General features: G+C 32.5%; 3 protein-coding genes and 1 long non-coding RNA gene across 6 annotated transcripts; all 4 read left to right on the top strand.

Moving 5' to 3' along the window:
• The first annotated feature begins 3,308 nt into the window (after positions 1–3,308).
• On the top strand, positions 3,309–22,870 carry LOC127723677 (YTH domain-containing family protein 2-like). The gene is made up of 5 exons (XM_052230413.1): positions 3,309–3,523; positions 3,680–3,704; positions 6,561–6,637; positions 10,888–12,286; positions 21,841–22,870. The coding sequence occupies exons 1-4, from the start codon at positions 3,503–3,505 to the stop codon at positions 12,265–12,267; spliced, it is 1,503 nt and encodes a 500-aa protein (XP_052086373.1). The 5' UTR covers positions 3,309–3,502; the 3' UTR covers positions 12,268–12,286; positions 21,841–22,870.
• A 28,842-nt stretch (positions 22,871–51,712) lies between these two features.
• On the top strand, positions 51,713–117,365 carry LOC127723674 (arf-GAP with SH3 domain, ANK repeat and PH domain-containing protein 2-like). 3 transcript variants are annotated; one of them, XM_052230410.1, is made up of 29 exons: positions 51,713–51,921; positions 58,743–58,815; positions 60,405–60,485; positions 62,584–62,645; positions 63,840–63,964; positions 64,520–64,595; positions 65,069–65,122; positions 66,136–66,221; positions 66,717–66,876; positions 70,325–70,501; positions 71,630–71,677; positions 73,728–73,773; positions 75,498–75,546; positions 77,403–77,572; positions 78,652–78,785; positions 80,217–80,305; positions 80,964–81,144; positions 83,248–83,339; positions 85,002–85,188; positions 89,905–89,973; positions 90,909–90,956; positions 97,869–98,022; positions 98,850–98,888; positions 100,902–101,244; positions 102,138–102,181; positions 104,159–104,208; positions 106,626–106,649; positions 108,601–108,726; positions 109,578–117,365. In XM_052230410.1, exons 1-29 carry the CDS (start codon positions 51,796–51,798, stop codon positions 109,647–109,649), a joined length of 2,985 nt encoding a protein of 994 aa, XP_052086370.1. In that variant the 5' UTR covers positions 51,713–51,795; the 3' UTR covers positions 109,650–117,365. The 3 variants fall into 3 exon arrangements, with proteins under 3 accessions (XP_052086370.1, XP_052086372.1, XP_052086371.1); XM_052230412.1 differs by lacking the exon at positions 98,850–98,888; XM_052230411.1 differs by lacking the exon at positions 106,626–106,649.
• On the top strand, positions 85,221–88,155 carry LOC127723676 (uncharacterized). The gene is made up of 2 exons (XR_007992199.1): positions 85,221–87,183; positions 87,581–88,155. It is a non-coding gene; the product is annotated as an uncharacterized LOC127723676 (long non-coding RNA).
• Positions 117,366–119,962: 2,597 nt separating the features above from the next.
• On the top strand, positions 119,963–129,598 carry LOC127723673 (uncharacterized). Its single transcript, XM_052230409.1, has 4 exons — positions 119,963–121,103; positions 123,036–123,162; positions 128,283–128,366; positions 128,976–129,598. Exons 1-4 carry the CDS (start codon positions 120,432–120,434, stop codon positions 129,266–129,268), a joined length of 1,176 nt encoding a protein of 391 aa, XP_052086369.1. The 5' UTR covers positions 119,963–120,431; the 3' UTR covers positions 129,269–129,598.
• The last annotated feature ends 14,581 nt before the right edge of the window (positions 129,599–144,179 follow it).

Genomic DNA, 144,179 nt, shown 5'->3' with positions numbered 1-144,179 from the left:
TTTTTTGTATCTAGAATGTAAAAGTTATGCCTCTTCAATAATTGGATGTTGGATGTGTACTAATTGATAATTTAGTCTTAGATGCATGATTTTTTTAATTAGTTGTTAGTGGCTTTGAAATATCTGTCAGTAACTGTGAGTACTCTCAGATCTGTACTTAGTGCCTATTTGTTGTTGGGATATACAAGTACCCGGCCACGTCCACTCTGTGTAGTATTTCTGTTTGTATCCATCTGATGAGTTAAGGATGTTCGCTTGCCATGTTTTGGAATTTTTGTCAGATTTTCGGAATCCTCTGGTTTTATCCATGTGAATGCCTTAAAATTTTGCCCATTGACCCCCATTTTTCTTTTTATAAATCTTTTACATGTATAATTATAAGCCATCTGTAAAAGTCTTATAAAATCTTTGTTATTTTTTAATAGTTTTTGAGAACTTGATCTTTTCAATGATAATGCTATGAAAAATCAAGAGAGAACATTTTCCCGCCAAAATTTCAATGGCTAATATCTCGAAAACAAGCACATTGACCTATATTTTTTTTGTTGCTATTTTGGTTCCTTTAATAATCCCCTATCAATTTATACTAGTGTTATGAAAAGCTTGTTATTTTGCAACTGAGTAGCGAACCTCCTTAAGCCTTTTTCAACTGATTTTTATAGTTCGTTCTTATGTTGTATTGTTACACCACTGTCCCAGGTTAGGGGAGGGTTGGGATCCCGCTAACATGTTTAACCCCGCCACTTGCTGTATGTATGTGCCTGTCCCAAGTCAGGAGCCTGTAATTCAGTGGTTATCTTTTGTTGATGTGTTACATTTAGTTTTTCGTTCATTTTTTGTACATAAATCAGGCCGTTAGTTTTCTCGTTTAAATTGTTTTACATTTGTCATTTCGGGGCCTTTTATAGCTGACTATACGGTATGGGCTTTGCTCATTGAAAGAAGGCAGTACGGTGACCTATAGTTGTTAATTTCTGTGTCATTTGGTCTCTTGTGCAGGGAGAGTTGTCTCATTGGCAATCATACCACATCTTCTTTTTTATTATAATTAGATCAAGTAAGTATCTCTCGCTGGAGAGTTACACTTATTGATTATTGGTCGGTAACGAACATTCATGTGTCCTGCTAGCTGACCAGTTCGCAATGCCTCATTACTTATATTTCTAGATTAATTTTATGAATTTTTGGAAGAAGGTACATGTACGTGTCCTCCATGTTTTGAATTATTATTATTCTTTAAGAAATTATACGTCTGGGAATCTTTTTTTTTTTTTTCTCTCCTTGTTTTATATTTAACACTTCTCTCAACATGCCAACATTTTAATAATAAGAAATAAAAAGAAAATATTATCCTCCACACACATGGACAAGATAACACTGATATATAATTCCTTATTCAGTTGAATTAATAATTAGAATAAAAAAAGTTCTAAGGTTCACGTATTGTCTTTTTTTTTTAAAAAGCAACTTGTTTCAGATTCAATTTAATAAAACAAACAGTGGCATCCTATTGAGCATATATAAGACATCGTAATTGGAGATAGGAAAGACAATCAAGCGACAGGGTGTCTGCTGATAATAAAATTTATTTGACAATATATCAATTTCGAGCTTTTTTAAAATACCACCTTTTCATTTTCTTTAAATATCATCGAAATACAAATGATGGAAAAATGTTGTACGGGTGAAGAAAAAAAATTGAACAGCGAATCGTTTATTATTATTTAAATGTAAATGTATACTTTATCATTTATCATTAAATACGTTTCGCCAAATATTTTGTATTCAATATTTATCGTTTCTATTTGAACAATAAAAAATAGCCGCAGTGAACACTTTGAATTTGAACTTATTATGTATTATTTCATTTATTTAAGAACAAATGGAATTTATTTTACATGTATAACAGTATGATCTCGCTAATGTACGTTGTTTTCGTATATTACATTTGTGTTGGTTATTTTTTTTCAAAGACAACTTTTCAAAACGCCGGAGACCTAAGAATTTCTTAATTTAAACTGACTTTTCTGACATCAAAATATAGCTTTTTGACAGAAGTATTCAACAGTATGTCAGTGTTAATAGTATTTCCTTTGCATATTAAGTGTGCTTAAATTTTTTTAGTTACTGCTGTCTCGTTTCTTTTGAGGTAATTCATCGTTATTTACTGATGTGAGTAAGGGAATTTAGATAATGAAATTTGAAAAAAATCGGAGACCTAACAATGAGATAAGATAAACTGATTTTTTTATACCACCATGCAGAAAGGTAAATCTATGTAGAATTCTGTCGTATGTGTTAATAAGAATTCAGATGATTAATAAAAATAATATGAAGAATTGATGAAGGGTACCCATTTATTTTCCCATTACTTTTTATGTTAATCGAACATCATTAAAAACATTGCACCCCGGATGTCGCTGATAAGGGTCACTGAATCGGCCATTAGTGTCCTTCATTCTTGGGTATGGAAAAATGGGGACCCATTCTTGCATATATTATTAAGCCAATTAACATATCTATAAAATGTATCTTTAAATTCGGTGTACTTAGTTGTTGAAGCCAATTTTGATAGACTTTGATATTTTGACCACTTACGAAAGTTAACTTTGCCCCCCCCCCCCCCCCCCTCAACTTTGGACATTTCAGAAAGTAGAAAAAACATAAAAGTACTGTCCCCTGCATTTCTTGTTGCAGAATTTTCATTTTTATCCCATCGTGTGCAAAGTAACTAGTTCCTACTACCAGGCTTAGTTTAAAATAGTAATTACTGATTTTCTCAGACCCAAAAAAAATTTCAAATGATCGTCCCCAAAGTTTAAGTTTGACCTCTCAGAAGGTAAAACAATAATATCGCACAAACATTAACAGTGAGAAAAAAAAAACAAAAATCAAAATTATTGTGGGGCGTAAAAAGGGGGGGGGGTATCTGCATGGAGGAACGCGAAATAAAATTGCAATTTCACGATGAACGAACAATTAAAAATTTCTTTACCGACTTCACGAAACACGGTGAATAACGAACCTTTTTCACAGCTGCACGTGAAATAAAAATGGCAAAACACGTTGCACGAAAATAACCCTTTACCACCCTCATTTTTGTTTCAAGAAGAAATAAATGATCATAAATATTATAAATCTATTCCCCTATTTAAATATGTCCATAAATATATCTCTGTTGCGTGGTGTCAATTACACAGGTGGCCAATAATCAGAATAAATCCGAATAATGAATGAATGTTTTGCTCCCCCTTTTTTATATAAGGAAATTTAATGTCGACGTCATCTTTCAATCACGTGGATATTACGGAAACGAGGCACATGCATATACGCCGCCATTGTTCCTTGGAGGGAAGTGCTCTTTGATAAATAATTCTTCAGATTTAGTGTTTACAACAAATTATCAGAAATAGTGGTGTGGTTTTTAAGAAACCTTACATTTTAAAGACAATATAGACTTATTTTTAAATTCGAACACAAACGTGGAAACTTGTTTTGTGGAATGTCTGCGAGTCTTGATCAGGTATGGTCACCATGCGCCATTTTGTGAATGTATTTGTAATTTCCTGTAATCAATAAACGCCCTAATACGTAAATTAATTCAGCCCTTGATGATCTTAATATTAGTTATTTGCCATTGATTTCGTGTTATTTCTTTTTCATGTACTTCCAACCTCAGAGAGGAAAAGGACAGCCAAATCAAGGTACGTTATTATTGACAAAAAATTTTGGTGGGAAATTTGGTGAATCATTTCACTTTACTTTCGGTTATAAAAAATGCAATAAGTACTAATCTACTACTGGAAGGTTGAAAATGAACCAGAATATATATTTATGGTCGTAATGGATAAAATTTGTTTCTTTCAGCAGTTGGATGAGAATTATAGTTATCTCGTACCATTGTAAACTCGTACCAATGTCAACTCGTACCACTAAAAAAGAACTCGTACCAATGCAAACTCGTACCACGGTAAATTCATACCATTGTAAACTCGTACCAACTTATTTAAATGCATTCAAATGGTGTTTAATGATGAATATATACTTAATTTCACTCGATACCTCTTAAGTCTGTAAAATGTATATAATTTGAAATTACAATGACCAATTTGTAGCTACCTATATTTCCGCACTTTCTGTGTTGCCATTTAGAACATACATCACACTCTATTGCTTCTTGTCGGGGTCTAACCAGAGAGTGGCACCATATACAATTGTCGTCTTCCATTGTGGTTATGAGAAACCTCACAAACATGCCCCATTTTATGAGGAAAGTGAGCTTTGAGACAACTCATGTCAGCTTATGTTTTGATAATCAGGAATTTCATTTAATAATAAACATTATACATTTAATTCCAAGCTGTTAAATTATATAACAACAATCAAAATTTAATAATATGATTAAACAAGTTGATTTTTGTCTAAGTTTTCATTAAAATCTGGTATAAAATTCAAAGATATTTTAATTTTTTGTATAAAGCTTAAAAAAAATAATCATAAAATAAAATCTAGTATAAAATTCAAGTAATTCAACTTTTTTTATTAAGTTTACCAAAAAAAAAAATCATAAAACATTCGTATTTTTGAATATATTTTTAATGGTACGAGTTTGCAGTGGTACGAGTTCTGATTTGTACGACTTCCCAGTGGTACGAGTTCACGTTGGTACAAGTTAACTTTTTTGGTACGAGTTTACGTGGTACGAGTTTACAATGGTACGAGTTAACTTGCTTCCCTGGATGATATATGAGGATGAAAATAAAATTTCGACTTTCCTTTTTCATAATTCCCAATAGTACAAATAATTATGGTGACAATTTTATATTTTGAAGGCATATGTAACTGTTTCGGGCAGCCAAGGAGCAGTCAAAAGGGAATATTGCATTTTTAAAATCTAAACAATAAATGTATACAACAATTCAAACTACACCGTCACTACACCACAGTAATATACAAAAAAGTACACTACCACACAGAGTCCTGTCACATTTTAAATTGCATCAGCTATGATAGTTAACCAGTCAACTTATACGATTTGAAACCCTTAACCCAATTGCATGATCGTAAAAAAACCTGACAAGGAATTTTTTGTTAAATCTACTTATTTTGCTTTTCCCAATGATAGGGTGGCAGTAGAGAGCCTATTTATATTTATTGCTGTGTGTTTGTTTATTCTACATTGGATAGGCCAGGGGTTTTTAATATACAATTTTCACATGAAAAAGTTGGGTCGTAGGTCGGGGGAAAAAATATTACAAGACATAAATATGTAAAAAGATAAATATATATTTCAGCTTACTAACAATATTTTTGGTATGCTATTATGTCATCATTTCCAAATATTATTATTCAGCTGTTTTAAAAATACAATGCATGCCATTGTCTTATAATTTCGAAAAAGGGGGGTATGTCCACAGACAAACACGAAATTAAATCATTTCACAAACAAGATAAAAGAGACTTTCCCTGAAACCAGTAGATTCATTTTTGTCTAGCCTACAACGAAAGTCGTAAAAGGCAAGACGTAGGTATCACATTTTTAGTGACGACGTTGGCGTTAACAATTGTTAATTTTTCCCCTTAAGTTCATTTGATAGGAACTACTAGTGATAGATCAATGATATTTTCTATAAACTTATCTTATTATCAGAACATATCAGTTTAACGACTATTTTAAGGCCCTGTCCCCGTAGTTCATTGTCCAGTAACTTTCAATTAATTACCAATTTTCAATGTTAATTTTTTTCCATCGACTTTCAATTAATTTGTATGTTGCTATCCATCAGATAGTCTTTTATGCAGACAGAAAAGACATATCTCTGTTTCAGAAACCTGATAGGACAGCCAAGTTGTCAATTCATAGTCACAATGAATTTCAGTACGTCTGTTAATGTAAAAAAACAAGTAAAATAATAGTCATTTATAATTGAATTTATTATAGTAAGTTATGAGGATTCTGTGTTTTGTTATTGAAGATATAAATTATGTCGTTTATTTATGCTTTTTGTTAAAGCTTATTTGAATTGCAAAGTTATTCTGGTTAGTATTTCTAATTCTATTGTTTTCTATGTTATTAATGGTTCCTGTCTTGCACATTTTCGTTAAAATGACAGTATATTGTGGTATTTAACATTGAGGTACAGAATTGAACCAGCCATTCATACTATAACAGTTGACTTACAAAAATTGATGGATTGATTGAACAATTGATTTCATTTTCTTCTAATATAACTCAATAAAACAATCCAAGACATCTATTGTAATATTTGATACAATTTATCACAATTGATAATTATATAACCAAAAATCAACTCAATAAAAAAAATGCAAACCCTCCATCATTACAATAGATACAATCTACGATTAACCAACTCAATAAACATTGCAAACCCTTGATACAATGTACGTTGTTACAATAGATATATATGATTGGCTACCAAAAATCAACTCATTAAAAATAGCAAACGACCTATCTTCAATCTCCACAAAAACTGTATACCCTCGATCATTAAGATAAATAACTACATAGAACTATACCATAGTTTAAAATTTATTTTCAGTGGCAAATGGACAAGCTAAAGAAACTGTGAAAGACGAGGAATTTGAACCTTATCTTCAACAACCACCCCAACATCAGGTATAAAGATGACAAAAAACTAGACTTCTCAAGTCTTTGTAGTCTTATATGAATTTACATTGTACAAGGATTAAACCAAACACTTGATTTTGAACATATTTTTTGTCCTAAAGGGGTTGTTCAGCTTTTGAACAGAATGACTATATTTGGCAGTAGCTTGACAGTGATGAGGTTAAAGGTGTATGTGCTTTTCATTTATCATACACTTATAATACAAAAATAAAAAGATGTGGTAAAATTGCCAATGAGACAACTCTCCACCAGTAACCAAATGATATGGAAGTTAACAACTATAGGTCACCATACTGCCTTCAACAATGAACAAAACCAATACCGCATAATCAGCTATATAAGGCCCTGAAATAACAAATGTAAAACAATTCAAACAAGAACTTCTGGTATCTTTTAGCTTTTTATTACTTGTTGTTTTCCAATAATTTGAATTTTCAATGTTTTCAAATAAGAAATATATCTTCTCAGTTATACTTATCAGAATGACTTCATATTTATTTAGCAAAATGACATTGACAATGAGTTTCATTGAGTGAGTGCTTTTCAGATCAGTCAGATACCTACTTCCTGTTTGAAATAACATTTGTACATTGGTTTTTGAAAATTATGTATACAAATCATGTTAAATTTAATGGAAAGGATACACAAATTATCTACAGTAAGAAATATGCAGTTTTCCATTATTGAATTCTAGCCCATCATGTATTTATGGTTTTACATTGTAATAAGCAGTGTCTTAGCTTACCAAAAATAGAGGAATAATACTATCATTTTCCTACTAGGGGCCCAACCTGCCGCAATATGAAAATATAGATAAGCACTATGGTCATTTTCATAAAAGTTTTAGGGGCCCAACCTAAAGTTCAGTAGCATCGGCTACTGGGCCCCTGCTAATCTTTTCCCCTGCGCTGCAGCTCCTCACTGCCTTTAAAGGTTGTCCTATGCAATTTTGTTTTTTTTTTCAAAAGAAAATTAATTTATTGTATTTTGAAAGCAAAAAATCGTCAAAGCTACTGGAATTTTTTTTTACGGCAATAAAATACTATACATCCAGTAACAACACATTCATATATTCAGTTATTTAAAATTTTATCTTTAAGGCCATACCAAAAAAATGCCTAGGTTCTCGGGCCACTTTTTTGTCTCGCCTTGACGGCGTCAAAAAGCGAGAGACAGATATGCTGTTTCCGGCGGCGGCGGCGTCGTCAACAGACTATTCGTTTGTGGTTAGGTCTAGTTTATGGTGAACCACTAGTGGTAGGTCAATGATATTTGGTATGCAGTTGTATTAGCTTTGGCACATCTTATTTCCACCGAGATCCATAAAAATTGTCGAAGCAGGAGTGTTTTAAAGATTTAGGCGGGGCCTGAGAACCTAGCATATTTTTTTTGTGGCCTAACCATTATCAAGATTTTCTTTTTCAGACAATTAACCATGTTTATATGCCCTTTGTTTAACTGTGTCCCTCTGCCCTAAACCCCTAGCTAGAACATGGCCAAGTCTTTTGAAAAGTGTTATTAGTACATGTTCACCATTTATTTGTTAGTGGGGGGTAATACTTACACACATCCTGTTTATTTACTGAAGATGCAAGAAATATAATACCTACTTTTATATGTAAATTTGTAAGATTTTTTTTTTTTCTCAAGGTTTGAATAATCTCCCGTCAATCTTCTCCAAAAGTAATTTTTTTACATCCCTAAATATTTTTTTTTTAAGAGTTCAACATTTTATCTAAAAAAATAAACAAAGAAACCTATTGCACACAAATGTTAAGTAAACTGTTGAAGGTCTTCAAAAAGTACTTCCTGGAGGCTTGTAAATTAGCAGTTTTTTGAAGATAAGACAAGGAGATTTTCATTGTGCATGAAATTATACTTTTATGAATAGTAAAGACAACTATACATCACAGACAAAAAATAAAATAAATCTTAAAGTCTTAGGGATATGACTTTACCTCCAAAATAATCTACCTGTACCAGTAAAACACTTGTACAAGTTTTACCCCTGACTGTATGTAGGTCTCCAATATATAAAAAAGTCTAAATTGAAAACAACGTTCAAACCTATGATTGCGTTGTATATACATGTATATCCTGTGAGAAGACTAATATTTACATATCCATTGAAACATGTTAGTAATAAGTAATAAAAACCAATAAGTAAAAGAAAAACCTGAAACAGTCATGGCCAAAAGAAAAACAAGGCAATTACAGATAGCCGTCCTCAAAACACAACACACTAAGCAACATTAACCACCAAAAATTGGATTCTATCTTGGGTGCTCTTGGAGGGTCAGCAGATCCCTGCTCTACTAGTGAGACCTGCCATATAATGACACTATATAAGGCCTGAAAAAGAAAAGGTCGGTCAGTTGGCATTTATTTTTTTTTGAGTGACTCCTCTACTGGAAGTTGGATATTTTGAATATGTTTGGTTGTAATGTAAACAGACATGTTACGTTTTTAGTTAATTTTGTTGCGCATTTTTAGCCAAGTGGTTACTTCTAATGGAAATTTAGGTGACAGAAGTCTTAATTTAATAATTTGAAGTTCACATTCACCAACATTTTATTTTTTAGAAATTGCAAAAAAAATTCTAGGGTCGATCTGGTAACTGGAACCACACATATATTTTTATTTGGCCTTAATAATGTGTTTAAGGCCAAGTAAAAATATATGTGTGGTTCCAGTTACAGCCTCAAAAAAAGATAGGGTCAGTACGTCGGCCTTTTTTTTATATTGTCAAATCCGGAATAAATTGTGTGTTCCCCGAGTCCGATTCCAGTATTTTACATGCTCCTACTGGAAGTTCGCTATTTTCTTTATGTTTGGTTGTAAAATAAACAGACATGTTACATTTTTAGTTAATTTTGTTGCATTCTGGTGAGAATTTGTTACATTTTTAGCCGAAGTAAATACTTTTTATGGAAATTCAGATGACAGAAGTTTGTGAATTTAATTATTGATGTTCACATTCCACAAAATGGGATCGTTCAGAACTTGAAAATATATTTTACAGAATAAAAAAAAAAGTTTTAGGGTCGGTTGGGTAACTTGAACCACACATATATTTTTATTTGGCCTTAGATCAATCAGTGCATTAAACCTTATCAAAGATTTAAAATTCATGTCTTAAATAAAGGCAATTAAAACATTACTGTACACTTGCTTTGTACACAAACATTTTAAATATACTAAATTATGAACAATTCACTGTCTGTTCACATGAAAGTTTATGAATTCACTGTTAATATCTTTCATTCTATTTGCCCAGGTAAAACACCTTTGTAAACAAGTTTTAAGAATTTATCAGACAAAGCATGATGATGCATCATTGATAATTGTCTTAAATGAGTCTTGCTCTTTCTTTTTATGCCCTCGCCAAAGCGGAAGGGTGCATTAAGTTTTACCCATGTACGTCCATATGTCCCGAAATTGGTTTCTGGTCTCTAATTTAGTTTGCCTCAACTAAATGTTATGAAACTTAAACACAATGCTAATTACCACAAAACACAGTTCAAGTTTGAGTTTTGGTGGGGTCACTTTTACCTTTCAAGAGTTGTGCCCCTTTACAAATGGAAAAATTGCTGAATTTTCCGTTTCCGTTCTCTTACTTAAGTTTGCCTCAACCAAATGTTATGGCTCTTATACACAAAGCTTATTATCAAAAAGCACAGATCAAGTTTGAATTTTGGTGGCATCAGTTTCACTGTTCTACAGTTATGCCCTTTACAAATGGAAAAATTGCTGAATTTTTTGTTTCTGTTCTCTAACTTAAGTTTGCCTCAACCAATTGTTATGAAACTTATACAAAATGCTTATAACCTCAAAACTCAGATCAAGTTTTAAATTTTGGTAGTGTCACTTTAAATGATCTCAAGTTATGCCCCTTTATAACGTTATATGGAAGGACATGGACACATTCCCCATTTATTTTCTGTTTTAAAAATAAGAACTGTCAGACCCTGATAGTAAAAACAGACTTGGCCTTAACATGGTTGAAATTTACATTGAAAATAATTTATGTCTGATAGACAAGCCTCTCTCTTGATGTGAATTAACAGTTAAAATTTATGTTGGTCTGTGTTGTCTGTGAGATAACAATAGGCATATATTTATGACAAATGAATGGAGAGATCACTGAATTCGTACTTAACATGTGTACAGACAGATGATATAAGGTAAAAGTCATTTCAGATTGTTGATTAATAATATCTGATGTATTTTTAAAACAGGGATACAGTGCAGGACCAATGTCGAGCCCAGACCCATTCATGCCTAGTTACTATAATCCAACCATGTCATTTCCGTATCTTGGACAAGGACTAGGTGAAGGTGCTTGGTCAAACGGTGGCGATGCTACAATGCTTTCATTTGGTAGTTATGACTATAATGGAATGTTCAGTGGTTTCGGATACCCTCAATTTGGATGGACTGAATATTCAGGAAGTGATTACTGGAGCAATGGAGGACAGGGTAGAAAAGACACTCGTTATCCTAATCCAGAGGACTATTACAGACAAGAGCAAATGATACCCGCTGATCCATACGCACAAATGAATGGAGAATTTGAACGTGATCCGTCTATGAACAGTGTGGAACAGGGACTTAAAGGAATGACAATTGCAGGGGATAAAGGAATGGACAATGGATATATGGATGCTGGACAGTTAGGTGGGGACGCTAGTAACGTTGCACCTCCCGTGGGACCTGTCTCTACCGGGCAGCAGGCTCCTAAGAAGACTTCTTGGGCTGCAATTGCAAGTCAGCCAGCTCGTCCCCAGCCTAAGATTCAACCAGGTTCTATTCCCCGAGCTCCAATGAATCCGAAAAAGCAAAATATGGACATTGGAACTTGGGATACAAGGAACAATGTGGCCGGAAAGCAAGGAAATCAACACGGAGGACGATCTTGGAGTGCACCTCGTAGTAGGTCAATGAATTCTAATTATTCAGGAAACACTAATCAATCGAACAGTGCTTCTAGTAGCTCTGGACAGGCGAATGTTTCAAGTGCAACATCTGCACTTCCACCCAATCCTGTTTTGGACAAGCTCAAGTCGGCTAATCAATATAATCCAAAGGATTTCAATTTGAATCCAAAAGGGGCAAGATTTTTCATTATCAAGAGCTACTCGGAGGACGATATCCACCGTTCAATTAAGTATAGTGTATGGTGTAGCACTGAACAGGGAAACAAACGTTTGGACGCGGCATACAAGGAACGTGAAGGAAAAGGACCAATATTTCTTTTCTATAGTGTCAACGGAAGTGGACATTTCTGTGGAATGGCCCAAATGATGACAAATGTGGAATTCAATACAGATGTGGGTGTATGGGCACAGGATAAGTGGAAGGGACAGTTTGAGGTGAAATGGATCTATGTGAAGGACGTTCCAAACGGTCACCTCAGACACATAAGACTGGAGAATAATGAAAACAAGCCTGTTACAAACTCCAGGGATACGCAAGAAGTGCCGCTGGAAAAGGGAAAGCAAGTACTGAAAATACTTCACAATTATAGGCATAGCACTTCGATTTTTGATGACTTCAGTCACTATGAGAAACGGCAAGAGGAGGAAGGCACAGAATTTAAAAAAAATGGTGCTGAATAAAGCCCATTGTTGACACTGGGTAGGTGTCCTGCTGAAGTGAACCAAATTAAATAAAAGAAGTTTTTGTTTCAGGCTAGCTACAGAAGAAGATACTCCATTTGTACAGTAAAACCTGTGTAACAAAGGGCAAATTGATAAGCACTCTTAAAAGAATTTTGATTATTTAGTGTTTTCCTTAGAAGTCAGTAGCTGGCTAAATCACCTTTTATTGCAAGATTTTGGCTGTTTATCTTTCAGTTAATGATAAAAGTAATCTATAAATAATAAGCTTGCAATGTTTGTCCTGTGACCTGTCTTCAACTTTTTAAGAGCACCTAACCTGACCAAACGGGACATACATGTAGGAGATTTGTCATCACTTGGCATCTGTTGTCATCAGGCCAAAATAAAAAAAAAAAGGGTGTGTTTCTCCGTTGCATGCTCCAAATAAATAGGGTTGGTAGGTCATGATTTTTTTTCACATTGTTTTCATCATGAAGTTCTTTGAATCGTAATTCAAATTAAGTTGGGGTCTATTGGGCAACTCGAATGTCTTATTCCTATTAAATCATAACAGATGGAAGAAATCTGAAAGGGCAAAAATGCTCAGAATGTACATCTAAATATCCTATGACTCATTGGAGTTATTGCCCATTATACAGGTAGAAACCAAATGTCAGTAATGCAAGTTTTACAAAAAATGCTGAATTGACTGAAACCATTGTTTGCTTTAATGCTTACAAGAGTTATTGCCCTTAAATGATGGTTTCTAGTAACTTTTGATGTTTCTGAAAATTAATGGATAAATAGAAATTGTAAACTGTTTTGTTGATAAATTAGCAATTTGAGACCTACAAACTCTGTCATTGGTCCGATATTGTGATGGCTTTTTAGAAGGACATAGCAATTTATGAGGGGTTGTCCATTTGGAGATATATTTTTTTTCAATTACATCTTTTATTTTGTTCATTAATTACTAAAGTTTAAATATGATCCTGTTACACAATATATTCCCCTTGATTTGATCTGAAAGGTCTCAAAAATCTTTTAATTTGAAATTGAGTAATTTTTTTCCGAAACATCTTTGAATTGTGAAAAATTTAGAAAATACTATTACATGTACATGTAGATATCAAAATACCACATTTTTTTCTATTGAGCAATTCAGGCACTTGAGAGCCTCTTAATATTAGCATATTTTTTAAGAAAACACTAGTAATATTATTTGTTTGCACTAATTTCTGATCTTAATCTCTAAACGCTTACACCAATTTTTATGAAACTTTGAAGAATTGTTTATATCTATTGACGTATTTTACAAAATTTTTGGTTTCGAGTTAAGGTATTTTATTCTTAAAAAATAGATTTTCAAGTTTTCCGACTATAACTTGAAAATGCTTTTAGCAATTTTCATAAAACTTTGGTGGATTGTTCATATATATTGACATAAGTTCTCTTTCAATTTAAAAAAAAGAATGCTTTTATGTTTTGGGAGTATTGGGACTTTATTCAAGAAAAAGGGGTGATTTTCCAGTTTCCTGACAATAACTCAAAAACGTTTTGTGCAGTTTTCATGAAGCTTTGGTGACTTGTTTATATCTATTGAAATAAGCTCCCTTTTGTTTTGAGTCCCCTACCAACAAAAAGGGGACTTTAGGTTTGCTCCATCTGTCTGTCTGTCCATCCGCCAGTCTGGCAAATCAGTTTTCCACACTTTTTTTTCTGTGTGCTTGAAGATATTGATTTGATATTTGGTGTATTGTTTTATAATCAAGTTACAGATCAAGTTCGAAATTTTGTTCAGGTCTGATGATTTTGTGCAGAGTTATGGTCTTTGGACTTAGAAAATTCACTCAAATAATTAGTTTTCCACACTTTTTTCGTCATGCTTGAAGATATTGACTTGTTATTTGTTATATAGTTTACACCATGACCAGTTATAGATCAAGTTAGCATTTTGTTCCAGTACAATGAATTTTTAACAGGTAGAGGACTATGTATTGCCATGCAGTTCTCTCAGAATGCTTGTTGTTATAGATTTCTGGTATATATGACATTGCGAAGTTATTGAACTTTATATTTTTTACACTTTGGATGTTTAATAGAATTTTATTTGTTAAAAAAATTGAGGCCACTAACTTGCATGTAGTTAAACTCGTGGTAGCCTTAATAGTTCCAAATTTATTCAATGTGTCAATGGGTACCACTGTGTGCATGTCTTTTTTTTTTTGGGGGGGGGGGGGGGGTCTATGTCTGAGCAGTGCTCACAGTATTTCTATTTGATCGTATAAATTCATTTTAAGCGTAAAGATGAGTGTATCAGGTGCTCATGGCACAGTTCTTTATTGTACTGCCTGCAACGAAAAGAAGCAGAATGCAAGACCTTGGGATTACAATTCATCAGTGTCTTCGTAAAACTATTTGTATAAAGCTTTATATTTCAGAGGGTCGTGGATGCTTCAAACCTTTTATACAGATGCCTTATGTAAAGAAGTCTCAAGCTGTTGTATTTCCATCATCCTAGACCTTATTTTCATGGTTTTGTGACTTGTGGTTTTTTTTTGTCTGTGATTTTCCCACTGATTAGTAATAGGATAACTATATAACAATATTTGGTTTAAGCATGTAAAGGGTTTTTTTGTAAACTATATATGGTGTATGGAATGATTTTTAGGTGTACATATCTGTGCAGCAGGGTTTATCTGACCTTGATGTCGTTGTCATTAAAAAAAGTAAGACACCTAAATAAAAAAATGCAAACATTGACAACATTATGATTGATTTGTTAGAAGTTCAAGAAATACAATGGGTTTTGTTTCAAAAAGTACTGGTGTCCATGCTTCATTGACCAGGATCTGACACACCACTCTGTTATATTCTTTTCTGATGAATTTTTATTGAGCCTAATGACATTGAATTTTCAGTTTTTGTCCAGCTTGTATCATTACAAATATCCAAGGATCAAGATAGTAGGTTCCATAGTTAATAATTTTATTTGTTGGAACAAATGTGATAGTAGTAGGATACTTTTTACATGTTTATCCATCTGACCTCGTTTATTAATTAATATTATGTTTTTGTGGTACCCTGATCTTGAAGCCTTTTAACATGTCCTCTGTTAATGATAGACCCGTTCTTTCCATCTTTTAGCCTGCATGATTTATGATAACTATTACATCAATTTCTTGACTTTCACCTAGGTTAGCAAAAATTTTGTATATGGAGTTTCCATACATGTTGTAAGGATAGAAAAGAGCATTTAATTAAATTACAAAAATGTTTGTTTATTTTTGCAAGACAAAAATAACTCAGAATTTCAAATTTATATACTGTATTTTACAAGGCAGGTTTTACTGTACAAATATTCTGTTATTTTTTTATTGTTTGATCAAGGTTTGTATCATTACAGACTATATATAGCCTATCACAGGATGCAAGACGTAGGGATATCAGCAAGGGTGTAAACTATTTGTATAAAGCTTTATATATTTCTAAAGGTAGAATAGCTGGATACTATAAACCTTGTATACTGGTGCCTTCACGAATTCTAATATATGATACCTGTCTGCCATATATATATCATTTGTCTAGTGTCCTTGGTGTCATTTTCATGGTTCAGTGACTGCAGAAAAAAAAATTTATTGAGTGAATTTTTTACTTGTGATGGAATATTTGGTACATGTATTCAGAATACAAGGTTCGCTTTACCTTGACGTCTTGTCAATGTAGGAGTTTTCATTGTAAAGTCCAGATCTCTTGTGCTATATTTACAGGGAATGACCATTTAACTCTGGAAAGTGAAGTGTGTTTTTCTAAAAAAAAAATAATGGTCAGGGAAGAGGAAATAAAAATGATTACAAGTATTTGCCATTAAATTTAATGTTGAGTTCTTAAAATAATTTCTTGCTTTGCATGATAAAAAGATTATTTCAGAATGAGAAAAAAACCAGCATAACCTTTGGAGTAATTGGTCACTAACTACAATGTTTATATATAATTGATATAGTTTTCATGTTTGGGTTAACTGCTTCATTCCATTCATGATAATTTGGTGTATCAAATTATAGTTAGTATCATATCAGTCTGTCATAATGTAACTAACCTTGACTGCAATTCCATGGTTCATTGGTTGAATGTTAAGTTTCCGTGCAAAGGTCCTATTCTCTGGTTTTAGGCGTACATGTCCCTCTGTTGGGGTTCATCTGACCTTGACTTCCATTTTCATGGTTCATTGAATTGGTCAGTTTAAAATTCTTGGCAAGGTGTTCTAAAATACTAGATTTTAATTATAATAAGCAGTGATCAAATAGATTTGGCATATGGAGTAAATGGTGTACATGTCTGTCTGGCAGGATTCATCTGACCTTTACCTCATTTACTTGAAATATTAATAATGTACTTGAAGTCAACATTCATCTTTCAACATGAATTCAATCCATTCGTTATAAGTAAAGCAGGCAAGATGGAATGCAGTCTTGTTACTGAAAGGTGATTATGTAGTGCATATAAAAATGAAAAAAGTGGAAGTATGTTAACTACAGGTCAAATGACCAAATTCAAACTGAAGGATCTGGATTGAGGAATTCTTAAGTTCTGTATTAAAATTTTTATTTGAATCTTTAAAAATACTGATTTTTGTCTCGCCTGCAACAATGATGACAGCCTCAACAATTGTTAAGTTTTTTTCTGTATTAAAAATTTTTATTTGAATCTTTAAAAATACTGATTTTTGTCTCGCCTGCAACAATGACGGCAGCCTCAACAATTGTTTAGTTTTTCTGCTGAAGTTAGTTTGATAGGAACTGCTTGTGATAGATAATTGATATTTAATATAAAGTTGCACTACTTACTAACAGTACAATATCAGTTTTACTGACTATTTTGTGGCCCTGACCCCTAGGTCATGGTCCAGTGACTTTCAATTAATAAGCAATTTTCAATGTTAAGTTTTCTGCTGAAGTTATTTTGATTAGATCTACTTGTGATAGATCAGTGATATTTTGTATGAAGTTGCATTACTATCAGTTCATATCAGCTTGACCACTATTTCAAGGCCCTGTCTCCTAGGTCATGGTCCAGCCAATTAATAAGCAATTTTCAATGTTAAGTTTTCTGCTTAAGTTAGATTGATAGGAACTACTTACAATCGCAACACTACCTTCTATAAAGTTACATTACTGTCTGTACATCTCATTTTATCTACCATTTTCAGACCCTGCCCACTAGATCATGGTCCAGTGACTGAATTAATAAGCAATGTTGCTGTCCATCAGATTGTCTTTTTCTGAATTTTATGCCAATAGGCGAGACATATCTCTGTGTCAACAGTTTATTTATCTTATTTGCTCATTTATTTCTATTCATTATATTTGGATGCCATTATTCTCTATTCTGTAAAACCAATCCAGACCCTCATACTGGATAGTAAACTGGGGTAACAAATTATAAAACAAATCCATGAGAAAACCAATGGCCTTTAAAGCTAATAATTTTTTTTTAATCTGATGGATGTTTGCTTAGTTGCCTTAAGTGTTGGATGCTCGTGTTTAAATATGTTTCAGAAGCTACTAGTGTAGTCAATTACCTAGGATTTGATATACAAATGCATCTGTGAGACTGATTAGGATTTTGCAATTCACTCCTTATTATTTACAATAAAACAAAAATTGTCAAAAGCAGATAAAATATTTTGAAATATTTTACATCAATAACTAAATACTTTGGTGTTAAGAAACCATCTTTGACACAGAACTTGAAATAGTGAAACATACAAAAAAGCTCGAAGGAATTAACAAACATATTAGATAAAATAAAAAACAACACATGTCCATGATCTGACTTGGACTATACCATGTATACACAAGAACAGTCCTCTGGCCATCATTTATATTTGAGAGGAAATCTGTCCAACAAAAAACCATAGATTTATGAAAGATGAGACAAAAGCATGATTTCCTCAAAACACTTTATGCACCAAAACTAAAAGTTAAATCAACACCAAAAAATGGCAATTAGGGTTGAGTTGGCTGCGGCGTCAACAATGTATTAGTTTGTGATAAGGTCTAGTTCATGTTGAACCACTAGTGGTAGGTCAGTGATATTTGGTCTGCAGTTGTATTAGCATAGGCACATCTCATTTCCATGGAGATTTTTTGGCCCCGCCCCTTCAGTCAAGGTCGATTGACTTTGAAACTTTGCTTAGTTTACATGTATTAGTTTGTGATTAGGTCAGTTTATGGGGAACCACCTAGTGGTAGGTCAATGATATTTGGTATGCAGTTTTATTAGCATTGGCACATCTCATTACCATGGAGATTATTTGGCCCTACCCCCTCAGTCAAGGTCTATTGACTTTGAAACTTTGCTTAGTTTTCATGTATTTGTTTGTGATTAGGTCAGTTTAAGGGGAACTGTTAGTGGTAGGTCAATGATAATTGGTATGCAGTTGTATAAGCATTAACACATCTCATTTCCATGGAGAATATTTGGTCCTTACCCCTCAGTCGTGGTCTATTGACTTTGAAACTTTTACTTAGTTTACATGTATTAGTTTGAGACTAGGTCAGTTTAAGATGAACCACTAATTTAAAGTCAATGATATTCAGTATGCAAATGTATTGGCATATGGAAGTTTCATTTCCATGGAGATTATATAACCCCACCCCTAATTATGGTTCATTGACTTTGAAACTTTTACATAGTTTACAAGTTAATGTTTGTGTTTAGGTTTGTTTAAAGGGAACGACTTATGAAAAGTCAATGGTATTTGGTTTGCAGTTGTATTAGCATTGGCACATCCCATTTCCATGGAGATTGTTTAGCCCTGTACCTTCAGTCATGGTTCATTGACTTTGAATATTTGCATAACTTACATGTTAAAGTATTGCTATTTTAATTTCAACATTTGCATTATCAGAATAACAAATAAGCGAGACATATCTCTGTGTTAACAGTTTATATAATGTTTGCTATGTTAAGTATTTGCACTTGGGAAAATATATTAATGAACACAGCTGATTTAGTTTTTACATGACCGCAAAAAGATAGCGTTCGTAAATTGCTATCATGTCGTCATCTTTAGACATTTGGTTTCTGGACAATAACTTTAGTTTAAGTGTATGGATCTCTATGAAATTTAATATAAGGGTTGAATACCACAAAAGGAAGGTTGGGATTGTTTTTTGGGGTGATGGTCCCAACTGTTTAGGAATTAGGAGCCCAAAACAAGCATTTTTCTAGTTTCAGGACAAATTAGGGGCTGAAAACAAGCCTTTTTCTAGTTTCAGGATTGCTCTGAAATTGTACCACAAGGTTCAATACCACAAGTAGAAGGTTGGGATTCATTTTTGGGGTACTTGTCAATTTTTTTTGGGGAGGGGGGGGGGGGGGGGGGGTCATTTTATTTTTCCTCAAGATTTAAAAAATTATCAATTTTCTATAAAAAAAATTGGGGGTCACAATTTATTTTGCTAATTCTTTGTATTTAGTCTGAAAACAGATTTACTAAGTATTGCACAACAGCACAGTGTATTGCACAACAGCAAGAAATCTTCAATTGAATATAAATTCAAATCATATAACCAATTTCAAGTTCTTTGACTACATTTTTTCTGTGTCAGAAACCTATAATGTGTCAAATATTTTTTTATACGACCGCAAAAATTAAAAATTTTTTGGTCGTATATTGGTATGCGTTGGCGTCGTCGTCCGAAGACACATTGGTTTTCGCACTCTAACTTTAGTTTAAGTGAATGGATCTCCATGAAATTTTACCATAAGGTTCAATACCAGAAAAGGAAGATTGGGATTGATTTTGGGGGTTATGGTACCAACAGTTAAGGAATTAGGGGCCCAAAATAAGCATTTTTGTAACTTCCAGACATAACTTGTGTGTTAGTGTATGGATCTCTCTGACATTGTACCACAAGGTTCCATATCACAAAGGGAATGCTGGGATTGATTTTGGGGGTAATTGCCGCAAAATTTTAGGAATTAGGGGCCAAAAAAGGGGCAAAAAACAAGCATTTTTCTAGTTTCATGATAATAACTTGCGTGTAAGTAAATGGATTTTTCTGAAATTGAACTACAAGGTTCCATATCACAAAGGGAAAGCTGGAATTGAGTTTGGGGGTAATTGCCCAAAACGTTTAGAAATAAGGGGCCAAAAATAGCATTTTTCTAGTTTCCAGACAATAACTTCTGTTCAAGTGTATGGATCTCTCTGAAATTGTACTGCAAGGTACCATACCACAAAGGGAATGCTGGGATTGATTTTGGGGGTAATTGCCTCAAAATTTTAGGAATTGGGGGCCAAAAAGGGGCGAAAAACAAGCATTTTTCTAGTTTCAGGACAATAACTTGTGTGTAAGTGTATGGATCTTTATGAAATTGTACTACCAGGTTCCATATCACAAAAGGTATCACAAAAGGAAAGCTGGGTTTGAGTTTGGTGGTAATTGCCCTTAAAGTTTAGGAATTTGGGGCCAAAAAAGGGGCAAAAAACAAGCATTTTTCTAGTTTCCAGACAATAACTTGTGTTCAAGTGTATGGATCTCTCTGAAATTGTACTGCAAGGTACCATACCACAAAGGGAAGGCTGGGATTGAGTTTGAGGGTAATTGCCTCAAAATTTTAGGAATTTAGGGCCAAAAAGGGGCAAAAAACCAGCATTTTTCTAGTTTCAGGACAATAACTTGTGTGTAAGTGTATGGATCTTTATGAAATTGTACTACAAGGTTCCATATCACAAAAGGAAAGCTGGGTTTGAGTTTAGGGGTAATTGCTCTAAACATTTAGGAATTGGGGGCCAAAAAGGGGCCTAAAAACAAGCATTTTTCTAGTTTTCAGACAATAACTTGTGTTCAAGTGTATGGATCTCTCTGAAATTGTACTGCAAGGTACCATACCACAAAGGGAAGGCTGGGATTGAGTTTGGGGGTGATGAATCATAATGGGGTTCAAAAAATTTAGTGGAGGGATTTTTTTTTTCTTTAAAATTTTCCATTTTAAAATTGGTTATTTCTGATTTATATATAAAAGCAAATAATAATGATATGGTTTGAATAGGTAAATTAAATATTAATAAGTTCTTAGACCACATTCATTCTGTGTCAGAAACCTATGCTGTGTCAAATATTTAATCACAATCCAAATTCAGTGCTGTATCAAGCTTGAATGTTGTGTCCATACTTGCCCCAACTGTTCAGGGTTCGACCTCTGCGGTCGTATCAAGCTGGGCCCCAGCGGAGCATTTTATTAAAATAACAATTTTATTAAAATAACAATCCAAATTCAGACCTGTATCAAGATTGAATATTGTGTCCATTTTTACCCCAACTGTTGAGGGTTGGACCTCTGCGGTCGTATCCAGCAACCCCTTAGCGAAGCACATTTATTGCTACACGGAAACCTGTGATAGAAATAAGAATATATGAGTAAATTAATGAACTTTAGTTAATGTGGTTCTCTTGAAACTGTCTGGGCTGCCACTTAGAATTCCCTGTGGTTGCCTATCAATTCATCATATTTTGCAAGTATGTTACTTTCATTAGGCTAGCTTAACAATGTTTTAAACTCTTTTTCTTTCTTTTTCAGGTAATTTGAAGATATTTGGATTATCCAGCAAGCATTTTGATAAAACTTTTAAATCTTCAGAATATATAATCTATAATGAAATGTTAGCTTAGACAATAATTTCAAACTTCATAATTATTTCATTTCCGCTCAACATGATCTTATCAACTAAGGAAATAATGCATCGTGATTTTATGTTCATTATGAATTTCATTTTACAAATTTTACTGGTCGCAGTGAACGACTGTAAACCCTTCCAGCAAAAGAATCGACCATTGTGCTTCTTCTTGCGTTTTGAATGTGTTCTTGTACAATATTTTCAAATCGACAAAACAATTTCCTTCCAATTCAAGAAAGAAGGAAAATTCAAAATGTGTTGTACTTTCATTTTCTGAAAGACGGGAGTAGTATACGAGGACAATGATGGCATTTATTGATTCATTGTGGATTGTGAAACAGACAGTGCATTACACCTCAGGGAAAATGTATGAAAAACTGACGTAATGTCCCAATAGACACACAACCTGCGTGTGATTCATTATTGAAAATGAGATGACATCCAACTTCAAAGATAAAACTTCTGTGTTATGTATCAGTATTTAGACAATTCAAGAAAACTGTGTTTTGAAGATTATTCTCATTTCAGAGGGGAAAAGATATTTTTACGTATCCATGGAGACACGAACAATATAAACAGTCTCGGGTAGACAGATTATAAAACAGTTTTTCCCCAAACATCGTCATTAGTGCAATGGAGTTTTTATACAAGAAAATAATGTGCAGCTTTAATTATGAAACAATTGAAAGACAAATCAAAGCTAGGACCAAATTACTAACATTTCGCTGAGTTCGGTAGTGTACTGAGATATAATGAAACAATTTTACATGTACATGTTTTGTGCATGGGTTTGTGAGAATTAGTGCAGTGGTGAGGACATTAAATGGGGGGTTTCACCAACAACAAATCTGTGATTTTTTTTAAACACAAATTAAACAGTAGCAGTTTGTTTCTGTTAAAAGTCAAAATAAAATACTTACAAAACATGAGAAATAGTACATATTATTCGAATCTAGTTCTTGCATTACATCTGCTGCAAAGTTTTACTCCCCATCTCGCCTAAAAGGGGGGACAGGCGAGACATTTCTGTGTGTCCACTCTTGTCGTCATCATCCCAAATAATCTTCTTTGAAAAAATTCAGAAATCCCTGAACCAATAATTTATTTTCCAATTACTGATCTGATTCTCTTATAACACATTTTTAACACCAGTGGTTTCTCTTTGCTTATCATGCTAATTGTACATTTGTTCTATACCAGACATAATGGCCTGAGCATTGGCCATGCTAAGCATGAATTGATAAGTATAAATGATGTACCGATATAGACATTTAAAAAACTTTTTTTATTTGCCCCCGCCGTAGAGGGGTCATTAAGTTGTACTCCTGTCAGTCTCTACGTATGTCCCAATATTGGTTTCCATTCTCTAACTTAAGTTTGCCTCAACCAAATGTTATGAAACTTATACACAATGCTTATTACCACAATACACAGATCAAATTTGAATTTTGGTGGCGTCACTTTTACCGTTCTAGAGTTATGCCCCTTTACAAATGGAAAAATTGCTTAAATATTGGTTTCTGTTCTCTAACTTAAGTTTGCCTCAACCAAATGTTATGAAACTTATGCACAATGCTAATTAGCACAAAACTCAGATCAAGTTCGAATTTTGGTGGCTTCACTTTACCATTCTAGAGTTCTGCCCTTTACAAATGGAAAAATTTTTGAATTTTTCGTTTCCATTCATTAACTTAGGTTTGCCTCAAATAAATGTTATGAAACTTATAAGCAATGCTTACTACCACAAAGTCAGATCAAGTACAAATTTGGGTAGCGTCAATTCTACAGTTCTTGAGTTATGTCCCTTTATAACGTTATATATGCAAGCGGGGGCATCATCTGTGTCCCATTTGTTTTTGATTACTTGATATTGAAAGCATTGAGCATAAAAGAATCAATGTCAACTCAATCCATTTAAATATGTTAATGATGACATGAATTTTGCTCTATGCAGCTCTTTATTGTCCTCCATAAGGGAAACTACTCTCACAAATAAATCGCTAATTACAGGGACAATTACAGAATAAGCAAATATGATATTCATACCAAACTACATAATCGCCACAGCTAAAGTGTAAAAGATAGAACATAGGTTTTCAAATGCAATTTATTGTCTTAAATTTTGAAAACCATAATAGAAAATAAAAAATAAAGAACAAAAACTTAATTCAAATTAAGTATATATGCATTTTTTGTGGCACATGTGAATTCTGGTATGTCTACAGTATGATATATAATATATATCATTCTGTAGACATACCAATATATATCATACGGTTGACATACCAGAATTCACAAAGTGTCACAATAATTATATAACATACATTTTTATACGCCCGTTTACGGGATGTATTATGGTATACAGTTGACCATGTGTCCGTCGTCAATATGTCGGACATTAATTCAAAAACACTTTAACCAATATGCATGAAACTTTGGTGAATTGTTTATATCTACTAACGTGAACTCCTTTTTATACGACCGCAAAAATTAAAAATTTTTTGGTCGTATATTGGTATGACGTTGTCGTCGTCGTCCGAAGACACATTGGTTTTCGCACTCTAACTTTAGTTTAAGTGAATGGATCTCCATGAAATTTTACCATAAGGTTCAATACCACAAAAGGAAGGTGGGGATTGATTTTGGGGGTTATGGTACCAACAGTTAAGGAATTAGGGGCCAAAAAGGGGCCAAAAATAAGCATTTTTGTAACTTCCAGACAATAACTTGTGTGTAAGTGTATGGATCTCTCTGACATTGTACCACAAGGTTCCATATCACAAAGGGAAGGCTGTAATTGATTTTGGGGGTAATTGCCTCAAAATTTTAGGAATTGGGGGCCAAAAAAGGGGCAAAAAACAAGCATTTTTCTAGTTTCATGACAATAACTTGTGTGTAAGTGTTTGGATATTTCTGAAATTGTACTACAAGGTTCCATATCACAAAGGGAAAGCTGGAATTGAGTTTGGGGGTAATTGCCCGAAACGTTTAGGAATTGGGGGCCAAAAAGGGGCCAAAAATAAGCATTTTTCTAGTTTCCAGACACTAACTTGTGTTCAAGTGTATGGATCTCTCTGAAATTGTACTGCAAGGTACCATACTACAAAGGGAAGGCTGGGATTGAGTTTGGGGGTGATGAATCATAAGGGGGTTCAAAAAATTGGGGGGGGGGGGATTTTTTTTATTTTTTTCTTTTTTTTTTCTTTTAAAATTTTCCATTTTAAGTTGGTTATTTCTGATTTATATTGAAAAGCAAATAATGATATGGTAGGAGATACACACCAAACAGGAAATAGCAAGAAATTTTCAATTGCACAGTATTGCACAATAGCAAGAAATCTTCAATTGCACAGTATTGCGCAATAGCAAGAAATCTTCAATTGCACAGTATTGCGCAATAGCAAGAAATATCCAATAGCACAATATTGCGCAATAGCAAGAAATTGTCAATTGTACAGTATTGCGCAATAGCAAGAAATATTCAATTGCACAGTATTGTGCAAAAGAAGATACTTCGTATAAATTGCTTATTTCTTGATCAATTTCAATGGGGTTTTATTCTTGAATTCTTGGGGTTCTTTAATATGCTGAATCTAACCTTGTATTAAGTTTTTGGATTTTGGGCCCCGTTTTTAAATTGGTCCACATTGAGGTCCAAAGGGTCTAAAAATTAACTTTGTTTTATTTCATCAAAAATTGAATTATTGGGGTTCTTTGATATGCCGAATCTAACCGTGTATTTAGATTCTTAATTTTTGGTTCCGTTTTCAAATTGGTCTACATAAAGGTCCAAAGGGTCCAAAATTAAACTTAGTTTGATTTTAACAAAAATTTAATATATGGGGTTCTTTGATATGCTGAATCTAACCATGTATTTAGATTTTTGATTATGGGCCCAGTTTTCAAGTTGGTCCAAATCGGGGTCCAAAATTAAACTTTGTTTGATTTCAACAAAAATTGAATATATGGGGTTCTTTGATATGCTGAATCTAACCTTGTATTAAGTTTTTGGATTTTGGGCCCCGTTTTTAAATTGATCCACATTGAGGTTAAAAGGGTCCAAAATTTAACTTTTTTGTTTGATTTCATCAAAAATTGAATTATTGGGGTTCTTTGATATGCCGAATCCAACCGTGTGTTTAGATTCTTAATTTTTGGTTCCGTTTTCAAATTGGTCTACATAAAGGTCCAAAGGGTCCAAAATTAAACTTAGTTTGATTTTAACAAAAAATAATTTTTTTTTAGGGTTCTTTGATATGCTGAATCTAAACATGTATTTAGATTTTTGATTATGGGCCCAGTTTTCAAGTTGGTCCAAATCGGGGTCCAAAATTAAACTTTGTTTGATTTCAACAAAAATTGAATATATGGGGTTCTTTAATATGCTGAATCTAACCATGTATTTAGATTTTTGATTTTTGGGCCCCGTTATCAACTTTGCCCACATTGAGATCAAAAGGGTCTAAAATTAAGCTTTGTTTGATTTCATCAAAAATTGAATTCTTGGGGTTCTTTGATATGCTGAATCTAACCATGTATTTAGATTTTGGATATTGGACCATAATAGGTGAATGTCCAATTTGAAATTTTTAAGTTCTTAGACCACATTCATTCTGTGTCAGAAACCTATGCTGTGTCAAATATTTAATCACAATCCAAATTCAGAGCTGTATCAAGCTTGAATGTTGTGTCCATACTTGCCCCAACTGTTCAGGGTTCGACCTCTGCGGTCGTATCAAGCTGCGCCCTGCGGAGCATTTTATTTATTTTTTTTTAAATTTCGGATTTACGGTTTCTGAGTTTTGGGGTTTTATTCATTAAAAAAGGGGGGATTTTCCAGTTTTCGGACAATAACTCAAAAAAAAATTCACCAATTTGCAAGAAACTTTGGTGAATTGTTTATTTCTATCGACATGAGCTCCCTATTGTTTTTATAAATTTTCGATTTTACGTTTCCGAGTTATAAGATTTTATTTGTTTATAATCTGACAACAGATTTACTAAGTATTGCGCAACAGCACAGTGTATTGCACAACAGCAAGAAATCTTTCATATAACCAATTTCAAGTTCTTTGACTACATTTTTTCAGAAACCTATAATATATCAAATATTTAATTACAATCCAAATTCAGACCTGTATCAAGCTTGAATATTGTGTCCATTTTTGCCCTAACTGTTCAGGGTTGGACCTCTGCGGGCGATTCCAGCTCGCTCAGCAAAGCAGTTTATTATCAATGGTCAGCTGTGCATTATTTATAGTTAATATGGAGCTGATCTTTGTTACCTGTAAAATTGTGACCCAATTGTATTGAATTGAACAGGACTTGAATTCAACTTTATAGCTGCTATGAAAGATTCAAGTAAAATTTGTAATGATATTTATTTAATTTATTTATTGTAATGAGTCTTTTGAAAGGTTAGTTAGTTATATTTGACTTGCTATAAAGATGTTCAAATTAAGTTTTACTAGTGAAATGTCTTCTATGTTAACTAGATTCATTTGAAATTGAAACATGCACTATGTTGTCAAGAAAATTCCAATGAGGGTAATCTTTTATCAGTTTGGCCCTGGATTTAGTTTCTGGACTACAGCTTGAATATAAGTCTATGGATCTCTATGAAATTTTACCACAAGGTTTCATACTAAAAATGGAAGGTTGTAATTGATTTTGGGGATTATGACCCTAACCGTTTAGGAAAAGGGGGCCGAAAAACAATACTTTATTTATTTTTTTGGTCTATTTCAATGTTGTTTAATTCTAAGTCTTGAATTCTTGGGGTTCTTTAATATGCTGAAATAACCATGTATTTATCATTATGGATTTTGGGCCATGTTTTTGAATTGGTCCACATTAAGGTCCAAAGAGTCCAAAACTAAACTTAGTTTGATTTTAACAAAAAATTGAATTATTGGGGTAATTTGATATGCTGAATCTAAACATGTATTCAGATTTTTGTTGAGCCTGCGACTTCTGTCTCAGAAAGCTCGACATAGGGATAGTGATCCGTTGGTGGCGGTGTTAACAAACTTCTTAAAACCTTAGTACATCAGAAGGTAGAAGACCTGGATCCTTCATACTTTGTATATAATAGATGCCTTATGTTATGTCCATTGCCCTTGATCTCATTTTCATGGTTGAGTGACTACTTGAAAAAAAAGTTGGAAGAATTTTAGTATTCTTAATTTCTCTCTAATTAAAAGTTATAGGATAACTATATTTGGTATATGCGTACCTTGCAAGGTCCTCATGTCTGTCAGACAGTTTTCACTTGACCTCGACCTCATTTCATGGATCAGTGAACAAGGTTAAGTTTTTGGTGGTCAAGTCCATATCTCAGATACTATAAGCAATAGGTCTACTATATTTGGTGTATGAAATGATTGTAAGGTGTACATGTCCAACTGGCAGGTGTCATCTGACCTTGACCTCATTTTCATGGTTCAGTGGTTAAAGTTAAATTTTTGTGTTTTGGTCTGTTTTTCTAATACTATAAGCAATAGGATCACTATATTTGGTGTATGGAATGATTGTAAGGTGTATATGTCTGTCTGGAAATTATCATCTGACCTTGGCCTCATTTTCATGGTTCATTGATCAATGTTAAGTTTTCCTGGTTAAGTTTGTTTCTTAGATGTGCAATAGGTCAATTATATTGAAAGCATATTTGGTGTATGGAATGATTGTAAGGTGTACATGTATTTACAGTTTGGTTTATCTGACCTTGACCTCATTTTCTTGGATCATGTTAAGTTTATGTGATAGTTGTAGTTAAGCTTTATATTTAAAACTATCAACATAATTTCAATATCTAGTAAAGAAGGCGACACATTTCAGTGTGTGCACTCTTGTTGATTTTAGGCCCAGTTTTCAAGTTGGTCCAAATCGGGATCCAAAATTAAACTTTGTTTGATTTCAACAAAAATTAAATATATATGGGGTTCTTTGATATGCTGAATCTAATTGTGTGTATTAGGATTTTGAGCCCCGTTGTCAATTTGGTCCACATTGGGGTTCAAAGGGTCCAAACTTGGCAAAAATCGTCAAATGACCTTTTAACGTGGTTGTTGCCTTTATTGAATAGATGGGTATAAACTTGATCATCAATACAATACCTTCAAAACTGCTTTTTAATAAGATCTACAAGTTAGCAAATATAGCTGATTGTTATTAAGGAAAACATGTGGAAAATGGCATACCGGTGGGTATCTTCTACTAGGTGAGTGATTCAGACTCGTATATATAATGAAATATTGATTAAACTGCCTTATCTCCCTTTAAAAGTCGATGAAAACACTTTAGCTTAAATGTATATTTCACTGTGGTCAAGACCTTGCCTTTCAAAAGACGCGTTACAATATATTATGTGCATAGCAATGTACGGAAACACTATCATAGTAGCCTTGAAGTGGAATTCAAGTCATAGGATTGTTAGCAGGTGTGTCTGGTAAGCCAACGTTTGGAGTGATACTGGTAAAAGATCTGCATTTATCCTATATGTAGCCCCAGAGGTGGAGCCGATACCCTGTCCTCCCCTAAATCAGGCCCAGGTAAGTATGCTATATTTAATCAGGTGTGGTTCTTCTACAGCAATTTGTTAAAATCTCGGACCCGTTGAACAGTTTCATTTGTGGAGAGAAACTCTTAATTCAGTTAAGTCTTAATTAAATTGAAACTACATTAATTTGCAAGCATCAATATGGTTGACCTTATGGAAGGTAACTAGCTATAGGACCAGATTTTGCAAAAACAATCTTATCTAGTAAATTGGATTTTAAAAAAAAAAGGTTTTCTGCATTTATTAGAAGTAAATTACGGTGGCAGAATGCGGCCATGAAAGAAAAAAAAAGATGTTCCCTCAAGATACTATGTCGTTCCCTCAAGATTCTATGGCGTTCCCTCAAGAAAGTTATCTCGTTCCTTCAAGATGCTATGTCGTTACCACAAGATAGTTATCTCGTTCCCTCAAGATGCGATGTCTTTCCCTCAAGATGTTATGTCGTTTCCTCAAGATAGTATGTCGTTCCTACAACATAGCAATAAAATTATATTAATATATTCTTTATTTCCCACTTCGAAACGGTGTCTTGAGGGAACGACATAATATGTTGAGGGAACGACATTGTATCTTGAGGGAACGAGATAACTATCTTGAGGGATCAACATAACATCTTGAGGGAACGACATAGTATCTTGAGGGAACGAGATAACTATCTTGGGGAAACGACATAGCATCTTGAAGGAACGAGATAACTATCTTGTGGGAACGAAATAACTATCTTGTGGAAACGACATGGCATCTTGAGGGAACGACATAATATCTTGAAAACGACATATCATCTTGAGGGAACTACATAGTATTTTGAGGGAACGAGATAATTATCTTGTGGTAACGACATAGCATCTTTAGGGAACGAGACAACTTTCTTGTGGAAACGACATAGCATCTTGAGGGAACGACATAGCATCTTGAGGGAACGACATAATATCTTGAGGGAACGACATATCATCTTGAAGGAACGACATAATATCTTGAGGGAACGAGATAACTATCTTGTGCGAACGAAATAGTATCTTGAGGAAACGAGATTACTATCTTGTGGGAACGACATAGCATCTTGAGGGAACGACATAACTATCATGTGGGAACGACATAGCATCTTGAGGGAACGACATAGCATCTTGAGGGAACGACATAACTATCTTGTGGGAACGACATAGCATCTTTAGGGGACGACATAGTATCTTGAGGGAACAACATATTTTTTTTCATGGCTGCATTCTGCCACCGTAGTAAATGGTTTCAAAATGTAACATTGAATCAAAAACAATATATACTGCCGAATTTATTGTTGCACGATTTTATGCAAAAATAAAATATTTGCCATACAAATTGGGGGTAAGCCCCCACAAATCCGTCACTGATCTGGTCATTTTAGCTCACATGGCTTAAAAGCCCATGTGAGTTTATGTCATTACTTGGCGTCAGTCGGTGTAAACTTCTCTGAACTACTGGTACTAAACAACTATAATGGTGCTTGTGTCTCTAACTCTATTGCAGAAAGAGTCAATCTAATTGAAAAACATATCTCTGATTTCGTTATCCTCATATATATGCGAGCACGCGAGTTAATATAAATCAGAATTTTAATCGGATTTAGAAAGAGTACAGGTTAATAACTGTCTCCCAAAATTTTTTAAAATAATTGGACAACCCATTTTAGAGTGATTGACCCTTAAATGTAAATTTATAGAAAAATTTCAGTTTCTTGTCTAATTCTTCAAAACAAAAATAGTAAGAGCAAAACTGACAACGGGTAAACAAATTCGTAAGGGGTTCTGCAGAATCTCGCCTGCGGTTGCTGCTGTCTGTGTAAAAGGGTAATGTTGACTTAAAAAGTAAGTCCATTAATCAGTAAAATAAAGAATTAAACTTTTTCTTTAGATGCTATTCTTGGTCTTGAAGATTAGCTTCTGTCCATCTTTCATATCAATCCATGAAGGTTTACAAATTTATCATGTCAAAATAATTTAATCCCAGACTGTCTGTAAATATAAACTGTAAAAACGAAGTCCATTTTGTAAAAACAAAGTCCATCTATCAGAAAAGTACTAAAAATGAAAAAAAAAATACTTTCAAAGGTTTGATTTAAACATTGTCTCTTAATCATGCTTCTGTCAAAGTTTCATAAAACCCTAATAAGGTTTGACAAAGTAATTGATGTGTAACAAACTTTAACCCCAGACTGTATCTACTTGTTAACTGTAAAAAAAAAAACCAAAAAAACTAAGCCCATTTATCAGTAAAATACGGAAAATGAAAATATATATTTTAATTTCGTTCTGGATACTGCATTTTGGTCATAAACAAGCTTCTGTCCAAATTTCATAAAATTCCTTGTAGGTTTGACAAAGTGATTGATGTCCAAAAAACTTCAACCACAGACTGAACCTAAATGCTGACGCTGCCGACGCCAACGCCGACAACGGAATCTTTCGCGAAATTAATTTTGCAGGCTAGACAAGGATCAGCAAGTCCAAGTGTATCAATGGAATTTTCAGAAAATCAGATTTTAAAATTTTTATACGACCGCAAAAAATTTTGCGGTCATATATTGGTATCACGTCGTCGTCGTCGTCGTCGTCCGAAGACAGTTGGTTTCCGGACAATAACTTTAGAATAATTAAAAAGAAATCTATGAAATTTAAACACAAGGTTTATAACCACAAAAGGAAGGTTGTGATTGATTTTGGGAGTTATGGTCCTAACAGTTTAGGAATTAGGGAGCCAAAAAGAGGCCCAAATAAGCATTTTTCTAGTTTCCAGACAATAACTTGTGGAACGGTGTATGGATCTCTCTGAAATTATACCACAAGTTTCCATACCACAAAGGGATGGTTAGGATTTGCTTTGGGAGGGTTATGGCTCAAACCGTTTAGGAATAAGGAGCAAAAAAGGGGGATAAACAAGGGTTTCCTGGTTAATGGACAATTAAGACAATTTAAAAGCAGTGTAAGGGAGATAATCCAAACACAATGTTTTGATTACCTCCCTTACACTGTTTTAAACTTATGTTTTAAGAAATGTTGTATTGTCTTGAGATGATTAGCTGTCAATTTATTTTTAGAAGTTACTAGTGAGGAATATTAATTTTAGCCATGATTATGTATATCATTTTCTATTATAAGACTTTTATGATGTATTTAATATAAATGGGTAGTTATGGTTGCAAACTCCATTGGAAATTTTAGTTGAGATTATGACCATATCTTGAGAAAAAGATTTTTTTGGGGGGAAAAAGGGGGGGGGGGGTGAAGAAATTGGTTATATGATTTGATAGGTGAAAAATTGGAGGGGGGGGGTCATTTTTTTCTCATTTCAGATGTCAGAAATTAAAAAAAATTGTTCAAATATTATTTTTTTGCAAAAAAAAATTGGTGGGGGGAGGGGGTCAATACGCAACAGCATAGTGTATTGCACAAAAGCAAAAAAAAAGGGGGGTAATTATTTTTTTTTTGTTGGGGGAGGGGGGTAATTCGCAACAGCAAAGTGTATTGAACAAAAGCAAAAAAAAAATAAAATATAAATTCAAATCATATAACCAATTATAAGTTCTTTGACTACAGTTATTCTGTGTCAGAAACCTATTATGTGTCAAATATTTAATTACAATCCAAATTCAGACCTGTATCAAGCGCGAATATTGTGTCCATTTTTGCCCCAACTGTTAAGGGTTGGACCTCTGCGGTCGTATCTAGCTACGCTCGGCAAAGCAATTTATTTCCCTTGTAATGTCATTTTAAGCTCACCTGGCCGAAAGGCCAAGTGAGCTTTTCTCATCACTTGGCGTCCGTCGTCGTTAACTTTTACAAAATTCCTCTCTGAAACTACTGAGCCAAATATAACCAAACTTGGCCACAATCATCATTGGGGTATCTAGTTGAAAAAATGTGTCCGATGACCCCGCATGCCAACAAAGATGGCCGACATGGCTAAAAATACAACATAAGGATAAAATGCTAGTTTTGCGTATTATTTTGAAAACCGTTATGAAAAGAGAAAATCTGACAAGTGCAAAAAGGTTCAGAATGTTAAGCTGTACCCATTGTTCATTTACGTCAAAACTATTCCATCTGTTGTTTTTATAGTATATTGGTATCACGTCGTCCGAAGGCATTTTGTTTCCGGACAATAACTTTAGTGTAAGTAAATAGAAATCTAATGTATTTATCAAAGTTGTACAAAAATCGAACATGTAAAAATGTTGTTGGTTTATAGTTGACTAGTGTTTGGTTAATTATAGTAAGGTCGGTTCGATTGGGATATTGAGTTCATGCACGAGTGAACTCAGGTGGTTTAAAGTCATTCGAGCCATTGCAGTCAAAGTGTACAGTAGCATTTTGCCAAATAAATAATATTATTAGTTATATTATTTATTTTCAGATTTGTAGACCACTAGTATGGGGAAACCAGTACATGTACAAGCTGCTTAATACCTGTGTATTTATATGAACTTTCCACAATATTATACTCATATTTATAATAAAATGTGCGCTTGTCTCTGCAAGTGGCGTCTCCCATGTAAGAGTTTGTGGTTATTTGATAAATATTTTATGTTCGTTTGAGTTTACGAATTAGAATTTAATGAAATTTATACACAAGGTTTATAACCACAAAAGGAAGGTTGGGATTGATTTTGGGAGTTATAGTTCTAACAGTTTAGGAATTAGGGGCCAAAAAGGGGCCCAAATAAGCATTTTTCTAGTTTCCAGACAATAACTTGTGGAACGGTGTATGGATCTCTCTGAAATCATACCACAAGTTTCCATACCACAAAGGGAGGGTTAGGATTTGCTTTGGGGTTAATGGCTCAAACCGTTTAGAAATTAGGGGAAAAACAGGGGGAAAACAAGGGTTTCCTTGTTAATGGACAATTACTTTTAAGTACAATGTTTTGTGTTTGGATTACCTCCCTTACACTGCTTTTAAATTATGTAAAAAGAAATGTTGTATTGTCTTAAGGTGATTAATTGTCAATTTATTTTTAGAAGTTACTATTAAGGAATATTTGGGGGGTGGAAAAATATGGGGGGGGGGGGGGGGTAAAAAGAAATTGTGGGGGTAAATTTTTTCTCATTTGAGATTTCAGAAATTAAAAAAGTTTGTTCAAATATTATTTTTTTTTGCAAAAAAAAATTGGTCGGGGGGGGGGGGGGGGGGGGGGGGGGGTCAATACGCAACAGCATAGTGTATTGCACAAAAGCAAAAAAAAGGGGGGTAATTTTTTTTTTTTGGTTTGGGGAGGGGGGGGGGGGGTCAATTCCCAACAGCAAAGTGTATTGCACAAAAGCAAAAAATTAAATATAAATTCAAATCCTATAACCAATTCTAAGTTCTTTGACCACAGTTATTCTGTGTCTGAAACCTATTATGTGTCAAATACTTAATTACAATCCAAATTCAGACCTGTATCAAGCGCGATTATTGTGTCCATTTTTTCCCCAACTGTTCAGGGTTGGACCTCTGCGGTCGTATCCAGCTGCGCTCGGCGAAGCAATTTATTTTACTTGTTTCCGTTTGCAACTATTTAAACGGAATACAGTTAAGGTAGAATATACAATTGGCGAATTGAATTGCTAGAAAGCACTGTGGAGACATCCAATGAACAAATTATCTGCCATTAGGGATATCTGCATTCTCCTAAACAAGGTATCTTATTTCCTATGAAGCAAGCGTATATTAAATTGGTGTAAATCATCAGGTTTTGGGATTTGTAATGAAAGTTTCGGTGGCTAAAGTAGAAAATATGCAATTTAAAAAATAAAAATGGTTGTATTGTTAATTTCCACCAAAAAAATGCCAAAATAAACCAAACAAACGAAATTTTGACAAAATAAAAAAAAAAATGAAAACAGGAACATTTAACGCATTTCATAGCATGAAACATAACGTATTTTAAATAATTATATGGATGATATTATCAATTATCTTGGTGTAATCCATGTTGTAAAGAATTTTACAATGCATTTTCAACACCGCGGTGTAAAATTCCGAACACCCCTGATTACTCCAAGATAATTGATAATATCATCCATATAATTATTAATACGTTATGTTTCACGCTATGAAATGCTTTAAACGTTCCTGTTTACCATTAAAGTTCTAATAATTTACACAAAACCCCGAATTTTTTTTTTACAAAGTACAATATTAGGTCGGTCAATTCTCAGCTACTAAACAAAGCCAATAAAGGAGCAAATCAATCAAAATATATCTTTTATACAGTATTTAAAATGTAGATTATAAAAACTATAATATAAATGCCTGTGGTCGTTGTACACATTGAGATGACCCCTTCTCAATAAGATTACCTGCAGCCGGTTGTACGAACGTGTCATTAGTCTAATGAGTCATTAAGTCTTCATTAGCCTAATGCATCATAAAGAAGACTTATGACCCATTAGGCTAATGCCACGTTCGTACAACCGACTGCTGTAGTCATAGGTATAGGTGTAAGCGTCGGTATCGAATAGTTTTCCGAAAATGTCTATTAGAGTGATTGCCTTATAATGACGATCTTTTTGGATTTTTTTGCGTTTTTGCCTAATATCTTAAAACTATATTAGATAGATAGGAACTTTAAATAGCAATAATAATCAGCAAGACAAGATCTACAAAAAAGGTCAACATGACCGAAATTGTTAGTCGAATCCTTATTGAAGTTATTGCCCTTTAATGACGATTTTCCCCATTTTTGCCTATTATCTTGAAAATTGTAATAGATAGATAGAAACTTAAAATAGCACAACTTTAAAAAAAAAAAAAGAAATGCAATCGTGAACCTAAATGGCTGTTTGATAAATCAGATTTAAACAATTGTTTTATCAGGTGCATGGTTTTATGTCATTTTTATACGCCCGTTTACGGCATGTTTTATGGTATACCGTTGTCCGTCCGTCCGTCTGTCCGTCGTCAACATGTCGGACAATAACTCAAATACGCTTTAACCAATTTGCATGATACTTTGGTGAATTGTTTATATCTATTGACGTGAGCTCCCTTTCGATTTTTATAAATTTTACATTTTACGTTTCCGAGTTATGAGGTTTTATTCATTAAAAAAGGGGGATTTTCCAGTTTTCGGACAATAACTCAAAAGAGCTTTTAGCAGTTTTCATGAAACTTTGGTGACTGGTTTATATGTATTAAAATAACAATCCTTTATTTTTTTAATAAATTTCTGATATGACATTAAAGAGTAATGGTAGCTATAATATATTCAAGATATGCTTGATCCCAATATATTTGTACCCAAAGCAACAAACTCCAATCAGAGTTTTAGGGTAGAAACAATTTGAAACCTCAACTTAATACTTAAATTAGTTCGTTCAAACAAATCTCACTTTTTCATTTCATAACTTGTCCTTTTGTAAATTAGCCAAAATATAATGAAGTTGTTGATTTGTTCTTTTATACAATTATGTGACAGACAGTGGAAAGCAGGAATAATAGTGTTAATTCAGTATATCTCATGTCCAGTGCGCAATTTAAAAATCCTGTTTTTGCAATCGCATGTTCGTTGAATACGATTATTTATTTTCAAGAAAAATAATTTGTAACTAAGATGTACTATTTTTTGCTACTAAATAAAAAACGTTTTTGTATCGCCTAATCATTTGTTAAGATATCGTCATACTTTTTCCTCCAAAAACGCTCTAGGCCTCTTTGTTGTTAGGGATGAGGGATCGATTAATACCATGTCTGTCATATTTGCTTTTTGGTAAATTGTTTTTGTTATAAATTAGGCCGTTAGTTTTCTCAATTGAATTGTTTCATATTTTTCATATCGGGGCCTTTTATAGCCGACTATACGGTATGGGATTTTCTTATTGTGGTAGGCCGCACGGTTGCCTATAATTGCTCACACCCACTTGTTGCGTGAACCCTTGATGCTGTAGTCTTTCGGAATACCGGAAATGCCAACTGTCTTTTCGGAATACCGGAAATGCCAACTGTCTTTTCGGAATACATCTGTTCTTTTCTATGACCACCTGCGTAATAGGTAATGAATTGATCTAATGAATATGTATTAGCGTCCAACAGCTGCTATAGTGATAAGTATTCATCGAGACTGATTGATATCGTACATCAATAGCTAATTTAGGTAATTAAATTAGAGTCGCATATGGTAAAGTTTCTGAAATACAAGCTGTGTTCACATTGATTGGAGATCAAGAAGATTTTAAGCAAAACAAGTGACGGTCAATGGATAGGGCGTTTTTACGATTTTCAAACTGAGCCATTGTAGCGAAATTAAACAAAAAGTAAGTCCATTTAAGTAGCAATTAAAATTCTACGTCCAGGAAGGATGGGAATAATCAAGGTGTTTCTAAAATTGTTCCTATTTTGATTAAAATAACAAAAACGGAATTATTATAGTCACATATTATTTAACTGGGAAAATATTTGGAAAAAAAATACTAATTAAAACAAAAAGAAATTAAATTAAAGAATCGTTGAATTGTGTAAAATGCAGATATAAGACGTACGCTACAACAAAATTTTAATTTTTTAATATATTATCGCCTATTATAGCTTACTATGCGGTATGGGTTTTGCTCATTGTTGAAGGCCGTACGGTGACACATAGCTGTTAACTTCTACGTCAATTGGTCTCTATTGGAGAGTTGTCTCATTGGCAAACATACTACATCTTCCTTTTTTTACTTAAAGAAACCATACTTAATCTTATTTAAAAATACAAGTTAACTCTGGAAATTACTACGAAATTTAAAGGCACCATTTATGTGTGGTAAATGCAGAAATTACACGTCACATCGAAACAGTTCATAAATGAATATATGCGTTTGAGTCCTTAAAATAATTGTAAAGATATGAAAAGATTTACAGACACTGAGTGATTTTCTTTGGGGTTGAGACCGTATAACTCATTATATTTATTTAAAACTTATGGTCAATGACATAAAACAAATTGAGGTTTGATATATTCCTCGATGTTTGGCATTGAAAACTATCATAAATTACTACCGGTATGTGGTTTGCGAGAATAGATTAGCAATTGTCCAAAGACTTAAAGTAACAGGAAGATGAGTATTATCTATTCATGATTCTTTTATGAAATTAGAAATGCGTATGTTAATTTTCGTTAGAAAAATGTGTGAGTTTTCCAAAGGGCACGTGTGTCGACTTCCCTCTCCAAAACATATAGTTATAAATGGCAAAGTGAATTCTTTTGTTTTTGGTATGTGAAACAACCCACCTCGCACTCAAAATAAAATCAGATTAAAAGTTGAAGAAGCTGGTGCACAACTTCATGTCCCACCTAAAGAAGAATCAGTGCAAGTTTTTGTGAATTCCGTCAATTTGTTTTCAAGGAGTCGAACCAATATGTAGTCATAAACTAATTTAGAGGGTCTAGTTGACAGAGGTCTAGAGCGTGTTTGACGACAACTTAATAAAAAAATATTTTTCTTAAAATCAACATCCGTATAAAACGAAATGTTTGAGAAAACTGATTCAAGTATAAAGTTGAGGTTTCAAATTGTTTCTACTCTAAAAGTCTGTTTGAGTTTGTTGCCTGGGGTATAAATAAATTGAGATCAAGCATATCTCGAATATGATATATAGCCAATGACCAAACCATACAAACCAGTGTAATTGATTTTCAAAAACGGTCTTAGTTCGGAATAATCAATTAACAAATACGAATATAGCTTAGGGTTTTGAACTATTTTCAAACTGGCTACAAACAAATAATCATTATTCATTTCATAAACTTCTTCAAAACAAAGACTGTTTTCACATTTACATTTCGACTTTAGCCAGGAAGCTACCTCTAATTTCCAAAAAAGCACCTCAGAATGGAACAAACAGTGGTTGCCTCTTATTTAGCATGTTGTACAATCTAATCTAAATATAGAAATGTGTTTTCGTTATCCTCGTATGCATATATGTAAGAGCACGCGAGTTAAGATAGATCTGAATTTTAATCAGGTTTCATGTTGTAATGTTATCTATCGGAAGAGAGAGGGATGGGAGAGAGAGAGAAATTATTTCTTTAACAAGAAAATTATACCCCGCATAAAAAAGCAGCTTCATTAAGAACCCATATCAATTTTTCAACATTTTTTATTAAAAAAGGTAAAAGTATGCTTCTTTATGTAACAATTATCTGATCGTTCATGCCAAACAGGCATTCAGGTTCACGATTGCATTTCTTTTTTTTTAAAGAAAGCAACTTGTTTTGAACTTTGGTGGATAGTTGTCTCATTGGCAATCATACCACATCACCTTATTTTTATATAGATCCTCTAAATTCGCATATGAATACAGATTGCCTTAACTCATTGAAAACAAATTGACGGAATTCCTCGAAACTTGCACTGATTCTTCTTCAGGTTGGACATGAAGATGTGCACCTGCTACTTTAACTTTTAGTTTGATATTGTGTGTATGTGTTGACTTAGGTGGGGCCAAATACCACAAGGAATATCACTCAGTGTCTGAAAATCGTTCATATTAATAGAATATTATTGTAAGGACTCAAACGCATATTCATTTATAAAAAGAGGAAGATGTGTTATGATTGCTAAAGAGAAAACTCTCCGCCACAGACCAAATGACGTAGCCTGAAGTTAACAACTATATGTCACAGTACGGCTTTCAAAAATGAACAAAACTCATACCCTATAGTAAGCTATATAAGGCCGAGAAATATAACAAATGTAAAACAATTCATACAAGAAAACTAACTGTCTGATGTCATCGAGTTGTCGTTTGCTATTGCATTAGTTTCCTTATTTATATTTTGATAAAAATGTAGATATAAAAATAAGAAGATGTGGTTTGATTGCCAATGATACAACTCTCCACAAGATACCAAATGACACAGAAATTAACAACTATAGGTCACCGTACGACCTTCAACAATGAGTAAAACCCATTCCGCATAGTCAGCTATAAAAGGCACCGAAATGACAAATGTAAAATAATTCAAACGAGAAAACTAACGGCCTAACTTATGTACAAAATTATGAACGAAAAACAAACATGTAACACAACAACAAACGACAACCACTGAATTACAGGCTCCTGACTTGGGTCAGGCACATACAGAATGTGGCGGGGTTAAACTCGTTTGACAGTACAGCATAAGAACAAACTATAAAAATCAGTTGAAAAAGGCTTAACTCACCAGATGGATACAAATAGAAATACATCTAACAAAAACACAGAGTGGACGTGGCAGGGTACTTATACATCCCCATTACACAAAGACACAAAGTACAGCTCTGAGAGTACTCGCAGTTACTGACAGCTAGTTCAAAGCCAATAACAACTAATAAAAAAAAAACTTGCATTTATGACAAAAATATCAATCAGTACACATCGCACATCCAATGGATTTAGTGTAAAGACGTCATAAACAGTCAGAATACAAAACCTGACCTTGTTATAGAAGTTAATTATATTATCTCTGACTGTATCTGTCATCACTCAGTCTCTATAAAAGACATCCGTTTTTTTTTTTAATCTCTGACCCTGTATAGTATGTCACCACTGCTGTTGCATATGCATATATACTATCAGACCTCACGCCCAAACATTTAATCTTTCAGAATCGTCATCATACCGCTAAAAATATTTTTATAACTTAAAAATAAAATCACGGTTTCGTTGTAGCATCTTATATCTGCATTTTACACATCTCAACGATTCTAAGGTTCAGTTTGTTTTTCTTTAATCTATTTTCTATTTAATTTAATTTGTATTGAGATAACGATAAAGGAATGTTTGTTCCGATATTTTACCAATTACAAGTATAAATGGACTTCTTATAATAATTCCATTTTTGCTATTTTAAATGAAAAAGGAAAAATTTTAAAAACTCTTTGTTTGATCGCATCTTTCCTGGACGTAGAATTTTTACTGCTGCTTAAACAGACCATGGAAGATTATATTGTCAATATAATACTTCCATGAACAGACTTTGCTCTTTTTTAATCACGCTAAAATGGCTGTTTTAAAACGCCCATTGACCGTCACTTAATCTGCAACCGTAAGACGCTATTGCATATTTATTACATCAATTAATTCCCTTTTACGCAGGCGGCTATAGAAAAGAGCAGATGTATTTCGAAAAGACAGAAGGTATTTCCGGTATTCCGAAAGACTACACAAGCAACCAATATATATGACGGTGCATGAACCCTCAGGGGTTTACACAATGATCAGCAAGACAAGATCCACAATTAAGCCATAATATGGCCGAAATCTGCAGTCGACTCATTATTGGAGTTATTGCCCTTTAATGATAATTTTTATCGATTTTGCCTATTATTTTGAAAACTATAATAGATAGATAAAAACTTAAAACAGGAAAAATTTTATCAGCAGGACAAAATCTACAAATATGCCAACATGACTGAAATTTTCAGTTAACTCCTAATCGAGTTATTCCCCTTTAATGATGATTTTTGCTAAAATTGGCCATTGTTGAAGATGCAGGTGAGCGACACAGGCTCTTTAGAATCTCCAGTGTTTTTTTTCTGATTGCAGTACAGATAAAAAAAATATCAATATGGCTTATGTTGACCAGGTGAGCGATTCAGACTCTTGTGAGCTTCTTGTCTTTAGCCTCAATGTAAATTCTTTTATTATTAGTAAATCAGAACCGACATTTCAGCTCGTACACTCTTGTTGACAATAATCGTAAGTTGAGTCCTTACAAGTAGTTTAAAATTATCAACCAAATGTTATCTACAAATAAATCAGCATGCCAAGAAGGATCAGCTGGCTCCTTAAGAAGTTATTGCCCTTCAAAAAGTATAACAAAAATACTGAACTCCAATGTAAATTCAAAAAGAGGAAGTCCATAAAAACTGTCAAAATCAAACGCTAGACTCTTTTAAAGAATGGAGAACAAATTTCATATTCCCGACTTGTTACAGTATTTTCCGAGGAAAACAGTGGATTAAACCTGGTTTTATAGCTAACTAAACTTCCCACTTGACTCAAAGACTACTATCGCCCATCTGTATGCCTCTACGGCGGGAGCATTAAGTTTTACCCTTGTCCGTGTTTACGTCCGTACGTCCGTACGTCCCGTAATTGGTTTCCGTTCTCTAATTTTAGTTTGCCTCAACCAAACGTTATGACACTAATACACAATGCTTATTACCACAAAACTCAGATCAAGTATGAATTTGGGTAGCTTCACTTTTTCGTTTATAACGTTATATGCAAGCAGGGACATCATCTGTGTCCCGTGGACATATTCCCAATTTATTTGATATAATTCAACATGCACGAAATCATCAGTTGATTTCTTAACGGAGTTATTGCCCTTCAATGAATTTTTGTGTGCAAAAACTAGTTCATAGAGACATATTAAACAGCTCAAATTATTAACACGAGAAGATCAACAAATAAGATTGAAAACTTAAAATGGCCTAAATTATTAGAACGACCCCTGAGATGAGTTATTTCCCTCGATTGATTAGTTAACCCAATTTAAAAATTTTGACCGTAAAATTATGATAGATACATATATAGTAGCATGATCAAATATACAAAAGTCGAAAGTCGTGACAGATTTCATTGAACTTGTTAAAGGTGTTATTACCATATTTACCCATGTTTGGCTTTTTTTAAATTGAGAACTGGAATGCACAGAGAGAAACTATACGATCAACAAGATCTACAAATAGGTGAAACCTAACTGAAAATGGTGTTAGACTACTTATAAAAGTTACTGCTCCCTTAATGACAGTTTTTCAGACCAATTTTGACATTTTTGCAACTATCACGAAAACTATGATTGAGCTTGTCTGTCTGACTTGCCCGGTAAACGTTCATCTGACATTGTTCTTATTTTCATAGCGCATTTGTCAGTTTTCGGTTTTCCTGGTTAAGTCCCTTTCTTGGACACTATATAATAAGCAGTTGGTCAACTAGTATATTTGATGTATAAATTGATTATAAAAATAGGGGTTGCCAATGAGACAACTATATACATCAGAGTTCAACTGACGTGGATATTAGCAATCATGGGTCACCGTAAGGCATTCAACAATGAGAATAACTCATACCGTATAGTCAGCTATCAAAGGCCCAGGCATGAAAAAATGTGAAACAATTCAAACGAGAAAACTAACGGCCTGATTTATACATGTATCATAACAATACAATTTAAGAAAAAACAAATATGACGGACATGAACCAACGACAACCACTGAATTACAGGCTCCTGACTTGGGACACGCCATACCTGTCAACCTCTGAAACTGAAAATGACCTGCATTGAAGAAGAAAATGTCAGGCCATAACGCGTACGAACTTTTTCGGTCCAATTTTAGTATTGAGAGTTTTTTTTATATACGATAACATATACATGTACCACTGAGTTTCCTAAAAATAATTTAATAATGATCACTTTTGTATTTGTTAAGTATATAAATATTTATCATGAATTAAATATCTTTCCAAAGCAATGTCCTTTTATTGTTTTATTCACACTAGTTTACTTCTTATTAATGAATGTCATAAACCCCAGCTATACATGTAATTAGAAATCAATACCGGTATTATAGCTAATGTGCTCCTATACACAGGAGGAAGATAAATAGAAAGAAGTTAGTGTGTTTCCTTTCAGTGTAATATCTAGAGCATATGGATTTGATTTAAAGCTTTTACATTTAAGTGATAACAAAATTATCCTCTCCACCAGAAATGTATTAAAAGGTTCAAATTGTTTTAAAATGATTTCTACAGGATATTTGATATCCCGGATATTTGAAAACGACAAATCTTTAATCGGGACATAGAATTGTATGTCAAGCTTGACTGGCTTCAACTTTCGAATTGTTACTTTTCAATCAAATGTCAGGCACATAAAGAATGTTGCATGTTTAGAAATGATTGTGAGCGCTCAATCCTCCCCTAACCTGGAACAGTGGTATTTTAACAACACAACATAAGAACAAACTGTAAAAATCAGGCTTAACTCAATACATCGTATCGATAATAGTTACAACGCACTAAGATAGAGAGAGAGAGTACTCGCAGTTACTAGGAAACTAATTCAAAGCAACTAACAACTAATAAATAAATCATGTTCTCCAAGACTAAAGTATGGTGTACTTCAGTGTCTGTCTAGCAAGGTTCATGTGACCTTTGATCTCACAGTCGACCTTCTGTTTTCATGCCGGGTTATGGCTGTTTCCCAAATATACTTAAGTATGCAAAGGGTTAACTACATTTGCTGTATGGAATAGTTATAGTGTTTAAATGTCTGCCGGGCAAGGTTCGTCTGACCATGTCCTCATTTTTTAATGTTCATCAGTCAACGTTAAGTCTGTTTCTCAGATACATAACGCAGTAGGTCAACTATATTTAGTGTATGGATGATTGTAAGGTGTACGCACGGGCGGATCCAGTCATTTTCAAAAGGGGGGTTCCAACCATATGTTCCCTTTCAAGATCGAGCATTGATCGTCAATTTAGGACCCGCCACTGGTGTACATCTGTCTTGCAGTGTTTATGGGATTTTGACCTCTTTTTCATTAATCTTTGGTCAAAGTTAAATCAATTTTCGCGGCAAGGTCTGTATCTCTGTACGATAAGCAATGTGTCACTTAATTGGGGTTCATGGAATGATTTTTTAATGTACATCTGATCATTATTTAATTTGAAATCTTATCCCAGACAAAAATATGCGTAAACTCACGTTTTGTTCGGAAAGGCATAGCCTTAAAGTCCCTTTTTAAAAATTGGTTATTAGTAAACATAGGAAATGCATGGTCACAGTACTTAAAACTTAAATATAAATAAGAAGGTCACGTCCAAATTAAATTGATATGTCAGAACAATCAAAGTTTACAAAAATAGTAACAGACTATGTATATAGTTCACAAACCTTTTAAAGTGGTCATGTTGTATATCAAAAGGTCAGAGATCTTATATAAGTGGCACGGTCAATGTGAATACAAATGTATCATGTGTATATAGGTTGCAGACGATCTGAAAATGTAACGGTGATATAAAAATGTCATAAGCTATAAAGAATTGGTTATAGCTGGAATTTAAAGCGCGCACTCATTTAAAAATGGTCGCAACGTATAAAAAAAGATACTTGGGATATGATAAACAGAAAGGCCATACAATTATTGACGGATTTTTGCGAGACATAGGGATTACTTTCCGGCGGCGGCAATGTAAAACATTTGTTTAAAGCTTTATATTTCAGAAAGGAGAAGACCAGCAAGTTGCTGCGTACCTTGTATGCAGATACCTTATGTTACGAAGTTTCCGTCTGTCATATGTCCATTATCCTTGGTCTCATTATCATGGTTCAGCGACTGCTTGAAAAATAATTTTAGTTTTTTTGTAATGTCAATTTCTCACTTATTATGAGTAATAGGATAACTATATTTGGTATATGGACTCCTTGCAAAGTCTACATGTTTGTCAGACAGAGTTAACCTGACCTTGACCACATTATATGGATCAGTGATTAAGGTTAAAGTTACGTGATTAGATCCATTTCTCAGATACTATAAGCAGTAGGTCAACTATGTGTGGTGTATGGAATGATTGTAAAGGGTACATGTCAGTCTGGTAGGTTTCATCTGACCGTCTTGACCTCATTTTCGTGGTTCATTGGTCAATATTATGTTTTTGTGGTATGGTCAGTTTTTCAAACACTATAAGCATAGGTCAACTATATTTGGTGTATGAAATGATTGTAATGTGTACATGTCTGTCTGACAGGTATAATCTGACCTTGACCTCATTTTCATGGTTCATTGGTCAAGGTTAATTTTTTATGTTTTTTTGTCTGTTTATTTTCAATTACCATAAGCAATAGTTCAACTATATTTGGTGTATGGGATAACTGTACTTAAAGGTGAACATGTCTGTCTGACAGGATTTATCTGACATTGACCTTATTGTCATAGATCTTTAAAAATTGTAAGTTTATGTGATACTTGTAGTAACACCTTTATCTTTAAGACTTTCAACATAAAATCAATGGTCAGTAAAACAGGCGATACATGATTTCAGCGTGTGCATTCTTGTGATAAAATCCGTATGAACTGTTAATATCAACGGTATCTCGATCTTAATTGATCGAAAGTCGGTGCAGTCTAATTTGAATATAGATCTTTGATTTCGTTATCCTCATATGATATATACGAGCACGCGAGTTAAGATAGATCTAAATTTCATATGTAATCAGATTGAAGTCGGTGATAATCGAAATGTAAATTTTATGGACGTTACAGTACGTACGCGGTTGGAGATATAAACTATGTGAAAAAGCCTTTAAGGTCTGGGAATAAACACCCTTTCCATGCATTATAGTTCTTGAAAGATTAAAAAAAAATGCTATGCACGGTCTATATTCAATCTAATTAAAACATAAATCTCTCATTTCGTTATTCTCATTACGAGCACGCGTGTTAATAGTTATCAAAGGTACCAGGATTATAATTTAATACGCCAGACGCGCGTTTCGTCTACATAAGACTCATCAGTGACGCTCAGATCAAAATAGTTATAAAGCCAAACAAGTACAAAGTTGAAGAGCATTGAGGACCTAAAATTCCAAAAAGTTGTGCCAAATACGGCTAAGGTAATTTATTCCTGGGATAAGAAAATCCTTAGTTTTTCGAAATATTCAAAGTTTTGTAACAGGAAATTTATAAAAATGACCATATAATTGATATTCATGTCAACACCGAAGTGCTGACTACTGGACTATAGTATAATAATATAGATATGAATTTTAACTAGATTAGGTCTATATTTACAATAGCCCATTGATTTGACTTCTGATTAGCACGTAGAACATTGTCAAGGGAGAAATCAACTCTTGAAATATAAATTATGTGAAAAATTGCTTTGTTTAGTGTTCTCATGCTAAGTTAATCTTATTGAAATACCAATCATGTATCCACGATTCGCTTGTAAGCCGGCAAAGCGCGAACACCGGATCTGTATTTTAATGAGATTGAGTATCATTAGGAACCATCATACTAACATAATATATTATGTCCAAGATTTTAGTCAGATTCACAAATACTGAAACAACTGCGTTCTGTTTTTATTACGTAACAATTTACGCATTATATCACAGGCAGTTGTTTCTATCCATGCGAACGGCGACTATCCATATATTGAATTATATGGATAGTCGAACATTTGAATAGATTAGAGGATATTGATCCTCAAAATACTGACAATGTAACTGTCAATAATGTTGTAGATGATTGTATTAATATTATAAGGAATGCGGCAGAACTAGCCAATATGTTTGTTAAAATCAATGATAAAAATGTAAAAAAAAATGTAACTCTCAATCTGTACATCGCCGTAAGAAGTATTTCAATAGTGAATGTTATGTAAAACGTAAAAAGGTCTAAGAAGTATGATTATAGAGCACGTTCAACAATTAATTATGATGATTTGGTATGTAAAAGTAGAGAGTATAAGCAAACTTTGAAAACTCAATTTAAATTAACGAGTTTCAGAAGGCATTCATAAGTAAATTGCGTGGTCTACGTACCACTGATCCTAAGTCTTATTGGTCATTGTTAAACGAGGGTTGTGAGAAAGGTAAAAATGTATCTCAGAAGGTTGCTCTTGATTTATTTTATAACCATTAATTTGAATAATGTAGAAAATGATATTGATGTTGTATTACCAGAGAATATTAGTGAGTACAATGCTGTAATTAATCAGTCTATTTGTGAACAGGAAGTTGTAAATGCAATTAAATCTTTCAAAAATAACAAAGCATGTAGCGATGACATGATACTTAATGAATTTTTGAAACATGTGGCTTGTAAACTTATGCCTGTATTTTTGAAAATATTTAATATTGTATTTGATAGTGGTAATATACCAGACTCATGGTCAAAGGGTTTTATCTGCCCTATTTTTAAAAAGAAAGGTGATCCTGCAAATGCTGACAACTATAGAGGTATTACCAGTCAGGATTCTACTTCGTCAAAATTATCTCCCCATTACGCCAGTTCATTTTTACAATCGTAAAAATGGAAGCCATTGTAGGGATGACGCGCTGCCAATATAGCTCTTGAAAACCAATAAATTTATCCGCATAGCACCATTACGATCCGTACATGCCAGTTGTATTTTAAAAGACAAATGTATCTACTAGCTAATGAGCATCAGTTAATGTACTTGTCTGCATTCAGTCAACTTAAAACTATTGTCTGATCGGTTGTCAGGTGGAATTTTCGAAAATTCATAAACATTTAAAAAAATTCTAATTCAATATTTCGTGGATTAAAAATTTTCAGTGGTTGAAGACTATAAACCCTAGATATCACACACAAAAAATTAAGTTTTTTGGAAGATATGCATTTTTAAGATCCAACTTAAAAGTCTGTCGTCAAGTACTTTTAGTAAAAATTTGCTATTCGAACACACCTACTCTGTTTTTGTGATTCATTAGAAAGGTATTTCACTTGACCTATATATTTAATTTTTTTAGTACTGTGAATTTTCGATGTTATAAAGTCAACCTGTAGCCTTGATATATAAAAATGATAGAATCTGAAGCGAGATGATGTATCAAATACTTTTGCTTTTTACGTTTTCAAGACAAAATATTCAACTCAAACACGCCCTAACATAAAAAGGTGCGCTCGATTTTCTCTTTTCGATACAATTGTTACCCATTTTTTGGAATTTTTTCTTGAGTCACATAATGAAAAGGCAGAAACGAAAATTAAGGAACAAATAGATTGATATGTTCTCCGTCCGTGGTAATTTTTTTTTGAAAAATCGGAGGTTATGCATTTTTTAGATCCAACTTAATAGACACCCATGTCGTCGACCTGATATCTAATTGTTCTACTTAATTATGTAATAGATAAATTGAAAAATTATGCAAATTGTGTTTTTATGATAAAATATTTCGTAATTTAGCCAAAAACTGTCATTTTATTTGTTTCTATTAACTTTTAAAATTTGAGTTACTACAGTAAACATTACAGTAAGCATTTATCGCCTTCTCTAACAAAGAGCTTCGATTCTTTTGTTCTATTTCAACTGGGTTTCCGCCTGTATATTGTTTTACGGTGCAGAAGTTTGGGGGTATGAGAAAAATGATGTTATTGAAATATTGCATTTAGAATTTTGTAAATATATAATGAAAGTTAAAAAATGTACACCTAATTGCATTGTATATGGTGAACTTGGTAGAGTACCAATGTCTGTTAATATTAAGGCAAGAATGGTTGGTTTTTGGAAACGTATTGTTACAGGCAAAAAAAAAAAAAAAAAAATTCTCGTACATTGTATGAAATGCTATATAAACTTGATTCTGGTGATATATATCACTCTAAGTGGTTGAATTGTGTAAAAGATATATTATCTGAATGTGGTTTTATTAATGCCTGGAATAATCAATATATAGATACAAACTGTCAGTTGTCTAAAAATGTGAAACAGTTTACCACAATTTGTTTGTAAATGAATGGAAGGCTCAGATATTTAATACATCAAAATGCTTAAATTATAGAATGTACAAGTCTGAGTTTGGTTTAGAAGATTATTTAACTACATTGCTTTTGATTTAAGAATTAATTTGTGTAAATATAGGTGCAGTAGTCATAGGTTACCTATTGAATGTGGTAGATTTTATAGCATTGATAGATCAGAAAGAATATGTGATTTATGTAACAGAAATGTGCTAGGAGATGAATTTCGTTACATATATATGAATGAACTTTCTTTGATGCTGAACGGTTGAAATTTTTACCAGCAGATATTTGTAAAGTGAAGAATACTATGAGTTTCTCTGATTTAATGAACAGCAAAGATAAATTTGTTCTTGTTGGCTTAGCTAAGTTCTGTAAAATTATAATGTCAGTTTACAAATGATATTTACCTTCCCATTTATTCATGTATTTGTAAATATGTTTGTTCATGCATTATTTCTTATTTGTTATATTGTTGTACTATCATGTCTCGTGTGAGGCCTTTAGTGAAATAAAATGTTTCAATGTTTCTCCCGGTGGATAGAAGAGGGTCTGATGGGGGTCCCTCATTTCAGTGTTCATTAATTTTTAGGCCATTTTTTTTTTCTATTCTTTATACTTTTTGACTATTATTCTCTATTCTTTATATTTTAGCACCTCATTATTTTCTATTTTTTTATTTTTTGGGTCCATTTTTCTCAATTTTGGGCGGCCTAAAACATTATTTTACAAACTTTGTTTATTGAAGAATTGAATGATTCTTTTTAGATTTTATTGGGGAGTAAAAGTTTTGACCGAAGCTGTATCAGACGCGGACCCAGGATTTGATGTTGGGGCGTTATATTCTAAAATTATTTCTTCAAAACACCTGTACCCTTATCCGCCATATCATTTGTGTTTGATAGCTATTTGGTCTCAGTTGATAGTAGTTACATATCTACATGGTGTCTTGTGTAAACTGAGGTGTCTCATTGGTAATCATACTACATCTTCTAATTTTTATATAAATTTTTTTTAGAACTGTTCGTGAACTATAACAGGCTATCTATATCTAACATGAACACAAGTCCCGTTATGCCTGACATCAATTATTAAATGTTAGTGAATTTCGTAATGATGGAAGCACTAGATATTAGACATGATCTGTTACTGGACTGAATCTACTTTTTGATTTATATTCCTGGTTCATCCAGGACATAGGGTTCAAATATACACTAAAAACTAAAGATTGAGTGCTCCGAAATTCGGGTAAGCATATCCTGCTACATTTGAATGGTTTTGGTAAAATATATAATCTTCTATTTTAAACTTGTCAGTATCAGTTTTAAATAAATCAATATTTTACATCAATATGAAATTTATAAAACAAACTTTTAATTCACATTAAATTTAAAATACTATTTAGCGTTTTGTTTTCAAATTTAATGTAAATTATAAGTTAAATAATTCTTAAGGGGAAAAAAAATAGTTTTTACAAAAATGACCATATTAGGAAAGGTAACTCTTTTTCTCTCAATTATAATCAATAATTATTTGCAGGAACATACATTCAATAAACAGTTCTATTCATCCTAAAAATGTGCTGTAATGTTTGAATAAAAATACGGAAATCAAAACAAAAATTATCGAATATATTTTCGATATTATTTTTAAAAGAAATATTGGCAAACAAATATTGATACAGAGTCAGGGATGCCATCATAGTTTAAGCATTTCCAATATATGCAAATTAGGGAGGCCATGTTGAATCGACAAGTGGGACAAGTTCACTTCCTGTGATATGAAAACTTCCTAAATGTTCCAACAGAAGCGTTAAAAATATTGAAATGCCCGAGCAAATAAGCGTCTCGGACTTTCTACAAGAAACATGGGACGACTACAAATCTCCGACGACATCGTCTTTCACGAAAAGGTTGTCGCAGTGTCGAAACACAGTGAACACATTAGAGGAAGTGAGTTGACACAACATATTTATACAACCACAGCCAATATTCTATATTTCACCTTACCAATGAGTGTATACACGGTGCTTGAAATACTATTATCAGTATCGATACAGTGTTCTTGTTAGTATCTGAGGGTCAAGGGGGCACAGACCAATTTTAAATGTTTTTTTTCCCTTCAAAACATACAGAAATTACATTTAGCATCCTTTAAACGACATGCATGGTATATATCTATAAAAGGAGTTGATTTGCCTTGAACAGCAGAAAACTATTCTCCCTTTTCTATACTTACAAAATATAGTTAGTAGGCCAGTCTGTCTTCTGCTTTGCGTATTTTCTTCTGTGTTGGAGAACACATAGCTGGCTGCGTTTTATTTTACGGTTGTCGGTTAAACAATCGTGCACAATGAATAAATTCAGATTTTAAGTGCACCATAACAGTTGCACATGCACAATATTTTAATTTGATACAGGATGTTACAGTTTCTCAGCAGAGATTAGATTATACCTATATAAATGTATACCATCTTTTGGTGTGTATAAAACGCACTCATGCATAGTACACACCCATTTTTCACCCTTGAAGCTAGAGAAAAAAAAGTTTCTTCTTATGCTTTACACGCTGGGAGTTTTTGGAAAAATCTGAACTTGAAACTCAGTAAAATGTGCCCATTGAAAATGATTTCTTTTACACTTACAGAGACACATTGAACCTCAGTCCTGGTTGATTACAGGTTAATGAAAATATTGTTGCAGGATAAATAATTTAGCAAACGATGTTTGATTCTTTATTGTTTCTACAGATGTGGTTGATTGAGAACAACAGGAAGTGTTAAATTGGGAAGTTGTTTATATGCAATGCATAGTCGGTGATTTTTGTATAGAATAAGGATTCATTAGGAATTATTCTTAAATACACAATAAATAAATAAATTGTAATATTTATGTTGATAAATTAGCTCTGAAATAAATATTAATCTCTGCTTATTTTATTTATTGTTTGTTGGTACTAATTGAATTGTTTAATCTTGGTTATCACATTCTTATTGAATATCGAAATTAGGAAGCCTAATCGTTGTCAAAACAAATCAATTGACAGATTAATTTTGTTCCTTAATCAAATCCGTACAGTTTACAAGATTGCATTGACATGTCTGCAATTATAATTTGTATGAAGGTTTTTAAAAAGATGTTACAAAATAAAGATGTGTTTAAAATCATCACTTAATTCAACTTTACAACCATTAAAAGTCACATGACACATGATCACCTGATACTACAAAAGAAAAAAACAATGGCGGTCGCTTTCATCTAATGGGCGTGTTTCATTCAATTTTCATACATTTACCTATTGTATTCCTTGTTAGAACCCATAAAGTAAGTAATAAAGTCGAGAAACGCCTACACTAATTTGGCTTTTGATAGAATCCTTCATCTCTAATTTGGACATGATCAAATGCAACTTCCGGGCGGCAACAGAGAACACAAGAAAATGCAAAAAACAACTACTAAAGCATTTAAATGATTTTTATTTGCATATAACATTACAAATCAGATACAAGAAGGTACAAATATACATGTATGTAAAACACAACAACAATCAAGTTTATGCAACGAAAATATTTTCTCCATACCACATTGGCCACCTGGTTTCTTGATCGGAATTCGGCCTGAAAAAAAGTCTCAAGAACAGTGTAGCCATGTATAATATGCACCCCCTTTTCAGAAATCAATCCCATGGTAAAAACCTGTGTACTATCATGACTATACACACCAAAAAAAGGTATTAAAATTTGTTCATTGATAAAAAACATTCATTATTTAAAACTTGTTCTTCATGCAACTGTTCTTATATTAGTTTTGTATTCAGTGCAGTATCAATTAAATGATTTTTATCCATGAGGATATATAGCAATGTGAGCCTCAATGTATAAATTTAAAAATACACTATTTTAAGATGACTGAAGTATACATTGACAAACACATGAATGACATAAGTGTGTGCTTTACCTAAAAGTTCAGTACACATATACATTTAGGAGAAACCACTTTAATATGTACAGGTTACAAAATATACTTTAACAGGACATTGGTCATGTTGGTGTAGATAAACCTTGATAAATTGTTATGAATAATTTAGTAAGCAGGATTTTTTATCAGACAACACAAAACTCTAGTACTTTCCCAGTGTTTTCCTTAGGAGTTTTTTGCATAATTTGGCCCCCGGGCAATGATTTAGGATCCCATTCTTTACATATCTATTTATCTAATACTATATGGTACATACATGTATAAGCCCCAGTTTATCAAAATTTACGACCACAATCTTTTCAATTAACCCCTATCCCAGAGAAACAGAAAAGGCTGGCAAATTCATATCAACTTTAGCTGATGGAGTTTGAATCTTGATGCCTTGATAAATTTCCTAATTTATGAGCAGGGAATTTTGAATAGGTACATGTTTTAAAACATGTCAGTACGGAAGCACTCACTAATGAGCTAATGATACCCTTGGGTAAACTTGAATTTCATCTACATGCATTATATATTTAGCCAACAAAGAGGAATGCCGTTATGGTATGTTTTTAAAGTATAGTTGTACATACTATTTAACTTGCATTTTTGACAGTTGAATTTTTGCAATTTTAGATATAAATGAGAAAAAGAGCAACTTATATTTTTATTTAAAAGTTGATTGTTCATTTTGTTTGATTTGTTTGAATGAATGGCAAATGGGTCCATAAGGGATGAATGAAGTCTGAGTTGAAGTGAGGACCTCAATCACTTCAAAGACCCTGCAGGAACAGGCCTAATTTTCTCATTTCCTCTTTAATTATTGTATTGAATTACATATAATTCATGTAATTATGCCCTTCAATAATCATATATATTTGCCTTACTTGTGTCTATTTACAGTAATTAGATAAATAACTCAATTATCAAATTAAACAGAAAGAACAAACCAATTTATGCTTTACACAATTTTTTTTTCACTATTGGGGTAATGTATACATGTCCAGCTGACCAAGCTAGAGGAAGTTTTTCAATATTTTCTTCAGAAGCTAGTTGAAGTATCTTGCTATACAGCTTACTTCATGAATGTACATCATGATTTGGCCATGTTTTTTTTTTTTTAATTATACATGTAAATGTTATTAAGTAAAAAAGATACTAGCTAGCTATGTGCACCTTTGCCTTCAAGATTTTAAACTCTACTACTTAAAAAAATTTGGGAAAACATTGGTGTGATTATATGTAGTTATGTAATTGGATGAGGTTCAAAGGTAAAGATCAGACATTTTTATTGTTTGATGTATAGATTTAAAACTGAATGTACTTATAGACTTAAGACTATCAATTACACATGATGTGTGTACCAAATCAACCACTGAATTCATAGTAACTGAGGTACCTTTAAATGATCTTAGATAACTCACAACTGACCTTTTTACAAATTTATGTTTTAAAAGAGTCTTTTTTGTACATGTGATATTGAATTTAAACCAAAATAAAAAATGTCTATGGTCTATTGGTTCAGATTTTTTATTATAAGGATGAAACATATTTATTCTACTCTGTGGTGAAATTTGAGAAAGGCAAAAATATCATTGCTTTCTTCAGGTCCATAAATCTGAAGGTCTTAAATGACCTAAATACTAATTTAAGGGATCCAAATAGAAAATTAAAGCCATAAAGGGTCAAATATTAAATTCAAATAACAACATATTCCACACATTTTAGGTACACATTCAGTTACACAGTGTTTAACTCTACTGTCTTAAATTTATGAATTGGTTTCTCTTTCGGAAGTTTCTTTGGTAGTACAGACAATTCCAGTTATTTGCATAGCCTTTTTGTCGGACAAAATAATTACCATTTTTTTCATTGAAGTAAACATGGTTAACATGGTTAATGTACTAATTCGTACAGGTGATATATTTAATTATGATGGTATGATATTAAACCCCGAACAGGAGGGATTGTGCTTGATTTTCATTTGATGAAGACATAATCTTTCAATCAGTTTAATTTAGGTCTGGAGCTGGCACGTCAGTAACTGCTAGTAGTTACTATATTCCTATTATGAGTTATGTATATGATTTTGTTAATTTATGTTGATCATTGTCATTTTGCTTAGTTTCTTCTGTTACCTATTCAAACATCGGACTCAAACTTCTTTTGAACTGAATTTTACTGCGCATATTGCTGTATTTGTTTATTCCACATTGGCTAGAGATATAGGGGGAGGGTTGAGATCTCACAAAACATGTTTAACCCTGCCGCATTTTTACGCCTGTCCCAAGTCGGGAACTTCTGGCCTTTGTTAGTCGTGTATTTTTTAAAAATTTTGGTTCATTTATATGTTAGAGCTTAGTGTGACATCCATTTTCGCTGAACTAGTATACATTATTGTTTAGGGGCCAGCTGAAGCTGGTCTCCGAGTGCAGGATTTTTTCGCTGTGTTGAAGACCCTTTGGTGGCCCTGGGCTGTTTTCTACTCTTTGATCGGATTGTTGTCTCTTTGACGCATTCCCCGTTTCAATTCTCAAATTTTATTTCACTATATTCCTATTATGAGTTATGTATATGATTTTTAGACTAAGTCCTTGATGAAAAAGACTTAGGAAAATAGAATGGAACATTCAAATTCCTTGACCTTTTGTGGGCTATCATGTTTTGGTTGGTGTATTTTTTTTAAAAGTTTTCAAGATTGATATGATCATGACCATGCATTTTTGTATCTGATCAATGAGTTCTCTGGGTCATCATGGTCATGTGCATGGTTGAATTGCATGACACATCCAGTACATTAACTTAGTCTTGATATACATGATAAAAGTTTATGGTTTTTACAAGTTTTGCTGTAAGTGTTGACATGTAAACAATTGTACAGAATGTAAACAACTGAAATGGCTGAAGTGGTTTTTCTATACAATTGTGATCAGTGAACAGGAAATAAACCCTGTGTGTAAGGAAGTGAGTGAGAAATCCACATGTCACATGTATTTCCTCTAGACAGTGATAAACCTTTTGATTTTTTGATTTTTTTTTTTTTAATAAAATATTGAAATATGATTTATTATAGTATGTCTTCCTTATGATTTTGAAAAATACAAACAGGATTTTGATAAAGAAATCGTTAATACATTGGTTAAAAAAAGGAAGTAATTCATAAATTCAGTAAGCTCCTAAATTAAAAAAAAATGATCCTGGTCAAGTAACATGATAAACTTTGTAATTTTTTACATTCAGTTTCTAAACGTTCGATTTTAAGTAGAGGGAAATTTATTTTTAAAAATCGCATTTTAAATAACTCCAGATGTAGATTTAGGTGAGGGAGGGGGTGGCCCTGGTGGAGCTTTATATGTGGATATTGCAAAGACATTGTATAAGTAATACTCTTATCTTTGCCTTGGTGCCCCTTTTTTTCTTCAAAAATCCTGGACCTTCAACTGAACTCTTAATGGACATTAGATTTATAAATAATTGAAGATTCTGATGATATGGTCCTGATATTTTCTTGTAATATCTTAGTAAGAGGTGACACAACATTTTTTTTATTATTTAAATGAAGTCATCATATTATAATATGAATCTTATAGTTGCAAAATGTGAAACTGCAAATTTGTTCTGGAATAATTTATAATATAAATAGAATGAACCATGCTACCCCTTTGACATGTTTGATAACGATATTTTCCACTCAAGATAGTTAGATTTTCTAACTTTAAAATGTGAGGATATAACAAAATATATTACCTGACAACATTACCCTTTAATAAGTACATGTAGCAGTATTCATCCATTAAATATATTATGGAAGGCAACCTTGTTAAATATTTCTCGATATTATCTATGACAGAATGGGCATTTTGACCACATGAATGCAAGACCTTGATATTGTGTGAGAATAAAGATATATATATATATATTAAATATACATGTACATGCATGATACAGGTACTAATTGGCTTTTGCTGAGGAGAGTTTTTTGGTTGTATGTCATTATATAAGTAACACATAGCTGAGAGGGTGATAGACAGATTGTTACCCCGAGAAAACATTGTCAACTGAGGCGAAGCCAAGGTTGACCATGTCTTTTCAAGGGGTAACAATCTGCTCTATCACCCTCTCAGATATGTGTTATTTAATTTATTATACTGAATGTTCTCTCTTTAAATTTCAAATGCAAAGTAATAAACTATGTAGTCTTATACATAACAACCATCTGTGTTATTAAAGCACACGCTTGAGCAAGCGTCTCCGTGAAGGGTAATAGAGTATTTGCCATGGGATAGAGTAAATTGTCTCCCTCATATTAACCAATCAAAATCTGGCATTTTGACCAAAAGTATAATAAATAAAAATAAGAAGATGTGGTATGATTGCCAATGAGACAACTCTCCACAAGAGATCAAATGACACAGAAATTAACAACTATAGGTCACCGAACGGCCTTCATCAATGAGTAAAACCAATACCGCATAGTCAGCTATAATAGGCCCCGAAACGACAAATATAAAACAATTCAAACGAGAAAACTAAAGGCCCGATTTATGTACAAAATAATGAACGAAAAACAAATATGATATACAGCTACAAACAACAACCACAGAATTACAGGCTCATGACTTGGGGACAGGCACATACAGAATGTGGCAGGGTTAAATATGTTAGCCTTGGTGGCTTAGTGAATAGTATCTGTTCTCTTTTGTACAGCTTGATTTATTCTGTATCATTAAACGTTGGAATTAAAAGCCTGAAACAAGAATCCTTAGATTAGAATTTCACCCATGATTTAATCATTGTAATATTTCTTTTTTTAGAAATTAGATGTAGACAGAAGCAGTGTGTCAAAGATGAAGAAGTCAGTCAAAGCTTTATACAACTCCATCAAAAGTAGGAAATCTTATGTTAGAAATGTTCATTAGAATAAGACAAGTTTGACATAATTAATTGCAAAAACAAAAATCATTTAAAGATAAAATTATTTTAATACAGAAGTGATATATATATATATAGATTTCACCACTGCAACAAGTGTGTTACGATATTTCTCCACTGGAGACAGTTAAAATTTAATATTTAAAGCGCAAGGCTTGCTGAGCTTTTTAAATACTTGAAATTTTAACTGTTGAGAGTGGAGAAATATTCAAAAATTAGAGAAATATATTTCTTTAATTCTTACCCCATTTATCCTTTTCCTGACCTGTTGATTATTTTTATTCAATCATAATGGTTCGTTTGATCTCAGCTCTTTATCAGTCAAAATCCGATTATGATGTCAAATTTTCTTGCTTCCTCTGAAATTCCTATTGTGACATCATGTAAAAAGGCGACCATGCCTGATGATGTCACATAGAAAGAACACCTCTTTTTGTAGGTCGTTCGAAAAAAGGGCTTAAGATTGTCTGCACATCGTCATAAAATCATTAGAGAAAAAGATTCCACCACCATATCTCGTGTAATACAAGCGGCGTTTTAAATTTGAAAATTTTTAACTGTCGTGAGTGGATAAATATCGTATCACACTCAATTCAGTATTAGAATCTGTATGTATACATGTACATGCACCATCTTTTCAATGGGCTGCATTGTTAGAAGAAGCCAAGATTTCTTGTCAAGGATAGCATTTAATACATGTAATAAGTGATTTTATTGTCACTTATTTAAGTTGTTATTGAATCAAAACATAGAAAATGTAAACATACATGTTTGTACATAACATTAAATCAGTCTCTTGGGAGCATGCCTCAAGTGCGTGGTTGGGTCAAAACAAATATTTTAAAATTTGCATTTATTGCTTCTCCCCTAAGCAGGCAGAATTAAGGAGAATAAACAAAAACTGGTTTTCTTGGAGACTGAATAATATGTCCAGGTAGCTATATGTATATATAGAGTGACATAAAATGAGAATGGAAATGGGGAATGTGTCAAAGAGACAACAACCTGACCAAAGAGCAGAAAACAGCCGAAGGCCACCAATGTGTCTTCAACACAGTGAGAAAATCCCGCACCTGGAGGCAGGCTTCAGCTGGCCCCTAAACAAAAATGTGTACTAGTTCAGAGAAAATGGACGTCACACTAAACTCCAAAACATATAAATGAACTAAAATTAAAAAAACATACAAGACTAACAAAGGACAGAGGCTCCTGACTTGGGACAGGTGCAAAAATGTGGGTGGGTTAAACATGTTTTGTGAGATCTCAACCCTCCCCTATACCTCTAGCCAATGTAGAATAAACAAACACACAGCAATACATATCTTCCTATGAACATGGTTAACTTGTTAAACTAAAATTTAAATCCGAATTGCAGTTATTTTTAATGAATAGATTTAAACTTTATATTATACATGTGTAATGTATGCTGTAATGCAACAGTACTATGAACACAGTCCACAGGTACAATTTTGAGAAATCTTGAATTAATGGTGGATGAATTATTCTGATTATATCAAATAATTTTTTTATTATCTATATTTCAGAGCATGTAGAAAATGAAGAAACTTTAGCTGAGAACATTGAACATGTTGGAGAAAGTCAGTTGGAACAAGAACCTTGTGTCGGTAAATATCATACAGTATTTAAATAAATACAATGTACTGGTATTTCATTTTTATGCCTTACCTACGATAGTAGTGGGGCATTATGTTTTATGGCAGGCCTCTACAATAACTTTTTTTTCAACTTGTCCAGTAGGACAAGTACATACCAAAACTTACTTGTCCGAATGAAATTGTAGCTTGTCCAAAAAAATCTTAATAATAACCTTTTTTGCATTTTAAGTTGATTCAAGGAACAAAATGAATTAAAACAATAGAACAGAATTTGATTTAAATCTTTTGAAATACTATTCAAAAATATGAGTCAAATACAACTGAATCTAGTCATGTCACAGGACCTAGGTTCTACATGTAGTTCATCAATGCCAAAGTCTCATCAGATTCTGCACATGAGGCACCGTCTGATAGGGCTGTCAATGTACACTCATTGGATTTGTATCCTGGTTTTTTAAAGTTGAAAAATGTTTATTCATATGCAATCAATAAAAAAAAAAAGATGAGCCTGAGGTATGATTGCCAATGAGACAACTCTCTGCAAGAGACCAAATGACTCATAAATTAACAACTATAGGTCACCCTATTGCAAGTATTGTTTTTTTCTACATATGATCAAGTATGATTTTGTGAATTTAATGGTAAATAATTTTTCATTTTTATCTAAAAAATATTTTTGTTAAAAAAATTACCAGTATGGTATTTATTATAAAGCAACAGAATAAGGTAGGAAAACGAGGTACTGATTTGTCTTGGTCCCGAAATGTCTCCTGCGATGCCAAACTGTCTATTAATCATGTCTATTAAATATGTCTCCTATGGTGCCAAACTGTCTATTAAACATGTTAAACTTGGAGCCGAATAGTTTCTGAGCTTGTGACGAACTGTCTTGTAAAGTTACCTTATCTACAAAGCACATCGCTGATTCGGATCAGAAAGACTGGTTTCCGAGAATAGTATGCATTTTACCTGTTAAAAAGTACCTGACAAAGAACCAGTTTTAAATTATCGATTGCAAGTAAACATGTCTTGTTTTCATCCTCTTTTCTTGTTTTTTGTTTATAATTACTTTGTTCATCAAAGTTGGATTAAATTTATTTTCTGCAGAATAATTTTACTTGTCCCGTCGGACAAGCTTGATATAGTTTTTACTTGTCCGACCCTTTTTCCCTCTGGTACCGGACAATCGGACAAGCGTTATTGTTGAGCCCTGTATGGTCTGTGCTTCTGTCTGTCAATCCCATATCAGGTTGAGGTTTTGGTTTGTTGTGTTAAAGCTTTGATCTTAAGTAGTTTGTGGTCAAAGAAACTTGAAACCTAGTACACATGTTCATTATTAAATGAACTGTTTAATAAATATATAGGTTTATTTAGGATGCCACGAAAGTAAAATGTTGCGATTAAGATTTTAACATTAAAATTGCCATTTTTAAACTCTGCCTTAACCAATTTACATACAGTTTACAATAAAAATAACAGAAACTTTCAAACACATAACTATAGCATGAAAAAAGAAGAGCAAAATGTCTTTTTGGCCATTTTAAAGTTTTTGCCAGGTTTAAAATTTGATGCACATTATGCACACTGGTAAGATAAGAACTTAAGCTTATGATTCAATTGGCCAAGATTTTGCTATAAAATGTTAGTATTAATCCATTTATTTGATCAGAGGTAATAGGTCACTTGAAATTATTGTAAATTAGACCATCTAGAACATTTTTTCATTAAGTATTTTAGCAAAAACCTGATAAAATCATTATTAACACGTTTTAAAGTACTATAAAGTCATCAATTGAACTTTGGAGATTTTCTCAGATTCCATAACAAAAACTGTGAACATTGGCCATATTTTAACTGCAAGATTTACCCTAATCTAATCGATTATTTCCACAAATTAGTGACCATTGATTAATGACCATCGCCAATCTGTAACCCTGGTATCAGGGCAATCAGTAAATGTTCTTTATTAACCTGTGAAAACCCACCTGTCTAATCAGAACAAAATCTACAGCGTGGAAATGGTTGAAAAGTTCTAAAAAAGTGTCACTATGATGTTGACAAGAAAATGATTTTTTTTAAATTAAAATTTATGTCATTTTTGTTACAGATGATGCATTTAACAAATTTTCTACAGTCACCAAAGAATTGTCAGGTTCTATGAATGAATTGGTGAGTAAACAGTTACTATATCTCCATACACGACCATAGATAATGTTTGTGGATATGTGAGAATTTTCTAGTCACCAAAGAATTATTGGGTTCTATGAATGAATTTGTGATTATTTTCTATATCTCCACATTTTTCCTATCGAAGGTCGGTGGTTTTCTCCGGGCACTCCGGCTTCCTCCACCAATAAAAACTGGCTGCCATGAAATAGCCCAAAAGCAGTGCTTAAAAGTGGCGTTAAAAAACCAAAAAATCAAAATCAAATCTATATCTCCACAGATGAAGAATGGGGGGACAGAGTTCAAGAAAAGTGATCATTTAAAAGTTTTGACTACCAAAATTTTGCAGAGGGCCCTTTGGTATTTTTCAGTAGAAATACTTGTGAGAATCAGCAGATTTTTTCAAGGACCATAAGGGGGAAAAAAAATTTTTGAACTCTGTGGGTATGTGGAAATCAGCTTGTCATATAAAAAAGAAGATGTGGTATGATTGCCAATGAGACAACTCTCCACAAGAGACCAAATGACACAGATATCAACAGCTATAGGTCACCATACAGCCTTCAACAATGAGCAAAGCCCATACCGCCATGTCAGTCCATTACAACTGTTCAGTGCTCTCCTGGTAACATGCATGGAAGAGGTTTCCATTTATATCAAGCCAAAAAGTTTTCAATTGGCATATACTGCTTCTCTGCAAAGTCTGTGGCATTTAGAAGCAAGGGCAAAGAGAAAATTGTGTAACAATATGATATCCTGTATTCCTTTGGACTGTCAATGTTTTTTTGGTCACTTGAGCTTCCTCCACTAACAAAAACTGGCTGCCGTAATATAGTCATGTGTGCTAAAAGTGTCATAAAATACCAATAATCAATCAATCCTTTGTACAGTGGTCTGTTACTGTATGAGCTGGCACATAAAAAATCAAACACAGCCTATGGTTCTAGTATAGAACAATATACCGGTTTCTCTTCATATCTAAAGAAATTACAAACCTTTTCACTTCAGTAGAAATTTATGTACAATACACAGGATTCTACAGTATACTTTATTCTTCACTGATATTTTTTTATTTTTTTTGTCTATAAATCATATCTCAAAATTAAAAAAGATGTAACTCCAGATGTATTTTTTCATTATTTTCTTTACAACAGGTTTACACTGTATGTTTTTATGGTATTTAAATGTTTATTACAGGTATCCAAGTTACACAGTATGCTGTTATTTCCTCTTGACACATTCCTCAAAAATGACTTAAAAGGTGTGAAAGGTGACCTGAGGAAACCCTTAGATAAAACCTGGAAAGACTATGAAACTAAATTGTAAGTACTAAGATAAAACCTGGAAAGACCATGAAACTAAATTGTAAGTACTAAGATAAAACCTGGAAAGACTATGAAACTAAATTGTAAGTACTAAGATAAAACCTGGAAAGACTGAAACTAGATTATAAGTACTAAACATTTGTAATGTTGATATATATCATGGTAATTGTATGTATTAGTTAGTAGTGAAATTTTGAGGTTGAAGATTTTCTTGCTTTTTTTTTTGGCCAATTATTTTTCTTCTAATTAACCTAGATTGTTAATATAAGAGAATGGTTGTGTTCAAAATATGATATACTAATGTCTACACTCTACATATTTCCTTTCACCCAGAGTACTGTGGATTCTTAATTTGTGGGTTACCAATTTCCGTGGATTTTGTGGGTGCAGGTGAACTAAGGATTTAAATGTTCAAGGAAGTGTGTATAGACTTGTAGCAGACTTTTGTAAAACCACAAAATCAATTATCTACAAACATACAATTTTTCCTTAATCCACGAAAAATTGATTTCATGTATAAAGATAAAGATGATGATTGGTTTTTTTTTTAAGTTCAAAGATAGAGAAAGAGAAGAGACAATTGGCAAAAGAAGTTGGAATGACAAGGGAGACAATCACAGGAGCAGAGGTACGATTTTTAATAAGGAATGAGTAACAGGTGTTAGGTCACAGAGTAACAATCAGTAAGAAGACTCCTTACATGAAAAATGATAAAACTAATTTGGCATTAAAATAAGAAAGATAATATCATAGGGAACATGTGTACTATGTTTCAAGTTGATTGGACTTCCAACTTCATGAAAAACTACCTTGACCAAAAACTTTAACCTGAAGCGGGACAGACGAACAGACGGATGGACGGAAGAACGGAAGCACAGACCAAAAAACATAATGCCTCTCTACTAACCTAGGTGGGGCATAAAAATCAGTCAGAAGGTACTACAGGAATGCAAATTACCTCCCATCAACATTCGAAACAATATCAAAACTAATTCAGATGCAGAAAGAATTTTCTGATAGTCAATTTATCTACCTGTGTAAACATCTTAATTTTTAGATTTATATTTGGTGGAAGAAAAAAGATATACTTTTGTTTTGCAGATTGCTGAAGAAATGGAAAAAGAAAGAAAAGTATTTCAACTTCAGTTGTGTGAGGTATGGTTAAATATGGGGAAATTTAATGAGGACATGGAATAATAAATATTCTTAATTCCATGGTAGTATATTAGTAAACTTTGAAGTAAAAAAATAACTGGCATAAATGGGAAAATCAAATTATTGAACTAAGTGAAAAATATAACACATTTCTGACATAGGTCGGGTGCATTTAAACACACATGGTACCAAGTGAAGGCACTTTGAAAATGGGTTAACCATTAATAGATAGAGAATATCATATGGTTTTTTAAAAATCACACCCGTATCAACCCGAGACACCAATATAATCTAAAGAGCTATGCTCAAGGGATTATATTGGTTGAGGGTTGATACAGGGTGTGATATTGAAAAGGTCATATCATGTACACTTTATTATATACTTAAAGCAGATATTTTTCCCCGTAAGTTGATGTAACACAGGTTAGGGGTTTGATAAAGCCTTTACAGGCGTGACTGATATCGATGATGTGACGTCAATGAGATTAAGGGGTTTGATAAAGCTTATGTAAGCGTGACTGATGTCAATATCATCATGGATGGTTGATACAACACGATTGTCATTAATTGTATTACACATACAGTTTACCTGTATTTACTACTATGTATATGATAAAGGCAATTATAGAATTTTCTTTTACACTTTCACTGTACAAAAACACCAACCCATGGATAAAATTTGAAAGTGCTTTCCTGAATTTACAGTACATGTCAGCTAAAAATCATTTGATGTTTATTTTAGACGAGCAATGGATGAAAACCATCAACTCAATTATACTTGAAATTGTTTAATTTTCCAAAATTATGAAAAATTGGTTCATTCATAAATAAATGAATTTGCAAATAATAGATTTAAACATTAAAGCCAAGCACAAGGTAGATGCTGATGAATGTATAATAAAGATCTCTGTCTATATTTGGAACAATGATTCCTAAAGCTTACAAACAGAAAGAATCAAATAGTATGGTGAGTTGCATTGTATCATAATAATTGTTCTCTCTCTCCATTTCAGTACTTAATACGAGTGAATGAAATCAAGACAAAGAAAGGTGTGGACTTGCTGCTGCATTTAGTAGACTACTATCGTGCATTGACAATGTAAGTAGGAAATAGATGAACAGTTGTGGATTGTCATTTCAAGACATAATTTTGGCTGAACAAATCACTTTATATTCTTTGATAAATATAATTTTCAGTTTTGTAAAAATGTTAAATATAAAACCTTAAATTCAAATTTTCTTAGGCACAATTCTCGTGACATAGAATAATTTAGAACTTCCAGAAAAATATATACCAATGTTTCCTTGCATTTTCTACTTTAATATTTTATATAATACTTGCAATTAAAAGAATTACAAATCCAAGAATTCAAATATGGAAAAATAAAACACCAAACAACACTGATGTAACACTCTTGTGCTACATACATTTGTGAATTAATGTGTTGTTTGGTAACTCATTGAATATATTTCAGACTTTGTCTCTCGGGACTAATTATTACATAATTCATTGTTCACAAAAAAATGGAATACATAATTACCTGTAGTTTGACTTAATATTTAAATTACCTGCTGTTTCACTTTATATTTACAGGTTCTTCCAAGAAGGACTTAAAACCATTAATCACTTCCAGTCGTTCATAGATAAGCTAGTTCATCAACTAGAGACAATCAAACGCACCCAGAATCAGGAAAGGAATGAGCTTGTCAAACTCAGGGATGCCCTTAAAGGTTCAATGGCATCCTATAAGGAAGTGAGTAGACCAGAATAGAAAGAGGTCAAAATGTGGTGTTACTATATTTAATAGTGATGCTAGGGCTGTTCCAAAATTAAATGTATGGGTTTTGGAAGGTACTATTTCCCCAAGACCCCCATCCATACTATTTTAATTAGAAGTTTAATTTGTTATTGCATGATAACTGTAGACCCATTACATCTATAGTATTTTAAGTAAGTGCCTTCCAACCTCCATATAACTAATTCTGGAATAGCCCTTTGTCAAATTTGGGTAACTAGATAATTTAATAATAAAAGGAGGTATAAATAAAACTTGAATAATCTGTTCTATTTGCCACACAATATAGGAAAAAAAACTTTAGGCTAGATATCCATAGATTGGAATGCAATCTTCTGTTCTTTGGCACATTAAGGGGGTACAGAAAACCTGAGGGAGTTAACTCTTTAAAAATCAGCTGAATGATTTAATCACATACTATTAGTAAAAGAGAATCAAGCTTCTCAAATGATCAAAATTAGTGTCCGTCAAACTGCTATATATCCAATGAAATTATTCATGTAAATTGAGTCGTTCAAATTTCTTGAAATATTTATATTTTCGTCTACAGGTCAAAGTGAATATTTTGTCAAAATTTTATAAAAATTAAACGAGCCAAATCTATTTTAGTCAAAGCGTTGGATGCCCCCTTTATAAGATAAATGTTAATTGAAACCAGAAAAATTTGCACACTCAGGTTGGAAAATCTACCAAAAACTGTAATACATTCTTATGATATGAACTGCATCAGATAGAAATCGACCTTATGCAAGTGCACGTTGACATGTACATGTGTAAGACTATGATTGATTATATAACATTCAAATACTAAATAAAAGATGAATTTTTAACTGCTTTTTAGGGTTCTTATGACAACTCAATTTCCAAACAGTTACAGCTTTCCGTGGAGTTTTTTTTTAACCCGAAATAGGTTTACAGATGTATTCGAATTCATTTGCATAAGGTCGATTTCTATCCGGCGCAGCTCATATCATTAATCTCATTCGACTGTTGCCAAGCTAAACTAACACCATAACATGCACAGACAAATTTAGTTCAATATCAAAATTAAAAACCTTAAAAGCATGATTTATCGAGGAGGTTTAGAATTAGTAAGGTCTGCATGCCTGTAGACTGCTATCTCTACACGATATCTAATCATGTTTTTATAGTATAATTTCTAACTTCTAAAATCTGTCCTTTGCTTTCTAGTTTTTATGAAAAGCTTTTGCTTGTTAAACAAGTAATGATTAAGCTATAGTTTAATCTATAGAGGGAAATGTTCATTCATGCTATTATCAGACAGGCAAAATAGAGAGTTGCCTATAGGCTTGTTACGTTTAAAATACATGGTATTCAGGGATGGCACTTTCTCTATAGATGAATAGATAAACTGCAAAATTCACAGTACTCCATTTTCATAGTGCCATTCTCATATATACCATGTATGTTTAAATGGAAGAAATCTAGCTGTCTGTAGATATCTTTATATTATTTTGTGGTTTATTTTTATTGGGCAAGCAAAACAGGAACTCAACTTTAGGACTGGTAATCTATTGTGTAAAGCTTATTTTATGTTAAAGTGTTGATAGTAGGGGAGCTATGCTAAAAGTTACCTTTTTTAATTATTATATATCAAAATATCTTGCCCCTGTAAAGATACATCTGGTTTTAAATTTTGGATAATATGCCAATTGTTTTGCTTATATTTGCAGAATGCATAATTTTTAAATTAAAAAAAAAATATATATGAGATAAAATAAGTGTTGTCGTAAACAATATTGTTTTGCAACATATCTGATAACTTTCAGAATATAAGTCTTATGTATTATTGCTTCAACTAAGCATAACAGGTTTCGTACCCTCTACTAATCAACACTTTAGATAAATGTATTTATCCTGCAATCAGCTATTTTACTATACTATACATACAAATAAAGATAAAATTATACAATTTATATACAAATGTTGTCTTTGGGCATCCTACATTGTATCTCTGTCATGAAACAAAGATACAATAAAAAAAAAGGTTAAGTCATCGTTGTTTTTTATATCAACATTATGGTTCATATCCGGATAATTTCTTCCAAAAAAATAGAGGCTACAGCTTTAAATTTGAAAAGTTAATATTTTAAGTCCCCGCCAAATTGCAGGATAAAAATACTACAACTGTTATTTGAGAGAAAGTATAAAATATATTGATACTGGTTTAGAAACAGGAGAAAATCTCAATGAGCTTGCTTCACTTACTGTTATAAAGCAAGACTCTTCTTCAAGTTTTTATACTGTTTCTTAACTTTGTACAAATAGATTTTATATTTTTTTTTACAGTGCATGTGTAAAATGTAACGCTTCATTTTTCTTGTACGTTTTTAGTTTGTTTTCCCATGTGTCCTTAAGTTATGATTATTTTTCATGTATCTTATTTGTTTAGTTTCAGTATATTTTATTTCATTTTGACAAAAGGGTAACATTTTGTTTTTGTTTAAAGCCTTTTCATGTGCATTGTGAAGCTATAGCATTGCTTGAAATATGATGTTAAAATATTTCTGCCATTTTTCCAAAATAGATTGCACAAACAAAAGGTATTTTTAAATAGAGTTACATGTATTTGAAGAGGCTTAAATCTTCCATCTTTAAATTGTATATGATTTAGCTTATGTTGGTATTGTAGCTTTTTGATAATGTTGGAATTTCTTTTATGGTGTTTTGTATGTCGGTCTTTTTTTTTTTTTAATATCTTGGTTATAGAAACAAATTATGTTAACATTGAAAAACAAAAATACATCAATAAATTACCTTTACACCAGAACATTTTGATATAATATACAAATCATACATGCATTTTATTTTTGCTTATGATGAACAATAATTTGGCTAAAAAATAGAAAAGAGTTTGCATTTAACAACTTAATAATGCATGCTTCAGAATTGATTATGGTATTTGTGGTTGATGGTCAAAGCATGTTTGGAGATAAAATTTGCAAGAGTAATTTTGTGATTCTGTTTTTGAAAACCTTAAAAAACATCACAATTAACACCCTCTACCACATTTATATTTTTATTTAGAAAATCAAACAGCAATCATTCTTTTAATGGAACAAAATTAACGGTATTACTATGTAGATTCGATACTGTGTTTAGAAATTTTTGCATTAATTAGAGAATTTGATGTGAAAAATTTGATTAGACAAATCTTCTTTAAGATCCATGTGACTAGAACAGGAATCACCAAAAGAATAGTAAATGTAACATATCTACTAAAGGACATGTTTTTATATATATATATATATCAGGAGAACCAACCATGCCAAGAGCAAAAAAAAGAAGACTTGCGCGATAGTGAATACCAAGTATTCACTTATTAAAAATGGCTTACAGATGTTATATCTTAATTTAATGATAAAAAATGTTGATATCATTCCAGCCTGCAGCCAATAAAGTATCAAGTGGGTATTCCCTTCACCAGTTACAAGGCAATAAAATGCATGGTTTTGAGAAGGAGGGAAACCTACTTAAAAAGAGTGAGGGAAGAATGAAGAGAATATGGCAGAAGAGAAAATGTAGGATTGTCAATGGTATAATGTCAATAGGTCATTCTGATGTAAGTAATTAAAATAAAAATATGGAGATGTGGTATCATTACCAGTGAGACCATTACCAATGAGACAACTTTACACCAAAGAGCAAATGACAAGAATGAAAATATACAGGTTACTGTACAACCGTCAACAGACATACCTTACATACCCGTCATTTGGTCTCTGGTTGGATTGACTGATAGATTGGTGTTAAATGCCACTTTCAGCACTATTGTGATATTTCTTTGCAGTCAGTTTTTATTGATGGGGGAAGCCGGAGTGCACGAAAAGAACCACCGACCTTCTGTAGGAAAACTGACAATCCTAGTCAATTAAGATTGGAGTTTAGCTCACCTGCCACGTGCGGGATTCAAACTCACAACCTCATTGTTGACAGGCTACTGATACAGTAGTTCAACTTCTTAGCCCACTCAGCCACCAAGGCCCCTCTCTGGTTGGAAGTTGTCTCATTGTCAAACATACCACATCTTATTTTATATTATGGAAAAATTATTGACATTACTAATGTGAATAGTAAGGCACTGGAAATATGTATAACTCTGCACACAAATCATTAAAGTGTAAATAAAAAGGCAAGTTGGAAAATTAAGAAGTCTTAATACTACTTATGTCCAAATTATATACAATGTACATGTATGTGATAGAGCAAAATGGAAAATGAAGTACCAGTTAAAAAAGGGAAATTAAACCAATGGGCAATCAAGGATAAACAGACAACAGCATGGAAAATGATGTACCAGTTAAAAAAACAGGAGATAAAACCAATGAGCAATCAAAGATAAACAAACAACAGCATGGCAAAAAAATAACCCAGACAAAATGACATAACAAGTGTCCTCAAAACAATACACAGAAATCTAAAGATTGAGTAACATAAACTATACCAAAACTGAGAATTTGTAATTATTACATGTCCATATATCAAATATATGTTACAAAAATTTGGAAGCTTGCTGAAAAAAATCAGAAAAAAGATGAGTAAAATATATAAGAAAATAAAAAGTATGATTTTTAATGATAAAATATCCACAAATTTAAAAAAAGGTTAAACTCTTTATATAAATAAAATAATGTAAATGCTTAAAATGTCCTTATGTATTAGAAAAAAATGTGTGTCTTGTATATTGTAGGAGAGTAAAGACCCGGTGAAACTAAATCTACTTACTTGCCAGGTTAAGGTAGGTATTGATGTCATGTGGCCAACTGGTTTAAAAAAAATGCTTATAAAAAATGATAGGAAATTTTTTTATTTTTTAAGCAGTAAGTAGAAAAAGACACTGTCAAAATCCATGTAATGATACAAAACAAGATATATTTTGGTAACTTGTGTTGGGGGTTCAGCTTATTTATGTGTACCAGTCAAGAACATGTTTAGTGATAGGTTTAAGACCGGGATTTTATACTTACTTCAATTATAAATCATATAATTTTTATTGAAAATTTATATCAAAATCAAATCAAATTAAATACTTCATCAAATCAAATTAGATACTTTATCGTCACTTTAATCATAGAAGATTTGTGACATAATAAACATAAAACATGTATGTAACAAGGATGAAAAACTAAAAAAAGAAACCCAAACATAAGAATGTATAACAGCAAAACGATCTTTTTATATAAAATATAAATAAATTAAGAGTCTGCCGTACTCAGTTCTAAGGCCTACTTCTTAAAGAACATGAAGCCTTTTACTTCTCTTTACTTTGTTAGGCAAAAAGATATTTAATTTTGTCATTTTCATGACATGGATTATAATCTTGTATGTTTTAAAAGACTTTTCCAAATAAATTGCCTCTAAGTTTTGATTTTTTTTTACAATATAAGATTAAATGAGTTTCATCCTCCACAGTATACATTGTATTACAGGATGAACATAGTCTTTTTTCTTAAGGTCATGACTTTTTAAAAGTGTAAAAGATTTGTATTTGTTTCAGAATTTAAAGTCTTACTAAGTATATTAAAACCCTTATCTTTAATTTGCATCTCTAGCAGATATCTCCCTAGCTCTGTTCTCTCTGCTAAGTTTGATGAAGATTTTCTTGTTCCCAGGATATACTTTATTACAAAAAGACAAATGTAGTTTTTGAAAGCATGATTTATCTGAGAAAATAAGAAGGTCTATATTTTGAACCGTGTTTTCCAAAGGAAAAATCTGGTATTTAAAATGGTGAAGTTTGGCAGGCATTCGCATAGAGTGTCAAGTCAAACAAGCCTGAAAGCACCATACATTAGAATACATCAATTGTATTCATACTAGCTGCCCTTTTAGGTTCAGCAATAGTTACCTACAAAATATAGAAAACCAGTTTGCTTTAGAATTGACAGCTCATTTCCTGTTCTTTGATATCTTGGCTCATTGTTGTGCTCTATATTTTGAAACATATGGATTCATTTAAATGATTACTGAATTGTAGGTAGCTATTGTTTTTTAATGCCCCCGGTGCGGCAGAGGGGGCATTAAATGTTACCCTAGTCTGTCTGTCCGTACCTATGTCTCAAAATTAGTTTCCATTCCCTTACTTTAATTTGCCTCAACCAAATGTTCTGAAACTTTTACAGAATGCTCATTACCATAAAACACAGATCAAGTTCAAATTTGGGTGGTGTCACTTTTACAGTCCGTTTATATTGTAATGTGCAAGCAGGGGCATCATCTGTGTCCTCCATTTTTTTTTTACTATAGAGACAAAAAGGCTGCATGCTACTTTAACTGGCAGATTATTTAAAAAACCAGTGTACATTTTAATTGCAAACATCACTTTCCTTGCTTTAAGTTCTTCAGAAGTTTAAACTGAATATCATTAATTTAAACAAGTATTCCAAGAAATAAATATTCTCTAACATTATATTTTGCATAAGACACAACTTATTTATTACGTTGTTGAATTTACTCAACAACATTTTGACTACACCACTATAGGTACTTCTTTAAGCAAACATGAAAATTAAATATAACAATTTTCATATGATAATCTGGTGCAATACCCTACAGGGTAGCCATCATTATTTTAAATTAGCATAGCAACATTGTTGAATCATTGTTTTTAGTCTTATTAATATTTATAGTCAATTTCCACTTGCCACAATATTTTATACATTTTAATGTAATAAAAACTTAAATTTTCAATTTTAAGATGATTTAAATTTGAAAAAGACGTTAAGGTTTGTATATATGTATCATACTGCAGTTTTCAAAAAGATTTAGTTTTTTTTCTTTTTTTTCAGTTAGTTCATGATGATCCTGGTAAAAAGTGTTTTGATCTAGTCTCTCGTAAGTATTCCTTAATGTGTATTTATGTATTTAAGACAGTAAGTAGAAATAAGAAGATGTGGTATGAGTGCCAATGAGACAACTATCAATCCAAGTCACAATGTGTAAAAAGTAAACAATTATGCATAAAATAAACAAATTTAATGAATTACACAAGAGTTTTTATGTTATATCTAAATATGCTCCTTTTTGTCGAGCCTGTGACTTTTGTCACAAAAGCGAGACACAGTGATCCTACATTCCGTCTTCATCGTCGTCGGCGGCGTCCACAAATATTCACTCTGAGGTTAAAGTTTTTCAAATTTTAATAACTTTCTCAAACTACCCTGGATTTGTACCATACTTGGACAGAAGCTTGTTTATAATCATAAGATAGTATTCAAAAGTAAATTTTGTTAAAAAAAAAAATCCTGTTTTTCCTTATTTTACTTATAAATGGACTTAGTTTTTCTGCCAGTTAACATTACATTCACTCTGTGGTTAAAGTTTTCAAAATTTTAATAACTTTCTAAAACTATCCGGGATTTGTATCAAACTTGGACAGAAGCTTGTTTATGATCATAAGATAGTAATCAAAAGTAAATTTTGTAAAAAAAAAATTCCTGTTTTTCAGTATATTACTTATAAATGGACTTAGTTTTTCTTCCATTTAACATTACATACAGTCTGCAGTTAAAGTTTTTAAAACACTTATTAGATTCATAAACCATCCTGGATTCTTACCAAACGTGAACAGAAGCATCTTACATTCAAAAGATAGTATCTAGAGGAAAATTTTTAATAATTATTTCCCCATTTTTGTTGAGCCTGCGACTAACAGCAAAAGTAGGCGAGACACTGGGTTCCGCAGAACCCTTGCAAATTTTTCGTAAAAACGAAGGAACATTTTCCAACCATATTTTCTTTGTTTAGAGCAAAGAAAAAACACAGAATATTTTTTTGGCAGCTATTTACATAATCTCACCAATTATAAATTGTTTCTTGGGTTGCACATACTTTTCTAATCCAAAATTTTCTTTAAAGTTGATGTATGAAAAGGAAAATCATATTTCATATTAGGGCTGTTCCATTAAAACATTCATGGTACCCAGGAAAGGTACTTTAAAAATGGGGTAACCACCTATAGAGGCAAATTGAAATTTCACTTGCATTTCCACTATGCAAAAACATAGATGACATCCACCCATCGCTGGGTCCCATGTATTTCTTTATGAAACAGCCCCTAGCAGAAATTAGGTCCTTTTCAATCTATGTTTAGGCTTTTGAAAATAAAGAGTAAACAGTTTTTACAATCAAATTTAGAACTGTTCCATTGAAAAAAACATGGAATCCAGGGAAAAATTTTTAAAAATGGGGTAACCACCTATACAGGCAATCTTATCTATGGGTGCATGTTTTTGTACAGTGAAAGTGTAAGAGAAATTAAAAAATTCTCTTACACTTTCACTGTACAAAAACATGCACCCATAGATAAGATTTTGAAGTGCCTTCCCTAGGTCCCATGTAGGATTTTATAAAACCACTATTACATGAGTGAGGTATGTAGTTAAATTCAAGAAACTGCAACCAAGAAATATACAGTGCTCCAACTACTGATATCCAGAAGGTACTGCATTGTCTTGACATGTAAGAAAATTTACACAGATAAAGTGTAAAAATTAATATGTTTTGAAACAAAATGCTATAAAGACATGCAAGTAGAATGTATTTTTTTGTCATTATAGAAAACAGAACTTATCATTTCCAAGCTGAGGATGAGGATAGTATGAAAGAGTAAGTGTTAACTGCCAGAGTTTGAGGAGGTTCGCTACTCACGTTTCAAAATAACAAGCTTTTCATAACACTAGTATAAATTGATAGGGGATTATTAAAGGAACCAATAGAGCAACAAAAAAATGTAGGTCAATGTGCTTGTTTTCGAGATATTAGCCATTGAAATTTTGGCGGGAAAATGTTCTCTCTTGATTTTTCATAGCCTTTCAAAGATTTTATAAGACTTTTACTTAAGGCTTATAATTATACATGTAAAAGATTTATCAAAAGAAAAATGGGGGTCAATGGGCAAAATTTTTTAAGGCATTCACATGGATAAAACCAGAGGATTCTGAAAATCTGACAAAAATTCCAAAACATGACAAGCGAACATCCTTAAACTTAAAAATAAGAATAACTGTTATAAATTTTGTGGATTTACCTTCATCAGGAAACACTCATACCTAAACTTTTCAAAGCCAATATAAATAAGATGTGGTATGAGTGCCAATGAGACAACTCTCCATCCAAGTCACAATGTATAAAAAGTTAACAATTATAGGTCAAAGTACGGCCTTCAACACGGAGCCTTTGCTCACACCAAACAGCAAGCTATAAAGGGCTCCAAAATGACTTCACATGCAACCGCTTCCATAACACCAGCTCAGTTACTGTAATGATGACAGACTTAAATTGGATGGAGAGTCACTAATAAACGTGAAAGCTCTCTCACAGGCAAACAACCCATAATTGCAAAATATAAGGACATACACCACAAGCTCTGGGACACATTCTACAGCATCCACACAGTAGGAGCAAAAAACACTGCAGTAAATAGAAATAAGAAGATGTGGTATGAGTGTCAATGAGACAACTCTCCATCCAAGTCACTAATAAACATGTGAAACTCTCTCACAGGCAAACAACCCATAATTGCAAAATGATATATAAAATTGTAGAAATGTTAAGAGCTATATAATTAATAGAGACAAAAAGGAATAGCCAAATTCATAAATGGCCAACTTAAATTTCATTGGCCCTTTTCACAAAAACTGATCATAACTAAGTTATACTGAAATGTTCCTGACTTATGAGTAATTTTGCTCACTAAGATATTTTTTGAAATGAGGCAATGAATTGAAAAAAGATTTCCTAACTATGCCTTTTGTTTTCATGAAGGATAGAATTCTGTGAAATAGTCATTTCATTACTGCTCCAGACAATTTTTAGTAGAAAAGGTGAAACTTCTTGCCTGGATTTTATATTTAGAATGTTGATGTATTGATTGTTGCATGCTAATATGAATCTCCAGTGGCAAATATTTCATGCATATCCTTGACACTTAATACAATACGTAGGTTCCTCCAGATAAGGCAACCGAGATGAATGATGGAAAATTTGGACTACCAGGGTTCTCACTATGAACTTTTGAAGGAGAGTCTTTGGCAATGATGAGTCCAACAGCGAGAAGAAGAAATTGTATTGCCATACATGTATAATTTATTATTTCAGTCGCTATCACAAAATAGAGCACGGAAATGACATCAAATTTAGATTATTCTTAAATTTTGCTATAAAATGATGATGTGAGTGCTCAATTCATACAAAATTTTACAACCTTCATGCATCTTTGGACGAATGATGAGTCCAGACAGATTTTCACGAGTTCAGGACTCATGGACTTGCCCTAGTGAGAACCCTGACAACCACTGGAAAATAAGGGTATATTGGATATGGGCTAGAAATTTTCCTTGCATCATTGCAATAGGCCGCCTAAGGACCTTAGAATTTGTAAACATGCCAGGTAGAAACAAGAGATAATCCACATACATAGGTAGTTTTCTTTTGTATCATATTGACTCTTTCTATTTGTACAGGTGGATATCTGTTTTAAATAATGCCAAAGAACAAGTATTAATGAAAGCTTTTCACGACAACACAAATTCTCCCTGTATAAACCAAAATGTTAAAGAACTGACAGGGAGTATTCTACAAATTGTTAAAAGGTTGCCTGGCAACAACGTCTGCTGTGACTGCAATGCAAAAGGTAAGAAACACATAAAATTCCTTTTGTTAAGTGTACCAAATGCTTTCCAATATAAATACAAGTTAAGTCAAAGGTCAAGATCCAAATTGAATAATGAAAGGTCAGTCACTATATGAATAAAAAATACATAAAAAAATGAAGAAAAATTACTGGTACTCTACACTACAACTAGTCATGGATAGCTCTGAGAATTGACAGATTTTTGTAGTTGCTGGAGCCAAGGGAAGTCAGAGTGCAGCCCATTTAGACTTAAAGTAGATAATTCAAACCTCATTTGATTCCTTATGAATTTTTTCCCACAATAATATATCTTTTATTTATAAAATTTTATATATGGGCTGCCATTTGAGGACCCACAGCCCTTGCAAATTTTTAAAAAGGTTGTCAAATGTCAAAGCTTCAACAACAGATTGCAGTTTAACCAACATCCATTTCCTTAATGAAAATAAAAACAAAGAGGTCAATAAAGAGAACAAATGTGCTAGGTAGCCTAGATCAGTATTAGTATTGACACTGCATAAGTTGGTGATTGCACTGAAATATAAAAAAAAATTGAAATTAACTGTTTATATTGTGTTTACTATAAATATTTGGTACATTCATAAAAATTTGAAATAATGTAATCTATTTAACTGCTAACAATGAAATTACTCAGTACTGTAAAACTAGGTTGAAATAAAGATAAAAGAGGGTCTTGACGGGGGGGTTCTTAAAATCTGTATTCTTGAATTTTTTGGGCCCTTTTTTTTTTTATCTATTCTTTAGTTTTTTGGCCATATTTATTTTCTTTTTATATTTTAGCACAATATTATTCTCTATTCTTTATTTATTTGACCTATTTTTTGCTATTCTATATATTTTTTTTGTCCTTTATTCTGTATTTTTTGTCCTTTATTGTTTTAACTATTCTGTAAACCCCTTCCCAGACCCTCTTTAAAGTGTAATTTGAAAGTTATTTTCCTATTTGATATACTTTTATAATATGTTATACTACTGAGAATTGTTGAAAATATTTTTTAATAAATAATGGCTGTCAATGAATTTAGGTGTATTAATCTGTTTATTTTAATACATTTCAGATCCCGAGTGGCTGTCAACAAATTTAGGTGTATTAATCTGTTTAGAATGCTGTGGTATCCACAGACAGTTAGGTGTACATATTTCTAGAACTCAGAGTATTGTTATAGATGAATTAGGAACCTCACAATTACTGGTATGTACTCTAATCATAATTTGTGAGGGGACAGACCCTTTGGATGGGGGGGACGGGGGTTATACGTGAGCCTACCTCCGGTCCCTTCTCTCCAAACCTTAATGAAAAATTAAGGCAAAGCAGTGTAAACTTTTTGTATAAAACTTTATATTTCAGAAGGTAGAAGACCTGAATGCTTCATGCCTTGCATGCAGATACCTTATGTGACGAAGATTTTGTCTGTCATAAGTCCATTTGTCCTTGACTTCATTTTCATGGTTCAGTGAGTGCTTGAAAAAAAATTAATAGTTTTTTTGTCGAGTGAATTTCTCTCTTATTATGAATAATAGGATAGTTATATTTGGTATATGGGTTCCTTGCAATGTCTACATGTCCATCAGACAGGGTTCACCTGACCTCGACCTCATTTCATTGATCAGTGTTCAAGGTTAAAGTTTAGTGATTAGGTCTGTTTCTCAGATACTATAAGCAGTAGGTCAACTATATGTGGTGTATGGAATGATTGTAAGGGGTACATGTTGGTCTGGCAGATTTCATCTGACCTTGACCTCATTTCCATGGTTCATTGTTCAATTGGTCTATGAGGTTTATCTGTCTTACTTCTTTGGACACCATATCATTGAGTTACCTTTTTGGGGTGCCCTAGGGCAAAATAGTCTCCTTGTGTTCTTATGTTATGAAATATACTAGATTCTCCAGCTGTTTTTTAAGACAATCCTCATTAGTCAAGTGATTAACCATTAAATGAAAAGGCAAGAAGTCTAATTTACCAAAATGTTGTGTTATTTTACTTTTTTTGTTTTAAAGATTCTTTCAAAATCAGCGGAAAATATGTTACCTCTTAAAAGTGTTTAAACAAATTTTGTCTGCTCTATGGTCGGGTTGTTGTCTCTTTGACACATTCCCCATTTCCATTCTCAATTTCCAGGGGTTCAAATTTTCTTTAAATAATGAAAGGTCCAGGACCATTTGAAATTTTAAGTGAAGGGTCCTCCATAAGAAATCAATGGTTGTGTATCAAGCATCAGTGTAAAGAATGGTAGGTCCTTGACTTTTGTAATTTAAAAATGAAAAGTCCTCTCCTAGAAAAGACAGGTCCCGGACCTCAGACCCACACTAATTTGAACCCCTGAATTTCATTATTTAGACATTTTCCAAAAATCTTTGAATATTATGTTAGAAAAACAAAAACACGAAATGTCAGTTCAGGTAAGTTGAAGCATGAAAAATTCAGCTATGTTATGTTACTTGTGAATAGAGGAAATATAAAACAAAAATGTTTAAACATGTATATTATTCTCTCTGATCTTTCATGTAAAGGCAAATCAGATTGTTTTTATCTAACAAATTTAGAAACTTGCATTTTTTTGGGGTCAATATTCTATAGTATGAATCTGAATTTTTACTACTTTATTTTTATTTGAATTTCAGCTGGCCAGAGTGGTAGGGAACCAAAACTTTAATGAAATAGTGGAAGCTAAAGTAGATTCTTCTATGAAACTGAAACCTTCTAGTCCTATGTATGTATAAAATATGAAAATAAGTGTATTTTTATAATGCATAATTAGATGTATCTTTTGCTATTATCTTGGAAGTGGGATATTTTGACTGCTAGGTGAAAAAAGAACACATAATGCCGTTGTTAAGGCTAAAGAAAATTGCTTGAAAATATGAGTTTTGGGGGAACAAAATACCTGTATTCCTCAGGGTTCATATGGCTAGCATTCGTTCTAAATATATCAACTTAAAGTAAGCGTACAATCAAGGCTTTTACAACCCAAAAAATTATAAAAAGAATCATTCAATTCTTATAATTAGATTTTTATGCTTCAATCATGAAATAATATGTTATATGAAGCTTTTCGTTTGCTTTCTTGTGATGTGTCATAGGAAGCACTTGCATTTAATGAGTTCCTCTATGTCTGGGTTGAATAATATGTTTCCAAACAGCAGCAAAATTGATATGCTAAAGAATAAAATTGTGTCCAAAAAATTACTGCAAATGGCAGTCATACAGTTAAAGTGAATAGATATTTATGATTTGGTGAATTTTACATATTTTTACTCCAGTTTGTTATTAGAACATGTACTGAAAAAGGATTTTCTAGAGATCTTAAGATCCACAGTAGACACACAAAACATGATGTTATCATGTAATGATATCATTTTATTCTACAGGGAAGAAAGACTCCATTATATTAAGGCTAAATATGAACAACATAAATATGTAATAATAACCAGCACAGACAAGGAAGACCTTAAACAGGACTTAAAGCAGGCAATAATACAGCAAGATATAGGAGCTTTAATTCAGGTCTATGCAGAGGGAGCTGATCTAATGACAGAACTGCCAGATGATGTAAGTATGGAGGGAGGGTCAAATAACTGCAATACTTGTCAGGTCTAGAGGGTATTTGAACTACTTTAATAATCAGGTCTGATCTATTGATAGAACTGTCAGGTGATGTCAGTATGGAGGAGAGTAATAGAACTGCTATGCTAATCAAGTCGAATCAAATGATAGAACTGCAAGAGGACTAGATAGACTGGTCAAGTTTTATGAAATGTAGTTTTATTTAAAATTTTTTCCAGTTTGCAGAATATAACTTTTAATCTATGTATTTTAATAAACCATTGCAGTTTTTGTCTCGCCTGCGACGAAAGATGCGGAAAGCCAGACATAGGGATTGCTTTTCCTGTAAAAGCGATGGCGGTGGCGTCAACAATTGTTAAGTTTTCTGCTTAAGTTAGTTTGATAGAAACTACTTATGTTAGATCATTGATATTTAATGTAAAGTTGCATAACCATCAGTACATATCATTGCGACGACTATTTGAGGCCCTGCCCCCTAGGTCATGGTCCAGCAACTTTGAATTAACTAGCAATTTTAAATGTTAAGTTTTCTGCTTAAGTTAGTTTGATAGATTAAGTTTTCTGCTTAAGTTAGTTTGATAGAAACTACTTGTGATAGATCATTGACATTTAATATGAAATTGCATTATTATTAGTACATATCAGTTTGACGACTATTTTGAGTCCCTGCCCCCCTAAGTCATGGTCCAGTGACTTTGAATTAACTAGCAGTTTTCAATGTTAAGTTTTCTGCTTAAGTTAATTTGATAGGATCTACTTCTGGTAGATCAATGATATTTAGTATGAAGTTGCATTACTATCAGTACATATCTGTTTGACGACTATTTTGAGGCCCTGCCCCCTAGGTCATGGTCCAGTGACTTTAAATTAATTAGCAATTTTCAATGTTAAGTTTTCTGCTTAAGTCAGTTTAATAAGAACTTCTTGTGAAAGATCAATCATATTTTGAATAAAGATGCATTACTATCAGTACATCTCAGTTTGTCAACCATTTCTAAGCCCTGCCCACAAAATCATGGTCCAGTGAATTTGAATTAATAAGCAATGTTGCTGTCCATCAGATTGTCTTTTTTTTTAATTTCATGCAGACAGGCAAGACATATCTCTGTGTCAACAGTTTATTTGTTCATATATTTCCTTTTGACAGGTTATAAATCATGGAAAGATAGTAAATTCGGTAAAATACAAATGAGGGAAAGGATTTTGTCTACTTGACTGATTCTAGTTGAGTAATAATATAGAGCAAAACCCTTGCCCAAAAGGATATTCACACAGGACGTATGTTTTGTGTTTTCTATTTATTTAAAAAAAAATTGTGTTAGCTGATACATATGCTCTATGTTTATTTGGCTAAAATGTTGCTGAAATTTGTCTTACTTCAAAGTATGAAGAGAATACTGACCTAACAACACTACTCTTATACAATCAAAAGGAAATTCATGTTTGATAAGTGCAAATAGAGGTGTCAAAGAATCTTGAATTATTAACAAAAGTACCCTTGGTCATAGATTGGGATCCTGGCTCACTGCTCAACAGTAGAGCCAGGCAGAATACAACGACATGGTTTTGTCAATTGGATGTTAGAATGATGCATCGTGGGATAGCGTCATTTCTTGACACATGGCGGGAAATATTTATATTGTCAGGAATTCATTGAAAATTATTTTTCATTTCATATGAAATGCAAATTTTGAAAAATTTAGCATATATAATTCAAATGTTATTGATTAACATAGTCAATCAACTGTTAATTAACGATCCTATCGATATATTCCTTGTTTATAAAACATGCACATGCGCAGTAATTCAATCCTGTTCAGCGCTGATATTTGGCCACGTGGATTGTATTATGCCTGGTCCTATCGACGAAGTATTAGATTGGGTCAGGATGCCAGGCTACATTGGTCATATCATGTCATTGGTCTTATTATCTAAGAGGAAATGGAAATTTCATTGAATTTTGTAAGTGGTCAATGGGAAAAGAAAAATGTGTTTTGGGAGAATTTATTAATGTAGTTCTATTATTTTTGAAATTCATAGCCATGATTTAACAAAACAAGAAATTTAATTATTACTATGTCTTTTCAGGAAAATTCAGGGACAGCACTTCACTTAGCAATAGAGAAAGAAGATGGGTACTCATTGCATATCGTAGACTTCATTGTACAGAATAGTCATTTGTAAGTTAATATCGTAGACTTCATTGCACAGAATAATCATTTGTAAGTTAATAACATAGACTTTATTGCACAGAATAGTTATTTGTAAGTTAATAACGTAGACTTTATTGCACAGAATAGTCATTTGTAAGTTAATAACGTAGACTTTATTGCACAGAATAGTCATTTGTAAGTTAATAACGTAGACTTTATTGCACAGAATAGTCATTTGTAAGTTAATGATGTAGACTTTATTGCACAGAATAGTCATTTGTAAGTTAATAACTGAGACTTCAATATACAGAATAGTCATTTGTAAGTTAATAACGTAGACTATATTGCACAGAATAGTCATTTGTAAGTTAATAACGTAGACTTTATTGCACAGAATAGTCATTTGTAAGTTAATAACGTAGACTTCAATGCACAGAATAGTCATATGTAAGTTAATAACATAGACTTCATTGCAATGAATAGTCATTTGTAAGTTAATAACGTAGTCTTCATTGCAATGAATAGTCATTTGTAAGTTAATAATGTAGACTTTATTGCACAGAATAGTCATTTGTAAGTTAATAACTGAGACTTCAATGCACAGAATAGTCATTTGTAAGTTAATAACGTAGACTTCAATGCACAGAATAGTCATATGTAAGTTAATAACGTAGACTTCATTGCAATGAATAGTCATTTGTAAGTTAATAACGTAGACTTTATTGCACAGAATAGTCATTTGTAAGTTAATAACTGAGACTTCAATGCACAGAATAGTCATTTGTAAGTTAATGATGTAGACTTTATTGCACAGAATAGTCATTTGTAAGTTAATAACGTAGACTTTATTGCACAGAATAGTCATTTGTAAGTTAATAACGTAGACTTCAATGCACAGAATAGTCATTTGTAAGTTAATAACGTAGACTTCATTGCAATGAATAGTCATTTGTAAGTTAATAACGTAGACTTTATTGCACAGAATAGTCATATGTAAGTTAATAACGTGGACTTCAATGCACAGAATAGTCATATGTAAGATAATAACGTAGACTTCATTGCAATGAATAGTCATTTGTAAGTTAATAACGTAGTCTTCATTGCAATGAATAGTCATTTGTAAGTTAATAACGTAGACTTCATTGTACAGAATAGTCATTTGTAAGTTAATAACGTAGACTTAATTTCACAGAATAATCATTTGTAAGTTAATAACGTAGACTTTATTGTACAGAATAGTCATTTGTAAGTTAATAACGTAGACTTTATTGCACAGAATAGTCATATGTAAGTTAATAACGTAGACTTCATGATACAGAATAGTCATTTGTAAGTTAATAACGTAGACTTAATTTCACAGAATAATCATTTGTAAGTTAATAACGTAGACTTCATTGCACAGAATAGTCATTCGGCTGTTGTCTGCTCTTTGGTCGGGTTGTTGTCTTTTTGACATATTCCCCATTTCCATTCTCAATTTTATTAATAAGCTCATCAGGAAATAAAGCACATTTTAGATTACTTTTAGATTTTGGAACAAGATATTTTAGTTGCACCAATTGAATTGTCTTCATATTTAATGTAATATTCAATGTGCAATTGAAATCCAGGAGGCTGGTACATTTTTTTTTCTTTAGAAGTCTGTAAATATCAAAAAACTACAAACTCACATTTCTTTTTCTTTTTCAGAGCTAGTTTAGGTCATAAAAACAAACAAGGCAATACCGTTTTACATTTGTGTTCATTGTTAAATAAAACCGAGTGTATGAAACTGATTCTACGCACCCAGCCTGAGCTTGCCAATGTAGAAAACAACGATAGTCAGACACCACTGGATATTGCTAAGGAGAATAATCACGAGAATTGTATTGATTTGGTAATTATAATTGACAATAACTATTTCTATACTGTTTTTATACGACCGCAAAAAAATTTTGTGGTCGTATATTGGTATGACGTTGGCGTCGTCGTCGTCGTCGTCGTCGTCGTCGTCGTCGTCCGGCGTCGTCGTCGTCGTCCGGCGTCGTCGTCCGAATACATATTGGTTTTCGCACTCTAACTTTAGTTTAAGTGAATGGATCTTTTTGAAATTTGACCATAAGGTTAAATACCACAAAAGGAAGGTTGGGATTGATTTTGGGGGTTATGGTACCAACAGTTAAGGAATTAGGGGCCAAAAAGGGGCCAAAAATGAGCATTTTCTAGTTTCCAGACAATAACTGTGGAACGGTGTATGGATCTCTCTGAAATTATACTACAAGTTTCCATACCACAAAGGGATGGTAAGGATTTGCTTTGGGGGGTTATGGCTCAAACCGTTTAGGAATTAGGGGCAAAAAAGGGGGAAAAACCAGGTTGTCCTGGTTAATGGACAAATACTATAGTACAAAACATAATTTAAAGCAGTGTAAGGGAGATAAATCAAATACATCATTGAAATTATCTCCCTTACACTGCTTTTAAATTATGTATAAAGTAATGGTTAATGAACAATAAAGATAATCTAAAACAGTGTAAGGGAGGTAATCCAAATACAACGTTTTGGTTACTTCCCTTACACTGCTTTTAAATTATGTTTAAAGAAATGCATATTTATAAAGGAAGACCAGTAAAAATATCTGCAAATGTTTTCATCTTTTTTTTTTACAAAAAAATCCATATGAAAGATTTGACACTATATTTTTATTAATTCTATTATAAAATAGATTAAGTTAGCACTATGGTAAATTTAAATGGGTAATTATGGTTGCCAACTCCATTGGAAATTTGAATTGAGATTATGACCATATCTTGAGGGAAAGAATTTTTTTGGGGGAAAAAGGGGGGGGGGGGGATAAAAAGAAATTGTGGGGGGCCAATTTTTTCTCATTTCAGATTTCAGAAATTAAAAAGAATTATTCTTCAAATATTATTTTTTTTTCAAATTTCAAATATTGAAAAATTTCAAGAAGTAATCTTTAATTGCACAGTATGGCGCATTAGATTTGTAAAATCTTTGATCACATTTATTTATTTGTTATGCCGAATCTAACAGTGTATTTAGATTTTTAATTTTGGTTCCAGTTTTCAAATTGGTCTACATTAATGTCCAAAGGGTCCAAAATTAAACTTTGTTTGATTTTAGCAAAAATTGAATATATGAGGTTTTGATATGCTGAATCTAAACATGTATTTAGATTTTTGATTTTTGGCCCAGTTTTCAAGTTGGTCCAAATTGGGGTCCAAAATTAAACTTTGTTTGATTTCAACAAAAATTGAATATATGGGGTTCTTTGATATGCTGAATCTAACCATGTATTTAGATTTTTTATTTGTGGACCCCGTTATCTAATTGGTTCATATTGAGGTCAAAAGGGTCCAAAATTAAACTTTGTTTGATTTCATCGAAAATTGAATTATTGGGGTTCTTTGATATTCCAAATCTAACCGTGTATTTAGGTTTTTAATTTTGGGTCCTGTTTTTTAAATTGGTCTACATTGAGGTCCAAAGGGTCCAAAATTAAACTTAGTTTGATTTTGACAAAAATTGAATTCTTGGGGTTCTTTGATTTGCTGAATCTAAACATGTGTTTAGATTTTTGATTATGGGCCCAGTTTTCAAGTTGGTCCAAGATAGGGCCCAGTATTTAAACTTTGTTTGATTTCAACAAAAATTGAATATATGGGGTTCTTTGATATGCTGAATCTAAACATGTATTTAGATTTTTGATTATGGGCCCAGTTTTCAAGTTGGTCCAAATTGGGGTCCAAAATTAAACTTTGTTTGATTTCAACAAAAATTGAATATATGAGGTTCTTTGATATGCTGAATCTAACCATGTATTTAGATTTTTTATTTGTAGGCCCCGCTATCAAATTGGTTCATATTGAGGTCAAAAGGGTCCAAAATTAAACTTTGTTTGATTTCATCGAAAATTGAATTATTGGGGTTCTTTGATATGCCAAATCTAACCGTGTTTTTAGATTTTTAATTTGGGTCCCGTTTTTTAAATTGGTCTTCATTGAGGTCCAAAGGGTCCAAAATTAAACTTAGTTTGATTTTAACAAAAATTGAATTCTTGGGGTTCTTTGATATGCTGAATCTAAACATGTGTTTAGATTTATGATTATGGGCCCAGTTTTCAAGTTGGTCCAAGTTGGGGTCCCAAATTAAACTTTTTTTGATTTCAACAAAAATTGAATATATGGGGTTCTTTGATATGCTGAATCTAACCATGAATTTATATTTTTTATTTGTGGGCCCCGCTATCAAATTGGTTCATATTGAGGTCAAAAGGGTCCAAAATTAAACTTTGTTTGATTTCATCAAAAATTGAATTATTGGGGTTCTTTGATATTCCAAACCTAACCGTGTATTTAGATTTTTAATTTTAAGTCCCGTTTTTTAAATTGGTCTACATTAAGGTCCAAAGGGTCCAAAATTAAACTTAGTTTGATTTTAGCAAAAATTGAATTCTTGGGGTTCTTTGATATGCTGAATCTAAACATGTGTTTAGATTTTTCATTATGGGCCCAGTTTTCAAGTTTGTCCAAGTTGGGGTCCAAAATTAAACTTTGTTTGATTTTAACAAAAATTGAATATATGGGGTTCTTTGATATGCTGAATCTAACCATGTATTTTGATTTTGGACATTGGACCATAATAGGTAAATTAAAAAAAATCAAGTTCTTAGACCACATTCTTTCTGTGTCAGAAACCTATGCTGTGTCAAATATTTAATAACAATCCAAATTCAGAGCTGTATCAAGCTTGAATGTTGTGTCCATACTTGCCCCAACTGTTCAGGGTTCGACCTCTGCGGTCGTATCAAGCTGCGCCCCAGCGAAGCATTTTATTTTTTATGCCCCACCTACGATAGTAGTAGGGGCATTATGTTTTTTGGTCTGTGCGTCCTTTCATTTGTTTGTTCGTCCATTTGTTCATCCGTCCATTTGTCTGTCTGTCCCGTGTCATGTTTAAGTTTTTGTCGAGGTAGTTTTTGATGAAGTTGAAGTCCAATCAACTTGAAACTTAGTACACATGTTCCCTATGATATGATCTTTCTAATTGTAATGCCAAATTAGAATTTTGACCCCAATTTCACGGTCCACTGAACATAGAAAATGATAGTGCGAGTGGGGCATCCGTGTACTATGGACACATTCTTGTTCTTGTGGAATTGATAAATTATCTCTATGGACTGTTATTATTAACAGTTTTACATTTTTAAAAGATGTCATTAATTTTGTGACTTGCATATACTGTGATAAAAACTGCTTTGTAAACTTCATTGATTGCAGTAATCTTTTAAATTATGGATCCTTTAATTTCTTGGGTTCCAATTTTTATGTATTGAGGGAAAACAATCCTATTTCTTATTGAGTACGTACATTTTCATAACTTGGGACTCCAGAAAGGCACTTCAAAAGCTAAAATATGGTTGAATATCAAATAATTTGTATGTGCCGTGTAGATGTAAGTGAAAATTTGAAATTATCTATATAGTTACCTAAATTTCGTCACCTTTCCTATGTTTTGTATGTGCTTTAATGGAACAGCCCTTTGTAACTTTATTTGGTATTTTTTTGAGAATTTTGCATACAGCTGTAATCAGAACATTGCTGACTTGAATTATTGGTTTTAGATATTTAAAGAATATGTAGGTTAGACAGAATTTTTCCCGTTTTAAGGTAGTACCCAACACCTTGACTTAAATTAATTTGGCTCGTTTAATTTTCATAAAATTTTGACAAAATATTTACTTTGACCCTTTGAAAAAAATATAAAAATTTCAAAAAACTTGAACCAATCACTTTCTCGGAAAAATTTCATTGGATATATAGCAGTTTGACAAACACTAATTTTAATCATTGAGAAGCTTAATATTTCCTTAACAATACAACGTAATTAAAACGTTTAGCTGATTTTACAGAGTTATCTCCCTGTAGTGCTAGGTACCACCTTAATGACTGCATTTACTGGTGAATCGTGGATCACTTTATTGTTGAAGATTTTTCATGTCACAGTACATTTGTACATTTTATTCTACAGAGAAAAATCCATATCAAAATGAATGTCCAGGAATCCATTTATTCATAACCTAATGAAACGTGATAATATGTTTTCACACACTTTTGTTAACATTACATTGATGAATGGCTGCTTAACGTCCAGTGGCAAATTAATATGCATATTCAAGGCAAGAACATGTTAATTTAATATGAATATTAACACATCCTTGTACTAGACCGACCAGATATTTAACGTCCTAGTTCACAAGGTAACAGTCCACAGGAAGACCTGTCATCTTACCCAGACATATCATTCTGACTCCAAGTCTATGCTCTTACTCCTTAATGCTGTGTGCTTAGCAGAGAAGCAGCAAATACCAATTTTAAAGTCTTTGGTTTGACTTGGCCGGGGTTCAAACCCAAGAACTCTCGCTTTCGAGGCAAACATGCTACCATGACACCACTGAAACATTACATTCTGACAATAATAGAAATCTATTTATATGTGTATTGTGGCCTTGTGCTGTTTTTTGCTCTTTGGTCGGGTTGTTGTCTGTTTGACACATTCACTATTTCCATTCTCTATTCTATTCTATTCCAGTTGAAAGCAGCTTTACAAGGCAGGAAGGATGTGTTTGGCAATGTCAATGTTGACTGGGATCTAACATATGTAAGTTTTTTATATTTGATTACCGTCTTTAGGTGTGTATAGTACACATTTTTATACGCCCGTTTACAGTTTTCAGACAATAACTCAAAAACAATTTCACCAATTTGCAAGAAACTTGGGTGAATTGTTTATTTATATCGACATGAGCTCCCTTTTGATTTTTATAAATTTCAGAATATATGTTTATGGGGTTTTATTCATAACAAAAAGGGGGATTTTCCAGTTTTCGGACAATAACTCAAAAATGCTTTCAGCATATTTTATGAGACTTTGGTAAATTGTTTATATCTATTTTTGTAAGCTCCCTTTTGATTTTTATAAATTTTCGATTTTACATTTCAGAGTTATAAGATTTTACTTGTTTATAGTCTGACAACAGAAGTATTGCGCAACAGCACAGTGTATTGCACAACAGCAAGAAATCTTTCATATAATCAATTTCAAGTTCTTTGACTACATTTATTCAAAAACCTATAATATATCAAATATTTAATTACAATCCAAATTCAGACCGGTATCAAGCTTGAATGTTGTGTCCATTTTTGCCCCAACTGTTCAGGGTTGGACCTCTGCGGGCGTATCCAGCTGCGCTCAGCGAAGCAGTTTATTATACATGTGTAAGGCTAAGTAGTTGTTATGTGATATGCAACTTTTTTATATGCTTTTCTCTAAAATGCGTGTAAATTTAGCTGTGATCATTTATGGAAATGTAAAGAAATGTGCACTAATTAAAAAGTTGTATTCATACAGTGAGAAAAATACTAAGGAACTTATTTCTTTTAATATATTTTGCATGTTTCCTAAACATATTGGCCTCATGGTAACTGGAATTTTACCAAGCTTTCAATTTACAGGATATTTTTCTTAGTCTTTAATTTTTGTGTTAAGGTGGCACAAAGCAAACCTCTGACCTGTTCTATATTTATATTTTACAGGAAGAACATTTTGGTGAAGACCAAGGCTACAGTGATGATGATCTTGAGGTAAGTAATGATTTAAGCCTGTATTTTCAAGGAAAGATTTTAAATGAAAATTATTATACATGTATATACCCATATTATTACAGCCTTTTGTCATCATAGGCTATTTCCTAGTATCGATAAACCTGAAAATCATAAACGGCATTTTCTTAAATTAAAATATATAAATAGAGGTATTGATTTTATTAACTTATCTAGTATATTCAATGACTCTACCATCCAAAGCCAAATACCTCCATATTTTGATAATATAGAACCACCTATTATTTCATATTCTTATAAAAAAAACCAGCAGAAGTTTGATTTTTAATTATACATCAGTTACATCAGACGTCAGTATAGAAAATAATGTTCCTTCCTCTTGAGATTGTGAAACATCTAGTTTTAGATATGTTCCCTATGGTCATGTCCTTACAGGAGACCTCAACATCGTCGAAGACCGTGAGGTCATAACTTTTCTTAAGAAAGGACCGAAATATCGTCCTCCATCTAAAATAGATTGGAAACAGTGTCGTCAGATCATTAAAGACGCTCTCTCTGTCTACTGTAAAAATTGGTGTAAACGTGAAAAATCTGATAAAAAATCTCTAGACAGTTATTTGAATAAAATTATGAATACTGTTAATATTCGTATATTTATTTTGAAAACAATTCTGAAATTAGTAATAGGGTCCATGATCAGTCAGAGATATAACTCTATAGGGTTATTACAGAAAATAACTTGCGTGTGTTATTACAGATACTTTCATGAGTTGTCTACTCTTTATTCCTTAAATTTTCTAAATCTGTAATAACATATGTTTGTTATTTGTAAAATTATTTCATTTATAGTGGCCTCTAGGGATCTCTTTAGACTTTGCGCAGAAACTAAATGCATAGCCTTGATAACTAATTTTTTAATTAAATTAATACATTTTTTATTAACCATGGTAAATCAATGAGACGAGGCTATTAAGGGATAAACTTAGCTGTGATAACAAGGCTCAGTTATTAAAGGAATTTAACTTATTATATAAGACACTTGGGAATTACTGAGAAACTTGCGCAGAACCTCATTACATGCTCTGGTCATTATTTCTTTCAATAAATTAAAATACATTGTAATTAAGCATGATGTATGTCTGAGCAAATGCTTTGAAGTGATATAGAGAAGCTGTGATAACACCCTTTAGTTATTACAGGCATATTTTTTCTGTAATAACATATAGGTGTACTATGCAAAATTGGCAAACTATGAACTGTTATATCTTTCAATAGTTAAGTATACATATAGACAAAAGTAATATCAATAGAACTTTTAAACATTTTAACTAAACTAATGATGTATATTGTCCCTTTGAAACATATAACATACATAAGTTATCACAGTTCTTTGATTTTTTAGTCCATAATAACAAATGTATGTTATTTTTCTGTAATAACCCTATAGAGTTATATCCCTGACTGATGATATTCAGAATAAAAAATAAACTCCAAGTACTCGCAAAGCGGTTTGTGTTCGTACCGGCAGACAAAGCAGCAAATAATGTAGTGGTGGTGTGACGCATATACTACAAGGAAGTTCTCCAAAACGAAATTACAAATTCATCTACATTCAGGTCCGTATGCTCCACAGAGAGTCAAATTGTAAACAAGCATATCACTGCCACTACCGAGCTTAAGGCCTCATCCAAACATTTGAAAGTCCCTACTATGTACTGGTTACCTAAATTGCACAAAAAACCATTTAAATTCCGTTTCATCTCCGCATCGAGTAAGTGTTCTACTACTAATCTATCAGTGCTTCTAACTACCTCCCTTACTACTATCAAAGAACTTGTTATTAACTTTTGTAATAAAGCTTATGAAAATAATGGTATTAATTAAGTCTCCCAAACGAAGTTTGGGAAGACTTATTGTTTTTGCTCAGTTCTTATTATTATTATTATTATTCTTCTTCTTCTTCTTCTTCTTCCTCTTCCGCCGCTTTTAAATTTGAACTTGTCCGCACCCGTTCTCCAAAACCGCTTGTCAGATTAACTTAGGGTTTCACAATATGTTAGACTAACATGTCTAGTGGTGCAATCAGGGTTTTGTTTGTGCAATGGGGTTTATAAAGGGGTACTTTGAGGGGCAAAAAGAAAAGAGGGTTTTACTATAGAACCCTATGGGATTTTATTTTTAAAAATTTTCAAATGATTATAAATTGAAAACCGTTTGTGATAGACACAATCTTTTTAATTGAAAATGTTCTAAATGATAAAGCCCATTAAATGAAATACAGGGTTAGTCCCCAGGGGTCACCCCCACCCCCTGCCATTTAAAAAAGTTCTAATATCTTGTAAGTGGTCAAGATCCCCACCCCTAAACCATATATATTTTGGTTTGTCATGCTAAGATGGTTTGAATGATATACAGGGTTAGTCCCCAGGGGTCATCCCGACCCCCTGCCATTTGAGAAAGTTCTAATATCTTGTAAATGGTCGAGATCCCCACCCCTTAACCATATATATTCTGGTTTGTCATGATAAAGCACACCAAATATAATACAGGGTTAGTCCCCAGGGGTCACCACCACCCCATGCCATTTAAAAAAGTTCTAATATCTTGTAAGTGGTCAAGATCCCCACCCCTAAACCATATATATTCTGGTTTGTCATGCGAAGATGGTTTGAATGATATACAGGGTAAGTCCCCAGGGGTCATCCCGACCCCCTGCCATTTAAGAAAGTTCTAATATAATGTAAATGGTCGAGATCCCCACCCCTAAACCATATATATTCTGGTTTGTCATGATAAAGCACATCAAATGAAATACAGGGTTAGTCTCCAGGGGTCACCCCCACCCCTGCCATTTAAGAAAGTTCTAATATCTTGTAAGTGGTCAAGATCCCCACCCCTAAACCATATATATTCTGGTTTGTCATGATAAAGCACATCAAATGTAATACAGGGTTAATGCCCAGGGGTCACCCCCACCCCATACCATTTAAAAAAGTTCTAATATCTTGTAAGTGGTCAAGATCCCCACCCCTAAACCATATATATTCTAGTTTGTCATGCTGAGATGGTTTGAATGATATACAGGGTTAGTCCCCAGGGGTCATCCCGACCCCCTGCCATTTGAAAAAGTTCTAATATCTTGTAAATGGTCGAGATCCCCATCCCTAAACCATATATATTCTGGTTTGTCATGATAAAGCACATCAAATGAAATACAGGATTAGTCCCCAGGGGTCACCCCCACCCCATGCCATTTAAAAAAGTTCTAATATCTTGTAAGTGGTCAAGATCCCCACCCCTAAACCATATATATTCTAGTTTGTCATGCGAAGATGGTTTGAATGATATATGGGGTTAGTCCTCAGGGGTCATCCCGACCCCCTGCCATTTAAGAAAGTTCTAATATCTTGTAAATGGTCGAGATCCCCACCCCTAAACCATATATATTCTGGTTTGTCATGATAAAGCACATCAAATGAAATACAGGGTTAGTCCCCAGGGGTCACCCCCACCCCCTGCCATTTGAGAAAGTTCTAATATCTTGTAAATGGTCGAGATCCCCACCCCTAAACCATATATATTCTGGTTTGTCATGCAAAGATGATTTGAATGATATACAGGGTTAGTCCCCAGGCATCACTAATGCATATAACTTTACTGGACCAAACCAATTTTCATTGGACTTTGCCCAATTTCAGGCAACCATGGGAATTACGAATTATGGGAGCTTCGTTTGGGAGACTTCGTAACAGCATCCTGTTACAATCATTTCTTGTTATTTTTGGAGTGTTAAAAATTCTTTAGAGGTTTTAGATAAAATACATGCTTTTGATGGTCCTTTTAATTCTGTTGACAGTTATGATTTTTCTACTCTCTATACTACACTTCCACACAATCTTATCAAGAAAAAGTTTTCATATTTAATTAAATGGTCTTTTGAAAAATCTCATTACAAATTTATTTGCTGTAACTCGTTTAAAGCCTTTTTCTGTAACGAAAAAGGAAAGTATGCTAGATACACTTACTGGAAATGTGAAGATATGATTGAAGCTTTAAATTTTTTCCTGGACAACATATATGTACGTTTCGGCGATAGAATGTATCGACAGGTAGTAGGTATTCCTATGGGCACTAACTGCGCCCCTTTAATAGCAGATTTATTCCTGTATTGCTATGAATCTCAGTTTATGACCAAACTCAGTAAAGACACGTCATTGTTACATTTGGTTGATACATTCAACAATACCTTCCGTTATCTAGATGATATTTTTTCGTTAAATAATCCAGAGTTCTCTAAATATACTACCGAAATTTACCCAATAGAACTTACTTTAACTAAATCTAACATAAACAGCAGTAGTTGTCCTTTTCTGGATTTGGACATTTCAATCTCTAAAGGAAAACTCCATACGAAAATTTACGACAAAAGAGACGATTTTTCATTCCCTATTGTTAATTTTTTTCCTTTTTTAGACGGCATTGTTCCTTTGGCTACATCATACGGTGTATACATATACCAACTCGTTCGTTATGCCCGTGTGTGTAGTGATGTCATAGATTTTAACGGACGTAATCGATGCATCACTGGTAAATTATTAAATCAAGGATTTCGTTACCATAAATTACGTAAAACTTTTGCTAAGTTCTTTCATAGATACAAAGATTTGATTAGTAAATTTGGCTGTACTTGTAGAAAACTGATTAAAAACAGTATTTCACATCCTTAATTTTACGGTAATATTGTACTTAAAGCACGGAAATCACTATGTGATCCGTGTAAACTCATCGAACCTTTAAACAGGCTTATTAGTAAAGGTTATCTTACCAATGTTGTAATTAGATCTTTGAATATAGTTTACATTGGCACTAATATCGATTTTGTCATCAGCAAATTAAAACATAACTAAATTTGTATTTTTTTCAAGTGGGATGTATAAAGACACACCCACGTTCGTTTAGATCTATAAAGAGGTTAAACTCCTAACTATCCTACTGTCTGTCGATACATTTATTTTTGGCATTGCACTAGTCATGTCTTCTTTGACTTGTCCATGACGTTAAAATACTAAATCCCTGGGATGTGTTTTAGTTGATTTTAGTCTCTGATGCATGATTTTTTATTATTGTTTTGGCTTTTAACTAGCTGTCAGTAACTGCGATTACTCTCAAATCGTACTTTCTTGTTTATTTGACCTGTTGATACTTATTGTATTGCTTTTTTGTTATTTAATGTTATTCAGGGTTATATCTGGTCTATATATCAGCTTTGATAAGTGTTTGGTATAAATATAAATTTTCACTTCGTACTATGAACATCAAAATTATTTATTTTGTAATAATATTTCCTTTCTCTATTGGTACTGTACACGTATACCTAACAACAAAATTAATTTCATTTACCTGTGTTTAAAGTTATTGCAAATGGATGGTATTTTTGTTCGAGCATATTGTTTTTCTTTAATTGTTTAACATTTCTTACCGATATAACATGTTACTTTTATTATTCTTCCCTTAGTTTATTTATTTTGTATTCAAAATTATTTATTTTGTAAAAATATTTCCTTTCTCTATTGGTACTGTACAGGTATACCTAACAACAAAATTATTTTCCTTTACCTGTGTTTAAAGTTATTGCAGATGGATGGTATTTTTGTTCGAGCATATTGTTTTTCTTTAATTGTTTAACATTTCTTACCGATATAACATGTTACTTTTATTATTCTTCCCTTAGTTTATTTATTTTGTATTACATTGTGTCATAGGTCAAATTTATTTGTTCAGTGTATGTTCAATGGTGTTAATATGTCCTTTGATTGAGTTAAGCTATTTCAGTTGATATTTTATAGTGTGTCTTTCTATGTTGTGATGTTACACTATTGTTTCAGAAAAAAGGTGAAGGTTTGGTACCAATAAAACGTTTAAATCCGCTGCATTTGTTTGCACCTGTCCTAAGTCAGGAATCTGATGTTCAGTAGTTGTCGTTTGTTGATGTGGTTCATAAGTGTTTCTCGTTTCTCGTTTTTTATATAGATTAGACCGTTGGTTTTCCCGTTTGAATGGTTTTACACTAGTAATTTTTTGGGGCCCTTTATAGCTTACTGTTCGGTGTGAGCCAAGGCTCCGTGTTGAAGACCGTACTGTGACCTATAATGGTTTACTTTTATAAATTTTGACTTGGATGGAGAGTTGTCTCATTGGCACTCATACCACATCTTCTTATATCTATATACAGATATATTTTGTATATTGCCACCCAAAATGGTTTAAAAAAATGCTTGCATTTTATTTCCGACAGGTTTATTAGGATTAATTCATTGATTTAAAAAAAAATTCAAGAGATTTCTTTTGATACTCAATTGAAGATCATATTTACCAAAAAAAAAACTTAGACATGCCCAGTCTTATTATTATCTCCAAAAAATAATTAACCTGTAATTTTGTGCTCAAATTTTGTCATTTTCAAAGTTTATCAGTTACCAACTAGGTGATAAATCTGTGCATGTCTCTCTTCAAATTATTTTTTTTCCTCCAATCCCTTTTCAAAGTTTCAAATAGACTTTTGAAAGATAAGTTGTAGTTGGGCATTACAAATGAAAAATATGGAGTTTTAATAGAGTTTCAGATAGCAGATATTTAGATTTATTTCTGTACAGTGATGCATATTTCTGTCTGAGTGGTAGATAAAATTTAAATGAATGCAATTGGTCACTAACTAAATAAGAAATGGAGTTTTGTTAATCTCAATTTCACAATGAATCTAAATTTCCTATAAAAAAAACAGATAAAACAATTATTTATGGAGTTCTATTTTATTACATGGATTTTTGATTCAATGGAATGTTATGAACAACCTTATGTTAGATATAAAAGTTTATGAAACATTATTGTTAAAGATATTGACAGTATTATATTTTATATTTATTCTTTAACTAGAGTACACCAGAAAGGAATAGTAAAAATAGGTCACGACCACCTAGTTTAGTCACTGGTGCTAGTACATTAGAATTAACAAGCAACCAAAAGGAAGGTTTAGATGCAAGAGATCGTGCTTTATCACAATCACAGGCTTTATACATGAAACCCAAAAGTAAGTCTAACTGTGTTTTATAAAATAAGTTTTTGCTCTAACTTAGAAAGATAAAAGAAAATGTGTGGTATGCATCAACTACAAAACAACACATAAGGGAAAAACCTCTAGATATAAAGATACGAAGATGTGGTGTAATTGCCAATGAGACATCTCTCCACCAGAGACCAAATGACAAAGAAGTCATTTTATGGTCTTTCATAAAGTAAAATTGTCTACACCATATCTCAAGTTCTAAATTGCATCTAGACCCGTATGGTATAGTCTATAGACAAGTTGTTAATAAACTGTAACAGAGGCTACCAAAGGTCTACCATTATTGACAATTTCTCATAAAGAAAAAACAGTATGCTTATCAGAGGCATTTCTTCTAGTAGGCACATTAAAAAGCGGTAGGATTAAACTTTTTTTTTATTAAATACCTCACGATTTTTTCTCTCTTTTTTTTTTTTTTAAACTTTGTATCATAAAAAGTAAATTGTACATAGAACAGAGTTAACATTGTTAATATAGCTAAACATATATTCAATCTTATAATCGCCTTAGAGCGACAGATTATCTCCCCTTATTTAAAAATGAAGTTTGTGAGTTGTTCTACATAAGTTTAAGTTATTAGTATATTGTCTTGCATAAGTTTTTGCAATTTTAAAAGCTGTGGAAAAAATATACATCACTGGTCAAAATCACAAGAACACTAGCAAGATCTAACGACATTTAAAAGATGCCCTTTTTTTGGTATCTTATCTGAGTCAATTTATGAATTTTATTTCAGTGGGGAAAACGGAAATTAAAAAATATCAGTTTAAATAATGTGTTTTGTTTCATAGAGTTTACCCATACTAGACAAAGGAGCAGTATAAGGAGTAGTAAGTAATTTCTCATGTATCAGAAATGCATGAGAATTTCCTCATGAATCTGTATGAGAAAGTGCATGAGATTTCCCTTCATCTTGTGTTTTTATGGCAGTAACTGCATGAGATGTTTTCACAAATATATATAAATGTAATGTAATTTAAACTTTGTGTCGGATGGAGAACTTTTTTTTAACAACATGAGTTAAGCATGCATATTATGTCTATTTTTGTTTTCAATTTCTTTAAACAATACTTTTGCTGCTACGAACATATTTATCAGATATCTTTTCAAGTAATGAAAGAACAAATATCACAACCACGGGTTAAGACACTAACTTGTAAGATTGATTGATTGAATGTTGGTGTTTAACGCCACTTTCAAAACACTTCGTTATATCATGGAAGCTGTTCTTATTAGCAGAGGAAGCTGGAGTACCCGGTGAGATTAATTAACCGTTGGCAGATAAACTGGCAATCCTAGTCAATTAAGATTGGAGTCAAACAAACCTTGCCGCCAGCGGGGTTCAAACCACGACCTCAGTTTTGACCATTGTAGATGAACTGCTTAGACCACTCAGCCATCCAGACCTTAGACCACTCAGCCGCCCAGACCTTAGACGTATCAGATCTTAGACCACTCAGCCACCCAGACCTTAGACCACTCAGTCGCCCAGATCCTAGACCACTCAGCCACCCAACCCTAGACCACTCAGCCTCCCAGACCTTAGACCACTCAGCCATCCAGACCTTAGACCATTCAGCCACCCAGACCTTAGACCACTCAGCCACCCAGACCTGAGACCACCCAGCCACCCAGACTTTAGACCACTCAGCCACCCAGACGCTAGACCACTCAGCCACCCAACCCTAGACCACTCAGCCACCCAGACCTTAGACCACTCAGCCACCCAGACCTTAGACCACTCAACCACCCAGACCTTAGACCACTCAGCCACCCAGACCCTAGACCACTCAGCCACCCAAACCTAGACCACTCAGCCACCCAGACCTGAGACCACTCAGCCACCCAGACCTTAGACCACTCAGCCACTCAGCCACCCAGACCTTAGACCACTCAGCCACCCAGACCCATCAACTTTAAAGGTTTATTAGTCACTAATTATTGTAGCATTCAGTAAAAATATTAAGTTATGTCATAACTAATCCGAAGAACTACTTCAATTAATTAAATTGGCCATTCGTTCAGACATTGTTATAGCCTCTCGAGACAATATACATGTATGTTAACGTTAAATCCTGATAAAGCTTTTATTGTAGCATGTAAATTTCCTTTTTCCTTGAAATTTATATTGGTTTATACAGACACAATCTTATTTGAAACATGTATCAGCATGATTAATGTGTGTCCTGTAATATTTTTAATCGTTTTGAAATAAATTTAACATTCTTTGTTTGATAGTTTGGGTCAGATTTGAGAACCTGTAATGAATATTCGTATTTGTTGAAGTGCTTCATTTTTAGAAAATATATTGATAGAAAATGTGAAAAAAATAATACATTATTAATCCTTAATATAATTGAGCAACTAACCTGCCTTTGAGTGATTTAATTACAGTCCATTACATGTGATCAGCATTACAAGGGATAATCGAAAAAATGGCATGCCAAAAATGATGCATACAATAAACAGTTTTCTTTTAAAGTATAAGAAACAAGTTACGGATATTTATGGAAATTTCGTATGAGTCTTCGGGCTATTCTAGGAAAAAGATGTATGGACAAATTGTTTTCCATTCTCTTTCATGACCCAATACAATTTTAATAGGAACCCATTTTGAAATGTGTAAACTTCCTAATTACATCTTAAGTGCTTTCCAACACTCAACCTCCTACAACTGTTCCTGTAATAGATCTTATTAACTAATCTTCCTTTTTTATATCAAAGGTAACCTTTGCAAATAATTAATTAGTCATATATTCAGAAATCAGTGCAATTGCCAAGATATTAACTGCTGAGTCAGATGATCATATTTCCAATTTAATATTTATCCATTTTTTATTTAGATTTTGCCGTGAATAATGCAAATTTGGCAAATATCACAGCTTCTCAGCCAAACTTAGCCATGAATTCTTCAACCAATCATCATGATTCTCTACAGTCACATGACAAGATATCACCAAGTGGTAATGGCCCACCCCTGCCACCAAGAATGAAGAAACCTCCACCACCGCCACCAAGTGACAAAAAGCATGCAAGAAACAAATCTGAGCCTTTCCCTGCAGAGGTCATTCATAGGCGGTCAATCTCTGACCCACCATCTAGACCTCCACCTCCAGAGTTTAGGAAAACGATTGCTTTATCATCTAGACCCTCACCACCTCCAGACATAGATAAAACAGGAATAGGGTAACTATCATTACTGGTAAATTCAGAAATTTTTGTAATGTTTTTATTATTGCGAAAATTGCCATGGGATAGGTATTGGAAAAATGAAAACTTGCATTTTAAAATTTGATAGCATTATTGTATGCAGTCATCATTTTCTGAAATTTCAATAATTGATCTGGCATTTTTGTTCATTGTTAAAAAATTGCAATAAGAAATGCATGCAAACATTTCTGAATTTACAGTTTTGTTTAAGATACAAGAATGAGCAAAAAAAAGAATGGTGGCAAACAAAATTAAATAAAAACAAGAGCTCAGTAAAACACAACTCCCCCTTGTAACCCTAGATTGCAAGTAATTATAACTTCTGATAATAATATGAAATGATATGAAATAGAGGGTTCATTGTGTCACTAAAGTATAAATGCAGTTAACTATAGAATACAGTTCTAACAAGAAATTCACAATCATTATTTTTGTTGAGGAAATTCCCCATTAGAATTAGAAGAAAAATCAGTACAGTTCTTAACTGATTTATACTTTTTTTGGCAGGTTAATTAACTAATTATTTTTTTTCATAATCAGCATGTAGTTCTATTTTTGTCAGTTTTTCATTAGTCAAATTTTATCTATGACATCACATTTTTGTCATTCTCTGCTTTTGTTATTGTGATGTCTGGGGAAAAAAGGGAAAGTGTATTAAAATTTAAGAATTGAATGTCTTGACATAAGAAATATTGTATAGTATTAAACTTCGCAAAAAATAAACAGCCTCACTGTATATTTTGATGAACATGTTATAAACACCTGGAATAACTAAACCTTATTTACACTAGATGTTTGTATATTTACATTTAGGATGGTAATCAAGCAATAAGATGATTAACTTATGATGTCCAATCTTTTCTTTTCAGAGGGACCCCTTCACCAAGACCAAGGGCCAAGTCCAACAGTGATGGTAGGTCAAAAATATAAAAAAACATAGGGTTTTCTTAGGGCTATTCCGTTCAAACCTACACTAACCCAAGAAAGGCACTCTGGAACAGTGTTCCAGCTAGGTCGTTTTCACAGGACGGTCCGCCCGCCCTTTCCCGAGTGCCGCCATGTGCCCTTTTTTCTGACGCCCTGTGCCCTTTTTCTGACGCCCTGTGCCCTTTTTCTGACGCCCTGCCCTTTTTCGTAAGTCCATATGCCTTTATTGTCGTAATATTTTGATGAAAATACAATTATTCTACCTGTCATCATAATAATGACAAGTTTATGACCCTCAGCTAATTAACATTTACAGCAGGTGTAATAAGTTGTGATTACAGATAATCTGCTTATCGACATGGGATGGGTCATTAATCCGTTAATTAAACTTCATAAATGACCATTGTAATAATTTTTCTCATAAAATTCGGTCAGTCAGCATTTCTATTTCAATATTTCTCAAAAAATGACAATTTGCCTTTGATGTATCCGTAGATCGTCTGTTGTTTATATGTCAAAGATTTTTTTTTATTGATCTTTTAAACTAGTTTTAATCCAGAAGAAAGTAAAAACAATGCTTGACTGTACCTTTTATTGAATATCTATATCCAAATTAAATTAATTAAAGCTGTAATCCATGATCACAAATTGACTGCTTTGTTTACATTTGTTGAAAGCAATGTGCTTTTTTGGTGGGAAAAATTCGAAAACCCCTTTAACAAGAAACAGTTACATTTCATTGTTATTTATAGACAGTAAGATTTTCATTTTGATTAACTGCTAAGATTATTTCATTAAAAATGAATACTTTCTTGGGGTGAAACTGATAATACTTTAATACTCTACATCTAGAGGTTTGTAAAATGGAAAAAAGGGGGGCGGGGTATATATAATATTACAAATATAAGTTTAACAGTCTGAAAAGACATGGTTTAATGGATTTTAATTCTGAAAAACTCAATGTGGTTTATTATAATTCATTTATTATTTCTATCATAATCAGAAACACTGGGCTACATGTATTAGTCATTTCAAACATATATTATTGCCTTTATAAGAACATTCAAGACTATTAATAAGTATGTACCTGTAGTAAAAATACCCTGGTAGGGCCTTAAAATTTCTACTGGGCCCTTGGAAAAAAGTTTTGGGATCCAGGTTGGTCCCTGGAGAAAATGTAAGGTATTGTTCCTGACTGTATTGCATATCTAGTGTAGTATTTTAACTGACATGCACAATTCATTTCACTAATGAAATAAAAATAATTCTACAAAACGCCGCTGCGTTCTGCATTGCAACTTAACCTTAAGTAAATAATAAAAGCGCTAGGAATAGTGAATAGAAGAAAAACTAAATGGTAGAATTTTGATATAAGATATGAGAGGATAGCTCTTATAATATGCCTTCAGATTATAAAAGAAAAAATGAGATCACCTTACGTTAATTCCTGCTATAACATAAGATATAAAACATTTTCTACAGATTCCTTATGAAATTTACTATTACTGAGTTACCTCCCCTTAATATCCAAAATTTAAAAAAATCTAAATCAATCTAAATTTAAAAAGAATAATTTATTTTAACTTAAAATCACATAAGTCTGTTCATTTAACTGAAAATTCATCTTGTTAGATTGCAGTCCTGCTTTGAAATTTGCTGACTTAATTGAAAATGTAGACCTGTTGTGTTCTGCTATTTTATAATCCAAGATGGTGGGATTCACCCATTTTGGAATTTTGGTTCTTCAGTACTCTTTAACTTCATACTTTATTTGGGCTTTTTAACTTTTTTTATTTGTTTGTCACTGATAAGTCATTTGAAGACGAAACATGTGTCTGGCGTACACATTTTTAATTCTGGTATCTATGATGAGTTTATATACCACCTTAAAAGAAGGAATTCATTACAATTTCTGTTGCCTCGACAAAGACACAGTATCATAATGCTTTATTTTTAATTTCAGACTCCAAGTCATCAGGGACAGAAACACCGCCATTACCATTACCTCGCAAGGTAAAAAGTTTACTTACAACACAATCATTACTTCTACTGTAGATTCATTAATATTTGTGGGATACCAATTGTTGTGGATTTCATGGGTGAAGGTAAAGCACAAATTCAAATGTTCAAAGGAGTACAAATTTTCTATACGCTTGTATGCAGACTTTGGCAAAACCATGGAATCAAATATCCACAAAAGTTGGTATTCACGAAAATATATGAATCCACAGTCACTTTTCAAACATTTAGCTTTTATTGTTAGCAGTTCACTAATGACTGTAAATTTCAGAATAAGTTCTACTGATTGACCATTTGTATTTTTCATGCTTTCATTGTTGTATCTATATATATCGAAACTGCAGAAATGGAGGCTTTCATATATCTTCTTCCATGTTGTGTGTTAGTGACTTTGACAGATTTTGATATAACTTACTTATAATAAGTTTTTTGGATAACTGTTAAACTATTGCTTTGTGTTATACTAAAACATTTATGATATAATTGTTGTTTGAATATTTTTTCTAAAGTAATTGATAAATTTATGATATCGAGGTTCCACCGAGTTGCAGCAAAATCAGTCACAATCAAAGATAATCTAGGCATAACCTTGGTTATCTGCCTTTCATATCATGTATTTAACATTTTGTAACAAAAATGAAAAAAATGTGCCCACAAATCTTCAAATACAATCATGTTTTGTTCTAGATTCAAAATGTTTAAACAAACGTAGCATATTTATGTGCTTAACTTGCTGAAATAGACTATTTTCATATTACCGACTTTTGACTGGGGATTATATAATTTGTCGACTGGTTACCTTGGACATCATGGTACCAAGTCAGGTAAGAGCAAGCTAAAGAAGTAAAACCAAGCGTTCAATTGGTACAATTTTTGGGGAAAATTACCTGCTTAATATTTTTTTTTTCACTTCAAAATCATCAGAAAACAATTAACTTTCCCCTCAAATTACACCGATTATATGTTTGATTTTACTTATTTTGATTGCTCTTACTTGACCGAGTACCATGATGTCCAAGGTAACCAGTAGACAAATTATATAATCCGGAGTCAAAAGTTGGTAATATGAAATAGTCTATTGTCCTGTACATTTCTACTACCCTTGTTTTAGACTCATATTATATAAATAAGGTGAGACTAACTCTGATTCTGTCAGGCAAAGCGACGATTTCTTTTATTTGTAAAAATCAACGTTATAAATAAGAAGATGTGGTATGAGTGCCAATGAGACAACTCTCCATCCAAGTCACAATGTATAAAAAGATTACAATTATAGGTCAAAGTACGGCCTTCAACATGGAGCCTTGGCTCACAGCTAGCTGTAAATGACTTGTGTAAAACAATTCAAACAGGAAAACCAACGGTCTAATCTATAGAAAAAACGAGAAACACCTGTGAATCACACCAACAAACGACAACCACTGAACAACAGGATTAATTTATGAAAGAAAAAAAATGTCCTGAACACTGGTGCTAATGCACTTCACTGTGTGAAATCTAGAAATGATTAATATTACAGTCCGTAAACTGAAAAAAAATGATTTAAATCAATATACATTTAGACATTTAAATGACTGAATAATAGCCAACAATAAATCTTACGGGGCGATGGATCATATAATTATGATACAGTACACTACAAAATATAATATATAACAAGTCTAAAAGGGTACAACATCACCAAAAAATAATAATAAAATGAACAAATGTTAAATATTTCGGATAACAGATATCCTTCATCAGTATGATCACGATGTAAAATGAATCATATCAATCTAGTCTGATTATAAAACTATAACAATCTTGAAATTTGTACAATAAAACAGTCAAAAGTGAACATCATAGAGACGCTAGTACAGTTTTAAAATTTTTAAACATGACGTAGGTTATGTAGCTATTTACAACAGAGACTGCAAAGATATGCTTCAAATGAAAATAGTAATGTGCGATATGAACTGGTACAACTCTAAAATTTTAAAAGTGACGACAGTTAAGATGTTACAACAACGATACCGTGGAAATACATTCCCAATAAACAGAACTTTTAAATATATATAAAAAAAATTGTCTGCAAGTGGAGTTGTCAACACCCAGCCGTTCGATACCCCTAAACTCTTCTTCCAATCTATTAAAAACCAAACTAATTTGCATAACTGGTTTGTTCTCTTGTTAAATGAGAAAAAAAAATCAATAACTAACTCCCTATGCTTATCACACATAAATTTATTTACCTCCAAAATGCAACTGAATTAAAACAGTGCTTAGTCTTTCACATGTCATCTTTGCTTGCATGTACAAATTCAGACCGTCAATCAGAAATTGATGTCCTGAAATTTGTGGCATTATCCAATCAAAATGAACATTATTTGTCAATGTTGCTTTAGAATGATATGTTTAATTTTACCAATTAGATTGTTGAGCATCAGAATGAATTGGTAAGAACATTGTTATTTACACTGCACCTGCTTTATGCTAAATACTTCAACCTTTCTTTTGCAATTGGTAGATTTATTTTTGCTAGGGTCTTAGTTTAAATGAATGAATTCATACTGCAGCTTGGATTTGGTCATAGTGATTTTTTTTATGCCCTTCCATAACCAGAGGGGGTATAAGTGTTACCCTTGTCCGTCCGTACGTACGTACATCCCTAAATTGGTTTCCCTTCTCTAACTTTAGTTTGCCTCAACCAAATTTTATGAAACTTATATACAATGCATATTACCACAAAACACAGATCAAGTTCAAATTTGGGTGGCATCACTTTCACCGTTCTTGAGTTATGCCCCTTTATAACATTAAATGCAAGCTGGGGCATCATCTGTCTCCCATGGACACATTCTCCATTTATTTGTTATGAAAAAGGAATTTATCGAAAAAGTTATTATATATGCAGGTTGGAGTAATATTTAGGCAAATATAAAAGGAAAGACACCATGAATATAAGTACTGTGACAGTATTCCCTTTCAAAATATTATTTCACCTTTTTAACTAACTTGTATGAGTTTAATTTCCAAAACCATTTTGCATCTGTAAAGCCTCTCCTGAGGAGGAAACTCTATTGACCACGTTTAAACAGTTGCTTCCTAGAAAAAAGTTAGTTGTGGTTTAGGGTATGTAAGTTTGCTCAATTAGGTTCTTTTTCTGTTCTAACTTCTGAAAGTGCTTCGGAGAAGAAAAAACTTAATTTCTTAAAAAGCATTACAGCTCTAGTACTTGAAGACCAGCGTGTACTACTTTCTGTACTATGTTTTTTTTTAATTTAAAAAAGTAAATTGCTGAAAGTGAAGTTAAGCACTAAAAAATTAATCATCAATCATGAGATTTACACATACAACACCTTCGGTATTGTTAAGTGGTAAATTTTCACGAAGGATTTATTTTATTGCTAATTTCTTAATAAAGATGAAATAGCAATCAGGTTTTGCGTAAGAAATTGTGAAATTAAAACTCAGATAAAATAGTGCACTTAACAGTAGAAATGTCAGTCAAGGTTTTATATTCAACAGATTTACACATTTATATCAAATTAGAATAGCTAGGAGTGTGTTTGTTGTCCACAGTGGGCACGTAGTAATAGCAACATCCACTTTAGCTGTAGTGTATTTTAGGAAGACCATGGTCGATATTTACAGTGGATTCATTATTATTCATAGATTTTGTGGGTAAAGGTTTACCAAGAATTTGAGAACGTTAAACAAAGTACATATGCTATAGAGGCATGTTTGCAGAATTTGTCAAAACCACTAAATCAAATATCCAGGGAAATAAAATTTTTCTTCAATCCACAAAAATAGTGAATCCACGGTATGTGACAACCACTTTTAATTTTCCTTAGTTCTTTGGGATAACGTTGTTGCAGACGGTAGTCTGTTACAATTTTTTGCTTATTTCCAATTTGGAAACATTCTCTTTAGAATTTAGATATCATACAGAACTGTTTTAATACAGAACTGTTTTAATCCATCATTTCTAGACATAATTGTATTGCAATTAAAAGCACTTGAATGATTTAAGCTAGTAATTAATTCAAGCTTTCCAGTTTTAATTGCTACAATAAAAAAAGATTTCTATCATTTCCTGTTTATTTCTGATTGCTGTAACTAATGAACTAACATATTTTTTTTTCAAAGAATTCTCATCAAAAAAGTTTCTTGGCATGTAGAGTTTTGGATATTTAACGCTGATCATTGACATTTTAGGATAGTGTACAGTTTGAATCAGAAGGTGGTTAGTGTAGATATTGAAAATAATCTGTGATCCTAACCTTTGTGAAAATTAAATTCAGTATTAAGGACAGGAGAACCTATCTAATGTATTTTTCTTCATTAACGCTTGTTGATTGAAATTTTACATGAAGAGTTAATTGATTTGTTCTTTGATTACAGAAGAAGACACCAGTTGGTCAGAAGTTTCAGGCATTATTTGATTGTGATGCAGACAATGATGATGAATTGACTTTTGCAGAAGGGGAGATAATCCTTGTATTGAGAGAAGAGGAAGATGATTGGTGGGTAAGTAGTCACATGTTCTTAAATTATATTGATGAGCTTCCAGATTTTATGCAGTGTTGGAAAGAAGATGTAAAAGAGACATTTGTGTATTGTTTTATAACACTACTTTAATTTGATAATGACTTTGGATTTCACCCAGAGTCTAAAGAATTTATACACCCGACCTGTTTCCTCATTGGCTTCATGTTCTCCAGAATTGACAAGTTTGTTGTTAAAAATGTTTTCCTGTCCTTTTTTTTTCGCTCCCAAATAGGTTAAGGTAAGTTTTCAAGTATCCTCTTATTTGGCTTATTCTGTAGAATAATGACCCTGAATAGACTTATTACATACACCATGTTTAGAGATACAATTGAAAGTTTTTAATAATTTTAAGATCTCAACATATAATTTAAATTGTACTCTTGGACTCACATTTCACAGCTAAGCTTGAATGAATTTTTATTTTCGGTATTTGATTAAAAGATGTTCTAAAGAGTCAAAGGAAATAGAGATGTATAAATTTTTAACTATAAATTAATGCATATACATGTTAACTTGACCGTGTACAAAAAACCAATGTTTTGGTCATTGTTGAAAAGTATAACTACACACTCTGTACTTTTATCTGGTAGGGAACTTAAATGTTATTTTAAGTTTTTAAACTTGCTGTAGTAGTGGTAGTAAGAGGTATTTGAGTAATGGTCACTAGGCTTCTTAAAAATAAATAATCATTGAGGTTAATAAAGTTTTCATAAAGCATTAAAAACCATCAGAGATTCCATAGTTTATGTATACTTTTTGTATGAAAATTAGGAAACCAATAATAGACCTTGTTATTTCTTCAATTAATGTTCTGTATTTTATATTTGTAGGAAGGAGAGATAGAAGGTCATCCAGAGAGAAGAGGACTTTTCCCCAAAACTTTTGTACAACCAATGTCCTAGCATCAGTATCACTTTGGTGTATATTATTTAGATATACTTAGGTAGTGCTTCTTGTTGTACCACCTGTATTGAATTCATTCATTTTGGTTAAGACCATTCAAGAAATATTTTTTGTCACTCAAAACACAGCAATGCGTCTCCGAAATATGATGTGTACATTTATTTTTATAGTTCAGAATGTTTATTTACAAAAAATGAAAAGATGTACCAATGTTCAGCATAGAGCATATGAAATGCAATATGGTGTCAGAATATCTTATAGAATAAAAAAATATGTAACTTTAAAATTAAACTAGATCTGACCACTTGCAAGAAAACGTGTGTAAGATGGGGGTATTTTGGGTTTAAGGTGTTACATGTACATTATTTTTATGTTGGCTTTGTGATTAAGGTCAAATATCAGAGAGAATTTCTTAAGGAAGGTGATACAACAAGAATTGCACTTATACATGATAAATATCGAGACATAACCATAATATGAAAACCTCTTTGTTTCTATGTATACAGAGTATTAAAGAATTGGAGAGAAAAGTATTTCTACACAATGGATAGTCTCATGGACGCTGAATGTTTTTGCATAATATTTATTCTTTATAAAATTTGCTTTTCACAAATGGCTTAATTCTGTTAATTTGTAAAAAAAACAAAAAAATTGAAAGCAGTTTGCAGTACTAATAGTGCTACATTTTTGTATTTTATATTGAGTAGAGACTGTGTCCTCAATTTTCATGCTTGTTTGTTCCATGGCAAAAATTTGATTGAATGGCCATTTTTTTAATCATTACAATGTAATGATATTGTACAGATTATATTTGAAAACAAATTTATTTATAGTTAATATATAATATATTCCTGTGCGAAGATATCAGATCAGGACTGTCCTGCCAGGGAACAGTTATCAGTATTAGAATTTATTTTCAGAGCTCAGCTTATGTGTGCCTTGGTTTGCTTTGGGTATTATTTAATAATTTTTTCTTTTCATTTTCTAACAAATTTTGTAGGAAGAAGTTCTTATTTTTTAGCCTCATAAAGATTAAAAGATAAAAATAAATGGGGGTTACTGTTCATAACTAAATTTAAATTTAAAACATTGTTTAATGTTCAACCATAGGTAAGGAAAGATATAACCAAAATATTTCTTTCAAATCTTCTTTTTCCCTAGCCTGAAATTGTTCAAAAGTTAAGTTTAAGCGGAATAGGTTGAAAATGCAGATTACTTACCCCTTATCTCGTCAGCTTTTAAATTTGTATATTTTATTACTTCTTTTTAAGGCTACAATTAAGTACATAATAAATGGCTCCAGTTATCATTAGATACTAATTTTATGTTGTGTGACTGCTATGATTGACATTTATTCAAAAGCAATCATATAACACTTTTTTTCATTGGCTACTGTTTACCATGAAATCAACAATTGATATCTTGTAGTAAAGGAGTGAGCTGCCATATTGAATTCCTGAAACTAAACATAATCAATTATTATGATGTAAATGAAAGTGAAACATTGCCTACCTCAAAAACATAGTTTTAATGAAATATCCAAAATTGAAGCATACGCATAATAAAATAATGCAAGCCTGAAAGGTCTTATTCTTATAATGCCATGTTTTGTCTCAATATTAATTCATTCAAATTTATCACAAAATTTTGCTGAAGCTTTTTATTTGTTATTTTGTACCGTTTTCAAAACTTAGTGGAATAATTTCTATAATAATACATTAGAATAGGAATAACAGTACACTGTTTTAAGAGTTGCCATCCATCAATTTGGGATTTGAAAGTTGTAAATAATTAAGACCAGTTTGGTACAAAACAAGCACTTTTTGATTGTGATTTCAAATGTGTTCTTTCATGGCGGTAAAAAAATACAGCAAAATATCTTATTCCCTGCCCATGTGTATAAGCTTGAAATTTGTACCCTGATAAAATACTTAATAAGTAATGGAAAAAAAGATATTTTATTGTTTTATTATTTTTCCTGTAATGCTTATGTTTACAATAGTTGTAATGTTAATTACATAGAAAAGTTCTTATTCATGAATTTTCTGTTTTACATAATTTTATTTAAATTGTATATGGCAGAGGCGAAGGATGCTGCATTTCTAGTAGAATAGTATGTTTGTCAAATTCCAAATTAGGAATCAAACATGGTGAAGTGATTTACTTAAGGTGCAGCAGGATAACCACAAGTTAATTTTACATTCACTTTTCTTCTAATAATTTAAGTCATAGTAAAACTTTGCAAAGTATACCGGTAAAATATCAGTGCAATATTCTATTTTTAGCATAATCAGTTAGTCTAGATTTCAATATTATCAGTCATTGACATGTCAATCAAAAACATATACATACATTAGTATAATACCGTTTAACAGTTTGTTTTCATGGAGTTTGAATTTCTCAATTTCCAATGCAGAACTAGTTTGCAAGGTTTTATTTTCATGTTTTTCTCAATCTGTCTATGATTTTCCCATAAAACAAAATTACTAGGAGATATATATATTGCGAAACTAGCATGAAATCTTTCATTGAGATGAATCATGTAGAATCCTTGGAAGATTGTTCTGAAAATCAAATCTCAATCCTTTATATAATTTGTTTTCCAGAATCTGATGAATTATGGGTAATTTCATTGTTCATACACTAAAATATAATGATGCTACTGTAGATCCATTTATTTTCGTGGGTTTAGGAAAATATTTATTTGTGGATATTTAGATGCATGTTTTTTTTTTTAAATTCTGCATACAACTTACAAGCATAGGTAAAGAAAAAATATACTTTTTTAAATTTGAGGTTCAATATGCCCATGAAAATCATGAAAATTGGTTACCCACAAATGATAATGAATCCACAGTATGCCATTGGTGGGCAATTCATTGTTTAAGATGAAGTTAGCAAAATATAACATTTGGTGTATGCTTTTGTAAATATTACCGAAATGCACTGCACAAGATTGCACTTCAAATGAGTTCAGCACTAATTGATTCAGAAAAATTAAGTTGAGATATATAGATTTGTTATGGGGCATCAAATTAATTTAAAGTTCTTTTATTGTTACTAACAATTTTGATGTCTTAATGGTATAAAAATAGGATCTTGGATTGTTATCTAGTTATTATGAATCAAGATATAACATTGCGTTAGGGTGATGGTTATAGTTAGTTAAGGTTACAGGTCCATAATCAAAATGGCAAACACATATTTATAAATTTTGAAATAAAAAATCAATCAATTGAGAAATTTTATATAAATTTATTGTTCCTGAAAAGGAAATACTGTTAAAACCTGTAAAAATCTTCCAAAGAAAACCAAACAATTATTGTTACTGAATTTTCCTGAGGTTAATGAATATTCGTGAGGTCAGTTATTGTTTGACAACTACCTTAACATGAATTTGATTACTGATTATTTTTATGCCCAAACTGTAACCATTGTTAATAATTGCTGTGATTATAGGTAATTCATTCCTTTATATGATCAGATATTCCAAAGAAGTTTATTATTATTTTTAGTGGAAAGTGACATGTTGTCTGTATAATGATACAAGTAAAAACCCAATATCCTGTCAATAGTCAAATTATATGGTTAAAGTCAATGAAAATTCACAGGGAAAGAAAAAAAAAGGTTTATTAGGATATTAAAAGACAAAGTAAAGTTTTGATTTTGGAAGCATTATTGAAATTTTTCCTTAGAGAAAATTTAATGGAAAATAAGGCTGTAATATTACGTTGACACCCTAGGACTCAGTTTTTCATAATAAAACTGCTTTAATGCTGTAATAAAATCAAATCTTATTTCCTTTACAATAAGTTCAAATTTGAGTTTAAAGGAGAGCAAGTCAATATTTTTTGTGAGGAGAACATCAAGAATGTCAATTTTTGAAATGTTATTTTATTCATAAATTCATCATATTATCTGTTATAAATAAAAAGTCCAAAATTCATACTACTGACAACATAGAGTTATTTGGTGTGGCCTAATAAGAATTTTTATATATTGTTATTGTTTTAAATATACACAGCTTTAAATACATGTATACCAATTTATATTATTATATTTGTTTATCACAACACTTAACAATCATTTGAACCATTTAATATATATTATCAAATAAGTTTTTACTGTGACAGTTTAGTGGAAATGTTTTTGAATACACCTTATCGCTATTCCCGACTGACCCGAGAATCTGTCCCGCTTGAACTATTGACGTCATACATCAATCACTTTTTTATTGTGGCGTCAGATATTTTATATTATGACGTCAAAATTTTACGGGAACCTGTGTGATGTCCAGTAATGGCGGACAAATAGCGATAAGGTGTATTTCACTCAAACTATAGATAGGTTTTGATATGATGTAAATTGAGTTTGAGTTATCTCCCTTGGCTGTGATTTTGGAGAGATGAATGGTTGATTTTCTTCTTTGACTAACTAAATTACAACACGACATTCGAACAAGTTTGATAAAAGATCCTTACTAGATCATAGTGATGAATTAAGAAAGGCTTCAAGAAATTAAAATTGTTCAGAAAACAACTTTTTCTACTGTCAAGCAATCAATATAACAAGATGAATTTGGCAGATTTATGAAGGAATTTATGCATGTATACCTCAAACATGGTGACAATTGGGAAGTAACTCTTCCTCAAATTGTATCAATCGAAACCTACCAATACAAAGATGGTGTTCAGTAGGGTAGAAATATATAAGATGCACAATGTATTTTATTTATATTTAAAGATCTTACTTCAATTGTATAAATTTTTGAGAGATTGTTAATGATACAATGTGTGTACAAATAGGAATATATCAAATATTATATTGTTAGGGGTATATATTTCTGATAAAAGGGGGAAATATTGGGTATATATTTATGATAAAAGGGAGAAAAATTTTGTAATCATTATTCAAGATTTATACAATATGTAAAATCCAATCATCCTGACATGAATTTCTTAGAAATGTATAATTAGTTCCAAAATTTTGTCTCTTTGAAATGGGAAAATGTTAGGAAAAAATATATAGACGGGTTTAGTTTGGGAGAAATTTGTCAATGATGGTATAAGTATATACTTTGTCTCATTGTTATTTGTATATTGTTATGTTAAGATGTGCAATATGTATATATATATATATCAATGTCTATATGTTTATGTACAAATATGTATTGATATGACCACTCTTATAGAGAGATTTTGTTTTAAAACATTTTATATACAGTATATCGCTATTTTTTTCATGTGCATTAACATTTGCTGCATCCATGGTTAGCTTAGTTGAACAAAACTCTGATCTAACAAAAAAATTCGGTTTCATTTAAGATACCTTGGGCAAGACTAAGATATGAATATTAAACCTTTGCAATTATTTTACTGACCATATTTCCTTCTAAATCACAAAAAGAGCTGACACCAATAATATTCAATTCATGGTATTGTACAAGAAAAGTATAAACATTTGTCAATCTATTTGTATGTAAAGGGATTTGACATATACTGTAAATTTATAAATTAAAGCATGCATTTATAATTGTGAATCCTTGACCACTGGCAAAAAAAGAAGAATCTAATCGATACAAGATCAAAAATTTAATGAAGGAAAATCACTACTGACATTAAGAATGCAAGTTTTTATTATTGCGAACTTGATACAGTCACATTTTATGTATGATTAAAAAATTCAATAATTTCTGAATTTACAGTAGTTTTGGAAGTTTGCATAGGATCTGTCCACATTAAAATTAATTGCCATGCAAGTTTATGGAATGTGATTATTGAATTCTCTCAAAGAAACACAATAGGATGTTAATTGTATATTACCTGTAAATCTTTCTTGTACAGTTTGTTGTGTGATCTGTATGTAAATTAGAAGTCATTCAATTTAGCAAGACCAGATTTTTTGGGTGTAGTTTTTTCACTGATTTCTGGATGCGAAAGAGATGATATCAAATAAATATTTATGGTTGAATTATAAATAAATACAATAAAAGAACGGATTTCTGCAGTTCCTCTTTGAAGACATATTAATTATATGGTAAACAATTAGTCATTTTATAATCTAAAAGGGTAAATTCATTGTTTAACACTAAAATAAAAAGAAGATTTGTCTATTGGTTAGGTATTAATTGTAAAGCTTGTCGCTAGCAAGGAACACAGTTTTGCTGTACAATTTTTCAAAGATGACCCAGAATGCATTTAATTCTGAATTGGTGAGTTAGATTATTTTCTCATGCCATTTTAAGTCTTTTCCTACTAGGGCAGATTTTGGGTTTTACTACCCGTAGATTTAGAATTGATCTTTGTTAACCAATTTAGAAAATATGCAATTTACGACAAAATTGAATAATCTCTGATTTGCACCTTTGGGTGAATGTATAGGTTTATGTATTCTATTGAATATCTTATATAGCAGATTTATTAAACTTATGTACAGGATGAACATGTATATATTGTTTCATATACAGGAATTAAATTGTAAATACATGAACACAATCTATATGTTTAAGTATTGAATATGTAAACCTGTCGAAGGATGAATATGCAAATTAATATTTCCTGAACTAGACCTGACGGCACTAAAACCTGTCTATAAATGTAGATTTAAAGAATAAAACTAAAATGAATGATGTAGACTAAACTTCATAACACTATATTTTGAAAATTCTAATTTAACATAAACTAAAACTTACTATACTTAATTTTGTCTTAAAATTTACTGTTTAAAACTTGCATGGAGTAACTATGAAGATATCAGAACTTAAGAGGACTGACTTAAGAGTTTGACTAAGACTTGACCCGACTTCACTCAACCTATGACTGTCTTAAAATGTCATGCTCTTTAAGAATGACAAACAAAAATCAAATTATTTCCCTTTGTTATAGAATTTGACAGTCAACCTGTCAAAATAAGTATAGAGAATTTCGATTTAAACTATTACAGAAAAATTTTAACTATTATTTGTCATGATAGTCTGTTTTCAGTTTCCAAATAGAGACAAAGTTCTGTAAATGGTTTAAATAGTAATTCAGATATGGTAAAATATTTTATTTTAATTTTTTCATCAGGCTTTACAAATAGAAAGGACTTGATTCATTAAAGGTGTTTATAGAAAATTTTATGTGTTTCATTTCTTCCTTTTAGAAATACTAAAATAAAAATGATTTTGTTAAAATAAAATTTTCAAATTTGAATTAAGCTGCAGAAATTTTTAATGTACTGTTAATTCATAAATTTTTGTAATGTTTTTATTATTGAAAAATTATATCAGAATATGTAATGCAAAATAATCACAATAATAAATCTCACATTTTTTTCCATTCCTCAAAAATTGCAATAATAGGTGAACAGAAACATTTCTGAGTTTACAAATATACTTCTGGCAGGAATATATTTGGTTCCCCTGTCTTATTTCATAAGCCAAACCTGTGTTTATCAATTGTCTTGAAACTGATTAATTTATAAATTTGTGCCATTGAAAACAGGCAGGATTTTAGTTGTTAGTCAAAGTTTAGAGTTAAGTTATCAAAAAGTAGCTTTCTCTTGGTATCTTCGGCCTCTTTTGTTTTTTTGACACTAATCTTTTTACACATGGCTTTGTGATAGAAATTAACCATTGCACCATTGTAAACAACTATTTGTATTTATCATCTTTATGAATAATTTATACAGCTGCCATACACATGTGCTATCAAATAAATATAATAATAATTCTACTAGCTGTTGTTTATTCTTTTAACAAAATATTCTACTATCCTTAATAGGTACATGCTTTTATGAAAAAGACCTATTACCACTTGCTGTGAATTTAGACCAAATATTTGAAATTTGACCTTGAACTAAGATTAAATCTTTCTAAATGATCAAGAGTTGTTTACTGAAATCAAGTAATCAAATAAGAAGTAAAAATTCCTAGTATGAAAATAAGAAGATGTGATATGATTGCCTATGATACAACTTTCCACCCGAAACCAAGTGACATAGAAGTAATCAACTATATATAGGTCACCCCACAGTCTTCAATAATGAGCAAAAACCATACTGCAAAGGAAGTTATAAAAAGGCCCTGAAAAATGTTAAACAATTCAAACTTGACAAACTAAATGTCTGATTTATGTAAAAAAATCAATAACTTGTGGTAACTAAATTCTAGACTTAATTATTTATTAGTGATCCAAAGATTTGAAGGAATCGGTCCAATTTTTTCGAGTGTAGATCAGGTTATTTTCGAGTGATATAACATGTGATCAGGTGGATTTACTGCTATTTGGCGAGTATAACAGTTTTATTCGTGACTGTTCATCTTATGAATACTTAATCTGAATGCTATACATGTTTTTAGCAAAACGATGCACAATATGTAGTAGTTCACTTACAATTATGGTTTTATATTGTCCATGTTTTTTTCGAGAGAAACATTTAAAACATCCTGGTTTTTCAACAAATGGTCCTGGTTTTCTGAAGAAAATTTGAAGAAGAAAGAAGACATTCTTGGGCTTAAAAACTGACCTTTTCTAGTTTGTTACTGTAATCTAGTGAAGGACAATATTTTATATTTTCTTAATAAGTCACAAAATCATATATATATTACTATGTTGATCAAATTTGACCCTTTTCAATTTACTGATAACTTTCTGTTTGATTTGATTTGATATTTGGTGTTTTAACGCCACTTTTAAACAACGCTTTTGGGCTATTTCGTGCAGCCAGTTTTAATTGGTGGAGGAAGCTGGAGTGCCCGGAGAAAACCACCGACCTTCGATAGGAAAACTGACAATCCTAGTCAATTAAGATTTGAGTCGAGTGCACCCGCACGAGCGGGGTTGGAACTCACAACCTCAGTGTTGACTGGCTAGTGATTACAGTAGTAACTACTTAGACCACTCGGCCACCGAGGCCCCACTTTCTGTTTGAAAACATTTTACAATAACCTTGCAGTCTTTTGAACGGAGTACAAGGACTCATAATCTTTCTAATTTCAAACCATTCTAAAAAAAAATGATGTAATTTCACTAAAATAAACCACAGATTCACTTGAAGAAAAAAAATCTCAACCGGTTATATTATTAGTTATGGTCTATGAATAACTAACATTAGCATGAAAAGAGCGATGTGAAATAGTTTTGTTGACTAATGTATTAGTGATTAACTAATAAAGCAATTGTGTCCATTGACTTGAATGAGGTAAATGTAAACAACAAACAACACCATCGCCAAATAGAAAAAACCATGACAATAAAACAGCAGTCTATACAAAATTATACAGAAATTTGAAGACTGAGAAACACGAATCACACCATAATACAACGACTTACAAAACGTAAACTGCGTATAATTGTGTTTCCATTTTGTAGATATATTCCGGAGCGTGTGCTCGAGGATCGTTCGGTAAAATTAACAAGTTCTCGATTAGAAATAATTCACCGAGCTTACATCTCTCATATATTAGAAATAAATAAGACTAGTACAACTTTACAAAAATTGAATATGCTTAAGTTTTAAGCCAAGTTTTGTTTTCATTCTATTTCTCTCATTGGTACAGAACCTTGGTAAATCATGCCGAAACATACATACACCATACCTTCGCACATATCAAATATAGATATGAGCTCATTGTCAATAACACAAAAAATATATATTGTAACAAATTGTTACATTTTGTGCTTTTTTAGATTTACATTGTAATGACAACTGAACAGATATTATTGTGTTTTTTTGCCCCACTTAGGGGCATTATGTTTTTCGGTTTGTGCGTCCGTTCGTTCGTCCGTTTGTCCGTCCGTCCGTTCGTCCGTTCATCCGTCTGTCCCGCTTCAGATTAAAGTTTTTGGTCAAGGTAGTTTTTGATGAAGTTGAAGTCCAATCAACTTGAAACTTAGTACACATGTTTTTCTATGATATGATCTTTCTAATTTTAATGCCAAATTAGAGTTTTGACCCCAATTTCACGGTCCACTGAATATAGAAAATGATAGTGCGGGTGGGGCATACGTGTACTATGGACACATTCTTGTTTCAATCTACATCTGACTTAATCACAAATTTTACAAACCTTTTTGCTTTCTTTAAATTAATACTTTTTTACCGTCTTGTTTTAAAATCAGAGAAAAGCATTAATATGTCACAATGATTTTTTTTTCAATACATTATTTTTGTTTGAACTAATGCCAGATAAGTCAAGGATTCAGTCAAAGTCATTTAAATGTAATATTTTATCGGTTGATTTAATAACACTTATGTTAAACAAATATACAAGCCACAACACGAAATTTCTTTTACCTTTACCCATAATCCAACAACATTTATATTTGGATTAACTTCCTTGTATGATCTCAAAACTATGTCTAATTTGCTAGAAACAACTCTTATAATCGAAAGTCAACATAAATATAGGAACAAAGAAACGAATCTAAACAATAGCAGATGGAGCAATACATATAGCCAGTCGTTTTTAAATTCATAATAAGCAATACTGGTGAGGAGCTATGCTTTGTGTTTATGGAATTTTACACTGCTGATTTTCAATTTGTTATTGCAGCAAATTTCATGAATTCAGAGCTGACAGATATTCATTTTCATAAAATGAAAATGATAACAGTATGTTAGCTATTCGAACATTCAACAGTTAGAAGAAATTAATTGTTATTCTTTCATAATGGCGAGAATATAAGCCAAGTGAAAAAGTGAAAGTATTTTCAATATATTACGTGTCCCACTGGGATAGATTTATTCAGACATCAGTGATGCATCTAAACACATATCTATTTTAATACCCCACTACAATGAGTAACAGCACTCGCGAAGCTCAGGAATTGTTACGCTTATTTAAATGTGTCGTCGACACAGGCACTGACGTTCTCGCTGCTTTTGCTAAAGTTAAACTTTTACCAACATTCAACGGAAATTTTAAACAATTTCTTGATGATAAAAAACATGAAATATTTCACCTCTGGCAATCTAAAAAGCTATCATGTTGTGAGTGTCCACCAGCCGGTTACAACTTTAAACGTAAGAGTCATATGGATAACTGGATATTTAAAAAGATTTATGATGATAGTGGTCCTGAGGAAAGGAGACATATTATCCGTAATAGCGGAAATGTTGTGCAAGTATGTCTACACAAATATATCACACGAAATATTGCAATTGACGAGCTTGATATTAGTGTAATATCGTTTCTTCTTCGGAATTTGTCAGTATTATCCCAAAACGAGACCAGTTCATTGGATACGATTACCACAACACGAAGTCAGATTTGTCATGCTTATTCAATGAACTGCCTTCCATTGATTTTCCTGAATACAGCATGGACTGCATTAGAGAATGTTTTAGTAGACCTGGCGGATCCTTCGTACAAAGGGATGACCCGAAAACAAATCAAGTACTTGCGCAAAGTAGATTTAGAGAAGGAAGAAATAACAGAATTGACGAAACACGTTGAGGAGCTGAATATTGTAAGTATATATATGTGCTTGATTTATTTCTAAAATACAACAAAGCTAGCTAGCAATCTTGACCTCTATAATTATGAACAAATCTTTACAATGAAAGGGTCACAAAAGTATCATAAGGTATATCGTAAGGCATACTTTAAGACTATTTCTGAAATTATGTTAACATTATAATTCATATTTTACTCACTGATGATATATCTGAAAAAAGATAAAATTTTCTCACAAAAAACTCCAATATATCAATGCAAGCAGTCTGTAAATTTTCAAGGATTTGAATTGAACACTTTAAGAGGATTTTATCACACAAACAGGAGTTGTCGTTTGTAAATTTTGTTGAGCAGTTAGTTCGACTTACCATTTGCGGGAAGGATAAAACAAATGTCAAATCCTCCCTCGTAGATACAATGCACAAATAACTAATCATTGGCATAAAAAAAGAGAATTAGATCATTAGATAAAACTAGATAATTTTGTACAACAAGGATCAAAAAGTTATTCATCATGCATATGTTGTTTAGATAAGAACAACATATCGTGGTTTGATACATCTCGATAGGTGAATGCAACAACCTCGCAAGTAAAAAAAATAAGAGGCCAAAGGTATCAAAGGGACATTCAAAGTCATAAGTCGAAATTAATTTGACAACGCCATGGCCAACAGACAAACAGACAAACAACTGTACACAAAACAACAAAGAAGACCAAAGACTGGGCAACACGAAGCCCACCAAAACAATGGGGTGATCTTAGGTGTAAATAAAGTCACAATTTCAAAAAGTTGAAAAAGATATTCAATAGGCTGTAAAAAATCCAAATTTCATCATACATTTACGTAACAAGCATACATGTTTGTTAAAAAATAAAGAAGCTACTAAAAGACAAAAAAATCACGAACATCATCAAAAGATGGAGATCATCTGAAGTGCTCCGGAATGGTATGTAGATCCTGTTCCACTATTGGCACCCGTAATGTTTCTCATTCATGTACATAGTAAGTATAAATATCGGTTATAAATGATGTGAAAAACTTCAAATCTCTGAACTCATTTCTTTAAGCATGATCGGTCATTCAAATTCACAATTGGTTGGGCCTTGCAAAGGTGCAAAATAATAAATCAAATGATACGTCCAAAAGTCATATGTCTGGGAAAGTCCTTTTGGCATACTTATAAAAATTAATTAAGTTTCTCATACTAAGTTCACATTCAGCTTAACAATGCTGTGGAAAAGTTTCAAGCTGCAAATTCATTAATTAGGGCATACTTGGTCATTAAAATTTACAATTGGTTTGACCTTGCAAAGGGGAAAATATTGATTAAAATGACACGTCCAAGAAGTGCTAACTGATAAGTTACCGAAAGTTACTAAAAGATAACCTGATTTCCAAATTGTCGGGAAATTGTATGTTTCTTTATGATGGTTTACGTCAACTTCTGCAAAAAAAAAAAAACAAATACCCTGATAGGATACTGGCTCAACAGACTCTTTTACGTCATTTGGTCTTATAACCAATCATACCACATGTTCGTTTTTATTTTGAGAAATGCAAGCAACTTACATTTAAGCACTTTACCTGGTTCTTTAATGATACAGTATGGGAAATGTTATTGTTAAATTCTGATATCAACAACGTTTAGAATTGATATTTTTGTATAGACAAACGTTCAATAGGTTATGGAATTCGATTATTTTCTGAGACGAAGGTAGTTTACATTAAATTCCGAATACATCTGCTTATATAGATGCAGGGTGAAAACTAAAATGAAAATGCAGGTACACTGTCCTTAACATTAAACTTTGCTGAAAAAAATGTTCAGAAAATGTCTTGCTAACATTATCATAGTGATCTAAATTCATACCAAGTCGCTTCCGGTTGTGTTACTGCCCTTCAAGATTGGATACAATTTGGTTTACAATATTGTTTAAGTACAGGTATTGCATGAAGTATTTGACATACAGAAAGTAAACAACGGTATAATCAAAAATGGATTTACAAATTGTGAAAATCAGATCTTAAAAGCCAAAAAAGAAATAATCCAGAACACAGATAAGAAATTAGGTATGATAAAATAATATTCATACAACTATCTGTTTTGTGGGCAAAACAAATTACTATATATTACAGAAGATTGTTATATAAAAGAAAGGCAGATGAACATTTTTTCCACTATGATGTAAACATAACGCGCGTCTGTCATACCAAATTATAAGCCTGATTTCGTTAATGAGTTTTTGCATTTGAAATAACAAATAAAGACCATCAAGTAGCTATTCAGCACATGTTGTACAGGAATTCAAATCTGTTAATACATAAGATCATCTTATGTTTGTTTTAAAACAACGACGAATAACTCTATGAATTATACTCCCAAGTTAGAATTATAAAAGTCAGCACATTTATGCATATAAAAAAAAGAAGATGTGGTATGATTGCAATTGAGACATCTCTCCACAAGAGACTAAATGACATAGAAATTAAAACAACTATAGGTCACCGTACGGCCTTCAACAATGAGCAAAACCCATACCGCATAGTCAGCTATAAAAGGCCCCGAAATGACAAATGTAAAACAATTCAAACGAGAAAACTAACGGCCTGATTTATGCACAAAATAAAGAACGAAAAACAAATATGATACATAGCAATAAACTACATCCACTGAATTACAGGTTCCTGACTTGGGACAGGCACATACAGAATGTGGCTTGGTTAAACTAGTTTGAAGGAGCCAACCCTCCCCTAACCTGGGACAGTGGTGTAACAGTACCACATAAGAACAAACAAACTATAAAAATCAGTTGAAAAGACCCCCAAGGGTGACTGGGGAATGGAAGTATGGTCACCATTGGTCTTCCTCCGACCGGCAGTAAAACCCTAGCCAAAGTGGGGCGTCCTTTTGGCTGTGCGGGATGTACAAATTTGCAGCCACGTCCGGTCAGAATGGGGACGTTAAATCCGATGCCTCGTGTAAAGAAAGTGCCAAGCTCTTTGCACGTTAAGAACCCTTGCAACAACTCTTTGAGGGGTCCGTAGGTGACCTGTTGCAATGCCAAATTTCGGTCCCTATCCAATATACCCTCATTATCCGTGGCCGTCTAAATTTCTCAGATCTAAATCCCGGACACCTCTATCACAGAACTTACCTATTGTATTTATTGTTAATTTGTTCTTGTTCTGAATATGCATGAAATATTTGCCACTGGACGTTAAGCAACCAATAATCAATCAACCAGTTGAAAAGAGGATTATCGATTTGTCCTGAAGAATAACAATATTTCGACTTAGGAGGACACCATTCAAGTAATATAGAATAAATGAACTTTAAAACAAAACATCCACTGTTTTCATAACGGACGAAAAATTGAACACGATCAAAACCTTTTTAATTAACATAAGCGAAAATGAGAAAACAGGTACACCAGGTTCAGTTAAAGATTACAATGTCAGTTATAACTTGTGTCGTCTTGGGTCCGGAAAATTAATTGTGTGTTTTAGCTAAAGATGTAATAATTCTTACACGGTTTATCTTTACTTATTTTTAATCAAGAATAAAAGCAATAGCAGTGGAGTTTTCAGAAAAATCATCTGTGTTCAAAACGTGTTTGATTTATTTCCTGCTTGATGTCGTCGCAACGAATATCATGTTTTTACACGGCTGAACATTCTTGTTTGGTTTCTTACTTGCTGATAAATAAGCATAGATCATTGGTTTCATGTTTCGCGTGCGGATTAGAAAAATACTTATATTGTCGAAAAACTCATATGGCCCGGCCCTTTCATAACCAAACGAGTATATACTCATATGGCCCGGCCCTTTCATAACCAAACGAGTATATACTCATATCGTCTGACCATACACGTATAGTTGGACCATATGAGTATACTCATAGGTCATAACCATATACCCGTATGGTTCTAATACTTGTATGGTCTGGAACATATTGCAATCGTTTAATAATTTTCTATACATTATCGTGACCGAGAAACTCGTTTTATATGACTTAACATGTAAAAATCATTATGTACATTTTTTGTGTGATAAATATAGTAATTAAAAAAAGAATTTTTGATATATGTTGTTTACGGGATTTCCAGAATTTTGAAATCGTGTGTAGAAAAATCCAATGAATGATGTCATTAGAAATTAATTGTAGAACAGTGTGCAGCAGCATTTCTTTAACAGGAGAGACTATCCGTTATAAGCTTTTTTTATTTTAACGTCGATAGATTGAGAAAAAGAGTAAAAATACTTGCATCATACAATTATATGATTCTAATGTCAGTAAACTTTTATGCATTTCTGTATCAGCATAATTGATATCTTTTCGTTAATCTTTTCAAAGCTGAAATGACAGAAGAAATACATCATCTGAAAGCAACGATTAGTATACTAATAGAACAAAATCCAAGAAGAAATGAATCTAAAAAAACAAAAAACACACAATTATGAACACATAGGTAAATATCAGGGGCGGATCCAGATGAGGGCGTAATGGGCGTACGCCCCCTTTAAAAAAAAAAAAAAAAAAAAAAAAAAAAAAAACTATCGTAATCTGCTTATTTTGTATTGAATATGGCAATTAATGCATTTCACAGTTATTTTATGTTTTTTAGCAAAAGAAAGGTCCAAAAAAATTTTAGGCGAAAGATTTGATTCTACGCCCCCTCTTTCATATATCCTAGAAACGCCCCTGAATATTGTAAAGCAAAAGCGTTACAACATATGTAGGTTATAATGAGGTCAATCATATCTCTATATCAGACGTGATTGATTCATTAGGACCATCCATACAAATTTTATTACAAGCGTGTTTTTTTTTTAGGAACAAATGATGATTGTTTCTCTTCAATCGTAAAGATGTTACCAATATCAAAAACAACAAATGGATTTTGACAAAATTAGTCAATCGCTCATAACCCAATCTAGACAATTCTTGGTAATTTTTCAGGAGTTTATCAACAACGGTGTCACATTAAATACCTCGATTATAAGTGTATGACTGTTGATTTAATATTGTGTTCGTTTAAGTGTTAAAAATAACTGTTTTAAGTGCTTTTAAATGATATAAAAAGAATTAACCCCCTTATATGAATTATTTAAATAGTAAACTTAACAAAGCATCCCCAAATTTCCTTCGTCAATGCAAAACAAGCATTGTACTTGGAACTAGTATAGCCGGGTAAAATAGAGTTCAATCAAGAAGGAATATTTCGCTCCTTAAACTTTTATTTTAGCAGTCCGGCAAGACCGAACAACAAACCCCAAACCAAATGTAAAGTAACATACAAACAATAACAATTTATATAAGCACAAGCAATTAAAGGATTGAGAAGATTAACATATGCCAAATGGAAATAACAATAGATTAAAAGAGTAATTAGTGTCCGACACGTATTCGTAAGTTATTGTCCAAACTGTCACAGAGAATAAATAATTAAATGAATAGAGTAAATGAATTTAAGTCCTTTGTCCAAGATTATGACACATAATCCGTGTAAAACACTTATGCCTTAATTTACGACAAAGTTCAGAATAATAAAATAAATGCAAAACAAGAATATACATTAAAACAATTGAATTCATAAAATGTTGTTTAAAAACTAATTTCATTGCACAGTCCAAATTGTCCGGTCATATATTCCCGCGGCCCTTGAAGACACGACCCGGGTCTTACTGTTCATCTGAAATTGTTCCGAAAGTTTCGTCTGTGGTTGTGGCGTCCTCTGTAACTATAGTTTTGGTTTGAATAGTTATCTCTCTTGTTTTTTTCCGAAAATTGTCCAATTCGTCTTCTAGTTTGGTGATTCGATCCCGCATATGTTCTTTATCGCGTTGTAGATTAAATTGCTTATCGATTGCTTCACATCTTTGATCGTACAGCCCAAAATTAGATTCTTCAAGGTTATCAATGCGTTCACGTAATTTTTCCATTTCCTTTTGGTCATCTGCGTTTTGTTTTTGAAGTTTTTCTAGATTGCTAACAACACTGGTATGCTTTTGATTTAATTCTTTAAATTTCTTTTCATTGTGTACACTTTTAATTTTGAATTTAACTCTCTCGGAATTCACTCGGTCGTGCCTGAGTCTTACGTTATCTATGAATTCGTTGTTATATTCTAAGGTTGGAAAGAAGTCCATCAGTTCTATGGTATTAAGTTCCGCACAAGGAAACATTGACATAGCAATCTGTTCTTTGAATTTTCTCATTCTTTCTGCGTCACGACGTAACTTAGATTTCGATTTAACCTTAACAACTTTCACGTCCGGTTGTTTGTGAAAATTACACATTCTGGCGTAATGTCCAAAACTTCTGCACTTATAGCAAAATGACGTTTTTGCTATACATTGTCTAAAATGAAATTGATTGTTCACAGTCTTTCCACAAAACTTACATAGGTAGTTATCCATATGTTGAAAATTTCTTATCTGAAAGGTAGTTCCATGATCAGACATCTGGTATCTCCAGTCTCGGCCAAAATTTCAGGTTCTCCGCGTATCCATTTTTCTGTTTGCTGGGGGATCAGCTTCACAGGTAGAACAAGGTACCCGATAGATGCGTTGCCCGGATGTCCTAATATCAGATATAGCCGGGTAAAATGGCGTTCCGGCTAAATGGAAATCAAGAAGGAATATTTCGCTCCTTAAACTTTTATTTTAGCAGTCCGGCGAGACCGAACAACAAACTCCAAACTAAATGTTAAGTAACATACAAACAATAACAATTTATATAAGCACAAGCAATTAAAGGATTAAGAAGATTAACATATGCCAAATGGAAATAACAGATTAAAAGAGTAATTAGAGTCCGACACGTATTCGTAAGTTATTGTCCAAACTGTCACAGAGAATGAATAATTAAATGAATAGAGTAAATGAATTTAAGTCCTTTGTCCAAGATTATGACACATAATCCGTGTAAAACACTTATGCCTAAATTTACGACAAATTTCAGAATAATAAAATAAATGCAAAACAAGAATATACATTAAAACAATTGAATTCATAAAATGTTGTTTAAAAACTAATTTCATTGCACAGTCCAAATTGTCCGGTCATACTAGGAATAACCTCACAGTGTTCAAACCACACTTACAGAAACATTTATTTTCTTTTAAGTCGTCTTTCATATTTCTTGTTTATTCGCGTACCAAAATGACATGTAGCATATATTAAACAGAAAGTTCCAAGTATAGTATGGACGAAACGAGTAGTGAAGAAGTGTATGCTCAACAAGAAGCAAAACCAAAGAGAAAGTCTGAAGGTATGTTTGTAATTACATCTCATTAATTTGTATATCATCATAGAAACTTCACATATAAGATTTATTTGAATTAAGTTAACAGGACAATTAAAACTTGTAGCAGGAAAATTTACTGAACAATTCAAATTATCATGGACTGATAAAAAAAAGATTTTTCAAATTGATTTATTTAGTATCATCATATACTATTTATACAATGTAAACATAACTTTGATTATACATGCTAATTATGACACATGAAAGGTGAACGTTAGTTGTCGGTATTGTAAATCTGTTCTTAAACGAACTTTATATAACAAGCTAAGGGAAACACAACATGAATTATTTACCATAAATGAGAAACACAACATACATTTTTTACCATGAATGAGAAACACAACATACGTTATTTACCATGAATGAGAAACACAAATGTTTTTTTTTACCATGAAATATATGTACATGCGATCGCAAGGAGCGTTGATTTTCGGGTCCTAATAAAGGAAAATATACAGAAAAAGAAACATCAACGACACAGCAACCAAACAAGACAAAACCTGATGACTATGTAGTTTATCAATAGACAAAAAGAAAATGTAAGGTATAACAATGAATATATCTTTATTGCAGATATAAGGCACATTCGCGCTATCTGTCATGTCGAAGGTGAAGAATTAGATGAACAGTCAGCTGTGCAGTTGTTGCCGGAAAACAAACATAGTTTTCCCCCAGACATGTGCTTTAAGATTAATAAAGCCGAGAAAAGGTGCCTCCTTCTAGAGTTAAAAGCAACTTCAAAAAATTATCAAGACATAGAATCGTTTCGAATGGCTTTGAGGGTATTGATTATTCAAATTGCTCTTGCTGGGAAAATTGTTATCAACAAACCAAGTACAATAACTTTGAAGTTGATATTCAACTAGAGGCTCTCAAGAGCCTGTGTCGCTCACCTGATTCTACTTTGGATTTGGAAATCATGTAAAAATAGATTAAAATCATAACAGATACCCTAATAATGAGTGATAGGCCAAATTTGGTTTAATATTGGTCCTGTAATTTAATAAAAAATCCTGGTGGCCATCTTGAACAGTAAATCGGCAACAAAGTAGCAACACTTCATCAGCACCTCATAAGAAACATTTATGCCATGTTTTGGTTTCATTCCATTCAGTGCACCTCTAGAAGAAGCATTTGTATGTATTTCCCATAGGGTCTTATGTTAAAGGAAGTCCCCCCATTGGCGGCCATCATGGACGAAGGATCAGCTTCAAAGTAACAAAACTTTGTTAGCACCTCATAAGGAACATTCATGCCATGTTTGGTTTCAATCCATTCAGTATGTGGTTCTCTAAAAGAAGACATTTGTATGTATTTCCCATAGGGTCCTATGTTAAACTAAGTCCCCCGCTGGCGGCCATCTTGGATAATGGATCAGCTTCAAAGTAACAACACTTGGTCAGCACCTCATAAGGAACATTCATGCCATGTTTGGTTTCATTCCATTCAGTGGTTCTCTAAAAGAAGACATTTGTATGTATTTCCCATAGGGTCCTATGTTAAACTAAGTCCCCCGCTGGCGGCCATCTTAGATTATGGATCGGCTTCATAGTAATAACACTTGGTCAGCACCTCATAAGGAACATTCATGCCATGTTTGGTTTCATTCCATTCAGTGGTTCTCTAAACGTAAAAGACGTTTGTATGTATTTCCCATAGGGTCCCATGTTAAACTAATCCCCTGCTGGCGGCCATCTTGGATTATGGTTCGGCTTCAAAGTAACAAAACTCGGTCAGCACCTCATAAGAAACATTCATGCCATGTTTGGTTTCATTCCATTCAGTGGTTCTCTAAAAGAAGACATTTGTATGTATTTCCCATAGGGTCCAATGTTAAACTAAGTCCCCTGCTGGCGGCCATCTTGGATTATGGATCAGCTTCAAAGTAACAACACTTGGTCAGCACCTCATAAGGAACATTCATACCATGTTTGGTTTCATTCCATTCAGTGGTTCTCTAAAAGAAGACATTTGTATGTATTTCCCTTAGGGTCCTATGTTAAACTAAGTCCCCCGCTGGCGGCCATCTTGGATAATGGATCAGCTTCAAAGTAACAACACTTGGTCAGCACCTCATAAGGAACATTCATGCCACGTTTGGTTCCATTCCATTCAGTGGTTCTCTAAAAGAAGACATTTGTATGTATTTCCCATAGGGTCCTATGTTAAACTAAGTCCCCCGCTGGCGGCCATCTTGGAAAATGGATCAGCTTCAAAGTAAAAACACTTGGTCAGCACCTCATAAGGAACATTCATGCCATGTTTGGTTTCATTCCATTCAGTGGTTCTCTAGAAGAAGTTCAAAATGTAAAAAGTTAACTACGACGACGGACGACGACGACGACGACGACGGACGACGGACGCCAAGTGATGAGAAAAGCTCACTTGGCCCTTCGGGCCAGGTGAGCTAAAAATGATCTCACGGAAGGTAATGTTATTGTTATGAATTATCTAACCAATAAAGTACCAGTCTAAGAAAATTTAAGAGGATGCATTTCTTTAACAACAACGAAACATTAAATTACCTTCCCACTTCGTCCGGGGAAAAAAAATGTTAAGCTTCTGATGTCGAAAGATGAAAATGGGTAATTTTGTCTCTTTTCAATTTTTCAAAAGTTTAAAATTCCTGTTTATATTCATTGCTCATCCACCCCATTTCCCATTTTTGGAAGTACTTTTATGACAGCAATATTATTCATCTTTAGACATATATCTATTTATAATTTCAAGTTTTGTTTTTGTTAACACAAGCAGTTTAACAAAGTTTTGATATACCAACACTTAATTATAAATCTCATGAATAAATATTATCCCTGCAACTTTATAGGCTTTCAAAAAACTAATCACAGCCACATGTTCTGATGTTCCTTAAACTGCAAGATTATTAATCATCAGGTGTAGTAAAAAGGACTATATTTCAATCTTTACAACATTCAGTGAAGTAAAAAGCTATCATCGACATAAATGACCTTAATTACCAACCCCATCTTAAGAATTGACAGCATTTACATTAAATTTCTTTGTGCTGACATTCGAATAAGCTTCACTCACACTTACATATATATTAAAGAATTACCTCTAGTATCAAGTTATTCTAATCTATTTTCGAACTTTTCCCTTTCTATTCCCGGAGTCATGTGTCGATCTAAGAATATCGAGTAAAAAATTGAACGTCGTATTGAGCAAAAATCACAGGATGACAATAACCGTACATCGATTGATTTTATGGGAAATGTCTACTCTAATCCGTCTTAGTCCTTCATTGTTCAATGAAGATTACAATGAACGGTAAATCTGAGGATATTGGATACCAAAGCTTCACAAAATTCCGTACAAACAACGGTACATTGCCGTCTCATCTGCATGTTCTACAAAGGAATTGTCCATTAGATTGACAAAACATCTGTCTGCAGTGAAAGAGGGTTTTCAAAAATACAATGTATTGTGAAACTGTTTACTCGGGTAGTGGTTTTTTAAAAAACACTAAAGAACTTTTGGATTATTTTAAATCTCGATCTTTCTCTAAACGTAATTCTATCAAAACTTTAAATCTTCATCCCTGTTTACCACCATTCCCCTATCAAATTGAAACAAATCGTCCGCAAGAAATCATCCTCAATGTTTTTCAATCTAAAATAGGTTAGCATACGCTATAAATTATAGCTTTGGGATACCATGCGGCATATTTTGTTTACAGTGAACAAAAAGGTAAAACATGCTGCACAGAGGAATAAGTGATCAGTATGCTGGAGTTTCTTATTGACAACATATTTGTTGAATTTAGAGGGAAACAAAATGTAGGCATTCCTATAAGAACGAACTATGAGCTTCTCCTTGTTGACCTCTTCTAATTTTCATAATAGTCGGAGTTCCTTCAGACACTTGTCAAAACAAGAAAATCAAAGAAACCAGATCAGTTAATGTCACATTCAGATATATTGATGATGTTCTTTCCATTAACATTCCAAACTTTTCTAAAGGGGTTCCATTAATATCTCCTCTAGAACTATAAATTAAAGAAACAACAAATACGGCTTCTCCAGCCTTATTTTTAGATGTATACCTCAAATTTGACATAAGCGGTCATATCAGTGCCAGAATCTATGACAAACGAGACGATTTTAATTTTGAAATTATCAATTTCCCCCAACTTAGCAGCAATATACCAACTTCACCTGCATATAGGATATAGATTTCCCAACTCAGTCGGTATTCAAGAGATTGCAGCTGCTACTTAAACTTTATAAAACGTCTCCAATGTCTGAGCAGAAAGTCGACGAACCAGGTTTATGTTCGTTTCGTCCTTTTTCTGAAAAAAAGTTCACCAGAAAATACCCAGACTTATACGATATTTTACTTTTTAGGCGGAAATTTCTTCAACCTGGAGCAATTTAACTATATTCATTACTTTTGACATTTCAAGCAATATAAAGAACGCCAAACAAAGTGAAGTTTCTTAATATTTATTTGTTTCGTGTATGCTATAAATATACGTCACAAATTCAATACCACATTAACCTATATCTAAAATGACACGTTTGCACCCCACACGTTCGCCCCCTGGGTTCGTTAGCACCCTATTTTTTTTTATTCAAATACTGGTTGAATTATTTGATGTTTTTTTATGTATTAATCCAAATATTTAAATTTTCATTAATAAAAATTCGGGAATTTTTAAATGAAATATTTTTTTTTTGTGATTTGATGATTAATGATTAAGTGTTAATTAGGTATAATTACTATTATTTAGTATTTACATAGCCAAATTTGGTATCGTTCTGTGATTGAAAATCATGATTGTTGTTATGACTAGCATTGATGTAAATACAACATGTAGTTAGCTTGGTATGATTAAAATCAAAGAAGATTTGGTATCTTCCGCCTTTCTTTTTAATACAAGTCTTTAATCAAGGATTTGTATAGTCTTACTATACAAATCCTTGCTTTGATGAATGAACTTTGTCTTAATCTTCATACATATCTTTTATTCATGATTCATTGTGTCAAAATAATTAATAAAACACTAAAGGAAACAATACATTTTAAGAATATTACTTTATTTTGAGGAAACAATACAAAAAACTGATTAAAAATGTATTCAACACAAAACCTATGAAAAGGGTGCGAACTGACCCAGGGTGCAAACGTGTGGGGTGCGAACGTGAATGGGGACGAACGTGAATGGGAGCGAACGTGATTTTGGGCGAACGGACCTGGATTCGGAAGATACCAAGACCTTGTTGATAAATATTTCGTATCAACTTCACAAATAAAACACGATGGTCTTGAAGTATAGATTCTAGGTTCTGACGTTGTTTATCATCTTAGTAACGTGTTATAGTATTCTGTTATTTGTCTTTGTAAATTATTATTTTTACTGTTTAGTCTATTTTTGGCAATATGCATTTGACGTGGCTCGGTACTTATACATCCCGTCATTGTGTTATTGTGCTATGGTAAATTTTTGTATTCTTGTCTTCAATTTTTGCTAATGTGCTTTGTCTATATGCCTTTTTGTTTATCTTTGTCAACATATTTGTTTGTTTTTATAGTGATTAAGATTATAACACAATGTAAATGTTGACTGCTGTACCCCTATTTTTGACATTTTTACCTATTATGTCTGTTTGTTTTGTTCACACATCGATGTCAATATAATGAAATTTTATTCGACAACCATACAAGTGAGAGGTTTAGCTAGCTATGAAACCAGGTTTAATCCACAATTTTCTACATAAAAAAATGCCTGTACCAAGTCAGGAATATGACAGTTGTTATCCATTGGTTTGATAATTTTGAGCTCTTGATTTGTATTATTTACTTAGGGAATGATGATTTCAAATGTCGAAAAAAAAAGAAAAAAAAAAAAAAAACTCACCGTGTAATAAATTCAAAACGCACTCGACGACGTTTGTTTTTACTTTTTTCAATTACCAAATTTTACTAAGTTGATGATATTGTTTTATATCGAGGAGAGAAATTAATGCTTGACATTGCTTCTTGTTTACAAAGTACGTGCCATATTTATTACGTTGAATATATTGTGTATACAACATAATTTTTATTGATAAAGTTATAAATATATTGATAAAATTTTTAGTTTGATTTCCACCAACTAATGATGAAATATATAAAATTAAAATGCGGTATAAATCTTCAGGGTCGAAATTTAGAAATCACTTTGGCTATTATCCGAGGAGATATATATACAAACAATATCGGTACGTCAAATTTAGAGAGGCCCAATTTTTGATAAAGATTCTTGTTTTTGTGAATATAACATATCATTCATACTGCTGTTTATAACTGTCATTTGCAGCCGCAGCTAAACACTTCATACTTAAAACACAACAAAATAAAGTTTGACAAGTTGACGGCACATTATTATGTGACTGTTAAAATAATTTTCACAAGTTGTTGAAATGTGAACGGGCTAAATATAGAATTGGCGGACAATGGGAGTAGTGGAACACTCGTCCGTTGTTCCGACGTTTCTGTTAATAATGTTATGAAAAAAGAGAAGATACATATTTCCTGTCTGTGCTTTTTCACATCTTCCATAGTGTTTGTTTTCTGTGGATGTGTTATTTTCATTTTATTATTACAGATGATATGAACGTAATTAAACAAATTTCTGGTCGTTCTTTTACCTCGCGAAGAATTGAAGGAAGTCTAACTTGTAAGTATTTCATGATAACTTATTGATGCTGGTACACGAATAAGTCGCTTAAATTAGAAAACAAAGAAAGATTATGATAAAAATATAACAAGATATGAAATATGCATCTATGAGACTGCAAACCCACGACAAAAATTACCCCCCCTCCCAAAAAACAAAAAAAAAAAACAAAAACAAAGCAAACCACAACTAAAGGACAAAAAGCAAACATCTTTATTGTTGATATTCGCATATCACATTTAGAATATAATTTAGACATAAAAAAGAGTAAGTAATACATGTACGTCCATTTCTAGAATTGAAAATAAAATTCAAGTACATGCAAAGCGTTTTGTGGTCGTACCGGCCAACAAAGCAGCCATCAATATGGTTGTTGTACGACGTAAACACTACACGGATGTCATTAATAATAAAATTAAACATTTAACTACATTCAAGGCTGTACGCTCCACAGATAGTCAAAATGAAAATAATCATGTCACTACCACAGCTCAGCTTAAGAACCCCCCCTGAACATTTGAAGGTTCCCACTATGTAATGATTACATAAACTTTACAAAAAAAAACCTATATAGTGTCTGGGACTCTCATGATAAATATTTTTGTTCACCTAATGTATGAAATGTAAAATATTAGCATAATGTTCAATTTGCATGCTCATATAAAAAAAATGTTGTTCATTGGTGACACGATTCGACTTTCTTTTTCGACTTGCATGAAAAGTAAAATATTAGCATAATATTCAATTTGCATGCTCATATAAAAAAATATTGTTTATTGGTGACACGATTCGACTTTCTTTTTCGATTTGTATGGAATGTAAAATATTAGCATAATGTTCAATTTGCATGCTCATATAAAAAATGTTGTTTATTGGTGACACAATTCGACTTTCTTTTTCGACTTGTAAAAAATGTTATGGTGACACGATTCGACTTTCTTTTTCGACTTGTAAAATTAGTTGAACAGGTTTTGTCTATTGTTAAGCATTCTACCTTTGCATTAATTCCACTTGAAATAGTGAAATTTCCAATGAGGTGACCAATGTCCAGGATACAAATCATTTGAGCTCTTTGAAACCTGTTAGAACAGTTTGAAGGAATAGGCAACACGCTTCTATGTATATGCTAATGGAATTTTTGTATCCTGTATAATACCATGGAAAAACATTGCTGCTTCAAAAAAATGTGTTATCAAAAGTTGGAACGGTAAATAGCTTAACACATTTTGTACACTTTTGTCCGTAGATGAAGTCTGTCTGTTGTCAATTTTGTCCAACAAAACCTTTATCAATAATAGCGAAACCAAGTCATTACAGACGTACGCCTGGTCATTATGAATAAGCCGCGCCATTCTGAACGAACTGGGCTATTATGGATTATCAGTTGTTATTAATCTGAATACATATTATGGGAAAATAGAAGTATTATGTAATTAAGAGTTCCAAATATCTTATTTGACCTATATTGAAATTAATATCTTTTGATAAAATCTTTTTAGAATATATAAAGATGAAACAAAGATTACAAGCCAAGATTCATTCAACTTTAAATTATGTTACATGAAATTTTGTTTTGCAATCGGGGGTCTCTTTAATCACAAAATCACCTATATATATGTATACCCCAGCTTTCATGGTAAAGCGGAGGTATAAAGTGATGGGAGTCCGTCCGTCCGGCTGTCTGTTCGTCTTATAGTCAGTTCGTCCGGTTGTGGTTTCGGTAGATATATTTCGCTTTTGTATCCACAACTCCAACCTCTTAACCACTTATCATAATGAAATGAAACCTCATATTCCTTACCATACAAGTCCAATTTGCACTTCATATTTTGTTTTTGGTAAAAATTATTTTTGTGGTTTCTATTTCCTAAACATGAACTTTTGTCATTATGTCATATGGGGTACCGATATTGTATCCGCAACTCCTCCTACTTTAAAACCAATTATCATGATATAATGAATCTTTCTTACATTCGATATCATATAAGGCTATTATGCAACTCGTATTTTGTTAATGGTTAAAATGTGGAATTCTCTAGTAAATATCTTTTCTCAAGATGATGGAAAACAAATCTTTCTGAAAGATATTTGTGTTTATTTCTTAGAGACAAAATAATAAAAACACACCCTTCCTTGATTTAAATGACTTTTTAAGCATACAAGTAGGTACAATATCATAACATCAATTATGTGAAAAGATTGGACATTTTAGTGACCACAACCGATATTTGACACACATTCAGTCTTCCCCTTTTTTGCGAATCCATTTCAAATTCTAGGATTCATTATTTTTTAACTATCTGAATGAATGCAAAGTTAATCTTATGTGTAATATTGTGTTTTTCACAGTTGTTTCGTTGTTGTCTTGTGGACAAATATCTGAAATCTTCGTCTCATCATCAATGATATTAATGGCTATATTTCGGGTATTACAAACACTCGTTTCTTTGCATAGATCAACTATTCGTAAATCTGAACATGGAACGAATACTTTATATCACGATACAAAAGTTGAAAAAATAAGCGAGATTGTATATCCCGCAATGCATGAAAAATGTGTTCTATTTCTGTAAATAACACGTGTTCGTGGTTGATCGGGGAAACATGTAGTAGTCCATCATGCAGTGTTACCCATTTAATGGATTGGTAAAAAACACAGGTAAAAAAAATTCCGTCATACGTAAATAAACAATTAAATTATTTATTCATATCCATATAAGGTAGTGTTCTCGACCTGTTTAATGAGTTCCTTTTCTACTATCAAAGAACCAATCTTTAACTTTTGTAATAAAACATGAAAATAGTGGAACTAACTATTTTTGGAGTGTAAAAAAATTTGTTTGATGATGAAGATAAATTACGTGTTTTTAATTGTTCATAAAATAGAGGCAAAAGATACCATAGGGACGTTCAAATTCTTAATATATGTTCTATATTTTGGTTCTTATTGACAGTATTGACCTTTTCACTCTTTATTCTACACTTCCACACATCTTATCAAACACAAGTTTTTCTTTTTAGTTGAATGGTCGTTTGATAAATCTGATTGCAAATTTATTTGCTGTTACTCATATAAAACTTTTTCTCTAACGGGAAAGGTAAATATCTTAGATATACGTACTGGAGATGCGATGACATGATTAAAGCTTTAAAGTTTCTGCTCGACAACTTTTATGCACGTGTGGGCAATAAAGTTTATCGACAGGTTGTAGGTATTCCCTATGGCACCAAGTGTGCCCCTTTTATAATACACACTTGTTCCTGTACTGTTTTGAATCACAGCGTACGGCCAAACTCAGTAAAGACCCGTCTAAATGCGATTAAATTGATATTCACAGAAAGGAGAAGGGTCTAATCCATCATAGAAATTAATCTGGCCCCCTCGAAATATCTCGAAGGAACACAGTTAATGGATTACACTATAAATACTATTATGTTATGTATTTTCCTTTATTATTATTAATCCGTGTATGAATATTAGTGGCAATGTATATTGATGTTTCAAAAAATAATATAGACTAGAGTATGGTTTGTCGTTTTTCTAAACAAACATTAAAAAAAAAGGAGTCAGATCTCTTGATCATATTCAATATATACAGATTCAAAATTTATAAAACCAAAGAATACAATGACGTACATGCAATTGTGACATCTCCGAGTAGTACAAAAACTGTTCCCTTAACGGAAGTCACTAACTGACATTCCTGGTGTATGAACGTCACGCCGTAAAAGACTCGTTTGCAAGGATGTCATTACCAGGATGAGCGTACCCATCAAAACGCATCGCTGACTTCCTAACCGAAATTAAAAAAAAAACCCATTTTAAATGGCGTTATTTAACCATTTATTAGATCTTGAGCACGATTGTGTTGTGTTTCAAGTACAATTTCAGCAGTGGATGCGCAGTAGCATCTGTTGAGATCTAATTTTGCCTACCAGCAGACGTCTAGGTTTCTCAGAAAGCTCGAAACAGATGACAGTAAGGGATTTTGACATAACAAAAATTGACATTTGAATTCAAAGGATCACTCCTCCTTGCCCTGGTTTAAGATGTGCCTTAACTTGATCCTGCTTCTGATAATATACATTAGTAAAAGTGACATAACATTACAACAAAAATCAAATACACAAGCTGTCTAAATAGGGTAGTTTTCGGAGTGGCGAAAGATACCAAATGGACATATATACTCATATGTCGAATTAAAAGTGGAAACAAAATGGCAAAAAAAATAAAAAAGACAAACAACAGTATACAAAAAAAAAAAACATCATAAAAAAACTTAAGATTAGGAAAAATGTACACCAAACAAAAAAAAAAAACGGATTTCATCTTAGTTACTCCCTAAGGGTAAGCAGATCCTGCTCTACATGTGGCCCCTGTCGTGTTGATCATGCTAGTACATACCTGAATTTGGTAGGTAACATACGAGGAAAAGAAGGCGGGATTGTGGTTACGACGAATAGAACATATCCGTCGTCAATGGGGTCGAGATGCACAATTAATTTCAAGTAAGCGGTAATAGTAGTCTTGCCTCAATCTTCAATGCATTAATTTAATAACTCCAAAGTTCTACACCTTTATTCAATAGTTCTTTGCTCTTCAAATCAGCACAAATGGATTATCTCAGTTACTTGCTAACGATTAAAACATGTCCAATGTCGCTGTAGAGAAATTGTATGTTTACACACTTTATTTCAATTCCACAATTTGAGGCACATTAGGGATATTGACCCATCTGTGGAACAGATATTCAATCAAAGTTAACCAACTCTTAATGGCGTCCGTAAAATGTTCGCAGAGTAATGATTTTAACGTCATCACTTGGAACTCTTGGTTTATTAGTTTTCTTTAAAAGTTACAACAATAATCAATTACCTTGTTGTTATAGATCCTCCAGTTAGAAAAGTTAACAAAGAACACAATTGCAAGAATTGCAAACATTTGAAGAAAGAGGTCATACATCAGCTGGAGTCAACAAATCGAGCTTTGATATTATCAGTTGTTGAGCTGGAGCTGTTTTGCTCATGGCATGTCCACGAAAGATCAAAGCTAGCATTTGAAAACAGACAGTTGGAGCTCGGTATTTTTGCTATTTTACTTTTTGCATTACCTGATATCTCTTGACACTCCAGCAATGAGCATACAATTAAGTAAAAAACAAAAGGTGTAAGACTGGTAAGAAGGTAAGAATGTTCAATAATGCAATAGATTTAATAATTTCAATGAAATAAAACTAACAATACCTATTACAACATCCAACCCCGAAGTAGTAGATTGGAGCGTTACAACAATGAAAATCGACTACAAGTAGATACTGTTTTACAATAAAGCATTACTGGTATGACAGCCATAATCATTTTAATGTCGTTTCTTTTGTGTAAAATATTCAAGTTTTGTTGATATGTTCAAAGAATTATTTAGCCAATGAACCGCACTCAGTACATCATAAATCATACTTAAATTTTAAGCAAGAAAAGAGAGAGCTATTGTGGTTCGGCATATATATATATATATATATATGTAGAGTAGTCACTTGTTTAGACGTACTTATCAAAATAATTATTTCTGTGACTGTATCTTACGATCCGTTAGGACAGATAATTTAGCTAATCTGCAATCAATTCCATCATCATGCCTAATATATCATGTACTGTGTTACAACTCTAGATTCTACTGACAAGGAAAAGTCACACTAGGCCACCGAAAACTGAATTTTTAAGTTCAGTCTAGGTGGCTGAGTGGTATAGAGCCATGGACACAGTGCAGGCGGTGTTGTCTCGATATCCCAGTAGCATGAGTTCAAATCCCGGCGAGGGAAGAACAAAAATTTGCTTCCGCAAATTTGCAGATTTAACATTGTATGCTTTGTTGCGGTATGGGTTTTGCTCATTGTTGAAGGCCACATGGTGACCTATTTTTTTAACTTCTATGTCATTGGTTCTCTGGTGGAGAGTTGTTTCATTTGCAGCTATACCACATCTTCTTATTTTTATATGTGTTGGTATGCTTTCATATTGAAACAAGATGAGGAAAAAAAAAATAAATACATGCGTATATTCATTGGCCAAACCTCATTCACGAAAATAATTACACACGAGAAAAGTACATTTATAGTATATCGTTTGGCCATGTGGTCATATAGCTCTTCACATGTTAGACCTTCTACATTCTTGGCTTTCAGATGATTCCTTTTGTCTTTATGTTTAAATTTTATAAAACAAAGGTGCAATTAGGGCCATATTAGGTATAGCTTGTCACTGAAATTTTAAGTATTTTACGTACGTCTACTTTAAAGTTGAGACTGTACAAAACAAAACCTAATAGATCTATTTTTCTGGTCCAAAAAATAAAGAGTCCATGCAAGTAACAAAATAATAATTTTCCACGATTTATGTATATTTGAACAACTTTTCGTATGTAATTATTTTTTGTGGTACTTGTACGTGCTCAATATTTCCTACTCACAATTATGTGCCTGAATATGTAAGTCTTGACATATGTTATGGGAAATCAAAATTCATGTCGTTCTTCTTCCTTAAATGCAAATCACTATTTAAGTGTTTCACAGATACTACGGTACTTGTACGTATATGATTTGCACTCAAATTTCGAAAAAAAAACTGGTATCTGACATTTTTTACTATATCATCACTGTGCGGTCATGTGTCTCTGGTAAGGGTTATCAATCCATGTATTGTTGGAGCTGTCAAACATTAGATTGAAGACGGTCATAAAAGGCATTGTAGCAAGTGGTTTGTTCTTGTCTATTTACCGATTTTTTTTTTCATATATAATTTTTGAGACGGGTAAATTTTGATATGTAGTTACTGATGGAAAAATGGAGGACAAAGTTCAATATCAGCTATTTTCCTATTATTAAAGTTTCCCACCTTTGATATTACCGAAATAAAGCTTCCGAAGGTATAACGTTTCAATCTTTTTCGGTTCCTCAAAGCATCGAATAGCGATTAATCAGCTGGAATCTAGAAAGAGGGATTTGGAAATAGCAAATCATCAGCTAGAGTCACTTTGCAAACCTTTAGACAATGTTGATACCAAATTATTGATACAAAACATAATGTTGAAAAATGAAAACGATGACCTGGTTAAAGATATTGCAGCTTTGGACAAGCAATTAAATAGACATCGAGTAGTACAAGGCTGGTTAGAAGGTAGGGTCTAACAGCATGCTGTGGATTTATCAGTATTTTTAAATAAGAACTTACGGTGGATAGTCTAAATACTAAAACAGAAAAAAAATAATAATAATGATGTTTTGTCCATTTCTGACTATAAAAGATGCATTAAAGAAAAATGTTTATTTCAGCCGGACATTCTTGCACCCTCCTTTTTAATTGCTTTAAAATGTTTCCTTTCGTCTATTCTGTATAACTTAGCAATGTTTTACTTTAAACGTATTATTACATACCTCTATTCGAAATCGTGTGCAGTCAGAAAATTACAAATATGTTTTTCCTTGTAATATCATTACTGTTTGAGGTAAGTTTCATAATGAGTTCCTGCAAAAGGAAATCACAAATTCACCAACATTCCAACTGACTCATTTTCGGAAAATGTCATCTGGTCCGGGGACACAGTCATCGTCCTTTGATTTTCGTTGTATACGAAAAGAACCCTTGTGTGGACAGTTTATAACTTGCAAATTTTTTTCATACACCTTCCAAATTCATTTCTTTATATTTTATGCCTAAAATAGTAAGAAGGGGATATAATTACAAGTAAAAAAATTTGGAGCATGAATTTTTAGGTAAAGTAGTGATTTGGTCAAGTTTGAAAAGGTCAAAAATTAGGATGTCTGAACCTGTCAAACTGAATTACAGACCCCCGTAACATAAAATTATAATATTTTGAATTAGAGCAGATAGACTTTTCTATAATTTTGATATAATATGTCCCAAAAGTAGTATACTACACTGTAAAAATCTTTTTTAGAAAGAGCAGCGATTTTTTTAATTTGCGTTTTTTGTCTAAAAATAACGCACTAGGAAATAACTGTGTTCTCGGGACATCTGAAACAAACATAAATCTTTAGCTACCTCTTTACTAACAGAACCGAATATCATGAAAATTGCTACTATGTACTGGCTTCCGAAGCTGCACAAAACAGCTTACAAATATAAATGTATTTTGTCTTCAACCCATTGTTCCACTTCTTAACTGTCTATTCTACTTACTTGTACACTTGGTACACTCAAAAACATGGTAATAAATGGTTCAAGTAAGGCATTTCAAAATTGTCAAATTAATTACTGTTGGAGTTTTAAAAATTCGTTGAAAGTACTTGATAAACTGCATACTCATATTGCTGATTTCGAATCTGTTCCAAGTTATGATTTTAATTCCCTATATACCACTTTGCGTCATAATCTCATGAAGAAAGAAATCACATACCTAATTAAATGAACATTTATATGTTCAAACTCTTTTAGGTCATTTTTAGTAACAACAAACAAAAGAAATATGTCAATTGGACCTGCTTTGAAACGATAATGCACATGAATGTTATTGTCTAATCATCTATGTGAATGTAATTTTATCCGACTGTCATACAAGTGAGAGGTTTAGCTAGCTATAAAACCAGGTTTATTCAACAATTTTCTACATATGGTAATGCCTGTACCAATTCAGGGATATGAAAGTTGTTTTCCATTCGTTTGATTTTTTTGAGGTTTTTGATTTTGCCGATTTGAATTTTCCTTGGAGTTCGGTATTTTTATAATTTTTACTTTTTTGTCCTGGGAGATGACTCAGATGATCTTATTTTATAAAGGAATGCGCATAAAATTAGCCTATTTTTATTTGGAACAAGAAAAAAAGATCCTTGACCCCAAACTGTCACTTTACATCTTGACAGAACATTAAAATAGACATCTTCTCGTTATTTATTTCAATATACTATTATCCAGTATCCTTTCTGTTCACACAATAAAAAATGATTTTTCCTTGTTTTATCGTTTCAAAATATGACGATTGTGCACAACCTGTAGATTGACAAAAAGCTCTGTGACCTATATTTTTATTGTAATATTGACAATTGAGTGATATTAACTACATTTCTGGTAAAGGATCAAAATTT

This window comes from Mytilus californianus, unplaced genomic scaffold (assembly GCF_021869535.1).
Source record: "Mytilus californianus isolate M0D057914Y unplaced genomic scaffold, xbMytCali1.0.p SCAF_13, whole genome shotgun sequence".
Lineage (NCBI taxonomy): Eukaryota > Metazoa > Mollusca > Bivalvia > Mytilida > Mytilidae > Mytilus > Mytilus californianus.
The sequence above is the reverse complement of the archived record's forward strand: the minus strand, read 5'-3'. Positions and strand labels throughout refer to the sequence as shown.

Bases quoted from the DNA above. Each gene is read 5' to 3' on its own strand.
- LOC127723673 (XM_052230409.1), top strand. From the start codon at position 120,432: ATGAGTAACAGCACTCGCGAAGCTCAGGAATTGTTACGCTTATTTAAA. The intron at 121,104-123,035 runs GTAAGTATATAT...GTTTAAGTACAG, and splicing joins ACGTTGAGGAGCTGAATATT to GTATTGCATGAAGTATTTGA. The intron at 123,163-128,282 runs GTATGATAAAAT...TATATTAAACAG, and splicing joins GAACACAGATAAGAAATTAG to AAAGTTCCAAGTATAGTATG.
- LOC127723674 (XM_052230410.1), top strand. From the start codon at position 51,796: ATGCCCGAGCAAATAAGCGTCTCGGACTTTCTACAAGAAACATGGGAC. The intron at 77,573-78,651 runs GTAAGAAACACA...AATACATTTCAG, and splicing joins CTGTGACTGCAATGCAAAAG to ATCCCGAGTGGCTGTCAACA. The intron at 81,145-83,247 runs GTAAGTATGGAG...ATGTCTTTTCAG, and splicing joins TGACAGAACTGCCAGATGAT to GAAAATTCAGGGACAGCACT.
- LOC127723677 (XM_052230413.1), top strand. From the start codon at position 3,503: ATGTCTGCGAGTCTTGATCAG. The intron at 3,524-3,679 runs GTATGGTCACCA...TTCCAACCTCAG, and splicing joins TGTCTGCGAGTCTTGATCAG to AGAGGAAAAGGACAGCCAAA. The intron at 6,638-10,887 runs GTATAAAGATGA...TTTTTAAAACAG, and splicing joins AACAACCACCCCAACATCAG to GGATACAGTGCAGGACCAAT.